The following is a 144,179-nucleotide window of genomic DNA, read 5'->3' as shown; positions in this document are numbered from 1 at the left end:
TTTAAATATTGGAAAAACTTTTTAAAAAGGGTTTTTTGACCTTCACTACCCCAAGCAAAACAAGCACAGAACTATGATATTGAAAACCAACAAACAAAAAGTGCTTCAAGACAAGAAGACAGATAATTTTTAGAGAAGACATAGCTGAATATCAAATCACTAACATGACCTTCCTGGGATTTTCACCAATGCTGGCTCTTGTCACTTCCTCCAACTTCCATAGACCTCTGCTAAAACTGGTGACATCAAACCTTCCACAGACTATCACATGGGGCTGGTATTTTAAGGGGCAAAGTCTTGCATCATTTACCTCTTGGTGCTCTCTCAAGAGGAGTTTCCTCATTTAGCCATACCAGTTTGCTAAACCAATGAAATCAAAGTTCCAATTTAAAAGGAACTAAAGAAAAATACTGAAATGAAAGCTAAGTAATGCCATCCTTAAAAATAAAAAAATCAATGGATCATAAATAAATCGTAATGAAGAAAAAAATTAAAACCTAAATATCATATAGGAAATCATATACAAAAACTCAGGGGACAGAAGTTAAAACTGTTTTAGTGGAAAACTGATAATTCTTAAATTTGATGCTAACAAAATAGAAAGAATCACTAACTGAGATTGGATTTCACACAATAAAGCAAATATATCATCAATCCTAAAAAAATAACATTACAAAACAGGCAGCTTTCAAAATTAGGGGAAAAATGGTAAAAATCTAAAAGTTAAAGAATGTAATTAACATAACTAAAATCTGTTTTAGTATTTGAAAAGACTAATATTTTTATTTACCAATAATTAGCTTAATTAGGAAAAGGGGAGGAAAATTAAATTATCATAAAACTAAAAGAATAATGTGAATGCATAACAAAATGGAATTAAAAGTTTTTGAGAAACTATTATGGAAACAGAGAATTTGAAGGACATCAGTGAATATGAAGAAAAATGAGAAATACACAAATTACCAAGCCAAAAAGAGATAACACAATCTCCAAATAAGATAACAAGTAAGCCATAAGTCACCTGATAAAAGGGCAAAAATTACATTAGATTAAATTGACAAATGAATTGAAAGAAATATTTTAAAAGACAATGTCTGCACAACAAAAATATTATCAATAATAAGGATAAAACATTCTACAATAATCTTATTTTATTTGTAGTTTGATCCTGATGTCAAAAAAGTAAAGATAAAAAGTTAAAAGTAAACAGAATACAATAATTTCACTAATGATTTTTGATGAAAAAAATTTAATAAATTTAGTCTTTTAAGGATAAAATAGAAATAAATCAATTAAAATCATTCAATAAGATAATGTTGGATTCATATCAGGGATTAAGGAAGTTTGGTATTGGAATATCATGATGTTAATACAAACTATTAAAATTATGCAACCTCATCTGGTTATTTTAGTTAAGTGAAAAATTATTTCGTGAAAAATTAAACATTTTAAGACCTCAAAAAGTACAGGTACATAAAGAACAAAATTTAATATGATCAGAAGCATATATTTAAAATTCTAAACCATTATTTTTACAATGCAGAACCACTAGGTTTTCCACTACAAAAATGGTAAAGCAAGATTAACTACTTTCCCCATGATTATTTGAAATAATTATTGTAATGCTGCATATAGTAGTAACAATAAATAACAAACTTAAGGATATGAACATAGCAAAGAACTGACAAAAGTAACTTCCTGCATATTATATGATACTTAAAAACAGTAATAAACCAGTGATGAAACTAAATGAGATAGTTAATAATTTCAGGAAGTTAGCAAGATGAAAAGTCCATCAATATAGAACAATTTCATCATTTCTATGCATCAAGAAAACAAACCAGGATATAATGATGAAATATCTTAAAAACAATAAGAAAACATTTAAAAATCTACGAATTAACCTATCAAGATGAATGAAATTTATGTAAATAAAAAACCACAACTACATAAATAAAAGGGCAATATCTACTACAACTTTTAACAATACTTTTTTGAAAGAAAAAGGTGGAAACAAAGTATGTGTCCATGGATTGGCAGATGGCTGGGAAAGCAAGACACTAAACTGTGAATGAAATAAGAAACAATAGGAAAAACAGCAACTTGCATAAATTTCTGTGAACTAAAGCAGATCAAAGCATAACACAAGATATTTAAAGGCTACCAAAATGTAAATGCAAAGATCAAAAAGAGACAGTGAAAAAGACAGTGATAAATTGGAAGGGGAGAAATTATTGTGATAATAAGAGTATCAACAAACTATTTTGTTGCAAAGTAATGTATTTAAGATTTCTTCAAAAGTAACAAAGAATATTCTCTTTTAATTTAACCACAACATGCATTTTCAAGACAAATAAAGGGATATTAAAAAAATAAGATTTCTTCAATGGTATCATGTCAAAGACAATGCATACAGAAAACACAGTTATGCTTTATTTATTTAAGAGATCAGCATGAGTTCTTCAGCAAACTGATCACTCATTAGCCACAAGTAGTATGCATATTTATACATTATGTTTATATATTTCATATTTTCTAGTGCACAGAGTTCTAAACTTGAAATTTTTTCACTACATGATTTAAAACCATATATAGACCATTACTAGAAAAAAATATTGTTTTCTGGGGGAGGTGACTGTTCTATAAAAGGAACAGAACCTTTTATAAGAAACATAATAGATTGCTTAACTACATTCACATTTTTTACAATGTGCAAGAAAAACCACACAATGAAAGAAAATAACATTGAAAAACAGTTTTGATAGATATGATGCAAATTTTGTCATGTAGGTAAAAAAAAAACACATTAAATATGTTACTTCAAAAAATTAACTCTCAGTCCCCAGCGTATAAATTTTCATATAACACAAACATACAATTTTCAAAGAAGGAACCACAACTTGATAATATTCACTTGAAAATATAACCAACCACACTAATAAAGAAATGTAAAATAAAGCAATTTTTACATACCATTACACAGATATGCACATATTTGGCATTGTGGATATAATAGTGGAACTGTAGTCAGAAAGGTCTGAGTGCAAATCCAACCTCTGACATTTACTAGCTATGTGACCTTTGGTGGTTCTCAAGTTTCTTCATTTATAAAATGTGGACAATAAAATTTGCCTCCCAGAGTTGTTGTGAGAATTAAATGAGATCATAGTTGTAAAACTTTTTGCAAATTTAAAGTGCTTTAAAATGTTACTTATTATTATAAAATGGCAAAAGTAATTAATGACAATGAAACACACTGATAGGTTGGTTATAGAGAAACATGCATGCTCAGTTTTTTGGTTTTGGTTTTTGTTTTTTTGCTGGAATTCAACAATAATAAACATTTTTAGAGAGCAGCATGGCAGTATGGGGTATAAGTCAAAAATAACTATGACCTTGGACTTTTATTTCCAATAAATAAGTCCACTGGGGACTTATACATTGGAAATCTATACTTCCAATATGTATATATTGGGGCTGGGGCTATACATTGGATACACTGAAAACAAATTTATAAGGTAGGTATCTATTTAAAGACTTCCCTAGTATCATTATTTGTAATTGCAAAACAACCTAGAAAGTAACTAAGTCTCTCTATATAGGGAGGGAATAACTAAACAAATTGTGGTACCATCCTTTATGAAATTTTACAATGTAATAAAATCACAGGGATAAAATAGAAAAAATTGTAGAAAGATCTTTATGAAATAATAAAAAGGGAAAAAGCACAAGTACAAAAATGGAGAACACTCCAGTTTTTATCACAGAAGAAAAATCAGTGGGAATAAATGGATCCTAATGAGACTTATTGACTGAAAATTTATGCCACTTTATATGTTGAAATTTGTTGATTTAAATATAAATGCAATGCAAGTTTAAATACTTAATGATATTAATCCTTCATTTCAAATAAGTCATTAAAACAAGTGGAATTTCATAGCGGTGAGCAATATTGAAATAAGGGACAGAAAAAAAAAAGATCCCGCATTAATTTGTCCAATATAATCAAGTCCAGTACCCTTCTTTTGGAGGTCTAACAACATTCACTGTGAAACCTGGCTTCACAGTGGATATAAAATAGCACCTCAAAGTTATTTTAATTCATATTTCTGTAATTATCATCAATGCTTGGTTTACTTTCTCCTCCTCCTCCTCACTTAATAGTAATTTAATTTTTTTCAATTATATGTAAAGATAGTTTTCAACATTTACTTTTATAAAATTTTGAGTTGAACTTTTTTTCTCCTCTCCCTTCTCGCCTCCCCAAGATGCCATGCAATCTGATATAGGTTATACATGTAAAATCATATTAAACATATTTCCACATTAGTCATGTTGTGAAACAATCAAAACAGAAGGGAAAAATCCATGAGAAAGAAAAAAGAGAGAAAACAGCATGCTTTGATCTGCATTCAGACTCCATAGTTCATTTTATGGATGTGGATAGCATTTTCCATCACAAGTTTAAGGGAACTGTCTTAGATCATTGTATTGCTGAGAAGAGCTAAATCTGTCCACAATGTTGCTGTCATTGTGTACAATATTCTCCTGGTTCTGCTGATTTCACTCAGGTTCAGACCATGTAAGTCTTTCCAGGCTTTTCTGAAATCCACCTGCTCATCAGTTCTTATGGAACAATAGTATTCCATTACATTCATATAAAACAGCTGGGTCAGTCCCACGTGATGGGCATCCCCTCAATTCCTTGCTACCACAAAAAGACCTGCTATATTTTTTTTTTTGTACGTGTGTTCTTTTCCCTTTTTTATGATTTCTTTTGGATATAGACCTAGTAGTGGTATTGCTGGGTCCAAGGGTACACAGAGTTTTATAGAGCTGCCCTTTGGGAATAGTTGCAGATTGCTCTCCAGAATGATTCAATTAGTTCATAACTTCACCTAAAATGCATTAGTGTTCCAATTTTCCCACATCTTCTCCAACATTTATCATTTTTCTTTTTTCATATTAAGGGCTGGTTTTATTTTCAGTGAGCATTTTTGAAAAGAAGGTAATCTTACCTTCTTGTTCTTGTTTTGTTTTTCTCCTCCTCCTTCTACCTCTTGTCTTCCCCTCCTCCTCTTCTTTTTTTCTCTTCTCTCTCTCTCTCTCTCTCTCTCTCTCTCTCTCTCTCTCTCTCTCTCTCTCTCTCTCTCTCTCCCTCTCCTTTTTCATTTTATATGGATGAATAGAAAAAGCAAGCTGATCTTTCAAACAAAAATATTCCAAAAATACACAAATAAGTAATGCTTCTAATGAGTTCAATGAGTTAAATGGTTTGAAGTCTATCAGAATGATGTTGAATATATTCTGATTGGATACATTCACCATGTGCTATTTATCATGTTTAGCATGAGTGCTAGTGGTACTTATGACAGTGAAATGCATCTGAAACAAACAAGTAGAATATTTGTTGAGGGTAAAAGAAGGAAATTCTCTATATAAGAAAACAGCCAGAGGCAATGTCCTGAATTGGATAATCAATCCAAAGAATGTTTATTTTAATAGGATAATGACGATATGGCTGTGACTGAGACCAGGAAAATAATGCTCTTTGGGAGAAAATAGAGTTGAATCCCATCATTTCATGTACTCTGTCCTTTTCCTTTTGCTTTGCTCATGATTTCTAAAGTCAAACCTCGTAATAAAGTCAGTTTTTTTTTTCTGAGTTACCTTTGAAATGGCAAATTATTACTTTTCTCAATGGAATCATGATGGCCTCTTTCAACTTCTGCTGTGAAACAGCAGTTTCCAACAAAAAATGGACTTCTGAGAGCACTGTGGGAACCTGCCACTGGTCTTGCAGAATAATAGTATAGATCTGTTTGGCAGGGATTTATGGGGGAATTACAAAGATCCCTGTAGAACATTCAGAATTCCTTGCAATTCTCCCTGTTATTGATGAATATTGACTCTGCTAGCTAGGGTGCCAAGAACCATCCACTAGTCATCTCTTTTTGCTCCATCCTCTAAACTTGAAGCTTATTTTGTAAGGTAGTTTACCAGACTTGACATAACTTTGTCTTCACTACAAAAGAACCCATCCAACCACTTTTGTCAGCATGCTAAAGCACAAGACGGGCATTACTTTGAACAAAATCTGACTCAAGAGATTTGGAGTTTTCCTGTAAAAATTTATATTCCACAGACTACATTTTCCAACGAGATTCTGTGTCATGGCCTTTATTTAGAACGGTAGAAGGGAAAGTAGTTACTTGTTCTCTAACATCATTTTAATTGCTTTCATATATTATTTTAAGAAGAATAAAAGAAGGAATTTTGATTCAGGAAATCTAGAAAGTCATATTTGAGTGTTGCCTGAAAATTGATTGATGGAAAGATCTTTTAGTATTTCAATTCAAAAGTATATTCTAAAAAAGCAAAGGGATTTCATGTCAGAAAACCATGATTATCCTATTTACTCTGAATATGGTTATAAATCAACATCTTTACAAATGATTGGCTGAGAGAACTCAGTATAAAATAGCTATATGGAAGTTCAAGTCCTTTCTAAAGCTTGACAGGAAGAACACTATCCACAAGTTAGGTAAGAAAATTTCACTGATCTTATGTATACGTGTGTGTGTATGACATATACATATATATGTATATATATATATATTTGAATGTATATATTACATGCATATGCATGATATATGTATATATATATGCATAAACACATACATACACATACATATATACATATAGACACACATAGCCTTGGTAAATATTCCTTTGCTATGGCTAAGACTCTTTTTGCTCAGTGATCTAAAAAGGGATACATTTCATTCCCCCATTTAACATAAAGCAATGTAATATTATAAAGGAGGAAACTGAGGCCCCCAAATATAAAATGCCGTCTTCATGGAACAGGGACTCTTCATATCCAAAGCCAAACTTTACAAAGTAAGCAAAGGACAAGAGATTTTTTTTCAAACAAATGTTATACAGTATCAAAACACATTCTATGAAGGCTTAGGGATATGTGATAGTAGTGGTTATAAACAGTAGAATTGTGTCCCTGCTCCTTCTATCTTATTGGGTTATGTGAACAGTTTTCATGTGTGTTTCTGGGGGCCTTGGGGTTCATGGTTAATGCATATGAACATAACAGAGAGTAAGAGATCAAGCTGTAAGGTGAAGTGCAGACCAGACCTATCCAAATGAGTTACATCAACTCAACTCTTGTTCCTAATTCTTTTCCCCATATAAAATTATAGGTATGGATACTAGGCTTATGTTAACAAATCATGTCAGTGTACCTTGGAGACTATGCCTTCCTTATCCTGTTATGTTGGAAGGCTGAGGGAAATGGGTTAGGTCAGAGCCTATGGGATTAATGACAAGCATTACAGATGCAACCCCTGCTACTTTAGTATGGGACTCTTTCCTTAATGGTGGAGATGAAACTCTTAAATAAGGCAGAACAGAGTTGACAAGAGAGCTATCATTCTCAGTCAGTCACGTTTAAAGATTTCCAACTGAGAAGGTTCTCTGAGAGTCCAGTTAGCTTCCAGTTTTGAGAGAAAAAGCCAACACCACTTCAGATTCCTGAAGAAAAAAATAAAGCCATGAGAAGAGTAGTCTTCATCATGTTCCTCTTTCTAGCTTGCTAATCTAGACTTTGGAGCATCCCCTAGAGTACGATTCATCACCATGCCTTCGTTGAGCTGTTACCTTGCTCCCAAAGGGAGAACTCCTTTACACTGGTATCACCTCTCTTCCACTGAGGAGGGCATAGTAGCCTCAAACCCCAACTTCCTGGTTCCCTCTCTGGCAGGAATGAAAGTCTTCTTTGAAGGTGGGGATAGAGGTGTTAACGATGTCTGTTCTTTCTCCCTTCAAGCCATATGGCAGACTTCTCAAAATACATAACTCCTTATGGGGAATCCTTCACTCAATTCCTTCAAGTATTGACTATCAAAACTACTTTGGACACTCTCAGCATATATACATATACATATGTATACATATGCATATATATCTATATCTATATTATATATGTACATATATAATATATAGATATTATATATAGATGTATATCTATACATAGTATAGTATAAATGTCAGATATTGACGATGCTGTTCCTCCTTGAGTGCAGGAACTGGGGTATTTTTTAACCATGGTGGGTGGCAGGGGAGGGAATGAACATTTATATACCATCTACTATGTCACAGGCACAGGACTTGCACCAATATTGTCTCATTTTCTGTCACAACAATGTGGGAAGTAATTGTCATTATGCTCATTTTACAGTGGAGAGAATTAAGACAAACAGAGGTCGACAGCAAGTAAGTATCTGCGCTCGGTTTTGAACACAAGTCTTCCTCACTCTAGACAGGTCTCTATTTACTGTGCTACCTTGCTGCCTCAATACAGAATATGGACAATATGAATATAGTGATGAAGAACATGATGTAATGCCTAAAAGCAAAATGGAGTTTCTTCATTACTGTACTATGTCATTTTTGTTGGTTTGCTTCTGTCAGACATTTAAATGACCTCGAAGTCTCAAAAAAATTACTGCTCTTCTGTCTTCAAGGAAAATAAAATGATTATGTTATAGGATTTATTGAGTTTTGCCACATTCTTTCTCTTGGATTTAGAAACAGAGGATCTGCCTTTGTCATTTATTCCATAAATGCATTTGGGCAGTTCACTGAAATAGGAGGAGGCACAGTTCCCTCATCTGTAATACAAGAAATGGAATATTGTTTCTAGTTCAAATCTTATGAATCCACATCATAAAGTATCTAGCATCATGACAAATATTTAGTAGATAATAAATCTGTATTGAATTGGAAAAAATACATTTGGCAACCATAATATTATACATTGTCCTGTAAGGAGATATCTGGAAAGGTCTTGTTATATTCTGATAGATTAACAAACAAACCTGGAATACACACAATAAAAATTTCATGTTCTGGCCAGGTATACAATTTGTAGCTCCAATTTTTTATTGATACAGAAAAGTACTATTTCTCTACGACAATATTTACAAAATTCTGTATATGCATTATATAACTTGAACCTCATAACAAATACTAAGGTGCTACACATATTGCCCCCCTATTTTGGGTGAGGAAAGCTAATAGATGACAAGAAATTTGTCTAGGATCTGTGAGTTATTATTTCTCAAAGTTAGGATTTAATCCTGGGTCTTCCTTATTTCAAGTTGAGGATTCTATGTGCTGGAACAACCTTAGTCTCCAGTTTTATTTGAAATTGATAAATTCTCAAATTCATTTCTCAATCTTAGTTTGTAGAGTTTTATGTTGTTTTGTTCTGTTTTTTGGTGTTCTGTGTTTTTGCTTCATGCAACAAGAGGATCATAAAAATGCCTCAGGAAATGAGTTGTGTTTTCATGTTCACACAAATACAATTAGATCACTTCAAAGCTACCTATCTTAAAATACTCACACTGAAAACAAAAGTGAATTTATCCCACAGAATAAAGACCCAGGAGGAAGGTTCTAAATTCTTGCAAATCTACAACATGATCGTAACCACTTTGAGAGCCCCAGGATCCAACAAAACGTTTGAGTTGTACAATGTAGACTCAAACCTAGGTAAATGTGTGTATTCTTTAAAGGTTCCCACTATTTTGAGATAAATGGAAAATGCCAATAGTTTATCTTAATTCCAATTGCTCTGGATATTCCCTTGTTACCTTTTGATCCCTTTCTGTTTTAGAGACATGTTCTTTCTGTATCTGAAAAAATGAGAGAAAAAAAGGAAGTCTTCCAAGTCATTCTGCCCTGTTTTCAGAAAGGTGTTATTTCACAGATTGCAAATTTCAGTAGCTGCATGTATTTTCCATTCCCCCCATTATATCAAGGAGAAAAGTGTCCTGCAGCTCCACTCCCCAACATCAGTTGCTTTTTACAAAATCAAGGACTTCCACTGCGAATAGTTACCTTTATTGTGGTAAGTGGGAGATTTGTTATTTTCTTGACGAAAGAAGGACTCTACTAGCCCAAAGTTCCATGCAATTACATATGACATTGTAGAATAATAGAATCCAGCACTAGGATAAATTTTATGCCCACTTAAGTGAAACACTTGCCAGGGAACAGAGTGAGAGCAATGCATTTCAATCACTCTAAACAATGGATAAATGAGACACATTCCTTGTAAATGACACATTTTAGCTGTCTGCAAGCCTATTCACAGTTGTTTCCTAGCATAAGTTTGCCACTCTGTTACTTTACAGTAGGTCCATTTCAAGCTGTGATATGAAGCTGTTTATTCCAATACATCCCGTTAATTTTTTTTAATCACAACTTCAGTTGTTAACACTCTCATAGAGGTTTGTTTCCAATACACGTGGCAGGAATCTTAAGTGATTAAAAAAAATTCCCTCTATTGTTATGGCTGCCAAACAAATCAAGTTTGGCTAAATTGAGTCATTTTGTGTTGTAATGTTCAGTACATATTTTATTTATTCATTTTTAGTAAAGCAGAAAAAATGACAGGGATTAAAAAGTAATTCAAAGAGCAGAGAATGTAAGCATGAAATCTGTTTAGATGGTAACATTTTAAGGGTTACCTCTATATTTTTGTAAAAGCAACTTTCACAAAACGGAAATGAAAGGCAGTTAACAATAAAGAGTAGGAAACAGGATGAGACTAGTAAAGATGGGTTGGGGGATAGGGGAAATATATGATGGTTCAGGATTTAATTCAGTATAGTATACTTAATTGCATCATTAGAAAAATGGGAACCTATAATATTCATTTAAAATATAATAAGATATTGAGAAGTAGTTTGATGTAATAGAGGAAAGACCTTGGAGCAAGACATTGGTTCAAATCAGATCTCTGACACATGTAACACTATTCATCCATGGTAAAATTATTTAAATCTAGGCTCTTTAAGGCTCTAAGTTACAGAAAAGTTAACCAATATACTTCTCCGTAAGAGGTTTATGCACTGAAAATTCCAGCCACTACCTAAAACCATCCTTCCCTTCAAAAAGAAGAATGAAAGAAAGACAAAGAAAGAAAGAAAGAAAGATCATAGCACCAGTTCTTTGATGTATTCCCAGAGGGTAAACAGGATAGTAAAGAGATTATGATCCAATATTTAACCTGGAATAATACTTTTGAGATGAGGACCCTGAAGCTCCACAAGGTTAAATTTTTACCTTGGATCACCCAGCAACTTTTAGAGGTAGGGTTTGAATCCAAATCCTCTCAATCTACAGTCAGTTATCTTTCCATTGCATTATTTTTGGCATCATCTTTTTAAGCCATATCATATTATTGGTAGGATAAGGATAAAAAAAGACTCTTTACATCGTGGCCTTTCATCTTAAATAAAATATGATGAGAGCATATTGACAGAAAGAGAAGACTAGATTTTGAATCAGAGCATGTGATTTGAAATCTTAGGTTTATCATTGACTGATGGTGTTACCTTGGGAAAGTCATTTAATATTTCTACTCCTTCCTTGATGATAGCTGTCCATAATAATGTCCCTAAGAAATGACTTTGTCATCTATTTTTCATCTTCTATTGAGAAAAGAGAAAGAGGGAATAGTGGAAGGAAACTCCTTTTATTCTTTCTCCTATCCTAGATGTTTGATCATCTGAGTATATCATGGATGTATTCTGAAGTTCACTCATTGCTAAAAGAGTGGCATCAGGGCTCCACAGGCATGGAAGGACATATCAGGAAGAGTTTCCCACTCACTCCTTTTAGACAGGAGATAAAAGGGAAAATATGGGTTAAAATATGAGATGAAAGTGGCTGGTATATACATATATCACTTTCAGATATGATATGAGGAAGTAGGAACAAAATTATTTTTCACTGCATTATGCACATTTTGTAGAATTTATGAAACATGAAAATAAATATTCACCAATAAAGTGTATCCCTATGAATATCCAATTCTTATTTAGAAACAAAAAAGTATGTTCCTCTTCTACCTCCACCTCCAACCCTCACCACTGAATATGTTTAAGTGAAGGCTAGATGTTACACAGTTTAATGTTTATGTAAGGTTAATGGTGGGTGCTGGAAAGAGTTAAAAATGTACCCTGCTCTTTCATAGGCCTCAGTACCTTTTGTTAATTTCTATTTAGACAGTGGGTCAGAAGGTCATGCCCTCTGGCTCTGAAAAGTCTATAAATATTCTGAGGTGAAGTTTTACTTTGGGGCTTACTCATTGGAAGTGGTTTCTTTGGCCAGATGAGACTCCCAGCAGCCCTTAAGGAGCCCCCCAGCTTTGAAAATCCAGATGATTGGTGCTTCTCTCTCCGATAACTATGTATGTATGTTATGGTTAGACAGTTGAATTTGTCTGTTGATCTCTGATGTATGTATTGCTTACAGTCAGATAGAAGTCGTGTCTGTTGGTCTTTATTTTCTTGCTTGTATTTTCTTTGTTAGTGAATGTAATTAAAGAAGCTTGTTGACTCCCCCCACCCCCACCCCAAAGTTGCCTTTTAGAAAAGCAGATCTAAGAACCTGTACAGCAGGCCTTCTTATGTATGCCCGGGTCCTTGCTGTTACACATAGATAATTCCTATTCAAGTCCTTGCATGATCAGATGAATTATGTGGTCTTTCCCACTCCAAGATTCTGAAAATGATTAAATAATCTTTAGCAAAGATTTAGCAAAGGGAAAAGGACAAATTTGCACAAAAATATTTGCTGTATGACTGATGGAATACTATTGTGCTATGAGAAATGATGAGCCAGGTGGTTTTGGAAAAACTTGGTAATATTTAAATGAACTGATGTAAAGTGTAGTGACCAGAACATGGTACATGGTTAGAGCAATATTGTAATGATGGTTAACTGTGAAAGTTTTAACTACTCTGATCAAGAAAATGAATCCAGATAATTCAAAAGACCCATGATGAAAAATGCCATCCACTTCCAGAGAGAAAACTGATGAACTCTGAATGCAGATTAAAGCATATTTTTAAATTTCTTTATTTTTCTTGTTTTCCTCTTGTTTGTATTGTTTCGCATCACGGCTCGTATGGAAATATGTTTTGCATGACTTCCCATGTATAATTGATATCTTCTTGCTTGCCTTCTCAAAGGGTAAAAAAGAGGAGGGAGACAGTCAGAGACTTGGAAATCAAATTGTAAAAAAGAAAGACATAAATTGTTTTACATGTGATTGGTAAATATTTAATGAAATAAATAAAATATATGTTCAAATAATCTTTTCCATCAAAAGTTCTTTTAAGTGGACATTTCTCTTTTTCCTTTCCTGGTAGACTGCTTTGTCAATAGCAGTTATTATAACTCTTCCACTTCTGTGACAGCATGGAATTGATGCTAATCTTACACCTTTCACAGGAGAATGGTTATTAAAATAATGTGAAAATTATGTACATTTTGAAATCTGAAGCAAACTCTATCCCTTGCTTAATACTGGAATTCATTACTTTAAAAACATTTCCCCACCGATGTTTCAAAGGCCAAGAAAATCCCAAGAAATAAAATGAAATTCATGCCATCTTCACACAATCCCTCAGCTACATGCAAAGACTACGGCCCTTCTTCAGTCTGTTTCATTTTTAAAGTACGTCTGCGAATTGATCTGACATGTGCCTAGCATATAAAACCTGGAAAATGTTTTTGAAAATTTTACAAATATGCAAATTCCAGTTTCCTTGATGCTCTTACCTGACTCTTCAGAGAACACCTAAGTCTAAGCTTTATCTTCTCTATGGATTATTAATAGCTCTTTTACTTAATTAGGCCTATGCAATAACATAGTTAAAAAAAATCTTCACTGAAGTGTAAGGCATTTTAAGAAAGTCAGAGGATAGTTGGAAGAGAAGAGAGAATGTAAGAAGCAAACTTTCACCTTGTAATATTTAATAACAGAGTAGAGAGCTTTCTGCTATTTTAAGTAAAATTAACAATACAAACATAAGGGGGGGGGTGAAATCCTTATTAATCTTTTAAGAAATTGAGATAAAAGAAAGAATATGTTGTGGGACTCATTATATTAACTGGAGTCCATTTCAGTTTCTACCTATAACAGGTCAGTATTAGATTAGGAGATGTGTTGTAGGAATATTGTCTTTATGAATTAAACTTCATCTAGGAAAACTGTAGTTTTTAATCCTGTCTTATTATGTTATCAATCTATTTGACTCTAGAGAGTTCATAGAAATTGAATGTGAACCTCAATAAGTTGAGTCTACTGATAATAATAATGGAGTATTTTTTTTCTCAACCCAAATGACAGCAAAAAAGCTTTAGTGACAGATTTAGTGTCAGTGATAAACTCAAGATGAAAGAGACATATAATTTTGACAATGCTAACTTTGGAAAATGGTTTTCGTAGACAATGAATTTTTATTACAAAGTTTTCCCCCTTATTTCTCTTATTTGGTGAGTGGGTCAGAAAAAGAAAAAAATATAAATGATTCTTGATAAAAAATAAAAGAAATCATATATGGTATTACCGGCAAATATTATTTCAATAACACATTATATAGCTATGTGGTAGACCCTTTTTCTTGTCTACAGAATTTTTAGAGAATGGACTATTCCACTCTTTTTCTGAGTGGACGGCAAAGTAATGATTACAATAAACCTCTGAGTGGAGAAAGTGAAGTTTTAGAAGTCTGGTTTTCATACCTAGGTGAACTTCTAGATAATGCCTGCATGGTCTGCTTTTGTTTTGCTTTGTTTATTATTTGTTTTGTTCATTCTGTATTATTCTAGGGATATTAGAGATGGTTACAACATTATGAGCTTTGAAAGATTACACTGAGCATTTACAACCTAGAAACTGAATCCTATAATGAAATTTACCAGTTGTAAAGTGTAGGGAGTAGTACAGCTCAGATGGAGAGCCTATGTAATCCAGTCTAGAAGTGAATCAATAATTATATTTGGTTTTGTGAAAGCAAAGTGACAACTACATTCATTAGCTATGCTGCGTTCAAAGTGAACTTGGTGCAGTAAATGCTTTGTAGGAAATGTTTTAGTTTGAGCCTAAACTCCCCAGGCACAAAATGAGTAGCTAGGAGAATGTGCCCTCATTTGGAGGGAATGGTTTGTGAGTTGGGGTCCTGCTACATCTTTTTCAGTAAATACATATCCCTATGTCTGAAAAGAGAAGAGAAGAGGGAAAGAAAATAGAGCAGGAGAGGGGAAAAGTGGAGGGAAAAGAATAGTTCATCCTTGCCTTGTTGATAACTTTGTAAAAATATATGAAAGGGATAGGAAGGTATTGTTTCATCTGATTCTATGCAGCAAACATCTTTGTAGGCACATAGTTGACTGAAATATGTAAAGATTAGAAAATATAATGATTAGTTAGTTGATTTAAAACTAATTAGTCTAAGTACAACAATGTATAGACTTAAAGACTCCCTTCCACAAAGGTATCTCCCAGATAAGTGTTAATATCATGTATGATTCACTGAAAAATGAATAACTAAGATAATTATGTCAATAATTCCCCAGCTATTAATATTAAATGAGGCATAAAATAGGAAGATATTTTTTGCCAAACATCTTTGCCACAGCTATGCAGTATGTTTCATGCAAAGTGTGAATGGAAAAGGGATTCCTGATAGAAATTCTAACTTTTTCCACATGCTTATTTTGTGGATGACCTTGTGGCAATTCCATTGAGCTGAAAAAGTCTTTGTCTTCCATAAAGTGATGTTTCACTACAAAAAATAAAATGACCTAGTAACCTACATGTGAAAAAAAGTAAAGCAAAAATTAAGAAATACAATTGGATGGGCATCCCAATGAGTTCCATCAATGTACATAATTTTTAAAAGGCACTGGAAATAGAAATATATTGAGGCTAGAATTTGATAGGAAGAGGAAAGAAAGCCATCTTCAATTTAGGAAACTTTTCAATGTTTTCAATGATTATTTTACTTCCTAAGATGAAAACTCATTTTTGGATGTCATCTTTCTTTAGAAGGCTGCAAATTAAAAACACATCCACACCTCCCCCACCCCCCACATTAATGCGGCATAGCTAATACACAGAGCCATCCCTTTGCTCTCAGGATACTACATTATCATTACTGGTCCACTTCTAGGTTGGGTCACATAGGTCCTCCTTTTGTAGTACTCACTACACTTGGCTGCTATCAAATGCCAAGGAAAAATGTGTCTATCTATGTCTATCCACACACACACATACACATACATATATACATATGTATGTGTGTGTGTGTATTTTTTGAAGTCTTAGAATTGCAGACTCTTCAAAAAGAAATTGAATGATCCAAGCACATGTGACCAGAGCAAATTACTAGTGGTGCTATATGTTAAAAAAAAGTACAAAACATGACATTGAGGAAATATTGACCTAAAAATGAAATGAACCAATCATATAGCAAGAGGGAAGACTAACAAGTTGACAAAATGAATATTTCAGTCATAACTATAAAACATGAAAATAATCAAAAAAATTTCTTAGTTAAAACTTTCTGACATGGTGAATTAGAGATGCGTACTGGAGATATACAGTTGACATTTGAATACAAACGATTAAGTGAATTTTCCAAAGTGATGAAATCTCAGGAACTTTAGAAAAAAAGATTAAAAATGATATTGACTAAATGTAGAAAACTAAATTTATCCCTCCCCCTTCCTTCTCTTTCTCCCCCTGATTCTTCCTCTTCATTTGCTTCTTCCCTATTCTCTTTTTTTCTTTGTCCTTTTCTTCTTATTCTTCCTCTTTATCATTTGCTCCTTTTCCCTCATACTTTATTTTGCATATTTAACAGTGCGTGATAGTATTGAAAAACACAAACAGCTCTTTTGGGAAAATACAAATTTGGCAATTAAATGAAGTTCAAAGTTTTATCTTTGCATATGTTGATGCTAAAAAAAACCAAAATCTAATGACCTAAACATATTAATATAATTTAAATTTGCTAATTTCCTCCCTTAGGGATATCTCCTAAAATCAATTCATTATTCCATAATCATTCCCTTTTTTTCTTTACTTCTAAATCACAGACATCAGATTGATCTAAAAACATTCTTCTATTGAAATAATTATCCTGACCAGAATGAGGATAAAGAACATGCCTATAGCTATAATGGGTCCATAACTAATCAAAATCAATCAATAGCCTGATTTACTTTCTGGTCACTTACACGTTTATATCACTCTCATCGAGCTCTTTTAATCTTGCCAAAGCCTCTCCTATTTAGCAACAGTCCTTAGAGAATTAGATTATATCAGAGTGTGTGCAACAAAATTTTGCAATAGAAATTAAATAGGTAGGCCACTCAAATAACTAAATCCACAACATTTCCAGAGTTGCTATTAATATGTAGTCTCAACTGCCTATAAATATTATAACTCAAAAGAAAATCCCATAGTTCTTTAGGTGACACATTGAATTAATGCTGAAAGCCTCAGTGGCAAAAGAAAGAACTTTACCATTTCAGAAAAAGGACTTGTCCTAGTCCCTTATTAGTCATTTTAATCATGATATATAAATTGTACCTCTAGAAGCTTCTGTATGTGTAAAAAAAGGTGGGGTTAGCATTTATCTCTATAAGATTTATCTCTACAAATATATATATATATACATACATACAAACACACGCAGAGACACATAGACACACACACACATAAATGTGAAATAGACGGTCATTAACTTAATTGCCAGTCATCCATCATCAGTACCAACACTGAAACCAGCAGTTAGTCATTATTACCATTAAAATGTAATATATATTCTTAGTTTCATTATTACAATATCTCTATGAATTTTGAGAAGATCAAGTAAGGAACAGTCCGATGAGGTTGATAATAAAGTTGTTAATTGCTGGTCTTCCATGATGCAGGTTTGTTTAAAGTAAAAACAATTCCATTAGTGATATAGATCTTATTTGTTTCCAGTTTAAAGTAAGTTCAAAGTATACTCATGACTTCACCAGTATATTAAAATGTAAAGTTTTAATTAACTACTTTATTGCTCTAGGAAAGTGAGAAAATGCACATTTAAATAAACATTTAAAGATAGATTTTTGGGTGCTACTGGATCAGAAAGCCCAGGACAGGATATCATGTAAGCAACAGAGATCCCAGTGTCCCACTTCTTGTGTGACTAAGATGTCAGGACACCAGTTGCCATGTAAGTACTGCTAGTACTCTCTAGATTTCAGTGCCCTGGAGAAAAGTTTCAACTCTCCTTGCCTGGTTGTAAGCTCCAGTAAAAATTAATTTTTTGGCATATAATGTAATATATGACTATGTCTAAAGACAACCAAAGCAGATAGTTCGTTTGATAAGAATATTGTATAAAATAAATATATTTGTAACTGTCAGTTGATCAATTCATTCAGTTTTAGAGAATCATCTGTGTTCAAAGCACTTAGCTACATTTTGTGGTATAAAAATGTACCAAACACTGCTCTTACCCTTCTGGAACTTAACTTTTAGCAGCAGGACAGAATGTGACAAAATATTTTCTACATTCTTCAAAATCCTACAGTTTACCTTTTCAAACAATCTACACTCCAAGTAACCTATATATTTAGAGATGCTCTTTGTGAATATCTATGTTCCAAATAAACAAAAACACAAAATGTCAAAGAAAAAAGTCATGAGGTGGCCAGTCTTTGGATTATAGTATGTCAAATTTAGCATAGGTAGTCCTCATACAATATATAATTCTCACCTAAACCTATACTCAACACACAATGCTTTGTGTTTCATTGGACCCATTTAAGTTTAGTCTCTGATAATAGTTTTCATGAACCCAGTATCACGTTCATGCTTAATAGGGATATCAGAGCAGAAGTTCAGAGAAACTGCATAACAAATGTTGTATGTTGTGGCATGAGTGGTAACAGGAATCTATAGAAGTTTCTGTCTCTCAGAGAAGAAGTAGATGACCTAGTGGAAGCTTTACAGACAAGGAACATTCAATCTATGCATTGAAAGTAAATCAGGATTGGGGTAGGTGAAGTTAGGGGAATGGTAAGCATTCTAGGTCATTTTAAATGTAGGAGAGTAGAAGATGTGTTTGCAGGTTTTGTTGAACTTAGAATGCAGGATTTATCTTCATGTGTTATAGTAAATGAAATTTTTCCTTGAGTTTTTTTTTTTCATTTTCTGAAACTTGCATATTTTGAATGTATTATTTCTAAATTTATGAGGTATAATTTAAGATTTTGATTTCTTATTAATACTATATTTATTGAATATTTACAAAATGTGGAGTTTTTTGACTTGTCACTGAAATACTACAAAAAGGTAAACACAGAGTTTCCATTTGTAATGAGATTTATAGTCCTGGGTATAGGTCACAGTATTATGGTAGAGGCGTAATAGGAAAACAGGATTTGAATAGCTTGTTAGAACTAGTGATGCTCTAAAAATAGCATTGAGGGATTTCTTTGCTGAGGGTATATCTGGTCACTATTATGTAAAAATCAAAACCCTGGGAGAAATGCTTCTAACATTTTACACATGATGAAACAGATTTATAAAGGTCAGGTCACTTTTTCATGATCATATCTATAATAAACATCAAAAAAAGAGGCTTAACCTCAAGTCTTCAGAAGTCAAGTAGAGTTTTCTTTCTACTACAGTTGGGTAGCCAGCTATTTGGTCTAGTGAACAGAGATCTAGACTTGGCTCTAGGAAGACCTGAGTTCATATCCTAGGTGGGCTTCTGGGTACATCACTCAACTTTCCCTAGCCTGGGTTTCGTATTTGCCAGGCAAAAGTACTGGCATCCACTTCTTAGATGTGGTATGAGGATCATCCAAATGAGATCATCCAAAATACTTTGTAAACTTTAAAAAAGATGAATGTTAGCCAAATTCTTTAGGTAACTTCTTGTGGAGAACCCACTTGGCTATCAAGCAAGACAAATTTTCTTTATATAGATTTCCTTATTATATACTTAGTCATACATTATGTTGTCGGACTTGCTCATCTTTGGAGGATGCTGACATTTCATACACTAGAAGTTCATACACATGAACTTTTTTATTACAACAAATATTAGAAGAACCTTGTGGACAATGAAAATTCTTCGTTATTTTCATAGTAGATATCGTTATTAGTATTTTTCCTCTGAATTATGTCAATGAATCAGATATTGAATGCTTACATTTTATTTTTATTATCTATATAAAATGCAATTACATGTCATAGTAGCTATTTCTCTGTAAAATAAAGGGTTGGATTTGCTTTATAGAATATATTCTTGAAAAATATAACATTAATCAAAATTGTATAAATTGAATTGTAGTTAAAATACACTAAGTATCCATTACTCAATGGAAACATACCTTGAATCCTTTTGCCCTACAAACAAGTCCACTCATGTACTTTATTAATGAATCTTCTCATATATAATGTTTTTTCAAAGTGAAGTGAAAAGCATATAGTTTCATTGAAACCACTGAAAAGGAGTATATACACTTGAAACTTTTACTTGGCATGGAAATAATGCAAAATTTATAAAGAAAAGCAAAATATTAAATCTTTAAATGCTTAATTGCAATCAGCTCATGTTTGACTAAGTACAGGAATCAGAAAAAAACAGCATGAAGTCAAATGATTTCAGGGAAAATGTACTTTAAAATAGAATACATTTTTGCTTTAAAATTAATCAACTCTTCAGAAATGTGGATATTTTAAAAGTACTTTAGATCATAAATAGCTTTTCTTTCAATCCATGGAAGTATTTTAAAGCATAATAACCACTATTCATCAGCTATAGGCAGGCTATAAAGTAGACTGTCTAAATATTTTAAGACTTTTTACCTGTTCATTAAATATCATGACCTTTTTCCTTTATATTTTTATGAGGTTGCATTGGTCTTGGTTATACGTTCATCATTCAATTGGATAAATGTCTTAATTTTTCTGGTTTTGGTTTTAAGCAATTCCAAGAGGACAACTTTCCTTGGAGACCTCAGTACCCAAAACATTCATACAAATAAACAATGCTCTGATTCAGTGAGTTAAACTGAGGTACAGACAGTGTAAAACCAAGGCTACATAGTCAATAAAGGAAGAAAAAAAAATTCAATCTCAAAATATTCTTTGCATTTTCTTAAAGAATGGAAGATGTGCATACATAGTCCTTTCATTTTCAAGGAAGCAATAGAATTAAGATCTGCTTATGTCTTCATGCCACTTTATTGACTTGCAAACTCTGACACACAGTGTAACAGTTTGTCACTTAGTTGTGGCTGCCAGAACTCATTAAAATATAATGTCCAGTGAATGTCTGACAATCACTGAAGCATAAAATGTTGATGATTAAGGGATCTCATTAGGGATCTTCAAGTCCAATTCTCTGATTTTATATATGAGGCAATTGAGTTCTAGAGGGATTAATTGACTTGTCCAAGGTCACCCAGGAACTTATAGCCTCAACTCAAACCCAGGTTCTATGATTCTTAATGTAGCATTCTTTTCCTTTCATTAGATCAGGAACAAGGGCATTAAATATCCAATAATATACCAATGAAGTTAGCAAAATGTCAGGTTATACATAGTTTTACTTTTTGCTTAAAAGTTCATAATCACAATTTGCAAAAAAAAAAAATATGTAATTAAACTGATGGTTAACATAAGATACTCACCCATGGAAAGGAGAATAATTTTGCTGGCTTCTACATCTGGATGCTGTCTGCAAAAACAGCTCTTATTTCTATATGATACACTAAAAGGAAGATTTATCCTGGTATTTCTATCTTTCTGAAGGTGCTTATCTTCACCTTACCTTGCTTTTGAACATGGCATTACCTTAAAGCAGCATGACCAGGACCATGGTCAGCACTCTGTTGGCTAATATAATAGACACTTTTTTTTAAGCAATTATATCGTTTGTTCATAACAATTAATTTCAGTAGCATATATGCTAGGTACCATAAATTTGGGAGACTAAATGACTCAGAAAAAGTGGAAAAAGATACTCCTCTTTTGAAAGATTTCCTCACCATCCATGGCTATTGAGCATGCAGTTATAAATGAGATAAATGATCACAAATCTGTATATGTGTGTTAGGTAATTTGAGAGTAAGGGATGTGATATTTACCAGAGTTAAAATGTAAGCAGAATGTGTAATTTTAAACACTTGGAAACTTGAAAGTTGTGAGGGGAGGATGGTGAAAGAGGAAAGAGTTGTTGCAGTGAAGATATATTCCAGGTATATGGGTCTTTAGATGTTGGTGATGAATAATTGGAGAGTTAATAAGACAGTTTCACACTATGATTTGAATTTTATAAAACTCATAATTTACTGTGCACACAAAAGTTCTCTGCCTTTCCTGTAGTCTGTCTGTTTTCTTCATGGCAGAAAAATGAGGCTTTGAGTCTAAAGTGCTAAAGGAGTAAATGCAAGCTGATACCTTTCAGCTATGTTCTTAGAGAAAGTGTTTGTGAGAGCTGGAAATATAAAGGGTGAAGTAGCTATATGCATTCAGATAGTGTGGGTCAAGTACAGTGGTGTACTAGTTAGGCTACCTCTGATATAATGTGTTCACTTCTGGTCACCAGTTATTAAAAGCCATAGACAAAATGGACATTGTTCAGAAGAGGGTTCTCAGGGTTCTGAGAGTATCTATGGGTTTAGATTGTTTTTCTTGGTCTCAGGAGATCAAACTAGGAGAAATAAAGGGAACCTACAGCCAGCCATATTTAATTATGATATAGAGAAAAGGTCCCCGAAACTCTGAGTCTTCTAAAAGTAGAATGGACTATTTCAGTGGAATGGGATTTACCATCACTGATGATCTTTGAACAGGGACTACTTGACTACTTTCTGGGTGGCTCCACAGAAATCTTTGTTCAGAGAAAGTTTGGGCTTCATACCGTCAGAGATTTCTTTCAATTCTTTGATTCAGTGAAGCAGAAAGTCTCAGAGGAGAATCTACAGCTGACTTCAGCTTTTGAAAATGATAGACTAAGCCACAATGAGTGCTGCGCAAATTATTTCTCAGGTATTATTTTCTTCCCTTATGCTCTTTTACTTATTGATAACACATTAGAATGAAGGTTGTTGCAGCAGATGTCCCCATCACTTAGGTTTCCAGGGCAATTAAAATGAGTGGTGAATTTCATGATAACTCTTTTCACAAACTCAGGTTTTACGCTGACTTCCACAAATAGTTTTCTTGTTGTTTTTTTTTTTAATTATAATTAATTTAATTAAATTTTCCAAATGTGTGATGTTTTCTTCTTTTAACTTAAAAATTGTAGCTTTTCTTTAGCTTGTTTATAAGATAACTATTAGCAAACAGAATATTGGTCAAATATAGCCATGCACCCTAATGATTTGTGTACTAATAATTAGGATTAGCCTACAGTGCTATCTCCAGTATCATGATGTTTCCATCACTGAGGTCATCCATTAATGGACTTTGGATGAGAACTTATAAGGTATATATTATCTATTCAAATATTGATTAGGTTTTATGTTCACTGAGGCCTCTCAAACTAAGATTCTGAGGTTATCCAGAATTTCACCATTATATCTCTGGAAAGTAGGGAACTTACATTTAAAAAAATTATATCCAGCAAAAATGTGTTGTAGTGGAAAACGAGTTGAGCTCAAAGCCAGGAAGAAATAGATTCCAGTCTCACCTCTGACATGCTGCCTGTATGATACTGGACAAGCCACTTAAACTTTTTTTTTTGTTTAGGTAACAATTTAAGAAAACATTTAAGTATATTTAAGACAAAAAGTCCCAGAAAGGAACAAATGCATTGATACAAGATGCTCCTCAGCAGGAGCTCTGTATAGGAAAGAAATCGCAGGTCTGGTGCCTTTACCTATGCCTTTTACTGCACAGTAGGTAGAGATTTCCATATTGTAAGCACTCTACAAACATTTGTTACATGACAACATTTCTCACTGATTACTCAACCTACATCCCTCACTGATTACAATTATTACTTACAGGAATGTTTCTCCATGCCCAGATCTGACCATGTTCTGCACCCCAAACACTCACCAGCTATTGTAGCCTTTGGAGGAATGATGGAAAATAGAAACTCAAGGATCATAATAAAGGGAATTCAACAAGAAAGAGCTAAATAAAGATTCAAAGGGGATTGTTACAACAATTTCACCATTTTCTCCCCTTCCCATTCCAACTGCAAAACATTAAATTATGGTCAGATAAATTATCCACTGTTTGCTATTCACATTTATTTGTTAAAGTTTAGAGTCTAGTCAATACTTAAGCTATTTACTGTACAAAATAATGAGATATAGAATAAGGATCTGCGCAAATCTGGAAATTGTATTCATAGTCATTCTTAGGCTTCCTTCCACTGCCTCTGACATCATATTTTTTCTAACAAGTAATCATTGCATAAACAAAGTCACTAAAGTCTCCCTCTGTCTCTCTCTCTCTCTCTCTCTCTCTCTCTCTCTCTGTTTCTCTCCGTTCCCTCCCTCACTTCTTCCCTCTCTCTTTTTTCTCTGACTTTCATTAACTTAGGTTGAATAATATGAATTTGAATGTACTTTTGGCTTGTATCAATATTTTTAATCATAATTATTTTCTCATCCTAAGTGCAATGCTACAAAATAGGTACTGCATTCTCGATGAAAATTATGATAGAGATGGGGAAATTCAAGAAGTAAGAAAAAGTAGGTGTCTGATGCTACAAGCTCAGTGAAAATATCCATATCCACTCTCAGTTTTCTTCCCAATTTTTTCTCCACCTCTCTTATTTTATTTTCAAAATCCATTTTGATGTCTTCCATGGGCTGAGACCATTGAATATTTATTTTGGAGGTTTTAGATGCAGAATCCTTGAGTTTTAGTTCTTTCTCTGATGGCATGCATTTTTCCTCCTCATCCTGAATGGATAGAAGACAATATCTGCTCACCAATAAAGGAACTTCTATTGTCTTTTCTTCTCCCCCTTTTTAGGCATTTTCCCAGTCAGTTACTTGTCTTTTGAGTTCTTTGTCAAGAGGAGGGTATACTCTGGGGACTTGTAAGTTCTCTGTTCCTCCATGGTAGCAGAATAAAGGGAGAGTTTACTCCTCTCCTGATTTGCACTCTGATCTTGGAGCAACTATAACTCTTTTCTGGGAGTAGAATTCCCTTTCCAAAGCTTCAGCCAGCTCCACCAGCCAGCAGTCCTTCTCACCTCAGGGCCACCATTTAGGACTGAGATTCAGATCAGCAATTCAATTCCACCAGGGTCTTTAGGCCTGGGCTCCAACAGTGGAAACTAGATCCCTGTGTTCCCTTGTTACTCAAGTAAGAGAGCTTTCTCACTGAACTTTGAAGCTGTTTTGGCATTTGGAAACTGAGAAATCTGGGACCCGCAGCTGCTGACTGTGGTAACTTGAAGCTTGCTCCAGGACTATTTTTGCCACAGCAAGGTCCAAGCTGTGCTGGGCTCCATTCTGCACCTGGTGAGACATACCTTTCCTGTCAGCCTTCCAGGATGCCTTGTGCTGGAAATCTTTTTCACTCTATCCTTTTGTGGCTTCTGCTTCTCTAGAATTTTTTTCTCTTTCATCCAATCTTAAGAAAACATCCATTGAATATATATTTGATCTGAATATCTTTGACTCTCTCCAATTTCTATGTATCTTAAATAATTGCCACGTGTAGGATGTATTAGGGTTTCAGATTATAATTTATTTTTAAGGCTGGGGAATAATTCTCCCTAGTGAAACCATAAAACCTGATGAGGAAACATGCCTTAATATTTCTGCATTCTCACTCAAGTGCATTCACATAAACAGAGACTTGCAAAGGAACTCCTTTCCTTGAGACACCATACTCCATAGCAAAATTAAAGATAGTAGCTATAGACTCACAATACATAGAAAAAAATAAAGGATCAGTAGGTGACATAGATCCATTTTGATACACTTTGAAACCCACTCTTATTTAATAAAAAATTCTGGAGGCTGAAAATTATTTTATTTACATATTTGTAATTATAGCACATTATGATATCAGTACCCCAAATGTTAATAGTGGCCTTAGGAGAATGGAAGTTTGACTCAATGAATTTTAATCTTAGACCTTAAGCGCATCTAAGTATGCCAATTTCCATGTAGCATTTGGGCCTATTTCCATCATTTGCCCCATTTCTTAGGGAACCACACTTAAAATACATCTTCAAATGTCTTCAATATCCACTGTCCTCATTGGAGATGGCTCTGGAGGAGAAATGAGGCTGGTGACCTTGCACAGCCCTCCCTTCCTCATAACAAAGTCAAGTGCAAACCATGTCATCATTTCTCTGATGGCATGATCTTCTTCCACAACAAAGGATGAATACAAGCCTCTGCTACATGTACCAATTCACAAAAGCTGTCAGTCTCTTAGCTGCTATTGCCAGATACAACTAATCACTCAACATCACATGGATCACTCATTCCCTCCCTTCCTTATACATTCAAATTTTATTTTCAAGACTCCCAAATACTCTAGTTTAACTTCCTTTCACATCCTGCCATTAGAAATTAAATACACTTTTCTATAACCCTGTGGGTGGTGATAGTAGTTTTTAGCCCTCTTCAACTTGTATGGATACTTGCTACCTTTTTAGCATGTAGTGGCAGAACTAATTGATCAAAATGGGAATCTTTCCTGCTGTTTTCTTGCTAAGGAAAATAACTCCTCAATGCTTCTTCAGGTGGAAGGAGATCCATGTTTTGTCTTGTTTTAAAATAATCAGTAGAAAGGCATCTTGCTCTGTCCTTTGTAGGTCATTGTTCTGAGAGAAGAGAAGCAGTTTAAATGTGATCTCTAACTGTCATGTGCTTTGGAGTAAGTTAGTTTATTCCAAAGCTGTGTCAACTACACTATTTTGCATTTTACTTCCCTATATATATTTCTCATTAGTCTCATTTCATTTTTTAATACATTTATATAAATACTTCTGAATTATGGGGCAGAGAAGGACTTCTTATAAAATGACTATGATGCCATGAATAACATGAGAATGCCATAAATTCTCAGATAAAATGGCACCCTGTTATCTTTCAATATACCTGTATATCTGAATAATTAACTCTTCTTATGTCTCATTTCTTTTCTTCACATGCCCTAAGGCTGGGGAGTCAAATTAAGAGGGCAATAGCAAAATTTACAGCTCATGTGAGTTTTAGTCAGAGTGAAGTTTCAGAATATTGCCAAAAGTTTGCAGTGTCTTCATTGAATAATGAGAAAAAAAAGATATTCCAATTTGTTTTATCAATTCAAGAAACGATTATTAAGCATCAACCATGTACTAGGATTTTGGGACTTAAAGAAAATCTGTGTCTTCAAAAATTTATATTCTACAGTCTTTTTCTATCTATTTTAGTGAACAACTAAAACCAGTTAGACATGAAGAGGAATCAAGAGATTTAGGAATCAATCAAATTGTGTACTGTGTGTCAGACATTGTGCTAGGTGCTAATGACATGAATATAATCAATGAAACAATTTTTATTCTCAAAGAGCTTATGCCCTAATGGAGGAATGGAAGAGATAATAGGTGCAAAAGAGATATATAATAGTTAACAGCAACTTATAAAGCACCTACTATGTGTGCTAAATACAGTAAGATTTGTCTAGGAGGTATGTATCTGACAGAAAGAGTACAAATGGACCAAAATCAGGGTCTAGAAATGAATACAGGAAGGGTTGCCTGGAATGCCATAAAAAACTGCATAGTTCTTTTTAACAACTCCAAACTTCACAAAGAAACAAAGGCCCATATGCTAAATACCAATATTCTAACCTTGTGTAGTTTCAAGATATGGATTAAAAAGTCTTGGAAACAATGGAAAATGGAAGTGAGTTTCACACATAGGGTAATGGAAACATACATAATGGTGACAGAATGAAGCACCTAAAAAATAAGGGACTTCAAAGAATAAGGTGGCTAAGGAACTCACCAGGGAAATGTGTGATTAAGGAAAAAAAAGCATGACCTTTTTCACAGGGTGAAGGAAGCTATTCTGGGTCTTTAGCACAAGGGCTTCATTGGCATTATCTAAATATCAGGAGATAAAAAGGAAGGTGCCTAACAAGTTGGATGGAACCCTTAGAATGGAAGTTTCAAGAACTAGGGAGGTCTTGGTAAATTGAGACCTGAAATGTTGACTAGATGTTTCAGGACATAAAGTGACGTTCCCATTAAAGTATTTGAAGGTTTAATGGATAAGGGACTTAGAGATGTTCAACAACTTAGTCACATGAGAAGATCTTTTCATATTGACATGATTAGGGCCCTTGGAATAAAGGATTTCAAACTAAATATTACCTTCAAGATTATCTATTTCAAACTTATTTTTTTCCAGATTAAGAAATCAAATCCTAGAAACATAACTTGACTAGTTTTACACAGCTAAATAGTAACAGAACTCTCATTCAAATTCATGTCTTCTGACTACAAATTCCACACTCTTTCCACTACACCAAACTAGCTCAGTATTGGTTTTCTTTATCAGATACTTCAGTTTTTACCATAAAAAATATAAACGGCATACAAATTGAATAGATGACATAAAAAGAGATGTGATGCAGTTTAATAGATAGAGTTGCTATGCCAAGAATCACTCCTGATCTCCCCAAGACAGGTCAATAGAAGCATTAGTTAGTAACACACAAAACAGGGTGTCAGAGAACTTTCTATCATGCTTGGAGAGATTTCTTTTACATCATTATACAAAGAATTAGTTTATTTTTATATTTGCTTTTCAGTGTGTTTATCTTCATTTTAGCATTTTTTGTTTTTACCATTTTCGAGAGAAGCAGGACTTTCTATTGTTTCCACCTAGTAGCAAGGACAAAGGTGGAGTTTTAAACAGCAAGGAAAAAAGAATTCATGAATAAGGAAGACCAAGCAAGGCCCCTCTTTCTTTGCCTTAATGGAATGCTAGACTTGGAATTAGGACAATCTAAGTTCAAACCCTTATCAGATACTTGTATACCCACTATTCTAAGGTTACAACTTCCTTTTTTTTTTTTTCTCATTCTCAATTCACATTTTTCTCTGTGCAAGGTAAAGTGTGTATGAACCTTTTATATTTCGTAATATGTAGTACTCATGAAGTCACAGGAGCTATTTTCCATAAGATTATTTGCTGTTAAAAAAACTTAATGGGTGCTGTATTTGTATTTTTTTTTATTTATCTGAACAGAAATAAATACAATTGATAACAATAATTTCTGTGACCTGTCATCATTCTTGAAAGTATGTTATATATGCATTACTGACTTTTCCTTAAGTAACACAGGCAGGAGATATACATGACATTTTTTCCCATGGAAAAAAGACTAAATGTTTCTGGCTATAAAAGATTAACACAGACACTTTTTACTCACAATGTTTTCTTAACTTAGTTTTTAAGTTTTGTTTTTGGATATTTTCTTTAGAAAACAAACCTTATTAGTTATCAGTAAGTCAGATTATTCCCTTAAAGCATTATATTTTAATGAGAAGCAACAGAATAAAGTAAAGAACATTGGATTTGGAATCATTCTGCTTGTGGTATAGCATTGACTTTTCCTTACAAAGAGCTGAAAAATCTATCTTTCTGCAATTTCCACCTCTTAATCCTAATTCTGCTCTCTAGGGATATTCAGAAAAATCAAATTACTTTTTCCATAAATAGTCCTCTAAATGCATATATCACACTCCTCCTTAATTATTTTCTTTTCCATGCTAATCATCCCCAGGTCTGTATAACATGATCTTGTAGACCTTCCTGATCCTAGTCATCTTTCTCTTGGTGTTTTTATTATCAGTGTTGTACCAGACATGTGATGTATAAACTGAACATAACATTCTGAATGTGGTTTAAACAGGAAAGAATAGAGTAGGTCCATTGCTGACCAGCATGAATTCATTTGATCTTCGCTGTCCAAGGGACTCTCAGAAGTCTTTGTCAGCACCATAACCCAAAAGAGTTGATTTGGCATTGCTCAGTTTTCCATATAGTCCAACTGTCATAGCTTTGACTGCGCAGATCTTTGTCAGGAAGGTGATGTCTCTGTCTTTTTGTATGCTGTCTAGGTTTGCCATAGCTTTCTTTCCAAGGAGCAAGGATCTTTTAATGTCATGGTTACAGTTACTATTTGAAGCGATCTATGATCCCAATAATATAAAATCTGACACTGCTTCCATTTCTTCTTCCTCTGTTTGTCAGAAAGTGATGGGACTGGCTGTCTAGAATTTTGGCTATTTTTTTCATGTTCAACTTTCAACTTACATGCTCCTTCCTTTCTATATATATTTAGCTTGGTCTCTCCCACTGTATGAGAGAAAACAGACAGAGATAGAGAGACAAAAAGAGACAGACAGAAATACAAAGAGAAACACAAAGGGAGATATGAAGACACAGAGAGAAAAATGGTGCTAGAGGGGAAGAGGAAAAGGGAGGAAGAAGGAGAAAGAGGGAAAGAATAGGAGTCAGAGAAAGGGAGAGAGGAAGAAAGGGAGATAATGATAAAGTAAGGAAAAGAAGAAAGAAAAAAAATAAATAGAATGAAAATAAGCAAAAGACAATATAGGGATAATATTGGCTTTATAAACATAAGGATAAATTTGAAACTAACTTACTTCCATATATTTAATAAGTAGTTCAGAAAGGGAAAAAAAGATTTGTCCTTCTATATATCCCTGATCATTACAAAGAGTCAAGTTAAAGGATTGTGTGTTTGTTTCTTTGTTATATATTATGGTCACTGACACAAATTTAAGATTTTGTGAAATATATATTATTATTGTATGAACATTTATCTCAAAATAGAATTCTACCCTACCTGTACTGACCTATAATGGTGATAATGATAAATGAGGTATATCTAGGTCAAGTTTTCTGATTTGGGCAGAAGTTGTGTTTCTTAGTATCAATATTTTTCCATGAAGACTATTTGGAAAAATCAATTTAGTTCTTTCATGTGACTTTCCTAATGCACTGATTTGCCAATTGACATTATATATTCAAATAGATATTGTTCTACTTCACTGTTTTATTAATAATAGGAAAAGGTATTTGAGTTGCTCACCTATGGCTATTTTTACCTACTTTTAAAAAAGAAGAAAGAGAGAGAGAGTTTTACTAACAACTTTCCAAAACTTTTATACTTTCCTTAAAACTGCACATGCATGATTTCCTTGTATATCTTATCTGAAACTACCCTTAGCAATATAAGATTAGTTTCTCTCTTTCTTTCTCCCATACTCCTCCCTGATGCTGCAGTCATCAGAAAGAAGGGACAAAGGGGAAGGAAAGAAAAACATGGGAAAGAGAGTAACACACAAACACACTCACACAGAACATGGAGATAGAATACATATACAGACAATAAAAAAGAATTCAAAAAACGGAGAAAAGATTGTCAGAAATCCTGTGCACAAATTAGACCTATGACTTGATTTCTTTTACTTGGTTCCAAACATACTTTGTGAAATTCAAATTTCCACATTAAGTAATCTCCTTCAAGAGTGGTTTTATCTAAATTACACCAATCAGTGGGGCATAGGGCTGTCTGAGAAATGCTGTCTAGAAGAGACTGAATGTAAGGATTGCTTAGTCCATAATTGATTGCCCCTTGTTTTAATTCTGTAAAAATTTAAAATCTAGAGGGGTGAATTCTCTTGCAAATCCTCCTGGGTTAATGGGATCTGGGGTTTCTGGAGTATAGAATGGCAGCAGTTCTGTGGGAGCCAAGGGTTCCAGAGGTGCTGAGGCTTCCTCTGACCAGGAATCCACCTCTTCTTCCCCTTCCTCCTTCTCCTCAACCTCCTCTACCTAAGTGTTTCTGCCCTTAAAAAGTATCTGACCCATTGTTAACCTTACTTTTGCTATTTACCTGTCAGCATTGATTTTTTATGAACAGAATCTGCCTTCTGATTCTGTTAACACAGTAAATTCTCCCCATAAGCCTGTAAGTGCTGAGATTTTACTGTGCCTGCGTGAACCTCAGACAAAGTGAAATGACCCTGCTGGGGTTCTTAGAGGCTTCCCCTTACCTTCGTTGTCTTGTCACAACTCAGAATTCCTTTCCAAGGGGGCCACTATCACCAAAAGATGAGTCCCTTTCCTTGATCAGGTCCCTGTTGAGGAGCCATTTGTAGCAGATGATCTGCGTCCCCACACGGCTCAGTGATGTGTGAAGAAGAAAGACACTGGAGGAGGGAAAAGATATTTATAGACAGAAACTGCAAGCCTATGTGACTTTCTGCTCATCTCTTGTCCTAATGATGTGGTCAGTTTTATTGTCTTAAAGACTGTTAGCCTGGAGGCCATCTATTTTACATATCCCTTGTTTTCTGTAGTTCTCTTGTTTGTCTCACTGAGACAGCAACGTCTGGGGGGCACGGAGAGCCATTCTGGATGATAATGAGCACAGTCTCAAAGAACAGTTTCCTGGAAGGTCTATCCTGATCTTCTCAACCGCACTCCACCCTGGCCCTCAACAGATCTCTTTTTCACACACTGTAATGGAAAGCAAAGTAGGATCTTTTGCTGTTTTTGTTTTAGTATAATCAAGTGCCTCTGATTGAATAATGTGATTAAAGATCTTCCCCATCCATTAATGGGCCTGGGAAGATTTGTAGGAAGGCCCATGCCTTTTGTTAAGAAGGCTTTGGTTCTCAAGAATTGTGGTGCCCTCAGGCTCTAAGAAGTGTATGAAGACTCTAAGGCGTAGTTTTACTTTGGGGCTTAATTTTTGGAATAAGCTACATGGTCCAGATGAGACTCTGGGAAGCCTCTAAGCAGCTCCCCTGCTTTGAAAACCCAGATGTTGGTGCTTCCCTCTCTGGTAACTATGTATGTAATGGTCAGACAGTTAGAGCTGTCTATTGATCTATGATGTATGTGTTAATCATGTCAGAGAGTTGGAAGCATGTCTCTTGATTTTGATTTCTCTTTATTTTCTTTGAAGTTCAGGGTACTGACTTTTTCCCCTGAACTAAATGAATGATACATGTGCTTGATAAAGTGTTTGTTGGCCCCTCAAAAGTTGCCTTTCCTTTTATAAAAGCAGATCTAAGAACCTGTGATAGAAGGCCCTCCTGTGTACGTCAGGGTGCTTGCTTTTACACATACCAAAGCAGGTAATGACTTGTAGTGGTTTGTTGAGATCCTACTCTTTTTTTACCTTTACTTAATGAAAATTATATAGGCAGTGCTTTGTGATTTGGTCAACAAGGAATCTCCTTGTGCCTGGACTCTATCTAGCCCCTCTTCGATTATGATAAACCTCTATATAGTTGGTTGGCTGCTATATGTGAAGTCTAAGTCACCTGTCAAGGGTCATATAACTACTAAAAATAAGCTGTGATTCCTTGAACTTTCTGTAGAACAATATAAAAAATAAAACCTAAATAAAAAAAAGAAAGCAGGGTCCCTTGAAATGCTTCCTTGGCAAGTTTGAATCCTTGTATAGTGAGGAATCCCAAAGCATCCCTAATCATTTTCAGGCACTTGTCACTTTTCTAATCCTCCAATTTAGCACTGACATCATGTCAGCAATGTCATTCCTTTTTTCTAACATTTCAATTGCCATTTTCTGATAGATAACTTTGAAAATTCATCAACCTGTCAATTTGAGGACATAGAATCTTTGAACCCTTAGTGTACTTGAGAGGACTAACTTTACTTCACAGGAATAGAAAAAAAAAATTCCAATGTATTTTAAGAACAGCTGCCCTTAGTGGCTGTAGATCCAGGAAAATGTGTAGCCTAGCAGAAAATAAGATACTCAGATGTGTCTGCAGCCTACAACTCCCACACGCATAGAAGAATATGCTGAGATTGCTGCAAAGAAACATCCTGGCAGACATTTCAAATTTTTTGCGTTGAGATATGTGACCTATATCACTAGCACATTCAGATGGTGTATACGTAGTAGGTTATTCTCCTCTTCCAGCAGAGAAAGTAATCCAGGCTGAACTCAAAGGGGAAGGGTCAATACATGTCTGAGAGACATCTGTCCTTTTGCTCTAAATGGTCTCGTTAGTGCTGGAAGTTGATTTTAAAAGTTAAAATCTACACATTTCAATGAATTTCAGCTCCAAGTTCATTCATTCACCCGTTATTTGTACACATATACTTAGAATGCTTCAGAAACAAAAGGTATATAAAATCAAGAGGTTTACATTCTACCATATCTGAGAAAATTTCTTTATTATGAGTTACATGATAAAACATTCTCCGCAATGGATGAAGTTCATAATCCATCTATGATTTACTGTATGCCCTAGGGAATTGCCTGAGGGAAGAAGAGGTTAAATGACTTGCAAAAGATTGAATAGTGAAAAAGAGGCAAGAATACATTTTCAACTAAACTCTCCCTTACTTGAAGTCAAGAATTCTATCCACCATGCCACCTCTATATAGTTGTGGAAGGTACACAGAGTATTCAAGTTAGTATATATCAGTTTCTTGTCCAATTGGTTAACCTACTCTACCAGTCTAATTCTATTAGAAATTGCCAACTGGGCCCACTATAAATATACATATTAAGGCCCTCCTTTTTTTCTCCTGTCCAATTGATTATCCCATTCTTTTTTTTTTTAATTTTATTATTTTTTTTAATGTTTTACAATCAATCACTGCCATAAAATTAAGATTTTATCCCCCTCACACCTACCCCCCACTACCTCCCTCCCTCCCCATGACAGCATACAATTCTGTATAGGTTCTACATATACTTTCGTATTGAGTACGTTTTCACTATAATCATGCTATGTAGTCAAACTAAAATAAATGGAAGAAATCATATAATAAATCAAAACATAACACACAAAAACACACACACACACAAACATGCTACATTCTCAGAATGACTTCCATATTTCTTTCTCTGAGTGTGGCAGGCATTTTGCCTTAGAAAACCACCATAAGGATTTTTTTTTTAAAATAAGTTCTTGCATTATTACGAAATACCAAGTCTACACTGTGGTGGTTGCTGTGCACAAAGTTCTCCTGGTTCTGCTCCTTTCACTCAGCATCAGGTCATATAAGTCCTTCCAGGCCTCTCTGAAGTCTTCTTGTTCATCCTTTCTTATGGCACAATAGTACTCCATTACATTCATATACCATAATTTAGATTATGCCATTCTTTATAATGGTTGTTCCCAACCTTCTCTCTCCTATTCAATATGCTATAGCACATCTCTTCTCACCTTCACAGGTGATGGTCTCAATTCACACCTAGGCTGTGCACTATTAGCACCTCTTTTGCCTTTCATTATATTTTACAACAATGTTAAATGACACTTCTCTCCATTTTCTCCTCTTTTACTACAGTCTTTGTTCAAGACTAAGACTTTCTTAATCAAATAATCAATTATCAATTTGCTAAGTATCAACAATCCCTATTTAAAAGGAGATTACCATGTAATACAGGGGAGAAGAACATACAAATATATATATAGTTAATAGAAAAATAGACAAAGTTGCTACATGCAAGATAGTTTTGGACTGAGGGTCCTAGAAGGTATGGGGATCAGGAAATGCTAGATTCAAACAATGGAAGTTGATTTTAAAAATTAAAGGATGATCAATGGTAGTGAGCTGCATCTTAGAGGAAGCAGTAGAGATAAGCAAGGAGCATGTGAAATTGCCACTGAAAAGGCAGAGAGATAGGAAATAAAGAACAGATATTGTAACAGGGAAATGGAGAAGGCCAGTATGTTTGAGTCACAGAAATTGGAATTTAGAGAGTAATGTTCAGTGAAATTAAAAAGATAGTTTGGGGTCAAATTGCAAAGAATTTTAAAAGTTAAGCAGAGAAGTTTAAATTTTATCCTAAAGATAATAACTGTAGTTAATTGAGCTCAACAGTAGTAACAGTATAGTCAGATACATAGTAAAGGAAAATTGCCTTCTCAATAATATTTCAGATGAACTGGAGAGGAAAGAAGCTTGAGGCAATAAGATAAATTAGGAGGCTGAGGCAATAAACTACAGCTTTATTATAATTAATGAGGACTTGAACTAAGATCATAGAAAAGGAGCTGGATGTGAAAATAAAGCTATATTGAAAAAGGAAGACATGGCAAAAAATGGCTATGTGGTAGGAGGGAAAGTGAAGAGGATGATGCTGGTGATATGGATGATTGAAAGGATGGTGATGTTTTTGACAGAAATGGAGAAAATCAAAAAAATAGAAAGTTTTGGTGGGATAAATAATTACTTGAGGCTTCAAAATTGAGTCTGGGATATCTCTGAGACATCTGATTTGAAATGCTTAATAGTTAACCAGTGATATGGGACTGACTCAAGCTCTGGGGAGAGTTGGAAAATATACATATATGTAGTCAGTAAATCAATAACATTAACAACAACAACAAAACTCAATGAAATAAAAAACAGTCTCCACTCTCAAGAAGCTGACTGGTAATGTATACCATACAAGATATAAATGTGTGTCTATCTACATCTATATCTATATCCATATATATTTTTATATAATATATACATGCACAAATGTATATTATCCCAATCATTCCCCAGTCCAATCACCAATATACCATTGGCTATTTCATTCACTCATTAAACACTTCTGGTTTTTCCAGTGACTTCTCAAACTCAATATTTCCAATCCTGTAGTTGTTACTGTCTTTCCTACTGGATTTTTCAAATGCAGATGCACATTCTCTCTCTCTCTCTCTCTCTCTCTCTCTCTCTCTCTCTCTCTCTCTCTCTCTCTCTCTCTCTCTCTCTCTTCTCTCTCTCTCTGTCTCTCTCTCCTTCTCTCTCTCTCTCTGTCTCTGTTTCTCTTTCTCTCTCTCTCTCTTTCCCTTCCTCTCTCTCTCTCCCTCCATCCTCTTTCTCTCTCCTTCTTTCTCTCTCTCCCCCTACCCCTGCTGTCAGCTTCGACTTTTCTTTATTTATTTCTTTTCTACTGCCTTCAACTGTCTACAAATCTCAATACTAACAATGCTTTCTCTAGACTCTACCATTCCCTCAAGTCATCCTTTTTCTCTTCCTCCCCTTCTTAATTAAACTCTGAGAGTAAAAAGCTTTATTTCCACTCACTTCCTCCACTTATTTACTCATAATTTCTTCTCAGTTCTGAAATACGACCTGTGAAAATGGATTTCCACTGAAACTGCTCTCTCTAAAATTCCTGATGATTTCTTACTTGCCAAATCAGATGGCTCCTTTGTGATCCTTAGTATTTTTAATCTTTCTGCAACATTTTAAATTAGGAACCATTCCCTCTTATCTGAGATTTTATGACTGCTTTCTCCTAGTTTTCCTCTTACCAACCCTTAGTTTCCGGATGTTCAAGTTGAGATGCTTATAAAATATTCAATCTGACTTGTCCAGAAGGTAGACTGTAATGTGTTACTGATGAGAGTTGATGAAGTCATGAGGAGAGAGACATTATAGGAGAGGGTGAAAGCCAGGACTGATGCTTGTTGACAATGATAATATCAAATGCCTGTTCAATAAATTCCAAAAATCATTTATTACATCCCAGGACCAAATGCAAACTATACTGTACTAGCCTTCATAAGCACCATACTCCAACCAAAATGATCTTCTTACTGTCCCTCATAAGTGACACTATTTTTTCTTCTTGCACTTTTAAACAAGGTATTACCTGTTCCTGGAATTAACTCCATTTTTACTCTTCTTATAGAAAGTCAAGATTGCTTTAAGGCTCAGATCAAGGTCACATTGCACATAAAAGTTTTTGTGACCCTTTGTAACAGTACTTTAAATGGAAAGATCTTCATCATTCATTAATAGGCCCATAGGACCTGCTTAAATCACCTGGAAGTCTAAGTCACATGTATTGGGAGGCTTTAAAAGAAATAGTGGAGCAGAAGCAGGAGCAAATGAGTGAGCTCCATGGGGTCAGAGGAGAAAGTATCTTGTGAGCGTTTGCTTGTGAGAAAGCCCTGGCAGAGGGACAGAGGCTTGGGAATGGCTTTGCTCCCTGCGGTGATCATGTTTATTATTGGTTTATTATTGGTCACCATGACAGATTTTGCTTTCTGGTTCTAGAAGCTGGCTTTGAAATGTGTAAACAAATATTTTTCCTCTGCCCTCTATATAGATGGTCTTTTATATTTTGTGATAGAGAACCACACTGGTACATCCATAGTCACCACCAGTGCTGTGAATATTGCCTTGGTGATACACCCTTACACCTACTAGTTACTGTTTCCATACTTAGCTTGTATCTATTGAGCTTGTTCTTATATGTACCTATCATATCTATTCACTAGGATGTAAGTTTCTCAAGGGCAAGGATTTTTTAAATTTTTAAAAAATTAAATATGCATCCTGAGAACCTAATAGAGAATGCTGCACACAGTAAATGTTTAATCACTTTTTATTGATTTATTCAGCAAATATTTTCTCAACATCTTTTATATTTTAGGTATTACACTAGAATATATAGTACAGTAGTGGTACAGAGACCAACTATATGATAAATTCCTTCCTCTCTAGGAGATTAAAATCTAACCAAAGAGATAAGATGTACCCCAAAAGCTATAGGTTAGGACAGTATATAATGGGGAAGGGATTTGTGCATATCCACACACTGATGATGTCTTAATTCTATTTAGATGTTATCATGAAGAGGCAGAAGTTGAAGTCAATATCCAACAACTGATTTTATAATTAACTCCACTGGCTGTCCTGGGACTCTCAATTTTAGGACTCCATTTTAGCTTGTACAGCATTTCAAGACTTGTTATTCAGATAGACATTTTGATATTCATAAGGTAGGTGCATCAGCAAGACTGACTGACACAACATTTTTGATATAAAAAGTGGGAATAGCCATCTTCCACTGTGACTGGAAATCAGGATACAAAGCCTCGAGTTTAAGATTGCAATTTCTACCTTCTGCCAGGATACCACTTGGCAAGTTCTTTTTGAATAGAAAATTGTAGAAGTAGAATCAGCTCCTTATCCCAAGGACAAGGGCACATCCTAGGCAGGAATGCAGAGTATAGGCACAGATATCTAGGCACCAAAAATGTTAGAAAAGTATCTAAGGCTTGCAAAAAAAGGACAATTCTGAGGACTTGGGGAAGCGGGGGGCAAAGCTAACATTGGAAAAAGCAGGTGAAAATGGCAAGGATGCACTTGTGACAAAATACAGATGGTCTTTAACTCGAATCTTATGAGAAGGTCCAAATTTGGAACATGTGGGTATAGAATAAAAGCTTACCCCTGGAAACCAGAATCTGAGTTGTGGTATAAAATAGAACCATATCAGTGACTCTTCATCAGAGTAACCTAGTATGTCTTAGTAGGCCAAAGAAAGCTAAGAGAAAAGTATATGAATAAGATCTTTGTTGGAACTAACTGGAGTTTATGCCCTGAAAATCTAATGTCTATGTGGAACCCTTCTTGGGTTCAATGCCAAGGAGTTGTAACCAACTGAAGCTGCTGGTGAAAGCTGGCTGTTTGACTGAATTAACATTTTAATCTGAAATGAAAACACATGACTCTCTTTAAGTTGTGTCTGTAACTATGTATCCATTGGTCAGCTCACAAAAGTTTCAGTGTAATGTGACTTTATTATCTATTGGAGCAGCTATCTAAAAGATCCATATCCCTGACTAGTTATCATCATATAACATATATTTTGCTGTAAAGTATGTAATGCGACAACTCTTAATACTTCAGGTCCCCTGCTGATTTTTACAATGGTAATTTAAATGGAAAGATCTTCCCCAGTCATTAATAGAGCCATGTGACCTGCCTGAGTCACATAGAAGTTTGAATCACATGGAGCCTGTGGTGGGAGGAGTTGGCTGAATGGGTAGAACAGGAAGTATAGAACAAGAAGAGGCAGAGCTGAAGCAGAACTGAGAGGAAGTTAGTCATGAGAGCAGTCAGAAGTAGGGAGGATGCAGGCAAGCAGGCAGCTGTCTAGCATGAGTGAAAGAGCTTATTTTTCATTTTTTTAAGGGAGCCTGCTTGTGATTTGTTTAAGTGAGTTAGTTTGTGGGAAGCCTAGTATGAGGAAAGTTTGGGGACAGTCTTGTCCTCTGCATGGTTATTGTGCATAGATTTTTGTATTTTTCTGTACCATTTTAAATTAGGAACCATCCCCTCTTTTCTGGGTTTTCATGATTGCTTTCTCCTAATTTTTCTCTTACCACCCCTTAGCTTCCTTTGTTAGTTCATATGAATTTTGGAGGTGTTGAAGTTGAGATGCTTATAAAATATTCAGTTTGAATTGCTCAAAAGGTAGACTGCAGTGTGTTACTGATGAGAATTTATGAGGTCATGAGGAAACAGACATTATAGGAGACGATGAAATCCAGGACTGACTGTTGTTGACAATGACAATCTCACATGACTATTCAATAAATTCCAATAATCATTTATTACACCCCAGGACAAGTATCTTTGATATCATTGTTTTTAGAGATTATCATGGTTTGGATTATATATCAGAACACAAGGGAAGCTATATATTCATGTGGGAGATATCTATAAAAAATGAGAGATGGCCAAGACTACAAAACAAATATCCCTTAGGCTCTACCACTGCCAATAACTAACCCACTAACTAGTCTTTACCACCTGGGAATATGAAACAGTGGCAGGTGTATTGGGCTAAGTATCAACAAACCTGTATTCTACCCTTATCTCTGTAAATAATTGTGAGCACTAAACTCTTGCAAAAGAATTACTTCCTCTAAGTGAGGGTAATCATATGTGTCTGATCTACCTGAGTGCTATGGGATATAAGATTAACTAGAAACAATAGGAGTCTCGAACTGCAATGGAGCTTAGGGACCACCTACTCTCAACTGCTTATTTTAAGGGCAAGAAAAGAGATACCCATATGATCATGTGGCAAACCCAAAGTCAGCCAGCTATTTGGTGACAAAACTTAGGTTTGAACTCATTTCTTCCAATTTCCAATTTAGTGCTCTTTGTACTAAATTGTAATATGTAAAAAATATGTTAAATAAGTAAAAGTATTATGGGGGAAGCAGGGAGAGAATAAGCATTTATCATAGTTGTATTAAATTCCAGGCACTGTGTTAAGGGTTTTTACCAATATTTCATTTGATCCTCACAATATTTATGGGGGAGGTACCGTTATGATACTCATTTTACAGATGAAGAAACTGGTAATTTTCTGTTACCTGGAAAATCATTGGCAAAACATGATTAAATGATTTGCTAAGGGTCATATAGCCATTACAGTATCTGACTCCAGGTCCAGTACTGTATCCACTGTAACCACTTAGCTGCCATAGAAATGGGAGACACTTTTATTTTTGGAAGCATCATTAGTTTACTGCTATTCAGTCATTTCAGTTGCATCTGACTTGTGATTGGATTTTTTTGCAATAATACTGAGTGGTTTACTGTATTCTTATCAAGCACATTTTGAGATAAGAAACTGAGGCAAGCAAGATTAAGTGATTTGTTCAGGGTCACACAGCTAATAAGTGTCTGAGGCTGGATTTGAACTTATAAGGTTAAATCTTCCTGATTCTATCCATGGTGCTCCCTAGCCACTCTAGGGGATGCATCATCATCCTCATCCTCATTACCATCTTCATCATTTCAATAATCAAATGCTGAGGGTACTTTCAAATATTTAATGATTCTAGTTCAGGTTTCTTCTCCTTTAGTTGATGGTTATGGTCATGCTAACCATAAACTTGGCACTGTTCTAACAATTCAGATTTCTGAAGATTTTATATATGATTTGAAGAGTCATTTGGCCACCAATTTGGTGAGTAGATGGTCAATGTATAGTTGTCAATTGAGTGCTTAAGTGGAGTACTCTATGACTAAACTGCTGCTTTGTAGTAGCTGAGAGAGATTACCTTTCTCAGATCACTAAGTGGTCCCATTTCCTTCAATGTTATACTCCAGAAAATGAGCTGTGAGAAGTTCTACTTTGATGGAAAATCTCAAGTATAGACAAGGGAAATAGACTATATTTTTGCAATCTAGCTAAGTTTGGACACATTTCTCACTAGAATGTTGGCTTTCAGAAGATGAGGTTTTATTGGAGGAGGCACAAAAACTCAAAAAAACCATTTACTCAGATCTTGAATGGATTCCTATACTTGACTGAGGGAGATAACATGGTAAAACCTTGGGATCCTGAAAAATTATATTAATGTACTTTAAATTCTAAAGTATCTATGAACAAAAAAATTTGGACACATAAAATAAGCATAAGAACATTCGTTGTTCCCAATTTTCATGGAAATGGTAGTCTGTGGTTTCCTTTTCTAATTTAAAAGGGGGTAAATATCAATACCAACCTTGGAAATAAAATGAATATTTTAAAAGACAATGAAAGAGTATGGAAAAGACAGTGGATGTTGCATTGCTTTTCCTTTTTAGATGTCATATATTCTGGTGGATGACAGATTTTGTTAAATATTCTCTCTGAAGTAACCTCACTATCTAGTTTTCACAAATAATCTCTCACCTTTTTTTAACATTAAACTCAGAATACTTATGTTACTAGTACTTGTTATTGGCTGAAGTAGAACTGTGTGAAAAAGTTTAATTTTAAAACATGTCACTTTTTGGCTGAAGTTTGTTTGAAAAAAGAAAGGTTGAAACTAAGTAAAAAGCCTTCCCCTCTGCTTCTCCAAAGCTAGAAAACAATTTAATGAATATATTTATCACATTTTGAGACATGGATTTACAACAGGACTGACAAGTCATAAGGCAACTCTGAGACTGATAGAATTTTAAAAAGTGCCAAGGAATAAATCACCAAATATAGAGATTTTATTGAAAATGCTAGCTGAACCATCATTACTAAAGAGACAGAAGCATCATTTTAATAACGGTGCTGCCTTTCCTTTAATTGAGATAACAGGTGAACATGTCTGAATGCTAAATTATATAATTCAGAACTGATTTTCCTCCACCTTAGTATTCTTTTCAAACATTTTGATCTTTCTGCCTTCATGTATGACCTTAAATGTGCTTTTTCTTAGTTCCTCTATAGTCACCTTAGATTGTCGCTTTAAAATGACAAGTATAATAAGAAGATGAAGCTAGAAGAGCTATCAAAAGGATAAGTAAATGCCCTGAGTGGGAAGATGTTTACAATAGTACAAAAGAAAGAAAATAGTGAACACGTGAAGGAAAATCAGAATCTGTGATTAAGAAAATACATGAGGAAAGACTGCATTTTTCTGGGTATAATGTTAGCAGAATAGATTATTTTAAAAGAAGGCATTATCCCCGACCCCACCCCCACATTGATGTGGCACAAGGAGTTTTTTGGAAAAGAATAATAGGTGAAATCTTCTACTGTATCTCATTTCTTTAACTCACAGGAGTAGTGCTCATGCTTTTTTCCATTAGATAATAGGGCATGTTACTTAGGGGGAAAATGGAGAAAACCATATTTCAAAATAACTTAAAGAAATTCAGGGTTATTTTCATCAGTCAATATTCTTTGAGATTGCAATATTCTTTGGAACTGTTACCTGCTTTTAAAAGCCTATGTAATGATCATCTTCCCATGGCTTAATTTTGGTCATCCCAAGCTGAAGACCAGAACAGACTCAACTCAGCACTATGTCATGTTCACTTTTGTACTCTAATAGACTCTTTGTGCTGACCAAGATTTTATGAGAAATATATTGGATGCACTTGTAGTTCATCAGTTATACTACATGTTGACTCATTGGTCAAATGGAGCATTTGGCAAAACACAAGCAAACAGAAGAAATGCATAGCATGCATACTGACTGATTAGCATAAAAGCATTGCTCGATATATATGTATGTATATATGATATATATACATATAGTTATATATATAAAACTACATAACTATACGTATGAACTATATGAGACTAAAAACTTGCCAAGGTCAGATTAACATTTAAAGATTTTTCAGAAGCCCAGAAGAAACAATAAAATAAAATTTAAGATGAGTGTTGTTTGTTGTCATTAATGAAGAACAAAATTAGTGTAAATTGCAAGCTAATCAAGTGATCATAGAATTTCATGAAATTTTACCATTAATGTATGACAGAAACATCATGAAGAACCACAAGTCTTTACCTTAGAAAGGAAAAAACAATATATTGTTAGCTATATTTTCCTTATAATGCTTACACACATATATTTGGCGTGTGTCAATATGTGTATATATGTGCTTTGTGCATACATACAATGTACATATATGCATATGTCTCTACACATATAGACATGCACACAATGCTTACACATATATTTGTATATATACACAGAAGCACATAACTTGTGGATATAAACACATAGCTAGTAGGGCATTTTTATAACATTAAAAAGATGCAGATTTTTTAACCCTCAGTCTCAGAAAATATAAGCTCTACAGAAATCTTTAGAAATATTACAACCTTATTCTGGAATGTATAGCTTGATATAGTGCTAGTAATGTTGCCCCTAGGTGGGGATGATAATCAGTAATCAAATACAAGCTTCAGTAAGGTGTTTTCTATCATTAAAGTTCTAGAGAAAGCTAAAGTACAAACTTGAGTTCCTATCATGTTCATTTTGGTGAACACAGATGCTCCATCAGCCACCACCACACCATCCATACATGGAACCATCAGTTATAAAAAATGGAAAAGTTTTTAATGCCATGGGTAAGTTCACATACCTTGGTAGTGTACTTTCCAGGGATGTACACATTGACAATGAGGTTGATGCATGCATTGCCAGAGCCTAACTCAGGGTTTGGGAGGGTTCAAAGGAAAGTTTGGGAGAGAAGAGGTATTAGACTGGCTACCAAATTGAAGGTCTACAAGCTGTTGTGCTGACCTCATTGCTGTACACTTGTGAAACATGGACAGTCTACCAGGGCCATGCCAGGAAACTGAATAGCTACCATTTGAACTGTCTTAGGAAGATTCTGCAAATCATCTGGAAGGGATAAGGTACCAGCCACTTAAGTTCTTGCTTCAGCTGAACTGCCAAATATTCAAACTACGCTTCAGAGAGTGCAACTCTGATGGGCCAGACATGTCGTTTGAATGCCAAATGTACACTTGCAAAAAGACTATTTTATAGAGAACTCACATGGGGCAGGCAGTCACATGGTGGGCAGAAGAAGCAATGCAAGGACACTCTTAAGGGGTCTCTCAAGAACTTTGGATTTGACTGTGCAACATGGGAAACACTGGCACAGGACTGCTCAGCATGGCGTGCCCCCATCAGAAAGGGTGCTGTGCTCTTTAAGGAAAGCAGAATTGAGACAGCACAAAGTAAATGCAGGCTGCTCAGATTTGGGATATCCACCCCAAATATTCACATGGACTATCTGTGCCCAACCTGTGGTAGAATGTTCCAAGCTCATATTGGTCTGATTGGTCAGAGTCAGACACACTGAAATTTCACTTTTTCATGGTGATGTCATTTTGGTTCTCTTTGAAGATGAAGTACAGCAACCAAGCAACCAGAACTCTCTCACACACCTGTCCTCAAGGCTACCTACCCTGGTCTCTGGGAGTGCAAAGCTAGGTCTGCCATCATACATTGTAAAGTCACTTCCTTCTTTTCAACTGCTAGACCTCCCAATTAATAAATAGTGAACAAGATATACAGAATCATATAAGCAATGTGAGTAAGCAGGAGTATGTAAAAGTATAAGTGGCTGACAGCCCCTTTCATTTACTCCTCATACAGATGCTTGCTTTTGAATCCAAATTAATTTCTTTTTTTCTCTTTTCTCCACATTTTCATATAATAACTGAAAAAAAAAAGATTGTTCAATTCAATTGGAACAAATTTCTAACCAAGTTTAATGCTGTCCTAGGCTCTGGGAATGATATAAAGCTTAGAAGAGAAGACATAGTCCCAATCACAATGACATTCACAACTTAGTACAAGGGAAATGACATAGAGACAACTATTTTTGTTATTCAATCATTTCAGTCATATCTGACTCTTTATGTCCCCGTCTTTGGTTTCCTTGGCAAAGATACCAAAGTGCTTAGCCATTTCCTTCTCCAGCTCATTTTTATGGATGAGGAAACTGAGGCAAACAAGATTAAGTGAATTGCCCAATGTCACTCCACTAGTAAGTATCTGAGGTTGGATTTGAATTCAGAACTTCCTGAATCCATTCCCAGTGCTCTCTCCACCGCACCATCTACCTGCCTCCAGAGATAATATACAACATGTGAAAATATGTTAATAAGATGCGAAATCAAGTGTTATATGAGTTATGATGTCTATGTTCATTACCAAAGGGGAAGGAGGTAAAAGAAGTAGGGTCAACTACATATTTCTACTTGTGCTTCATTTACTTGTGTTAAAAATATTTATTTATAGATTTTATAAGCATTTATTATTTCTCCCTCTCAGTGTTCCCATAAATTTAATAATGATACATATGCATATCAGTATGTTATTAAATCTGCACATCGATATGTCTATATGGGTTTATGCATATACATATTTGTATATTTGTGTGCATGTACATGTATATACACATGCATAGATACACAGGTTTATGTACATTTCCACATTGACCATATCCAAAATATGTTCAAGTATGCATTTTAACTTCTCTGGCAGGATGTTGGTGGCAAACTTTATAATTACCATTCTGAATTATTAGTTTATCGTTGCATTTATTAGAGTTCTAAATTATTCCCAAGTTGTTTTCTTCTAAATTGCTCATGCTGTTATGGAAATTGTTCTCTTACTTCTCACTTTACTCTGTTCATTCATTGGGTTCCTCTCAAACTGTCCAATCCATAATTTCTTGACACACGATACTCTTTCATGACATACACATATATTTTATTATTTATTTAACCATTCCCTAATAGATGGGTACCCCCTTTGTCTGGGCTGCGAAGAGCTGCTATAAATATTTGTTTTACAAATAAATCTTTTTTATCCACTATTATTAATCTTTTTGAAATATAGGCCTGGTAGCAATATGTGGGTCAAAGGAAAGTTTAATTAATTTCAAGAATATTCCAAATAACTTACCAGAATGACTGGACCAATTCATACCTGTACCCCTAGCAAAGAAGTATGACTTTTTTCATTATACATCCAACATTTGCATTTTTTAATCTTTTGTCATCTTTGTCAATATAATAGGTTGATCTGAGATTTCAATATTAGATGGAATCTCAAACATAAATTTGCATTTCTCAAGTTATTGGTGATTGAAACATTTATGATGTTTTTTATTTTTTGAAAAATTGTCTATTCATATCCTTTGGTCATTTAACTTTTATGGAATAGCTCTAAGTGTTCTAAATTTGAATATCTTCTTTACATATCTTAGAGACATTCAAGAGACATATGTCTTCATCAGAGTAACTTAAAGCAAAAAGTTCTCAGTTAATGGATTCTCTTCTTATTTTAGCTCTATTAGATTTGTTGGACCCAAACACTTAAGTCATTTTATACTCTATTCCTTGCTTAGCTATGTACTCATGCTGTCCATAGATCTGAAAGTTAATTCTTCTTTACTCCTCAAATTTGCCTATGATTTTACCTTTTAGATCTGAAGCTTGAATATATCTGGGCTTTATCTGTTAGGGATTTCTGAGCCCATTTGGACTCCTCATTCACCTTTGATCCACCTGTCATCCACCTCTCACCTGTAGCTCCATATGCAGTGACCATGCCAAATAAAATCATCTTACCAGACAGGCTAACCCAGGATGAGGGTAACTGACAGACATCAAAACCACAGACAAGTTAGGGGGATGTGTGAAGAATGTAATACCTTTTTGGTGGATGAGAACAATTTGTTCCAACAGCCATGAAGGCAGCTGAAGAAGGAACTGCTTGATCAGTCATTGAAGACATCAATGTCATTTGCTGCATCTTGGGCCATCATCATTTGTCCTGACTTTTGTACTGAACTTCAGTGATTCAGGAAAAGACAGTATAACTCCTGACTTTGTGTAACTCTGCCTCACTTAAATCCAATTCATATCCAAGTAACTTGTGATGTCATTATCCAGCTTTGAAAATGAAGGATGAACAACAACAATCTTACTATATAGTGAGAGATATTTGTCAACTTCTTATAGACAAACTCCGAGTTTTCTTAGGAGATTCTGTCAGACAACTCATCCTTACTCTAGGAACTTGAGTTTTTGGATTTATCAAACATTATGCTACTACATCCATTTATTTTTGCATGTTGTATACTTACTCATTCCCACTCATTCACTTTTCTTTTTATTAAAAAAATAGAACCAATCACCAATATGAAATTATTTTAACCATTATTGCTTTGTAGAATAGTTTGAGATCTGGCATTACTGAAACACATTACTCTCACTTTTTTTCATTATTAACCTTAAGATTATTGACCTTTTGTTCTTCCATACTAATGTCAATATTATTTTCCTATTAGTTTAAAAATCATTATTTTTGGAAGTGGAGCCAAGTTGGTGAGTAGAAGCAGGGAACTGCCTGAGCTCTCCTCCCAAATGCTTCAAAACACCTGTAAAAAGGATTCTAAACAATTTCTAGAGCAGTAGAAGCAACAAAATGACAGAGTGAAACAGATTTCCAGCCCAAGACAATCTAGAACAAAAACAGGAAAGATCTATTACACCATGCTCTTTGAAGAGCACAGCCCAGCATGGGCCATGCCTGCACAGATGGGACTGGAGCAGGCCTCAGGAAGCTGAAACATTGTGCTGTATTCCAGACTTCTCAACTCACAAATGCCAAAGATAGCTTCAAAGATCAGTGGGAAAGCTCTCTCACCTGGATGAGAGAGGAACATGGTCTGGTCCCAGCCCCGGGGTATCCCCAGGGACTGCTGCAGTGGCAGCTGCTTCTGGAGCTTTTGGCCTACAGATGGTGGGGAAATCGAACAGCTGATCTGAGTTTCAGTCCTGAGTGGTGGTCCTGGGAGAGATGGAGTGCTGGTTTGGCTGAGGTGGTGGTGGTTGTGGAGAGGGAATCGTACTCACACTTACAGGAAGGAAAAGAGTGCTTGTGTTTGCTTACAAACCAGAGTGCAGGACAGGAAAGGAGTAAACACCTTTCCTTTGAGCTTACCACTTTGGAGGAACTGAGACTTTACAGATCCCTAGAGATATCTCTTAAAACAGCTGCACAAACCCCTTGAAACTTGGGGCAAGTACACCCTCCACTTAACAAAGAGCTCAAAAGTCATATAACTGGCTACTTTTTGGTTAAAAGGTATTTCCTCAATACAAGGAAGATCAAAGCATACAACCAGAGGAAGATCAAAGCATACAAAAAGAGAAAGAGAGCAAAGTCAAGACTCCTACATCCAAAGCATTAGAAAAATATGAAATGGTCTCAGGCCATGGAAAAGGTCATAAAGGATTTTGAAAATCAAGTAAGAGAAATAGAGGAATAACTGGGAAGAGAGATGAGATCAGTGCAAGAAAATCATAAAAAATAATTCAACAACTTGCTAAAGGGGACTCAAAGAAATGCTGAAGAAAATAATGGCCTTTAAAAACAGACTACCCCAAATGGCAAAAGAGGTCCAAAAAACTATTGAGGAGAAGACTGCCTTAAAATGCAGAATTAGCCACATGGAAAGGAGGTCCAAAAGCTCACTGCAGAAAGTCCTTCAAAATTAGAATGGAGTAAATGGAAGCTAATGATTTTATGAGAAATCAAGAAATTATAAAAGAAATTTACAAGAATGAAAAAATAGAAGACAATATGAAACATCTCACTGGAAAAAAAAAACTGACCAGGAAAATAGATACAGGAGAGATAATTTTAAAATTAATGATCTACCTGAAAACCATGATAATCAAAAGAGTTAATTTCAAGAAATTAACATGAAAAACTGCACTGATATTCTAGAACCAGAGGGAAAAATAGAAATAGAAAGATCCTACTTATCACCACCTGAAAGAGATCCCAAAAGGAAAACTCCTAGGAGTATTGTAGCCAAATTTCAGAGTTCTCAAATCCAGGAGAAAATATTGCAAGAAGTCAGAAAGAAACAATTCAAGTATCGTGGAAACACAATCAGAACAACATGGAGTTTAATAGTTTCTATACTAAGAGATCAGATGCCTTGGAATATGATATTCTAGAGGTCAAAGGAGATAGGATTAAAACCAAGAATCACCTAACCAGCAAAACTGAGTAAATATTTCAAGGGAATAAATTGAATTTCAATGAAATAGAAGACTACCATACATTCTTGTTGAAAACATCAGAACTGAATAGAAAATTTGACTTTTAAATATAAGAATCAATAGAAGCATGAAAAGGTAAACAGGAAAGAGAAATCATAAGTGACTTATGAAAGTTGAACTGTTTATAATCCTATATGGAAAGGTGATATTTGTAACTCATGTTATCTTTCTCAGTATTGGGGTAGTTAGAGGGAGTGTGTGTGTGTGTGTGTGTGTGTGTGTGTGTGTGTGTGTGTGTAGATAGAGGGTCAACTGAATATGAAGAGAACTGCAGTTTTGAGAGGAATGTAATGGGGAAAAAGAGAAAAGGAGAGGTAGAATGTTGTAAATCATCTCACATAAAAAGGTAAGAAAGACCTTTTATAACGGAGCAAGAGGGATGGGGGAGATGAGAAGGACTAAGTGAGCCTTACTCTCATCAGATTTGGATTAAGAAGGGAATAGCACACATTCAATTGGGTGGAAATCTGTCTTACCCTGCAGAAAGGCAGTGGAGAAGGGGATAGGAAAGGAGGATAATAGGGATGACAGACTGGGGGAATGTGTAGTCAGAAGCAAACACTATTGTGGGAGGACAGGTCAAGGAAGAGAATGGAATAAATGGAGGGCAGGACAGTATAGAGAGAAGTGTGGTTAGTATTTCCCAAATGACTATTGTGGAAATGCTTTGCATAGCTACACATGTATGGCACATATTTTATTGTTCACTTTCTAAATGAGTGGGTGGGAAGGGAGGAAGGGAGAGAATGTTGAACACAAAGCTTTAAAAATTAGTGTTAAAAATTGTTTTTGTATACAACTGGGAAATAAGTTGTATAGGCAATGGGATACAGAAGTCTATCTTGTTTTATAGGAAAATAAAGGGGGGATGGGAGAAAGGGGACTGACAGAAGAGAGGCAGATTGGGAAAAAGGAACAGTTGGGGTGCACATTGTCCTGGGGTGGGGGGAGGGGAGAGATGGGGAGAAAATTTGGAATTCAGATTCTTGTAGAGGTAAATGTTGAAAACTGAAGATAAATTATATTAAAAACAAACAAAAATAATTATTTCAAAGTTTGATTGGTATATCTCTGAAAACTCAAATAATTTATTTCTGTCCTTTCAATTATATTGTGCCAAACTATATATATGATCAATTAATTTTTCTCTAGTTATTTAGTTCTATCTTTTGTTTGCTGATGCTTTAAGTGTATTTATTTTATGTCCTGCATCTTTGATGGATTTATTAATTGGTCAATCAATTTTGTCTTGACAGTTTCGAATTTTCTAAGTAACCGCCTCATCATATGCAAAAGTAGTTATGTTTCCTTTTTATCTCTGCTTATTCTCTTGATTTCTCTTCCCCCCATTTAATATGTTAAATAGTAATGGTGATAATATCCGTTCTGTTTTAGCCCTGAAATTAATCCAAATTAATTTGTAGTAGGAAAACTTTAGTTAGTATTTTATGTGAAGAAGACTTCCTAGGGGCTCTTACATTATTTTCACATTCTGCTTTTATGTATGGGCAACCTTATGATAAGTGAGTAGAGGAAGACTGAAGTAGATGCCTTTACCTCTTTCTTCTTCTTAATAAGAGGTCAACTTCTTTTCTACTTTACTTTCTCCTTACAGCTTTTATTTGGAAACTAAGATCTAGGACACCCTATATAAATGTTTCCCCTTACTCAATGATGAAGATTTCCTCTACAGAGAAAAGCAGGTTGTGCCATTATCAGTCATTTATGACCAGTCTCTAACCCAATCAGGTGTCATTTGTAATACCATGGAATAGTTCTATTACCCAAGAGACTTGGGTTTCAGGATTCTACATGTTCTAGTTTAGTCCATCCAGAGATATCTGGATCTCTTATAGAGATCTATGGGTCTTCAGAGGGACTGTATTAAGTTCCTATTTTGTTCCAAAACTATCCTTCATATATTCTATTTTAGCCTGTGAGTTAGCTGGTATCTATGGAAGAGGGGAATGAAATCTAGATTTTCTGTCTGGAGACCGAAATTCAAATCTTATCTTTTCAAATACCACTGTGACTCAAGACAATATATACAATACAGACATTACAGTATCAAAGAATTTCAGAATCAAAAGAGAACTTAGCAACCCTCTAGTCAGAGGTTTGCTTGAACAAGAATTTTCTCTCCAACTACCTGAGACATATTTAGAGGAGACTTTATTCAAAGACCAACAGGGAATCTGCTACCTCCTGAGGTAGTCACACTTTGTTTTGAATAGCCTTGATAAGAAATTTGTCTTATACCAACTATTAATTTTGATATATTTTCTGAATCTTTATATCTTTAATGCAATAATTATGTAAAGCCCTCTGACAGAACAACTGTAATAATTTTCTACATTTTAGTCCTTTAAATATTTGATCATGGCTTTCATCCTCAAACCCAGAAAATGTATCCCCAGCTTCTTTAACTTACATTCGAATAGCTCAATGCCAAGGCACTAAAAATCCTGATCAGCTTTTCTGGACATTGTATAGATTATGAATGTCCTTGCTAAAATGTGACATATGGAAATAAGCTAAGTATTCTAGGTGAGACAGTCTATGATCTAGCAATTACCTTCCTTCTCCTTGATACTACTCACCTCTCAACACAGCCTAAAATTGCATTTGATTTTTAAGTGCCATATGTTGTTATTGACTTATATTGAGTTTGAAGTCTACAAAATATGCAGATTCTTTTTATTAAAATGTCCACAAAGGAGAACTCTCCTTATTTTGTATTCATGCCCATCTTTCTCTTTTTAAACATCCTTTTTCTCAAAAAGAATTCCCTTGCTAGGTTAGATCTATGATCTGTCCTGTATAGGACATATTTCTCAACTAGAAAAATGAGGAACTTCTCTGGGAGACAATGTTGCTCAGCATAGTGTGAATATCAACACTTAAAATTCAGTTCAAATCAGACATCCATGTAGTAATCAAAGTTTGCTGGAAAATATTTATAATTTTACTCACCCTACAGAAGTCCTACTCATATGCAGTATTGCATTGTGTAGGTGACCTTATATTCTCAAAGACTATGCCAATGGTCAAACAAAATATTAAAACACTGGCTATTGCTAATGCATCTTCTACTCTTATTAAAGTAATTTAAAGTTATATGTAACTATGGAGATAACATTGTTAGATTATTCATTGAGCATCATCATCAATTAAAACATAGAAATAAAATAACAAATTTAAAAAGACCATATTTTTGTTTAAGATATTCACCACTGTTAGGGATAACATTATATATGGCATCTAAATAGCAAAATGATTTCATATGACTGACAGTCCTTGCAATATTATTGCTGTCACATGATATTGTATTAATTCATTGAACCCTAACACATAGCATCTCCTGCATGATATATATGGGTATTAGAAAAAAAAATTACTTAAGTCATCTGTACCAAAATAGCAAAATATTTGAAAAATCTATCATATCGATCTTGATTAGCTTCTTGTTGAGTTAGTCCCTCATTGCATGTATATGTGTGCGTGTGTGTGTGTGTGCCCTCAATGGGAACCATTGACAGAAAATGCATTGAACCTAAAATTGAATACCAGGAAGAGATTGCATTAGACCATATTAGTAAAATTAAACGGTGATTCTAACATTTCTGAGCTGTTCAAAACAGTATGTTTTTCCAATCAGTAATTTCCAATGATGTTATATGACTATAAATCATGGAATAATCTGGTCTTACAATAACAAAAGTATGAATTCACTCCATTGGCCTTGTTGGCTGCAAGTGAGCTATAGTATATTCAGTGATGAGCCGGGTGAAAAATATAGCATACATGAAAAAATCAAAGAAAAAGAGGTTATCTGGTCATTTGGTAGACCTGAAGATAATATCTAAAAAGTCAGAATATTGCCACTGGTATCATGGAATACTGTTGGGACTGGAAGCTCAATTCCGTGTGGACAGTCTCAGGCAGGTAAAAGTGGGACTTCTAAATCTTAGAGTCTTACGAGGCCCTCCATGAACAGCGGGGGTTCGAGAAGGTCAGACTGAGCTAGCTCGGCTAGCTCGGATATTTCCGCCTCTCCCCCGGAGATACCTGATGGGTGGAGTCTCCCTGCCCTCGAGGTCGTCCCGGATTGGAGCACACCTAGTTACCTAACAGCATGGTATTGAGATGCAAACTGTGTGGCTGAAGATTAAGTAGGATTAAGGAAGCCAGAAAGCTCTCTCTTAGCACGTGTGGAGGCAAAGAGAAAAGTAGGGCTCCGCTTCTTTTCTTTCCTCTCTCCCCTCCCCCTCTCTCCCCGCTTGTACTTCTACTTCCAATCCCTTAAGCTTAGCCTCCTTAGGAAATCTCCCCCTCTTCCTCCTAAGGAAGACTTCTCCCTGCACTTGTAACCGATTCCCTGGAATAAAGCTCAACCCCTGTTCGACTCTGGAACGTCCTTTCTCTCATATGCGCATCTGGCGTGGCCAGCCGAAGACCTGGGACAGGTAGGAAAGACTCGGGTAGCCCAATACAGGCCTCTAGGCTTGGCAGAATACTAAATAAAATAAATCATGAATGGACATGAATACAAAATATAAATGTCTTTATGGATAATATATGAATTGTTATCTAGTCCCTCTAATGAGAATAAACAATTATTATATTTTACTTTCTTGATGAGCATGGAAGGGTTATGCCCTACTGGAGGAGGGGATACTCATAACAAAATACGATCAATTTAGATTTTTTTACTTTCTATTCTTTTGTTCTTCCTTCTTTCCTTCCTGTCTTCTATCCTCCCTTTGTTTTTGACATTCATTTAAAAATTGAGTTTCAAATTTTCTTGCTCCCTCACACCCTCTCCCAGTCATCGAGATAATAAATATAAAATCATTTATACATGTGAAGTCATTCAAAACATACATTCATATCAAAAAAAAAGGAATTTTAAAAAAGAAGAAATAAAAAGAAAGTGAAAGAAGTACACTTCAATATGCACTCAGGGTTCATCATATCTCTTGTTGGAGACAGATAAAATTTTTCATTATGGGTCCTTTGAATTTGTCTTGAATCACTTTATTGATCAGAGTATCTAAGTCTTTCACACTTGATCATCATTACAATATTGCTATTACTATGTACAATGTTTCCTAGGTGTTGCTCATTTCACTTTACATCAGTTCATGTAAGTTTTCCTAGGTTTTAATGAAACCATACTGCTCATCATTTCTCATAGTACAATAGTATTCCATTATAATCATGTATTATCATGTTTAACCATTTTCCAGTTGATGGGCATGCTGTCAATTTCCAATTCTTTTCTATCACAAAAAGATATGCTATAAATACTTTTTAACATATAGACCTTTTCCTCTTTTCTTTCATCTCAATGGGGTATAGACCTTTTAGTGCTTTCCTGGGTGAAAGGGTATGGACAGTTTCATTGCCATTTGGGCATAGTTCCAAATTGTTCACATGAATGGTTGAATCAATTCATTTCTAGCAACAGTGCATCAGTGCTTATTTTTCCAAATTCCTTTTCTGTCATGCTAGCCAATTTATAGGTATGAATAGACACCTCAGAATTTTAGTCTACATTTCTGTCATCAACAGTGATTTTGAGCATTTTTCCATACTATATTGGATAGCTTTGATATCTTCTGAAAACTGTTCATGTTTTTTGGCCATTTATCAATTGAGAAGTGGCTCACATTTTTTTTTTTTATAATTTTGGCTTAATTTCTTATATTTGAGAACAATATCACAGAAAATTGTTACAATACCCCACCTCAGTTCCCTGATCAATTTGCTTACATTGTTTCATTTCTGCATCTATTTCATGTAACCATAATAATCCATTTTAATTCCCCTGATCCTCTCTATTTTTGTTTCATCATAACTTCTTCCCTTATATGTAGATTTCTCAGGTAAAATTTTCCATGATCTCCTAATTTATGATATCACTCTTTAAATGAAAATAATGTACCTATTTTGACCTTACCTTGGTATACATTATGATATGGTCTATGTCTAGTTTCTGTCAAATTATTTTTTATTTCTCCCTGTATTTTTTGTCAAATGTTGAAATTTTTTTAAAAAAATTTATTTGTGGGTTTATCAAACAATACATTATTATGATACTGGATGATGTGTGTATAACCTATTCCACTGATCCACTACTCTATTTCTTAGTTAGTAGTGGACCGTTTTGATAATAACCACTTTGAATACAGTTGAAACTATAAAGTTACCTTTCTTCACGTTATTTTTTTCATTTATTCCCTTGAGATTCTTGAACTTCTGATCTTTCAAATGAATTTTTTTTGTTATTATTTCTAGCTCTATAAAAGAAGGTTTTGGTATGTTGATTGGCCTGGAAGTGAATATTTAAATTAATTTAGGTAGAATTGTCACTTTTATTTACTGGTTTACTTGTGAATAGCTGCTCTATTTTCCAGTTGCTTATATCTGACTTTATTTGTGTGAGAAATGTTTTATCATTGTGTTAATATTGTCCTTGGGTTTATCTTGGCAGGTAGATTCTTAAGTATTTTACCCTGTCTACTGTAATTTTAAATGAAATTTTTCTTTCTCTCTCTTCCTGTTGGGTTTTGCTGATAATACATAAAAATATTTATGATTTAAGTGGATTTGCTTTATATCCTACAACTCTATTGCAGTTATTAATTATTTTGATTGATTTTAGTTGGCTCTCTAGGATTCTCTACACATATAATATATGCAAAAGTGATAATTCATGGTATTCATTGTCTATTTTTATTCTTTCAATTTCTTTCTCTTGTAGTATTACATAATTTGCATTTCTAATAGTTTGAAATTAGAAATGCATAGCTTGCATTTCTAATTTAATATTGAATAATAGTGGTGATAATATACATGCTTATTTTATCTCTGTTCTTAGTAGGAAGGCTTCTGGATTATCCCTATTACAGATAATGATTGCTCTGTCTTAGATAAATACTAATTATCAGTTTAAGAAAGATTCCAATGAAGAATTGGGGCAGAACAGGTGTCCTCCTGGGACAATAAAAAAAAAAAAATTCCAGGACTGTGATCTGGTCTTTAAGAATTGTAAACACCTCCCCTGAAACAGCAAGTTTCAAGCCCTGGAGCTAGCTGGGTAGGGAGGGAACCACCCCAGCCACAGGAATTTTCTCCTGCTGGACAGTATGGGGAGTTGGGCATCTTATAGGAGCAAGACTGAGGGAACCTCTACTGATAAGGGATACCAGACGTAGCTGTGCAACTGAGACACAGCTGTGGGCAAGAAGGAAATAGCACACACCTAGTGCATGCACAAGCTGCAGGGTGGAGATGTTGCTGACTGTGAGCACTTATAGGAGGATGGAGTTCTTAGTTTCTTTTCCAGGGCACAGGGCAGAACTGAAGGAGAATCTGAGGTCAGAGACACCTTCTCCCCCCTGCCCCAGGACTAGAGGTGTTTACAATAATAAGCCGCTACAAATTAATAAAAAAATGGGCAGGGAAAGGAGAAAGAACCCAACAATAGAAAGTTACTTTGAAAATAGAAAAGACCAAAGTTCATCTTCAGAGGAGGATACTGAAGCAAAATAACAGCCTCTCCTGCACCAAAGAGTACCATCAAAAGGCCCCCTACTCCAAAAGAATTTATAGAACTTTAAAAAATCTTTAAAAACCAATGAGAGAGATGGAGGGAAAATAAATAAGAACAATCCAAGAAAAGCAAGAACTTTATGAAAAGAAAGTTAGCCAACTGGAAGAGAAGATTCAGAATCTTAAGAAAGAAAAAGATTCTTTGAAAATTAGAACTGAGCAAGGGGAAGCGAGCAAAATTGTAAGAGATTGAAAAAATAATGTAGAGAATATAAAGAAAAAAAAATGTGAAACATTTCATAAGAAAAACAACTGATCTGGAGAACAGATCAAGAAGAGAAAACATAAGAATAATCAAACCACCGGAAAGGTACAATAAAAAAACAATCTTGATAAAATAATATGAGTAATAATTAAAGAAAGCTGTCCTGAAACATTAGAACAAGAGGGGAAAGGAAAAACAAAAACAATATCCACTGATCATCACCTGAAAGAGATAATACAAGAAAAACCTAATGGAATATCATAATTAAATTCCTGTAGCCCCCAGAGCAAGGAGAAGATTTGAGCAAGAAGAAAAAAAAATTAAATATGCTAGCACCACAATTAGAATTGCATAAGACCTAGCAGCAGTAACACTAAACCACCACAAGTCTTGGAATACTATATATCAAAGAGCAACAGAACTGAGTCTGTAGCCAAAAGTATCATGCCCAACAAAGAGAAGTGTAATACTGAATGAAAAAAAGACACTGAATGAAATGCCAGATTTTCATGATTTTGTTGAAAAAACAACAGTAAATAAACCCTAAGCTTAATAGAAATTTGACACACAAGATCCAAGAGAAATGTAAGGTACACATCAAAGACTAATTACAAGAGACTCAATAAAGATAGTCCTTTTCATATGAAGAAATGTGAAACACATGTTTAGGATTGCTATTTGTAATTGGATATTTCACAAGAAATATGGTGGTAGATCTGAGTCTGATGTGATTCTAAAAAGTAAAGTCATTTAAGAAATGGTAGAAAGAGTAAATATCTTATACAAATGAAGTACAAGGGGAAGAACTGACAGAGGAATTTGATCGGGGGGAGGTCTGGTAATTTGAGAACACTATTCTCATCAGGAATGAGTTAAAGAGTAAAATATACATACATACATACATATATACAGAGATATGTGTATACATATATATGCAGATATATATAAAATATATGTGTGTGCATGTATATGTGTATATTGTGTGTATGTGTACACATGTGTATATGTACATATATACATGTGTGTATAACTACATAGACACACACACACATATATACATGTATATATATATATATATGTCTTCTAAATTCAGAAAGAAATAAAAAGCTAAGGGTATAGGGAGGGGGAGAAGAGAAGGAGTAGGATTTTATAGGGATCACTACTCATATCAGATCTGGGTTAAATAAATAACAATACATGCTTTTAGAAGGGGATAAAAGTCTTCTCAATTTATAAAGAAATAAAAAGGTGAGGGAATAGGGTAAGAGGGGTATAGAAGGGTGTCTAGATTAGCATGAATGGGACAAAGAGAGAATAAAAATATTTGCAGGGCTGTATCTTCTAAATTCAAATAGAAACAAGAGGGTAAAGGGAAAACGTGAGGGGAGAGGATAAGGGGGATATAAAAGGGTGTTTAGATTAATTAGAATTGATAAAGAAGGACTAGCGTATCTGTTTGGAAGGATATAAAAGTCTTCTAAATTCAGATAGAAAAAAGAAACCAAGGAGAAAAGGTGGGGGAGATATTAAGAAAGGGGATCTTTCGAAGTGATAGATTAAGTAATAGGGGGGCAAGGTAGTAGGTAGAAGTAAAGTCAGGAAGAATAGGAAATAAGAGATACATATAAACATAAAATAAAGATCAGGAGTAGAATTTATTAGGGAAAAAAAGTAGGAGTAGTAATCATGATCTCAGACAAAGTTCAAGCTAAAATAGATTTAATCAAAAGAGAAAAATAGGAAAACTAAACTATCGGTCATAATAGTCAATACTGTTTTAGTCTATTTAAAATAACTAGACAGTATAAAATTGGGGTATTGCTCTGGTATAGGAAATGATGAGTAAATAGACTTAGAAAACTATGGAAAGACCTGGACTTATGAAAGAAAATATTATCACCTTCAGAGAAACAGAGGACAAATGAGTATAGTGTGATCTTATATAGATGCATGTGAATGTATATCTATATCTATCTTTATGTGAGTATAATTATAGATATCTAAGGGTATGTATATTATGTAAGTGTATGTAAATGCATATAGATACATGCACATACAGACACATATCCCCATGCTTAATTGCAGCTTTCTTGGGTGGGGGTTGGGGGAGTGGAAAAAAGAACAAAGCAAAAAGTGTACAACAGGTAGTAAAAGAAAACTTTTTAGGGAAGTAAAGATGGACAGTTCTGAACACAATGTGTAGTATTTATTATGCAGGTTTTCTTGACATGGAAATTCATTTCTGTATATTTTGAATCCTTTCTTAAGTTTTGATGTGCACATGGCAGTGTTTTTTTCCCTTTATTTTGCATTTGTTTTAGTATTTAAGTTTATAGTATGTTTCTTTTCCTTTTTTTATTGTGTATTTAAATTGAAAATAAATTAATACATTAGCTTTACCTACCCAGGAACAATGAATATTACTACAATTATTTTAATTTGAGTTTAACTGTATAAAAAGTGTTTTATGTTTATGTTTATATATTCCCTGTATCTATTTTGGCAGGTGTACATTCAGGCATTTTATACTCTCTAGGTATTTTAAATGGTCTAAAATAATATTGAGTAATTTTTCTGACATGTAGTATAGTTTCTCTATTTTTCACTTTTGATTGACTCTATTTTAACTTTAACTTTTTCTGAGATCATGATTACTATCCCTGCTTTTTTTACTTGATAAATTCTACTCCTGCCCTCTTTTTATCTTTCTGCATTTATCTCAGTTTTATTTTCCTGCAAGCAACATATTGTCATGTTTAAATTCATCCCATTCACATTCTAAGCTACAATTACTTCTTATTTTTTTATCTCCTTCCTATTTTTTCCTCACTATCCTTTTCACCCTATTTACACTATCTCTTCTCATTCCTCTACTTCTATCACTATCTTGCCCTCCTATTCCTTAACCTATCTACTCCTCTAAAAGTCTCTCCCTTACTCTCTCCTCTTCCCCCAGCCCATCTCTTTGCCCTCTTATTTCTTTCTGAATTTAGAAGATATATACGTGTATGTGTATATGTATGTGTGTATATGTGTGCACATACACACATTAGATATTCATACATACATACATACACTTGTGCATGTGTGTATTTTTTTAATATTTAAAGTTCTTTTTAAGCTTTTCTAATAACTCCTTTTGTGCTGGGAACCATCTTGACGTTTCTCATTAAGAAAGGAATGGTGTTTTTTTAGCTCCATTATCTTCTTCTAAATGTGAACCAAGATCTTCTCTATTCACATAACTATCTACAGTTGGGTTCTTCTTTGCTTACTCATTATCTCTCTCTCTCTCTCTCTCTCTCTCTCTCTCTCTCTCTCTCTCTCTCTCTCTCTCTCTCTTTCTCAGCAGCTACTAATTTAGTCAACTTGTAGTCCCAATATCTGGGGATTGATGTCTCAAGTGTCAGCATATTATTTTCTGAGGTTTGTCCCGAGGTCCAACTATGTATTTTCCTCTTCATTCTTAAACCATGCCTAGGGTCCTTAGCCGCACTGTCTCATAAATGAGTTACCTCCCTTAGGTTCCCCAGATGACAGCAAGGTACAGCTGTCTTATCTTCCCTAGAACTGAAACCAGGGACTCTGCCCTCCTGCAAGTGCTCATAGCCAACAGGGTCCCTGCCCCTTGCTATTGAACTCACTAGGTGTGTGATAGCTCCTTCTCCCTTCAGCCACAGCCCAGGATTTGTCTGATGAGCATAGCTGTGCTTGTCATACCTCAACACTGGAAGTTCTTTCAGTCTACTCCTACTCAACCTTTAGAGCTCAACACTGTCTGCAAATGAAAGTTTCTAAGGCTGAGACTATCTCCCAACCCAGCTGCCTCCAGGGATTATTGTTTGCTAATTCTGCAGAGTTGGCCTGGAGGGGTTTGCACTTCACTCCGGCCAAACCTTTCTACCTGGAGGTCAGTCTTTCCTGGGGTCTTCTCAAAATATCTTAGGAGAATAACTGTTTTATCTCATATTCATTTCTGCTGCTTTGAGGTAATGTTCTGTCTTTTTTTTCTTTTTTTTGTGGAGGAAATTTGGAGAATTGAAATTTATCTGGCCTACTCTGCCATCTTTCAAGAGTTGTCTCTTTGTTCTATTTTTCAAAGATGTTTTCTGCATCTATTTTATAATAATGTGATTTTTGTTGCTTTGGATATTGATGTGGTCTAATATGCTTACAGTTTTCCTAAGAGTGAACTAGCCCTGAATTCCTAGCATAAATCCTACCTGGTTATAGTTTATGATTTTTGTGATATGTTCCTGCAATGTCCTCGCTACTATTTTTATTTAAATGTTTCCATTATATTCACAATATTTATTATAAAATTCCTAATATTCATTATGAAAATTGAACTCTAGTTTTCTTTCTGTTTTGCTCTCTGCAGTTCAGATGTCAAAATGATATTTGTGTCATAAAAGTTATTTGTAAAATCCTTCTTCGACTATTTTTTTCATATAGTTTCCACAATATTGGGGTTAATTTTTTCTTAAGTGCTTGGTAAGATTCTCTGGCAAATCTATCTGTTCTTGGGGAATTTTTTCAAGCGAACTCATTGATAGTTTGTTAGTTGTTCTTTTCTGAGGTAAGGTTATTTAGTAATCAATTTCCTTTTATGTTAATCTAGGTAATTTATGTTCTTGTAAATATGCACCTATTTATACCTATGTATATTTATCTTAGATTGTTTCATTTATTGACATAAGATTAGGCAAAATCATACTTAATAACTGTCTTACTTTTTTTTAATTGATGGTAAATTCATGTTTTCATTTACGATATTTAATTTCCTTTTTTTTGCTCATCTTAACCAATGGATTCTCTATTTTCATATAAAACCATTTCTTACTTTTATTTGTTTAATTTTTTAATTTTCAGTTTTATTCATTTCTCCTTTGATTGCCACATGTTTTTCATTTTGGTGTTTAATTAGAGATTTAAATGCACTCTCCTCCACCAGTTTTTAGTTTCATGCTCAATTCATTGACTTGTTCTGTCTCACTTTTGTTGATGTATGTGTTTAGAGATATGTTTTCCTCTAAGTACTGCTTTGACTGCATTTGACTAATTTTGTTATGTTGTTTCATTATTGTCATTGTCTTCCATGAAACTGATTGTTTCTATGATTTGTTCTTTTATCCACTCATGCTTCAAGATTAAATTACTTAGTTTCAAATTATTTTTTAAAATTTTGCTGTGATTAGGACAGTCAACTTTTTATTCTTATTTCTTTTTACTTTACTTTTGCTTAGTTTTTAATTAATTTATTTTTAGTTTTCAACATTCCTTTCCACAAGATTTTGAGTTCCAAATTTTCTCCCCATCTTTCCCCTCCCTCCTACCCTGAGATGGCATACATTCTGATTACCCCTTCCCCTAACCTACCCTGTTTTCTATTACAACACGCCTTCTCTTATCCCTTTCCCCTCTATTTTCCTGTAGGACAAGATAGACTTCTATAGTGCATTGCCTGTACATTGTATTACCCAGTTGTATGTAAAAAATAATTTTTAACATTTCTTTTTAAAATTTGGAGTTCTAAATTCTCTCCTTTCCTCCCTCCCCACCCACCACTATTGAGAAGACAAGAAATTCAATTTAGGATATACATGTCTAATAATGCAAAACACTTCCAAAACAGGCATGTTGTGAAAGGCTAACTCTATTTCCCTCCATTCTATCATGTCCCCCATTTATTCTATTCTCTCTTTTGCCACTGTCCCTCCTCAAAAGTGCTTACTTCTGATTAACCTGTCCTCTCATTTGCCCTATCTTCTATCATATCCTGCTTACACCATCCCCCTACTACTTTTCTGTAGGGTAACATAGATTGTCATATCGAACTGAGTTTGTGTGTTAGTCCCTCCTAAATCCAAATCTCGTGAGAGTAAGGATCACTCATTTCCTCTCACTTCCCCTTCTCCTCCACTGTAAAAGTTTTTTCTTGCCTCTTTTATGTGAGATAATTTGCCCCATTCTATTTCTCCCTTTCTCCTTCTCCCAATATATTTGTTTCTCATTCCATCATCTTATTTTTTAAATATCATCCCTTCATATTCAACTCATTCTGTGTCCTCTGTAAGTCTCTTGATTCTTGTATTTGAAAGTCAAATTTTCTATTCAGCTCTGGTATTTTCATTAAGAATGCTTGAAAGTTGTTGAGTTCATTGAATTTCCATTTTTTTTTACCCTGAAATACTATGCTCAGTTTTGCTGTGTAGGTGATTCTTGGTTTTAATCCTAACTCCTCTAACCTCTGGAATATCATATTCCAAGTCTTTTGATCCCTTAATGTAGAAGCTGCTAGATCTTGTGTTATCCTAATTGTGTTTCCACAATACTTGAACTGTTCCTTTCTGGTTGCTTGCCTGGCCCACACTGTATTTAGATTGTAGCTTTTTTTGACAATGTTGTCTTCTTCTGGGATTATCTTAACCTTCCTTTCATCATCGTTGATCTTATAGTTTTTTTTTTTTTTTATAATTTCTTTGTTGTGTGCTCAATTTTCCAGCCTATGTGAACCTGATCTTAAGTTGGGTTCTGTTTGTAGAGTGCAGGTTGAGTGACATTGTTTCGAGCTTTAAGTTTTTGACAATATTATTTTCAGAGGTAGTTCTGGGGTTTGGGAGTTTTGGGGGCTTCTATGGTGGTATAATCCAAGGAGATATGTGGTCACCACTACCTTTTTGATTAGAAACGATATTGCTCCACAAAGCCCTGGCTCTCTCTCTTGCTTTCTCTCTCTTTCTCTCAGTCTCTCTCTCTCTGTCTCTGTCTCTCTCTCTCGACTTTTTAATTTTTTAATATAATTTATCTGTTTTTCAGTTTTAAACATTCATTTCCACAAGAATTTGAATTCAAAATTTTCTCCTCATCTCTTCCCACTTCTCAACCCAGGACAGCATGTACTCCATGCACATATTCCCCCAGTATAACCTCTCTTCTATTAAATACCCCTTCTTCAATCCCATTCCCCTCTATTTTCCTGTACAGTAAAATAGATTTCTATACCCCATTGCCTATAAATTTTATTTCCTAGTTGCATGAAAACACACTTGTTAACATTCATTATTAAAGCTTTGAGTTCCATATTCTCTTCCTTCCTCCCTCACCACACACCCTCATTGAAAAAGAAAGCAATTCAAAATAGGTCATACATATGTAGCCAAGCAAAACCCTACCATAATAGTTATTTTGTGAAAGATTAACCAGAGTTCCCTCTGTCCTATACTGCCCTGCATTTATTCCATTCTCTCCCTTAACCTGTCCTCCCACCATAGTGGTTGCTTCTGATTATCCCTTTCCTCAATTTGCTGTCTCTTCTATAATCTTTCCTTTCCTATCCCCTTTCCCTTTGCCTTCCTGCAGGTTAAAATAGATTTCCATATCCGATTGAGCATGTGCTATTACCTCCTTAAACCAAATTTCATAAGAGTAAGGCTTACTTATTCCCTTTAATTTTTCCCCCCGCCCCATTCTTGTTCATTGTGAAAACTCTTTCTTGCCTCTTTTATATGAGATGATTTGCAACATTCTACCTCTCCCTTTCCCTTACTCGTAGGACATTCCACTCAACAGTAAATTTTATTTTGGGGAGATTCTCCCTTCATATTCACTTGCCTTGTGCCCTCTGTCTATATACATACACACACACACACACACACACACACGTATATACATATATATAAACACACATATATGTATATACATTCACACACATTTACACATCCACCCATGTACATATACATACATACACATATATAATATACATACACATACATGTGCATGTGCATATATACATATACACATATCTATGAATGTGTATGTGTATGTATGTGTGTATGTATATATATATTTATAATATATATATATATTTATGTATCTGTATTCCCTGTAACTACCCTCCTAATACTGAAAAATGTCTCATGAGTAACAAATATCATGTAAGAATGTAAGCAGTTCAACTTTAATGAGTCCCTTATGGTTTCTCTTTCTGGTTTACCTTTTCATGTTTCTCTTCATTTTGTATTTGAAAGTCAAATTTTCACCTTAGAATTTTCAACACGAATGCTTGGAAATCTTCTATTTCTTTGAAATTCTATTTTTTTCCCTGAAATGTTATACTCAATTTTGCTGTGAAGGTGGCTCTTGGTTTTAATCCTATCTCATTTGACATCTGGAACATCATATTCCAAGTCCTCTGATGCCTTAGTGTCAAAGCTGCTAAATCCTGTGTTGTCCTGATTATATTTCCACAATACTTGAATTGTTTCTTTTTTTGGCTATTTGTAATATTTTCTCCTTGACCTGGGAACTCTGAAATTTGACTACAGTATTCCTAAGAGTTTTCCTTTTGGGGTCTCCTTCATAAAGAGATCAGTGTATTCTTTCCATTTCTGTTTTATCCTCTGGTTCTAGAATATCAGGGCAATTTTCCAAATAATTTCTTTGAAGATGATGTCTAGGCTCTTTTTTTTAATCACACCTTTCAGGTAAACCTATTTTCAGGTAGATCTATTTTCCAGGTGAGTTGTTTTTCAATGAGATATTTCACATTGTCTTCTGTTTTTTTTTTCATTTTTTTGGTTTTGTTTTATATTTTCTTGATTTCTCATACTGTCATTTGCTTCCATCTGCTCCATTCTAATTTAAAAAAAAAAACAACCATTCTCTTCAGTGAGCTTTTGGACCTCCTTTTCCATTTTACCCATTCTGTTTTTTGAGACATTCTTCTCCTCATTGGTTTTTTGGACCTCTTTTGCCATTTGAGTTAGTCTATTTTTAAAGGTGTTACTTTCTTCACCATTTTTTGGGTCTCCTTTAGCAAGCTGTTGACTAATTTTTCCTAATTTTCTTGCATCTTGCATATATATATGTATGTATATATAGGTATATATAGGCATATATATATGTATGTATGTATATATGTATATATGTGTGTATATATATGTATGTAAGTATGTATGTATGTATGTCTATTTCCTCCACCTCTCGACTTTCAAAATCCTTTTTGAACTCTTCCATGGTCTGAGTCCACAGCATATTTTTTTGGAGGTTTTATATATAAGAGCCTTGCCCTTGCTATCTTCCTCTGTTGGAATGCTTTGCTCTTGCTCATCAGAAACAGTGGAAGGAAACACCTTTTCTCCAAGCAAGTAACTTTGTATAGTTTTATTTTTCCCCTTTTTGGTCATTTTCCCAGCCATGTACTTGACTTTTGAGTTCTTTGTTAAGTATACTATCCCAGGCTCCAGAGATTTTGTGTAGCTGTTCTCCATGATATTTCTAGAAACCTTTAAGTTCTCAGTTGCTCCAAAGTGGCATAGTCAAGGGAGAGGAGTTTTCTCCTCTACTGGCCTGTGGTCTGGTCTGTAAACAACCACAAGAACTTTTTTCTGCCCTGGAACTGCGAGTAGGATTCCCTCTCCACAGCCACCACCAGTTCTATCATGCCACTTCTCCTCCTCAACCCAGGACTGCCACTCAGAAACAAGACTCACATTAGAAGCTTGACTGCCCCACTGTCTGTAGACTGTAAACTCCAGAAGTGGATGGTGATGCTTCAGGTACTTCTGCCCTGGGGCTGGGGCCTGACATGGCTTCCCTCTCACCAAGGTGAAAACTTTCTCACTGATCTTTGAAACTGTCCTTAGCATTTGTGGGTTAAGAAATCTGAAAACCCAAAGCAGCTGCCTATGATTCAGTGCCCTGAACACTGCTCCAGTCCCTTCTGTGTCTGTGTTGCCTATTCTGGCCTGCGCTCTGCTCCTAGCCCCGTGTGATTGACCATTCCAGTTTGTCTTGCTGGCTGTCTCGGGCTGGAAATCTGTTCCACTCTGTCATTTCGTGGCTTCTGCTGCTGTAGAATTTGTTTAGAGTTATTTTTATAGGTAATATAAGGGCTTTGTGGGAAGAGTTATAGGAGGTCCGTGCATCTATTCTGCCATCTTGACTCTGCCTCCTGGCCCTTGCTCTTTTGTGATTGGAAGTGCTCTTCTCTGCCCTGGAAATGTGACTGGAAAGGAGTGAACAATGGAGTCACCAAACAGCACCTTGCTCTGTGCCCACTGCTTACCTAGGGATCTTTTGCTCTCTCTTTCTGATTTGTTGCCTGATCCCCTTGATTTCTCTGGTTTGAGAGCTCCTGAAGCTGCTGCTCCTACTGCTTCCACCTACAAGGCACACAGCTTGTGTTGTTGATATGCTGGTTCCAGGCCAGCTTCTACCCCACTGTGACAATCCTCTTCTTCCAACCTCCTAAGTTATTTGGAGCTGGAAAATCTGTTATTCTAACCTTTAGCAGACTCCAGAATACGATTTTAGGTGTTTTAAAAAGGTATTTGAAGGGTAATGTTGGGAGACCATGGCTGTTTCCTCCACTCCATCATCTTGGCTCTGCCACCAGAAGTTTATCAATTGATATCTAATGTAATATTTTTACCCTATGTAACTTCAGTTCCCTTAGAGTAATAAATTACAATAAGCTAATGAAAGCAGCAGACTTTGAGTAAAATGTTATTTGACCAAGAATTATTCCTAATCCAGACACTGAAAGTTATTAGCTGTGTGACCTTGGCAAAGTCACTTAAACTCTCAAAGTCTTCGTTTCCTCATTTATATTGATGATTGTAATGCTCACCCAATAAACCTAATATCACTGAGGATTAATAAAACAGAATATTTAAAAGTACTGGACAAAGGATTGTACAGCTGTAACAGCAATGACCCCAGCATAGATAGGAGGGTCTTCTGAACAGGTTCTTAGATCTTATTTTCTAAAAGGAAAGCAACTTTTGAGGGGCCAACAATTTATTTTAATCAAGCACATGTATCATTCACTTAGTTCAGGAGGAAACATCAGAACCCTGAACCTTAGAGAAAAAACAAAAAAAAAACAGAGAAATAAAGATCAACACACTGCTTGCAACAATCTGACCATAAGCAATACATGCATCACAGAGAGAGAGAATTACCAACATTTGAATTTTCAAAGCATGGGGGGCTACTTAGCAGCTTCCCATATTCTCTTCTGGCACACAAACCTTCTTTCAAAAACTAAGCCCCAAAGTTAAAGTTCACCTCTGTGTATTTATACACTTTTTAGAACCAGAAGACATCAAAACCATTGAGAATCAGTGCCTCATTAGAAAGTAGCAAAAGGTATGAGCCTTCTTACAAAACAAATCTCCCTTAATCAAGTTTTCTTTAATAGGTAAACCCATTAATGAGTGGGGAAGATCTTTAACTCTCTAAGTAACATTACAACAATTTAGGTGGCAAATTTGTATTAATAAATTTTATTTGACCTAATCAGAATTCTTCATAATGGGAGCATAGGCATTGATGATAGTGGCATGACATTTTCCCGCAAATGGCAATCTCATTGTCATGAACCTGTCATTCACTTGTTTTGGCACTGATACCTGCTTGTTGACTAGAGTAGTTTTGATTGCTAAACCTATGACAGCTACATGATGTTCCCTTACACTGCAGCCACTCCAGAAAAAATGTGTATACAGCTCAGACTTCAGTAAGCTGGCTTTCATTTGTCAGCCTTGTTTCACTCTGGGCTGGTATCTGAATGCAATACTTGCTGAGTTCTCTTGCAAGAAGAGCTGTTCATCTTTCAGGTCTATTGGATTTTGTGTTGTTTATAAGGGCACACACATTCCATTTACCTATGGTGAGTGGAATCATCTTTGCAGATGTTTTTGTATATATTTTGTGTGTTGACTGCAGAGTGGTATTCCCTGCCTCCCACAGTAATCAGGCTAGGGTTGAGTAAGCAATTTTTAGGCCACCTTTTCCATCCCCATAGCAGAAGGTGAGCAATTTGATCCTTAAAAGACTGCTCTGACACTCAAGGGGCTGCCTATTTCCACTACTGTTTCCAGTAGAAATGACCCTATGGCCTAGGCTGCCTATATACAGGACTGTGACTACACCTCCCATTCTATCTACACCTGCTGCTTTGTCACTTGCCTGTTGCCATAGAACTTTGAGAGAGGCATAATGGTAAAATGATACAGGTGATGTCTTTTGATTTGTTCTTAAATTGGATTTAAGTGAGGAAGAGTTGCACAAAGTCATTGGCCTCACCCTCTCCTTCAGAGTCACACAGTCCATTGGCAGGCCAGAATCAAGATAACTGGTGATGGTTCAAGATGCAGTGAATGATCTTGGTGTCTTCAATGTCTAACCAAGCTCTAAGCACTCTACAGCACCTGCTTCAACTGCCTCCATGGCCATTGGAACAAAGTGTTCTCATCAGTCCATTCCACCAGTGGAACTCTTCACATGCTTGGGTAGACACGGTCCTAATTTACCAACAGGTTTGAGACCCTTGGATTACCCTCAACTTGGTTTAGCCCTACTACTGAAACAGTTTACTGAGCCACTGTGTATGTTACAACTTCTTGAAGACACAGATAAGGATTGGGTGGAACAGGAGGACACCAAGCATGGAAGGCAGTCTTAAAAAGGGATCAGCTGTCATCACACCAGAGGAACCAGTCCTCCCTAAACACACCCTACACCCCTGACTACCAAACTGAAGGTCTACAGAGTCATTGTGCTAACCTTATTGTTGTATACCTGTGGACAGTATATCAGTGCCATGCCAGAAAACTGAATTGTTTCCATTTGAATTGTCTTAGGAAGATTCTGAAGATCACCTGGTAGGATAATGTACCAGATTGTGAGGTCCTCATTTGAATTAAAGTGCCAAGTATTCAAATTCTCCTTCAGAGAGTGAACTCTGATGGGCTGCCCATGTTGTTTGAATGCAAAACAATCTCTTCCCTAGAAGACTACTTTATGTATAACTCACTCAGGGTAAGAATTCACATGGTCGTTAGAAGTGATACAAGAACACTCTCAAGAACTTTGAAAGTAATTGTGTAACATGGGAGAAACTGGCACAGGAGTGCTCAGCATGGCATGCCCACATCACAGAAGGTGCTGTGTTCTATGAGCAAAGCAGAATCAAAACAGCTCAAAGGAGATGCAGGATGCACATATTTAGAGTATCCACCCCAAATGTTCACATGAACTGTTTGTGCCTTATCTATGATAGAGCATTCCAAGCTCATATTGATCTGATCAGCCACAGTCATAGACTTTGAAACTTGACTTTACCATAGTGATGTCATTTTGGTCCTCTTTGAGAACAAAAGACAGCAACCAACCAACCAACCAATATTTGTATAATGTATATTTATTTTCCCTCTCTCTGTAAAAGGTACAAGGTAACATGGTATTGTGTTAAGTGATTAAACTAAACTGGTGGAGGGAGACCTATGTTCAAGCTCTATATTTGATTCCAACTAGTCATCAATGCTATCAGAAACAGGGCTATGATTTTTCAAATGTCAAAAGGAGAATATATGTGTAAGTTGTCTTATAGGGATGCTGAAAGGAAAACAATTGATAAATGTTAAGGTGCTACATATATGCGTGATAATTATTTCATGAATTTGCCTTAAATATATCTCTCTTAATCTTGGAGAAGGTCTTTTGTTTTCTATATATCAAGATTGGTTCACCCTATAATCATAATTTTATAAATTTCTAACCTACTTTTTCAAACTTCTTTCTATACTATTATCCTAATAATTAATGTTCATCTACCTTGGAACACACCAGCTCCTAATATCAATGATCATTGTAATTAACTTTTAACCTCTGTCCTCTTACTCCTTTTTATGAATTCAAAAAAATACTAACATATGTTTAACTTAAATGGGAAATATGATTTAAAATAAAAATAAGATATTAAAATTATATAAGATAGCATCATTATTCCCAGTAATAACAAGACCATCAGCTCTAGTGAAGACAAGATACCATGAGGATAAAACCAAACAAAACATGTACTATTTGTAAAGCAATTAAAAAACCAAAAAGTACTATATGAAAGTTAATTATTGTTAGTAGCAGTACTGCCATTACTAAGAAAATAATGATACTATTATTATACAAAACTTTGCAACTAAGGCAATGATGTAACTTTTTAAATATATTTTTCTTTCTTACATTCAAACTCATGTTCTAATTCTGAAATAGTACACATCATTCATTGTTGAACATCATGAGAGTAAATACATTTCTTACTTATTATAACAGGATTTTTAATTTTTCTCTAACTATAAAATAAGATATGCAGTAATACACATTGTAGAAGTTACAAGTTCAGGCTTTGATATTATGCCAGTTTGCATAATGTTTTAATAATGCTTTGCTCTAGTAAGTTATGCATAATGATATCTTAATTTCACTGTACATAATTAAAACCATATCCTAAAGGCCCTTTGGTACATTACAAAACTTATGTCCTGCTGTTGTGAGCTTTTTTTTTTTTAATAAACTTTAAGATCTCTGTCATTTTCTTTCTATTTTAGGCCATTAAAAGTCCCCAGTATTTTTTCTCCTAATATTTAGGTTAGCTAGTCTTAAAGTAATTAAATGTGTTTGAACCTTTGCTATTCTCATAATGATCCTCTTATCTTAGTTACAAATTGAAAGAGGAAATGTTTTTTGGAAAGTAGTTCATAAAATTATAGCTTTAAGTCTCAGTATAACCATCCAAATCCTTTTCCCATAAAGGATTTAGGCTATCCATGTAGTTTCCCCAGTCAATATCCCTATATCAAAGACATTCTTCTTACTCTACTCACCTTTTTTTTTACATTCAACCCAGGGCAAATATAAATGAAACATCTACATAATTTAAAATGGACTAGTTTTCAAATAGCCTCCACTTTCTCAATTCTTATCAAAACTACAGGAGTTATTATTTAACTTGATACTTGTATAGAACTGAATTTCTGTCAATGTATTTCCTTTGCTGGTACAAATAACATTACCTTCCCACTCTTTCATCTTCTGTGACTTTTGTTCATATCATTACTTAAATGTTCTATATAGTATCGATCTTTCCCTGGTTCTCTGAGTACTTTAAATTTCTTGTAAATTATTTATTTATTTTAAGTTTTCAACATTCATTTCCACAGGATTTGGAGTTCAAAATTTTCTCTCCATATCTCCCATCCACCTAACCCAAGACAGCATATATTCTAATTACCCTCTACCCCAATCTACCCTACCTTCTATCATACCTCTCCTTTTCCTTATCCCCATCACCTCTATTTTCTTGGAGGGCAAGATATATTGCTATACAATTTTTAACATTTATTTTTAAAACCTTGAGTTCCAAATTCTCCCCCTTCCTCCCTCCCCACCCATCCCTGCTGAGAAGACAGGGAAGTATGTTATATGTGCATAGTTATGCAAAAGACTTCCAAAAATGTCATGTTGTGAAAGACTGACTATATTTCCCTCCATCCTATCCTGTCCCCCATTTATTCTATTCTCTCTTTTGATTCTATCCCTCCTCAAATATGTTTACTTCTAATTACCACCTCATCCCAATTTCCCTAACTTCCATCATCACCCCCACACCTTGTTTACCTGCTTCTCTCCTAACTTCATAGAGTGTGAGACAGATTTTCATAGCAAATTCAGTGTGCTTGTTATTCCATTTTTAAGCCAAATGTGATGAGAGTAAGGTTCACTTTTTCCCTCTCACCTCTCCTATCTTCCCCTACATTGAAAAATCTTTTCTTGCCTCTTCTTTGTGAGAGATAGTTTGCCTCATTCTATTTCTCCCTTTATCCTCCCAAAATATTTCTCTCTTACCCCTTAATTATATATTTTTTAAATATCATCCTTTCCTATTCAACTCACCCCGTGTTGTTTATGTGTATATAATCCCTTCAACTACCCTAACATTGAGAAAAGTCTCAAGAGTTACAAATATTATATTTCCATGTAGGAATATAAACAGTTCAAATTTAGTAAGTTCCTTATGTTTTCTTTCCTGTTTAGCTTTTTATGCTCCTCTTGATTCTTGTGTTTGAAAGTCAAATTTTCTATTCAGCTCTGGTCTTTTCATCAAGAATGCTTTAAAGTCCTCTATTTCATTGAACAACCAATTTTTCCCTTGAAGTATTATGCTCAGTTTTGCTGGGTAGGTGATTCCTGATTTTAATCCTGGCTCCCTTGACCTTAAAAATATCATCTTTCAAGTCTTGCAACTGTTAATGTAGAAGCTGCTAGATCTTGTGTAATCTTGATTGTATTTCCTAAATACTTGAATTGTTTCTTTTTGGCTGCTTGCAATATTTTCTCTTTGACATGGGAGCTATAGAATTTGGCTACAATATCCCTAAGAGTTTTTATTTTGGGATCTCTGTCAGGAGGTGATTGGCATATTCTTTCAATATTTATTTTACCCACTAGTTTTAAAATATCAGTACAGTTTTCCTTGATAATTTCATTTTTGATTAATCAATTTATTTTTAATTTTCAACATTTATTTCCTCTAGATTTTGAGTTATGAATTTTCTCCCCATCAATCCTCTCCACCCACTGCAAGACACCGTACATTCTTATCATCCCTTCCTCCAATCTGCTTTCTCTTCTATTACACCCCTCCTTTCCATTATCTCCATCTTCTCTCTTGTCTTATAGGGCTAGATAAATTTCTATACCCAATTACCTGTATTTCTTATTTCCCAGTTATATGCAAAAACATTTCTCAACATTTGTTCCTAAAACTTTGAGTTCCAACTTCTCTTCCTTCCTCCCTTCCCACCCATCCCCACTGAGAAGGCAAGCAATTCAATATAGGCTATATATGTGTAGTTTTGCAAATGTCTTCCATAATGATGATGTTGTATAACACTAACTATATTTCCCTCCATCCTATCATGCCCCCATTTCTTATGTTATCTCTTTGGACCTTATCCTTCTCCAAGAGTGTTTACTTCTGATTGGTCCCTCCTCCCATTTGCCCTCACTTCCATCATCCCCTCCACTCTGCTTATCCCCTTCTCCCTTACTTTCCTGTACTGTAAGATAGGTTTTCATATCAAATTGAGTGTGCATGTTATTCCTTCCTTGAGCCATATGTGATGAGAGTAAGCTTCACTTTATTCCTCACACATCCCCTCTTTCTCCCTTCACTGAAAAAGCTTTTTCTTGCCTCTTTTATGACAGATAATTTGCCCCATTCCTTTTCTCCCTTTCCCCTTCCAATATATTCCTCTCTCACCCCTTAATTTTATTTTCTTACATATGATCCCTTCATATTCATCTTATCCTGTGCCCTCTGTCCATATGTATATAATCCTTCCAAGTACCCAATATAATACATATAGTAATATACGTAATATATCTATCTATCTATCTATCTATCTATCTATCTATCTATCTATCTATCTATCTATCTATCTATATACACATGTACATATAGATAAAGGTGTTATTTTCTTCAGCATTTTTTGAGTCTCCTTTAGCAAACTGTTGACTTGCTTTTCATGATTTTCTCGCATTGCTCTCATTTCTTTTCCCAGTTTTTCCTCCATCTCTCTTACTTGATTTTCAGAAATCTTTTGTGAGCTCTTCCATGGCCTGAGACCATTGCATATTTATTTTAGAGGCTTCTGATGGTAATTATTGTTCTTCCTTATGTGAAAGGATGGAAGAAAATATCTGTTAATCAAGAAAGTAACCTTCTATAGTCTTATTTATTTTTCTCTTTTTTGGGCATTTTCCTAGTCAGTTACTTGACTTTTGAGTCCTTTGTCAAAAGGAGGGTATACTCTGGGGACCTGTAAATTCTCAGTTCATCCAAGGGAACACAATCAAGGGAGAAGTATTTACTCCTTTTCTGACCTGGGTGTCGGTCTGGGAGCAAATAAAGTTTTTTCTGCCCAGGATCTGCAAGTAGTAGAATACTCACTTCACAGTTGCCTCAGCTCTGCCACACCCCAGGACCCTACTCAGAGCTGAGATTCAGAGCAGCTCCTCAGTTCTCCCAGGGACTTTAGGCTGAGAGCTCCACCAAAAGAAATTGCCTCCTCCACTGCTGTGATGTGAGTAAGTTTCACTTTTTGTTCTCACCTCCCACCTTTCCCCTTCCACTGGAAAAAACTTTTTTTTGCCTCTTTTATGAGAGATAGTTTGTCCCATTCTATTTCTCCCTTTCTCCTCTCAATATATTCCTCTCTATCCCCTTAATTTTATTTTTTAGACATACTCCCTTCCTATTCACCTCACCCTGTGCCCTCTCTTCATATGTATATCATCCCTCCAAGTACCCAAAGATTGAGAAAAGTCTTAAGAGTTACAAATATTATCTTTCCTTGTAAATAAATGTAAAAAGTTCAACTTTAGTGAGTCCCTTTTGATGTCTCATTCCTGTTTACCTTTTCTTGCTTCTCTTGTTTCTTATGTTTAAAAATCATATTTTCTATTCAGTTCTGGTCTTTTCATCAAAAATGCTTGAAAGCCCTCTATTTCATTGACTGACCACTTTTAACCCTGAATTATTATACTCAGTTTTGCTGAGTAGGTGATTCTTGCTTTTAATCCTACTTTGACTTCTGGAATATCATATTCCAAACCCATCGATATGTTAATATAGAAGTTGCTTGATGCCCCTTGGGACTTTAGGCTGAGGTTCCTAAACTGGATGCTGCTGCCTCAGTAACTGCTGTCCTGAGCTCTGAGCTAGACCATGTTCCCTTGTCACTCAGTTGAAAGAGATTTCTCACTGACCTTTGAAACTGTCTGTGGCATTTGTGGTTTGAGGAAGCTGGGAACCACAGCAACTCCCTGGGATTCCATACCCTGAAGCCTGCTCCAGTCCTGTCCCTCCCAAGCTACACAGCCAAGGCTGGTCTGCACTCCTTGGGCTGTGCTTTGTGAGCTCTTCTCAGAACTGAGCCAGTGCAATAGACCTTTCCTGTTGGAGTTCCAAGCTGCTTTAGGCTGAAAATCTCTTTCACTCTTTTGTTTTGTGGCTTCTGCTGCTCTAGAATTTGTTTTGAGTAATTTTTACAGGTATTTTATGGGCTTTGGGGGGAGAGCTAGGGAAGGTCTGTCTTTATACTCCACCATCTTGGCTCCACTGCCTTTGATAATTTATTGAAAGATGATGTCTAGGCTCTTTTTTAAATCATGGCTTCTAGGCAGTCCAATAATTTTCAGATTTTCTCTCCTGGATCTACTTCCAGGTCAGTTGTTTTTCCAATGAGATATTACACAGTCTGCTATTTTTTTTTCATTCCTTTGGTTTTGTTTATAATTTGTTGATTTTTCATAGTCATTAACTTCCTTCTGCTCTACTCTAATCTTAAAGAAATGCTTTTCTTTAATGACCTTTTGGACTTCCTTTTCCATCTGGCCAATTTTGCTTTTTAAGACATTCTTCTCATCATTGGCTTTTTGGATCACTTTTGTCATTTGGGTTAGTCTATTTTTTACAGTGTTATTTTCTTCAGCATTTTTGGGGGTTTCCTTTAGCAAGCAATTGATTTGCTTTTCATGATTTTCTTGCTTCACTCACATTTATCTTCCCAATTTTTGCTCTACTTCTCTTACTTGATTTTCAAAATATCTTTTGAGCTGCTTCATGACCTGAGACCAAATCATATTTTTCTTGGAGACTTTGGATGGGGGAGCTTTGACTTTGTTGTCTGCTGTTTGCATGTTTTATTCTTCCTTGTCACCAAAGTAAGATATTATAGTGTCATTCTTTTTATGGTTTTTGCTAATTTCCCCAGCCATTTACTTGACTTTTGAGCTCTTTGTCAAGGTAGTTGTCTGCTTTCAGTAGGGGTGGGGGGTGTACTGTCAGCTTCTCCATTCCCCAACAATTTGTCACCCTAGAGCTCCAGAAACAGTGGCTGCAGCTGCACCTGGTGCTGCTGTGGCTGCTGTTGGTTCTTCACCCCCTCAACCCTCTACTACCCTGGGGCTGGGTCTGACCACTCTACTCTCTCACACAGGTCCCATAGGTTTTTTTCTACTGACCTTCCAAGTTGTCCTCAGCGTTTTGGAGTCATAAAGTCTGAAAACTGCCAGAGGTGAGAGAGATTCAGTCCCCCAAAGACAAGTTCAGGTCCTGTCTTTGCTGGCATGACCCACACTAGATCTTGCTCTGTTCTCAGTGTGGTGCAATAGACACTTCCCAGTGACCTTCCAGGCTGCAGATTTGCTTCAATTCATCATTCTGTGGGTTTGGCAGCTCCAGAATCTGTTTAGAATCCTTTTTTACAGGTGTTTGACTGGGCTTGGGAGGATCCTTTAGAAAGTCTGTGCTATTATTCCATATTCTTCTGTCTGTCCCCCTCCCCCTGAACACTTTAGACATGTCTAATACAGCAACAGCAGACATTCCATCTATAATCTCTCTTGCTCTTTACTTACCCAACCCACAATCTTTTTCCACAATACATTTTCTTGATGATGCCTTTCATAGACTAACCATTTGGAAGTCATCATTGATAATATGCTGATACTTAATTGCTGAAAACACGTATCCTTCAAATGCCATTTTGGTCACAGGTAATTGTGACAATGTTATTTCATGTTCCAAAGTTATAGAATGCCACTAGTTTTTGTTTTTGGAAGTGGGTGTAACACAACTGACTCTCTCTATAAGAGTGTGAATGGGTATTTCTGGGGGAGCTTTGTGAGGTTGGCCTACACAACAGATAAAAGATCATTCACCCTCTCCCCACTCAGTCAGGCAGTCTAGGGGAGTGACAAATAGTAATCTTATGCCTCTTAATTCTTGTCTGGCAACAAGACTCTTTTGAGACTATGAGCACTGTGATTAATCTATAACATACTAAAACTTCTGTATCTACAAAACTTCTGCCTCCTGTTTTATGTCTATATTTTTCAATCAGGGATAATCTGAGAGCAAAACATCTCTCTCTCCCACCTCCTAAATTCACATCCCAACCTCTTCAACCTTTTCCAACTCTGCTTATAACTTTCATTGTGCTCTGCGCAATTCTCTCTCTGTAGTAAAAAAAAAAAATTAACTTTTTCTTGAACCCACTTTTTCTTACTCTTTCAATCTACTTGTTTTTACCAGTAATGCATCACCCCTTTCTCTTTTCTCACTACTTCAAGCACTGCTTGTGTCTTCACTTATAATCCCAATACACTGACACTGAAAGATGAGTTGGAGTACTATTTGCTCCCTATTTCCATTTCTTGATATTTTTTTGTGTTCAACAATCAGAAACTTCTTCTCTGAAATTATGAGGTTGAAAATATTCTAACATATTCAAATTATGGTGACTGTTGCATTCCAGATACTGAGTCATTTTCCTTCTTTTTACTGGAAGTTTAGGTCCCAATTTATTGTCTTCATCACTTTACAAACTCTTTTACATATACTAGAAAATATCATCCTTGTTTTGATGCTCCATTTTATCTTCCTTTCATTCAGTTTCTGATAATGAAGTATTTCTTCTCCTTGCCAAATTTAACTTCACTCTCTGTGTGTTTATCCTATTCTGTCTTACCTTCTTGAGGGAATCATCCCCTCAATCATCCCCTCTATCTCTCCAATCTTCAACCTTACTTATGCAGCTTCTTTTATTTCCCACTATCTTCAAACAAATGCTTTTTAATCTTTAGATGACCTTTACCTAACAATACCATACCCTCAAGTTGTAGTTCCATACTTCTCCCATTCATAGGAAATTCCTAGAAATAAAGGTTATTTATATATATCTCTACTTTCTGTCTTCTTACTTCCTCAATCCTGTGAAATCTGACTTACAATGTGATCACTCAAATGAAATTGCACTTTCTTAAATTAACAATGATTTCTTCATTGCCAAATATTATTTCCCCATGTCAGACCTTATCCTAATTGATTTCTCTCCTGCTTTTGAAACTGTGGACCACCTTCTGTCCCTGGTTATTCACTTCTTTGGATTTTTGTGACACTACTCTCAGTGATTCTCCTCCTACTTGTTTGACCAACATTTTCTTTTTTTAAATTAAAAAAAATTTCTCCAAATTTATTAATTTCTTTGTTTTCAGTTTTCAACATTAACTTCCATAAGTTTTAAATTTTCGCACCCTCTCTCCTTCCTCCCTCCCCAAGATGGCATGCCATCTTATACAGGTTGTACACATGTATTCCCATTAAACACAATTTCACATTAATCATGCCATATAGATGAATTATAGGAAACGGGAAAAACCATGAGAAAAACAAAAGAAAACATAACAAAATAGAAAATAGTCTGCTTCATTCTGTGTTCTGAGAGACCATCCTTTTCAATTGTCCTTTTCTGGCTCTTTGTGTATAACTTCTTAATTCTCAATGATGCCGTGGTTCTATCTGTGGTTTTCTTCTCTGTCTCTCTCTCTGTACACACACACACACACACACACACACACACACACACACACACACACACACACACACACAAACACACACACACACATCCACAGGGTTAAGGTTAGGGTTAGTATACACACACACACACACACACACACACACACACACACTTTTTCTTGGGGGCTTAATTAAGTTCCAATCATTTTTATATAATCAACTCCATTCTCTCCCTTGAGTTTCAGTCTTGATCATCAAATTCCTGTTGGATATTTCAAATTGCCTGTCCAAGGAAGAGCCTAAACCCAATAAATCAGAAACAGACTTGCTTTTCACTCTGAATTTTCTTTGCCACATTTTCCAATTCATTTAAAAGAAATACAATTTCTCCAGTATTTCTGGCTTAAAACTTTTGTGCCATCCAACATTTCAAATCAGTGACAATATTTTTTTCATTTCTACTTTTATAATATCTCAGCCACATGATCCTTTGCTTTCTGCGCACAGCAACAACTTCCCTTCAGGCCTTCATATCCCCTACTATAATAAAATATATTGTGCTCTAATATATAATAAGATGACATCATATAACATAATATAAAAGTGATATAATGTAATCTATAATCTTATTTAATCTAATATATATTGTAGTTTTATCCAAGATTCTTTTAATTGGTCTACTGGGCTCAAGTGTCTTTTCACTCTATTTCATTCTCTGCAAAACAGCCAAATAATCCATACGTGAAGATATGACAAATTTTGCTACTGCTCAACTATTTCCACTTTAATTTCAATTAATAATTAACTAATTTAAGATTATATGAAATAACCCTACTCACTCCTGGGACTTGGTTTCCTGATCCAAAAATTGAGGAAGTGAGACTAGGTAATCTCAAAAATTCTTTCTCGTTGTTACACCTCTGAGAATATTAGGCTGATATTAAATGCATATTTGGAAAACTATAAATATCATAGCATCTTAGAATTATATATTTAGGGCTAAAATGATCTTAGAATCATATAATATTTCCTTTTAGTTGATTATTCTATAAATTCCAGTATTTTCATTTCCTCTAGTTTGAAATAGAGAGAAAAGAAGGGAGGTGACCAAGGTCAAACAGGTTTTATAAGAGCCAGAATCTGAACCTTGCTCTCTGATTTTAAATACAGTACTGTTTCTACTGTACTGTATTTCCTACCTTCAAAAAAATGGTCAATAAGTAAAGTAAATGTTTGCTTTTCTTTACCATATTGGAGAGAGTGAGGTTAAAGTAACTCAGATAGCAAAACACATAACTATGAGAAAGAGAGCAATGACTTTATTTGAAGTTAATAACATTTCTGACTATTTGGGAAGAAAAGAAATGTTAGCTCACAGGCAGCCTGATCTTCTGAAGGGTGTGGAACAGAGTCAGGTAAATGTAATAGAGGATTATGAGCAATGTGAGAATTTGTTTTTCTTAACTAGGCATATTTGTTTTTCTTTTATTTCTTCTTTTTAGTAATTGGTAAATGGAAAGGAGAAAATATAAAGGATTTTTAACTTTTAAAATAGCATAAAAATCACTGTGAAAAATCAAGCAATATTCCCTAGGTTGCCAAGTACCATCTTGTAAAGTCCTGAAGAAATGAACTGGATATTAGCATATTACAAAATTGTGAACAAGAATGAGTTAATAGCATCTTAGAAAGCAAGAGCAAAGAACAGTTCAGAGTCAAAGTGATGTTGAACAGTCAATTACAGTCCTAGGAAACTGAGAAGATGAAGAAGGTCAAATGACAGAAAACAAGAAAATTTTGTAGTCATCATGAAAAATTTTCCCAGGCCACTTCTTTGGGGAGGTCTTGTCTGTCCTCTCTAAGAGATTTGGAGTATTTTGTTTGGACAGGTACAGCTAAGGGGGGAGATTCTGCTGACAAATAGTTGGAGTCAAAGAGCAGAAAATGTGAAAATAAGTACTCTCTTATAACATGAAAGAAGTTTTAAAATTGCCACAAAAACAGCTTTCTCAGACAGAATTAAATCTATCCCTTGAAAGCAGATATATAGAACATTAAGATAAGCTGGATCAATGATAACACCAACTCAAAACATGGCTGGTTATGCATCCACATGTGGTGGGACAGACTCTGACGTATGAATGGAAACAATGAAACCCAATATACTGAAGACTAGTTTTTATTTGTTAAATTAATCTAAATAATAACATATTCCTACTTACTTTAACTTTATAGAAATCTTATCTAAATTAGTTTTTTAATTTAATAGTAACAATGTAGATATACATCAAGTAACATAAGTGTAGTTGACTGAAATATGTGAAATCTTCATTAATATTTAATATTTCATGCTTTATAAAATCTGATATTCCCCTATTGCCTCCTTTGTTCTAAGGTATTCAAATACATTTTCCCAAATATCAAAAATAATCCAAACTGTTTCATGCCGTAGGTCACTGACAGTTGTTATATACATTAGTAAACAGAGTTCAACTACCTTGGAAAAATGAAATTTATTAGTGTTTCTTTATTCCATGGCCAGTTATCAAAGAATTTTGATATTACTTTGTCATCACTTTAGTTGTTTATGATTATTCAGTAATATTACAGAAATGATATACTCGTGTGCATGGGTGATAGTAGGCTTACAAATCCTATGAAAGTGAGCTAACATTCTCAGATGTCATGCACTGTATAGAGAAGGTGTAAGAATCAATTCACCTAAGAGCAAATCACTTTGCTGAGATTTTTTAGTTACTTGTTTTTAAATAGATGAGCTAGAACTCAGTTCATTTTCTGAGCAATTTTGAGTCAGCAGTAGGTGTTGCCTTTGAAGTGCTGAAACCAGGACCCTATGACTTTGAATTCTACCAAGATGAAGCCCTCCATATTTCAAGACTCAATTAATCATTTGCTGGTAAGCTTAATAAAATTTGGAACAGATAGGAGTTAATTTGGTGGTAGGATGAATTTAGCAAAGTGAAATTGTTAGAGTAGTTGAACAGCAGAATAGTCAGGCAATATACTCTTGGTAATAATGAGGACTAGGTAAAATCTAGAAATAGAGGTGGCCTTCTTTTCCTTCTTTACTTCTTTTCACTTCTCTCACCTCCATGGTCCCATTTGGTCAAGGCCATCTTCAATTTTCCTGATGTATATCTTGCTACTGGATCCAGATGGTTCTGGAGAAGAAAGTGAGAATAGTGACACTGCACAACCCTTCCTCCATTAAATTCAGTTCACCTGCATGTCGTGGGATCAGTTTCCTGAAATCATGCTTCTCTTTGAAATGAAGGACAAACACCAATTCACCCAGCACTCATAGTTAGTAGCAATTTGTTTTTATTCACAGGAATGAATGACCTTTTCTAGATATTTATTTTAAAGGGGTCTCAGACAAATGGGGAAGCAAAAATGTTTGGATTTACAGTGGTAAAATTTTAAGTATAAGATATCTGAGGAAGACATTTTAGTACACAGAATTTACATTCTTCCAGGTAATGTCTTCTTTGATAAAGAAAAAGCTTTATGCCTGAAAGTTCATCATTACATATTCAGTCCTTTAGTTCTGGAATCTTTGGTATCCTCCAAAATACATTATATGGATTTATTGTTGTTCCGTCTCAGGTCTGTGATTACCATGGGGAATTCCTAGGGATGAAACTTACTTACAGTGAAGATTACCAATTGCTATGGAACTTTGAAAGTTTTCTGGAAAGCAGAGAGGCTAAATGTTATTTTTAGTTTCTCAAAGCTAGTATGTTTCCAAGGCAGAGGTTGAATCCAGTTTTTCCTGATCCTTTGTCCATTAAACTATACTGTCCCTAAGCATCATATAGATGACTGCCAAAGTAAAGAAAGCTTATTTGTGATAACTGAATAGGATAAAATAAAGAATAATTGATGATGACAAATAATTAAACTTTTTTTTAGAAATCATTTTTTTCTATATGTTATGACTGGATCATTCTTTCCTTAAAACTTTCATTGTACTATGTACTTTGCTGGGAAGATCTCACCCCCACCTAAAAATTTTGACTCTTCTTACCCCTTCTAATTGTATTAAAATTTCATTTATTTTCAATGACTTCCCATTAACTGACATGGTTTGATGCTAAATGACTTTTAATATATACCCTTTCAAATTTTTAGTATGTAAAAAATTACATAATTATCATTTGGAACATTTCAATCAAGTCTTCCCTAACCTTAAGTTTCTTTTTCCTCCTTGATAAAAAGAATATTGGTCTTTTAATAAGCTTACTATCAGATTTTCTTTATATCTTCTCTAACTTAATTAATAATTTGCAGAATAAAAAAGAAATATTTTATATGCATGTGGTTAAATGTTGCTTAAAAATTGTGGAGACCAGAATTTTATGTCATTACCTAGGAGTGAATGCATGTGCTATGGATGGATGAATGTTAAAAAATATTTAATAACTGCCCACTATGTGCCAGACATTGTGCTTTAAAAATATTTTCTCCTCACTATAATTTTATATAAGGCTAGGCTATAATGAGTTTTATTATGTTTCTCAAATGTTTCTAGATGATACCCTACATTTTGTTGGTCTTTTTCATCACATGTTTTCAAAGAGGAGTCTACCACAACACCAAGATCTCTTTTATATATTACAACTGATAGCATCTCATGGTAGGTACAGTTTGATTATTTTTCCCCTCAGTGTATTACTTTGCATTTTCCCACAGTGAAGCCTGTCTACCTATCTTGTTATCTAACAAGGACTTAGCAGATCAGTCTGCAATTTATAACTTACAATTTATGACCAGATTTCTATCAAATAACTTGGCATTTGAAAAATTCAGGTGTCACTGCTTTTATGTTTTATTTTTATTAACATTTATTACAATGTTAAGTATTACTGCTTAAGTATCACTGGAAATATTATCAGGCAAGTATTGCTGGTCACATATAGCTTTAGAATCTTTGATTTTAACTCTGTAAGAAACTCCTTGTGCAGGTGTATCTGCAGATCTACCAACTTAATAACTATTTTCTTTTTCTTGTCTTTAAGATCACTTCTATCCATATAAAATATATATTTCCAATCCAATGCGAGCAAAATTCCTAAAAATAACTTTTATTATGTAACCTCATCAAATGTCTTTTTCGTATATTTTGAAAGTATTTTTTTCTAAAGTAATTCTCTTGTTTTAATTCACATTCTCTAATTCACATGCTTAAATAACTTTGATTAATTTTATATGATTTTCTTATCACCAGATGTAATTGAGTCTTTCTGGTGGAATGGCCAAATAGATGATTTGTTGTTCCACCAGCATAGATTAGGTAAATTGGTCAATCCTCTCAAATTATACTTTTACTTCTGAGAGCCTTTAAAATCCTAAATTCAATGTTATTCTAAATATATGATTTGCATATATTTATGCAAACATATATTGCATAAGACTTCTGTTCCTGAGTGTTTTGTCTGTGACACTAACTAGACCATTAATGATATTTGGATTAGAGATCTTTTCCTTCTGATTACCTTATACTCTTCTTACTTCCTATGCTATAGTATGATACAAGCAGTAAGCCAACAATTAATATTTTGAACCGAATGAATAACTTACAAGTGTGGCTAACAAGACCTTTTTATTTTTAATCTGGAATATGCCTGTGGATTTATTTGCATTTGTATACATAACCACTATTTTTTGCCTTCATAATTACTTTTTCATTAATTAATGTTCAAATTATTTTAGATTGTCTCCGAATTGTCTCAACATACTTTCTGGAAATAAAAAAAATACAATTTTTAAAAATCAAATAATCATTTAATTTGTTCTATATATTAGATATGACACAAGTTTCATAAAGTTAAATATGATACTTAGCAATGGTTTTCTAAAACAACTTATAATAGCCATTTTATTAATCCAAAACAGCTATCTGAATCAATTTCTCTCCAATATTTTATCATGGTTCTCAGGAAAATGTAATCAAATCAGTTGTCACTCTTGTTTGCATTACATTTTATGCCCTGTTATTTTGATTTATAGGTAGCAATTGATTTCAAAACTGAATTTTAGGTTGAATGGAAATTGACTTGAAACTTAAATATCAATATTTTTCTATGTTACTATTATTACTTAAATCATAAATGATAGGAAATATAGTAGCTACAAACAACAAAGATTTCAATATTTAAGTAAAAATTTCCAGTTTACATGTTAGCTAACATTTTGGTAGACCTATTTTGTGCTGACTCCTCTGACCGTTCAGAAGTACCTTGCAACACAAATGCTACAAGTAGTACTAAACTCTTTCTTTAAACTAATGAAAAAAATAAGGCTTAATAAGGTTCTGAGATTGTCTAATTATAGTACAGCCAATAAACTTTCAGAGGGATGATTTGAATCCAGGTCTTCCTGACTCCTGGTTCAGTGGCCTTTAACTACCTTGTAATGCTAACCTCCCAAGGAAAAATAGCATAAGCCAACAATTCATTGCCATAAAACTGACCATAAAAAATGGAACATGAATGTAGTCAATCTACCTGAGTTTGAAAGATTATAAGTATGTACCTGTTGAAAGACTATATAGGCTTACATATAGACCAGTCTAGATAAGTTAGGAAAGGTTCATGACCAGATACTGGGCTTCTGGGTATATATTTTTGACCACAGCAATTCCTTAACAATCTGCTTAAGTATGAGCAGGGAATATTCATTAAAAACATGGATAATTAATGTATTGTAGTGGGTATAATTATGGTAGATGTAAAAATTTAGAATTCAGTAGGTAAATTCCCTCCCTATCAAAAGTAACTCATTTATTATCTAATGGGGATACTGAATAAATACTTTAGGTAACTATATAGATAGCCAGATGTCATAGGACAAAGGCTTTATTACTTACATTGTTCTCTATTATTGACATATCTGCCAGTGACTTCAACATAAATTTGTCAATGCTAAAGCAAAATGTTGAATTGTTATTCATGGTGTTGATTGCACATAAAAGTTGTGTGTGTAAAATATCCCCCAGGAATGCTATGCTTTAAGACAGATTTCTACAGGGTGTCTGTGCTTAGGCAAGACAAACTCTCATATCTCTTCTTTTTCATTTTCATAATATTTAATCCTAGTAAGAGTGATAAATAGTCAAGATAATGAATAAAATATTGCAAAGCAATTTATCCATTCTAAATCATCAGGACATAAGAAATTTCATTCTAGGTTTATCTGGGTTAGGAAGGGGCATCAGAGGGTATTTTTTGAAGGTTAGTGCAACAGGCCTAAGTCTTTAAAATTGTAATCCCTACACACATATCTCTCTTTTGAGTGCTCTTATGTGCGTTCCTTCTTTGTTGCTGAAGAAGACCATGCCATCACAGAAATAATGCCATGACTTTCACTTGACTTTGTTTTGAGTGAGGGAGGGCTGTGCAGGTCACCAGGCTCACTTCTCCTCCAGAGCCATCTGAATCCAGTGACCAGATATTCATCAGGATGACTGGAGATGATCTTATAGACTTCTCACAGATGAATTTATCCAATTCCTTCATGTATCCATTCCCAAACCCCTCTAATTTTCATTAGGTTAATGAATTAATTATGTATTAAGGAATATTACTCATATAACCTCTTTTTTGATTACATAAGATTTCCACAGTTGGTAGCATTTTAGGATTTGATAAATAATTCCATTTTCATGTTATCTATAGAAGTAAAATTCCATATTTTCAACTAACATTTCTATTTTTCACCAAAAATTCTTTAAAAAAATGCCAACACCCTCTGCCCCCCCATTTTCTAAATTCAAAAAAATAGTCTTGAGAGGTACTTTTTCTCAATCATCCAGAATGAAGATCCAGTGAATAATATGAATTAGATGTAACACATAGGTACTGTATACTGAAGAGTTTGAGTATCTGAAAATAGAGTAATTAGTAATTTTCCTCTGTGAGATTTATACCACAGTTTAGTGCCTATTTTTTAAAATCCCACAGAGATTGAAAGAAGGAATCTCAGAGCTTATCTAGTCTCATCTATATCTGAAGGGGAATTTCTTCCATGATGACTAAATATTCATCTAGCCACTTGACCTGCACAGACAAGAAATACTTTGTTTTACTTGAAGACCTTCATATATTGTGAACTTGTTATAGCCTGAAGCAATTCATTTCAATTCTTACAGCTTTAATTAATAGGAAATTTCCTTTATATTTATTTAAAATTTCTCTTTGACTCAGGCACTGTATGCATTACCCTTAGTTTTCATCTCTTGGGGGTAAGCAAAAGAAGTTGAAATTCTTTTCCATATGATGGCCTTTCAAATATGTGTAGGCTGCTATTTTATCTCCAATAGGTATTATCCTCTCTAGCTACTTAACCCACACTCTTTCAATTGATGCACAGCTTTGAGATGATGCACCATCTTCAGTGTCCTTATTTGGAAATAATCCAAGTTAACCATATTATTTCTCAAATGTGGCACCCAGAGCTAAGCAAAATATTCCATGTGCAGTCTGAGCAGGTCAGAGTACTTATTACCATTTTACTCACATTAGATAGAACTGCTGCTCTACCCTGGCAAGATATTTCTTAAGATACAAACTCTGACATCAACTGTCTTTCCGAGACTTATGTCATCTACAAATCTGGGAAAGAATATGATTCACATAACATTGTCATAAAAACAAAATGAGGCTAGTTTTACTGGAACTATTCTTCCTGGATCTTATTGACCACTGATTTATTTTCTCAGTGTTCACAAACTCTCCATTTTTTTAAAAAAAGTTCTAGACTTATAGCAAGTGTTGATATAATAAGCATTAGCCTAGTTCTACTTCAAAGACTTCTCATTTCCCCAATTAATATCCTATAGAACCTTTCCATTACCCATATGAAAAAATACCAATAGTGACTCCGAAATCACACCAATGACTTTCTTCTGTAACCTGTCATTTAGTTCTTCTGTGAAGAAGAAAGTGGATTAATTAAAACCACTAAGAAAGACATTCTTGACATCTTATTCTTCTGGATTTCAAATCTGTTTACTAGTTTTGTTTGGTTTGAAAATGACTCTCATTGTTAGATAGAATTGAGAATAAAGCATCTATCTTGCCATCTCTTACTGGCAGATACATGCTGCATTCAGTGATCATTGATTATTAAGCTTTCATATTTTTAACTTTAGTGAGTTTCATAACTATGGTCAATTGGTCTATGAGAGCTATTAGAGCAAAATATGACAGTTTATCATTAGAATATGGAAAGTCAGAAGTAAAAATAATATACCTGGAAGCCGGGAATGTCCATTAAATTGCTTGCTCAAGTATAGTAATTCAGGAGTCTAATATAAAATCACAGATTTTTGCTTATGTAACAGTGTGGAATGACACTTATTTTACTTGAAGAATAAAAATTCTATCTATTGTTTTTACTGAATATGTTATAATTTTAGAAGAAGGAAATTAAGGGTATAGTTTGGATACTAATCACTTGATGTGGACATAACACTTTGATTTGAAGATACTTTTGAATCATTTACTAGATAATTTCATTATCCACATAGCAATGATGCATAAGTAGCTTATTTGGTCTATTTAATTGAGAAAATTAGTTATTTGTTGGAGAAGAGGATTAACTGCATTATGTAAGCAGTCAAACTTCATTTAGTTATAAAATTTGCTTCTTATGGGATAAAAAGGTTAGCATTAATAGTGATAATTTGCAAATGAACATACAAATCAGGGTCATATCTGTCACAGAATAAAGAATGCTGGTCATTAAATTGTGACAAGAATAACACAATATTCTTACTTTGAAAGGCCATGTAGCTAATTAGTTACAAGTCAATGCTGTGAGACAGACAAGTAGCCTGAGTTCCACTCTTGACTTCTTTACTTTCTGGCCCCATGATCTTGTTAGAAACTCTTCATGTGTCTGTTTCAGTTTCCAAATTTTAAAAGAGATATTTTCATAGGGAATAGGTCAAGATTAACAAACTAATGGGCATGAAGTACTTTCAAAATATAAAGAGCTCAGTGATTCTGTAAATACTGAGAGTATACTTTCAAGTACTCAAAATATTTCTCTCCTACTCAGGTCAAATTGGATACAGGAAAGTTTCTTAAACAGGTCACACACTGTATACCATTAAGTGAAATGGTAAAATTCATCAATGAGTAAACTGAACAGCCCCTATTCAGAACTCATTGAATGTCAGAATAAGGATGCAAATATTCAAGTAAAAAAAGTGATCAAATTTCTCCTATTTCTTCTGCAGTTGGAGATCTCTGAGTGTAACTGCAATATGGATTGCCTTATATGTGGCTCTTATGATTTTTCCTTCTTGTATAATAAGGAAAACCTTCTGGGAAAAGGCAAAACACAAAAAAATACCCCACTACTTTGTGGAACTTAAAGCCTTAGTGTGTAGAAACAATCTAGAGCAAAAAAAAAAAAATCCTTTAAAGAATGTTCATCAATGAAGTTGTCAGATTTAAAATCATGGGAATCTTGAGTTGGAAAGGGGCTTAGAAGTCATCCAATTCAAACTCATATTCAGTGGAGAAATCCTTTGTAAAAAATATCCCTAACTGCTAATCATGCTGCCTCAGCTTAAACACTTTACGGTGACAGGAAACTCATTTTTACTTTTATTTCACAGTAAAGCCCATACCAATTTTCTATAACTCTAAACTGTCAGATATGTCTTCTTTATATTGAACCAATGTTTACCTATTTATAACTCCTTCCTCTCAGTGTTAATCCTTATGACTTCTGTCCTCTGACACATTATATAATTAGTTAAATTACCCTTTTACTTGGCAATCCTTCAAATACATGGAAACAGTTATTACATCTTTTACTTTTTTCTTTATTCCAAAATTTCCTAAGTTTTAGCCATTTATTCGATGACAGTTTCCAGAACTGTAACTTCTGGTTATATTTCTCTGGACTCATTCCACATTTTTCTTTAAATCTTCTCTTCTGACTTCTTGACAACCCCAAATCTGCCTAACATGTTTTTGCTGTTATCATCCAAGTCACTGATAAAAACTTTGAATGTGACTGGGACAAGAATAAGACTCTGTGGTTGTCTTTCTTTCCTTCATTCCTGAAGAAGATCAATGACATTAGGAGGGTGATGTCTTGATTTGCAAGTGAATCGGATTTAAATGAGGCAGAGTTATGCAAAGTCATTAGCCTCACTCTCTCCTTCAGTCATCAGAGTTCAGTGGCAAGACACAGGTCAAGATGAATGAAGATGGCGTCGAATTTAGTGTGAGACCTTGGCCTTTTTAAACTAAGATATTTCCCAGATCTCAGTTTGTCTGAGGTAACACTCATTCACTAATTTAAGGCTAGGTAAGAATTGAAGCAAAACATGGCCTAGTTTGCCTTCGTAGCAGAATGAATCTGGTAGAAGAAGACCTTCAGAGTTTCTGGTTACAACGGAAACAATTACTATTCACATTTACTCTAAACCATCAAAACTCAAAGAATGAATAAGTGAAACTTGGGTTGGGACCCATTATTGGTCAGTCAATGAAAGTCAATAATTTGGGCTTAAAGGCACAGTCAAATAATTCCATTTGGATAATAAGGGATTGAATAAAGCCTGATTTTTCAGACCTATATTTCAAGAAATAATAAATGAAAACTACATGAGGATAAAGAATTAGTTGTTCTATCTTCTTTTTGGGGGGAAAGTACAATTATGGAATAAATAACTGAGAAAGGAAAAAAATCTAGCTTTCAAACCCCAAGATTGTGAAGTATATGTGATCAAAATTTTTATTCCTTTGAATAGAACATTCACATATAAAGGTCTAACTCTGGACAAAATGAGAAGAAGCAGAAGAGGAGGACAAGGATTACAGCATTCTACTTGCAATATTCTATGTAAGTTGACCCAGTATGCATTTTGATTTGTCTTTCATGATAGTCTGATGGAAAACTTGGAGTAATTAACTGAATTTCTAACCAGATTTTTTAAAATTTAGTGAACTTACTTTCAAGCACACTACTGAAATTCTTCTAGAGAAATATTAGGTCAGTATACTAACCCCTAGTCTAGGAAGTGACATTATTTTATTTGATTCTCATAACAACTGAGTGAGACAGGTACTATCATAATCACCATTTTACAGTTAAGGAAAATGAGGCAGAGAGATACTAAGTAAGCTGCCTTAGTTCACAAAGTGAGTAAAGATTTGGGGAAGAATTTGAACTCAGATCTTCTTGACTTCAGTTCCAAAATCCTATGATGCATTCTAGCTTCATGAATTCTACTGAATTGAATTCAAATTGCTACAAGAAACATAAATTATAAAATAAACAGATCAATTGCCTTCTATTTGTTTCAAGCTAATTATGAAAATATTTAGAAATTCCCTTAAATCATGAAGCAAGTCAGTGCCTGCTCTAGACTGGATGCAAACATTTTGGCAGTCATCTCTGCAAATCCAGAATTTCAAAAACTGACATGAAGAGCACTCCTTGTGTGGCATTCATTGTGGAAGACAAAGAAAAATTAGATACAAAAAAAATGGACTAGAATTTGCAGAAAATTAAAGGGTGCCAACTGTAATTACACAATCATATTCTTTTCTTCAAGCAACTTATTCAAATAATGCCAGAGGAATTACAAGCTCTTGGAAAGAAGCTAATCATTTCACTCTGATCTAGTACTGAGGCATTATCACATTTATGCATCTTGGCTTAAGGATAACACAAAAAGATACATCAAAATTGTGATTCAGAAGAAGAAATTATATCCTCTCCCCAATGGCATAGTTAAACATGCATTCTATCCTAGGATCTGGTCATTTGTTACATTGGTGGGAGACAGTTTTCTGCATAAGGGTATGGGAATTTATTTAGATAAGCAAAGATACCAGATAAGATTAATTATGAAATAATTTATAGTGAAGTCACCCATTAGTGACTCAGATTATCATGCTCCATATTCTGAAATCAATGTCATGGTTTTATTTGTAAAGCAAAGATACACATCTAATGATATGTATTTATGCACCAACAAGTCTAAGCAGCATCAACAATTATTTTATGAATTAGTCCTGAAAAGATAGTCAATATCCTTATCCCTCAATATCTTTTTTTAATTATTTATTTAACTTTCAGCAATCATTTTCACAAAAGTTTGGGTTCCAAATTTCTCCCCATTTGTCCCTTTCCCCCATCCCCAAAACACTAAGCATTCTGATTGCCCCATTACCAATCTGCCCTCTCTTCCATCATCCCTCCCTTCCCTTGTCCCCATCTTCTCTTTTGTCATGTAGGACCAGATAACTTTCTATACCCCTTTACCTGTATTTCTTATTTCCTAGTGGCAAGAACAGTACTAGACAAGTGTTCCTAAAACTTTGAGATCCAACTTCTCTTCATCCCTCCCTCCCCAACCATTCCCTTTGGGAAGGCAAGCAATTCAATATAGGCCATATCTGTGTAGTTTTGCAATTGACTTCCATAATAGTCATGTTGTCTAAGATTAACTATATTTCCCTCCATCCTATCCTGTCCCCCATTGCTTCTATTCTCTCTTTGGATCCTGTCCCTCCCCAAGAGTGTTGGCTTCAAATTGCCCCCTCCTCCCATTGCCCTCCCTTCCCTCATCCCCCCCACCCTGCTTATCCCCTTTTCTCCCACTTTCCTGTATTGTAAGATAGATTTTCATACCAATATGAGTGTGCATTTTATTTCTCCCTTTAGTTGAATGTCATGAGGGTAAACTTCACCTCACTTCCCCTCTTTTTCCCTCCACTAAAAAGTCTTTTGCTTGCCTCTTTTATGAGAGATAATTTGCCCCATTCCATTTCTCCCTTTCTGCTCCCAATATATTTCTCTCTCACTGCTTAATTTCATTTTCTTAAGATATGATCCCATCCTATTCAATTCACTGTGTGCTCTGTGTGTGTGTGCGTGTGTGTGTGTGTGTGTGTCTGTAATCCCACCAACTACCCAGATACTGAAAAGTTTCAAGACTTACAAATATTTTCTTTCCATATAGGAATGTAAACAGTTCAACTTTAGTAAATCCCTTATGACTTCTCTTTGCTATTTACTTTTTCATGCTTCTCTTCATTCTTGTGTTTGAAAGTCAAATTTTCTTTTAAGCTCTGGTCTTTTCATCAATAATGCTTGAAAGTCCTTGATTTCGTTGAAAGACCATTTTTTCCCCTGAAGTATTATACTCAGTTTTTCTGGGTAGGTGATTCTTGGTTTTATTCCCAGTTCCTTTGACTTCTGGAATATCCTATTCCACGCCCTTTGATCCCTTCATGTAGAAGCTGCTAGATCTTGTGTTATCCTGATTGTATTTCCACAATACTTGAATTGTTTCTTTCTAGCTGCTTACAATATTTTCTCCTTGACCAGAGAACTCTGGAATTTGGCCACAATGTTCCTAGGAGTTTCTCTTTTAGGATCTCTTTCAGGCAGTGATTGGTGGATTCCTTGAACAGTATTTTGCCTTCTGGTTCTAGAATCTCAGGGCAGTTTTCTTTGATAATTTCATGAAAGATGATGTCTAGGCTCTTTTTTGATCCTGGCTTTCAGGCAGTCCCATAATTTTTAAATTGTCTCTCCTGGATCTATTCTCCAGGTCAGTTGTTTTTCCAATGAGATATTTCACCTTATCTTCCATTTTTTTATTCTTTTGGTTTTGTGATTTCTTGGTTTCTCATATCATTAGCTTCCATCTGTTACATTCTAATTTTTAATGAACTGTTTTCTTCAGTGAGCTTTTGGACCTCCTTTTCCATTTGGCTAATTCTGCTTTTTAAAGCATTCTTTTCCTCATTGGCTTTTTGAACCTCTTTTGCCAATTGAGTTAGCCTATTTTTCAAGGTGTTATTTTCTATTTTTTTTTTAAATTTATTTATTTAACTTTTAACATTCATTTTCACAAAATTTTGGGTTACAAATTTTCTCCCCTTTTATCCCCTCCCCCCCCCCCACACCAAGCATTCTAATTGCCCCTATGACCAATCTGCTCTGTCTTCTATCATCCCTCTCTGCCCTTGTCTCCATCTTCTCTTTTGTCCTGTAGGGGCAGATAGCTTTCTATACCCCTTTACCTGTTTTTCTTATTTCCTAGTGGCAAGAACATTACTCGACAGTTGATCCTAACACTTTGAGTTCCAACTTCTCTTCCTCCCTCCCTCCCCACCCCTTCCCTTTGGGAGGCAAGCAATTCAATATAGGTCATATCTGTGTAGTTTTGCAAATGACTTCCATAATAGTTGTGTTGTATAGGACTAACTATATTTCCCTCCATCCTATCCTGTCCCCCATTACTTCTATTCTCTTTTGATCCTATCCCTCCCCATGAGTGTCGACCTCGAATTGCACTCTCCTCCTCATGCCCTCCCTTCTGTCATCCCCCCCACCCTGCTTGTCCCCTTATCCCCCACTTTCCTGTATTGTGAGATAGGTTTTCCTACCAAAATGAGTGTGCACTTTATTCTTTTCTTTAGTGGAATGTGATGAGAGTAGACTTCATGTTTTTCTCTCACCTCCCCTCTTTATCCCTCCACTAATGAGTCTTTTGATTGCCTCTTTTATGAGAGATAATTTGCCCCATTCAATTTCTCCCTTTCTCTTCCCAATATATTTCTCTCTCACTGCTTGATTTCATTTTGTTTTAAAGATATGATCCCATCCTATTCAATTCACTCTGTGCACTCTGTCTCTATGTATGTGAGCGTGTGTGCATGTGTAATCCCACCTAGTACCCAGATACTGAAATGTTTCAAGAGTTACAAATATTGTCTTTCCATGTAGGAATGTAAACAGTTCAGCTTTAGTAAGTCCCTTATGACTTCACTTTGCTGTTCACCTTTTCATGGTTCTCTTCATTCTTGTGTTTGAAAGTCAAATTTTCTTTTCAGCTCTGGTCTTTTCATCAAGAATACTTGAAAATCCTCTATTTCATTGAAAGACCATTTTTTCCCCTGAAGTATTATAGTCAGTTTTGCTGGGTAGGTGATTCTTGGTTTTAGTCCTAGTTCCTTTGACTTCTGGAATATACTGTTCCATGCCCTTCGATCCCTTAATGTAGAGGCTGCTAGATCTTGTGTTATCCTGATTGTATTTCCACAGTACTTGAATTGTTTCTTTCTAGCTGCCTGCAGTATTTTCTCCTTGACCTGGGAACTCTGGAATTTGGCCACAATGTTCCTAGGAGTTTCTCTTTTTGGATCTCTTTCAGGCGGTGTTCTGTGGATTCCTTGAATATTTATTTTGCCCTCTGGTTCTAGAATCTCAGGGCAGTTTTCCTTGATAATTTCATGAAAGATGATGTCTAGGCTCTTCTTTTGATCATGGCTTTCAGGTAGTCCCATAATTTTTAAATTGTCTCTCCTGGATCTATTTTCCAGGTCTGTTGTTTTTCCAATGAGATATTTCACATTATCTTCCATTTTTCCATTCTTCTCGCTTTGTTCTGTGATTTCTTGGTTTTGCATAAAGTCATTAGCCTCCATCTGTGCCATTCTAATTTTGAAAGAACTATTTTCTTCAGTGAGCTTTTGAATCTCCTTTTCCATTTGGCTAATTCTGCTTTTGAAAGCATTCTTCTCCTCATTGGCTTTTTGAACCTCTTTTGCCAATTGAGTTAGGCTAGTTTTCAAGGTGTTAATTTCTTCAACATTTTTTTGGGTCTCCCTTAGCAGGGAGCTGATCTGCTGTTCATGCTTTGACTTCATGTCTCTCATTTCTCTTCCCAGCTTTTCCTCCACCTCTCTAACTTGATTTTTAAAATTCTTTTTGAGCTCTTCCATGGCCTGAGCCCATTGGGTGGGCTGGGACACAGAAGCCTTGATTTCTGTGTCTTTGCCTGATGGTAAGCATTGTTCTTCCTCATCAGAAAGGAAGGGAGGAAATGCCTGTTCGCCAAGAAAGTAACCTTCTATAGTCTTATTTCTTTTCCCTTTTCTGGGCATTTTTCCAGCCAGTGACTTGACCTCTGAATATTTTCCTCACACCCACCTCACCTCCTGATCCTCCCAGCCAGCGTTTGGGGTCTGAGATTCAAATGCTGCTTCCAGCCTCAGGGCTTTTGGTGGGGGCAGGGCTGCTATTCAGTATGAGATTATGTTCTGGTCCTGAGGTCGGGGCAGGGCCACCTCTCAGGCTCAGTTCCCTCAGGGGGTTTATGCACAGACCTTCCGCAATGGATTCAGGCTCCCGCCCGCTTGGGGAGCCCCTGTCTGCAGCCGCCTCTCAGCTTCTACCTCCCGGGGGGGCCTGAATTATGGGGGCACCCCACTCCACTCTCGACCCGCCAAAGAGACTCTCTCACCCACCCCTGTCACCTGTGGGTGGAGGGACTTGTGCGGCCGCTGGAGATCCCGTCCCTGAAGCCTGCTCGGATCTGTTTCTCTCGGTGCCGCAGCCGTGGCCGCAGCAGGTCTGGGCTGGGCTTTGTGTCTGCAGCGCGACGGACCTTTTGCGAGAGGTTTGCAGATCCCTCTGTGGGTGGAGGGACCCGCGTGGCCGCTAGAGATCCTGTCTGTGAAGCCTGCTCGGATCTTTTCCTCTCGGTGCCGCGGCCGCGGCAGGGCTGCACTCAGCTCCCAGTCCCGGCGCCCAGTCCGCAGCGCGAAGGACCCCCCCGCGAGAGGTTTGCAGGTCTCTCTGGAACAGAAATCTCCCTCGCTCCAATGTTCTGTGGCCTCTGGGTGCGGAATTCGCCGTGAGTTACTTCCCTGTAGCCGTTCTATCAAGGTGTTATTTTCTTCAGCATTTTTTGGGGTCTTCTTTAGCAAGGTGTTGACCTGCTTTTGATGCTTTTCTTGTATCTCTTTCATTTCTCTTCCCAGTTTTTCCTCCACCTCTCTAACTTGATTTTCAAAATCTTTTTTGAGCTCTTCCATGGCCTAAGCCCATTAAATATTTATTTTGGATGTTTGGGATGCATAATCCTTGACGTTTATGTCTTTCCCTGATGGTAAGCATTGTTCTGCCTCCTTTGAAAGGATGGGAGGAGATATCTGTTCACCAAGAAAGTAGCCTTTTATGGTCTTATTTTTTTTCCCTTTTCTGGGCATTTTCTCAGCTAGTTACTTGACTTCTGAGTTTCCTTTCCACACCCACCTTGCCTCCAGATCTGCCCAGCTAGTTCTTGGGGTCTGAGATTCAAATGCTGCTTCCCAGCCTCGGGGCTTTGGGTGGGGGCAGGGCTGTTATTCAGTGTGAGATTAAGTTCAGGTGATCAAGTTGGTGCAGGGCCACCTCACTGGGCTCATTTACCTCAGGGGTTTTATGCAGAGACCTTCAACAATGGATTTGAGTTCCTGCCTGCTTTGGGAGACCCTATCTGCTGCTGCCTCTGCTGCTGCCTCCCGAGGAGGCCTGAGTTATGGAGACACCCCATTCCCCTCTTGGTGAACTGAAAAGCCCCTCTTACTGACCTTTGGTGCCTGTGGGTGGAGGGACCTGTGCAGCTGCTGGAGATTCTGTCCCTGAAGCCTGCTTGAATCTGCTTCTCTCGGTGCTGTGTGGCCAAGGCAGGGCTGGGCTCTACTCTGGGTGCAGTGAGTGACAGACCTTTTGTGTAGGTTTTTCAGGACTCTCTGGAACAGAAATCTCCTCCACTTTGTTGTTCTGTGGCTTCTGGTGCTCCAGAATTTGTTGGGAGTTCTTCTTTACAGATATTTTCTGGGCTATGGGTTTGGAGCTAGCATATGTGTATCTTTCTACTCTGCCATCTTGGCTCCTCCCCCTGTCCTTCAATATCTTTAAGAAAATGAGAATAATATAAAGTGATTTCAAACTGTGACTGGCAATAGAGAGTACCAAAAAAATTAGCAAATTCTTGGATAAATACTTTTTATATAAATGAAATGATTTGTCTAAAGACTCCATTGGGCCTCATGTTCAGCTATTTTTTTCCCCAGGTTGCTAACAATATTTTCTTGTACTCTTGTTGTAGTTTGATATCTGATCTCCATGAATCTTGACTGATCTCATTAAAATAAAAATTTGTAGATTTCCAGTCCCATTTAAAAAAAAATATTTATTTTGAGTTTTCAACATTTACTTCCACAAAGTTCTGAATTTCAAATTTTCTCCTCATCTCTCCCCTCCCCCACCCCAGTATTCTGATTATGCCTTCCTCCAATCTGCCCTCCCTTCTATCACCTGTGCCCTTATTCTCTTCCCTTCTATTTTCCTGTAGGGCAAGACAGATTTCTGTACCCCATTGTCTATATCTCACTTCCTAGCTGCAAGTAAAAACAATTTTAAACATTCATTTTTAAAACTTTGAATTCCACATTTTCTTTCTTCCCCCCTCCCCACCCATTTTCACTGAGAAGGTATGCAGTCTGATACAGGTTATGCACATGTGCTCATGCAAAACACTTCCTTAATTGTCATGTTGTAAAAGACTAACTATATTTCCATCTGTCCTGTCCTGCCCTCCATTTATTCTATTCTCTCCTTTGACCTGTCCCTCTCCCAAAGTGTTTGCTTCTGATTACCTCTCTCCCCAAATCTGTTGTCTCTTTTCTTACCCCCCCATTGCCTTCCTCCTTGCTGTCCTATAGAGTAAGATAACCTTCAATACTCAATTGAGTATGTATATTATCTCCTGAAGCCAAAATCAGTGAAACTAAGGCTTCATTATTCCTCCTCATCTTAGCCTTATTTCCCATCCATTGGAAAAGCTCTTTTTTGCCTCTTTTATGTGAGATGATTTCCTACATCCTACCTCTCCATTTCTCTTTCTCCTAGTATATTACTTTGAATACTTAATTTCATTTTTTCGATATCATCTCTTCATATTCAGCTCCTCCTGTGCATTCTCTCTCTCTCTCTCTCTCTCTCTCTCTCTCTCTCTCTCTCTCTCTCTCTCTCTCTCTCTCTCTCTCTTTCTTTCTCTGTATAGCTATATATAGATATATATCTATATCTAGATAGATAGATAGATAGATACTCACACACAAATGTATTCACACATACACAAACACATATATTCCCTCCAACTATCCTAATACTGAGAAAGGTCTCATGACTTATAAATATCATCATCCCATATAGGAATGTAAACAGTTCAACTTTAGTAAGTTCCTTATGATATCTCTTTCCTGTTTACCTTTTCATGTTTCTTTTGATTCTTGTGTTTGAAAGTCAAATTTTCTATTCCTCTCTGGTCTTTTCATCAAGAATGCTTGAAAATCCTCTGTCTCATTGAATGATCATTTTTCCCCTGAAGGAAAAAATCTTGCTGGGTAAGTGATTCTTGATTTTAATCCAAGCTCCTTTGACTTCTGGAATGTCATATTACAAGTCCTGTGATCCCTAAATTTAAAAGCTGCTAGATCTTTTGTTTTCCTGATTGTTTTCCACAATACTGAAATCTTTCTGGCCGCTTGCAGTATTTGCTCCCAGAGAACTCTCGAATTTGACTGCAATGTTCCTAAGGGTTTTTCTTTTCTGATCTCTTTTAAGGAGGTAATTGATGGATTCTTTTAATATTTATTTTACTCTCTGGTTCTAGAATATAAGGGCAATTTTCCTTGATAATTTCATGAAGGATAATGTCCAGGCTTTTTTTTTTGGATCACGGCTTTCAGGTAGTCCCATAATTTTTAAATTTTCTCTCCCAGATCTGTTTTTCAATTCAGTTATTTTTCCAGTGAGATATTTCACATTTTCTTCTATTTTTTCATTCATTTGGTTTTCTTTTATAACTTCTTGATTTTCCATAAAGTCATTAAGTCCCATCTGTTTCATTCTAATCTTTAAGGAATTATTTCCATCAGCAAGCTTTGGACCTCCTTTACAATCTGGCTAATTCTGCTTTTTAAGGCATTCTTCTCCTCATTGACTTTTTGGATCTCTTTTGCCATTTGGGTTAGTCTATTTTTAAAGTGTTACTTTCACCAGCATTTTCAGTCTCATTTAGCAAGCAGGTGACTTTTTTTCATGATTTTCTTGCATCACTTATTTCTCTTCCCAATTCTTGCTCCGTTTCCCTTACTTGATTTCCCAAATCCTTTTTGAGCTCTTTCATGGCCTGACACCAATTCATATTTTTCTTGGAGGCTTTGGATGGGAGAGCTTTGTCTTTGTTTTCTTCTGTCTGCATGCTTTGGTCTTCCTTGTCACCAAAATAAGATTCTATAGTTTGATTCTTTTTCTGGTTTTTGCTCATTTCTCCAGCGAATTACTTCATCTATTTGTCAAGGTAATTTTCTGCTCCCAGTGGAGACAGGGAGGGTACTGTCAGTTCCTTGATTACCCCACAATTTGTGGGTCTAGAGCTCCAGAAACAGTGGTTACAGCTGGCCCTGCTGCTGCTCTGGCTGCCACAGATTCCTCGAACCCCCCTTTCCCCCTCTGCCACCCTGGTGCTGGGGTCAGACCACTCCATTCTCCTGCCCTGGTCCCACAGACTTTTCTCACTGACTTTTCAATTCATCTTCAGTATTTTGGGGTCGTGAGGTCTGGAAACTATCACAGGTGCAAGCAATTCAGTTCCCCCCAAGCCCTGCTCAGGTCCTCTCTGTGCTGGTGTGGCTCACACTGTACTGTGCTCTGCTCCCAGTGTGGTGTGATAGACACTTCCTGCTGACATTCCAGGTTCTCTTGGGCTTGAGATTTGCTTCACTCCACAATTCTGTGGGTTCTGCAGCTCCAGAATTTGTTTAGAGCCATTTTTTACAGGTATTTGTCTGGGCATGGTTAAATTGCTCTAGGAAGTCTATGCTGTTTCTCCACCATCTTGGCCAGAAGACCTGAACTTGATCAGATAAAATATAATGGAACTGGTTTCTTCACCATTAGTTTATTCTCCTTCAGTTAAGTGCTAGATTTCCTGCCACACATGTTTCATTGCTCTCCTTTGAGTATTTTTATTGTAGGAAAAGGGGATTCTACTGACATGATATACATGAATTTTAGGAGAACACTTGATGAAAAAATACTTAGTAAAGTGATCAGAACAAGGAGAACATTGTACATAATAACAGCAACACTATGCAATGATCAAGTATGATAGACTTAGTTCTTCCAAGCAATACAATAATCCAAGACAATTCCATAAGATTCAGATGGAATATGCTTTCTACATCCAGAAAAAGAACTATGAGCCTGAATGCATCCTGAAGCATATTATTTTAACTTTTTTTGTTTTTGTATTTCCTTTCTCATGGTTTTCCCCCTTTGTACTGAATCATTTTTTTCACAACATGAGTCATGTGGAAATATGTTCAATATGATTGTATGTGGATAATTTATGTCAGATTGCTTGCTGTCTTGGAAAGGGGAAGGGAGAGGGGGTGAAATTTGTAAACTAGTGTATTACAAAAATGAATATTGAAAACAATCTTTACATGCAATTGGAAAAAAATACTATTAAGAGAAAAGAAGGAGAAAAGATTGGGAAAGATAACAGTGTTTTCAAGGGAAAGTTTTATGCAAAAATGGACACAATGAAAGACAAAAATTACAGCAGTATAACAAAAGAAGAAGAGATTATTAGAGGTGGAAAGAATACATAAAAGAAATATATAAGAAAGAGCTTATCATCAGCAATAACCATGATGTGTGGTTAGTGATCTAGAGTCACACATCCTTCAGGATAAAGTGACATGCAGCTAATGGAAATCCAGCTGAGCTAGTTAAAATCCTAAAAGATGATGCTGTTAGAGTGATGCGTTAAATATACCAGCTAGGGCACAGATTTCCAGGAGCCAAGATGGCAGAGTAAGAAGCAACTCTCTCATTCTCCCTTATTGACCTTTGAAAGCCTAGAAAATATCACTTCACGATAAAACCTGGAACAGCTTAGCCAGCAAAAAGACAGGGTTCAGTAGTCTTATAGCCCAGAAAGCAGGGAGGGGGGATTAACAGGAAAAGCCCCTCTTAATCTGGGAGAGGGAGGGCAGGACAGGACAGGAAGTTTCCCAGCAGGCCAGCATCAAGTCACACCTCAGCAAACCAGAGGGAGATCCTGAGCCCCAGGGTGGCGGAGCGCTCAAGCACTGTCTCCCAGACCCAGGAGTACCTCAGCATAGGCAGAGGAACTGTCAGATACAAGCTTAGAAAAACCACCATGTGCTCTGGGGGGCAGGAATCCCCCACCAGTCAAACTCCTGGTACTCCAGCAGAACTCCAAGAAGAAAAACTCCAGGAAGCACAACTCTAGGTGATCAAGCAGACATCCTTCAGCAGCCAAATCTCCCAGTGCTTCAACACAACTCCAGAAAGCACAAATCAAATATGCATAGCTCCAGGCTGGCAGAAATCCCCTAGAAGGTAAACCTTCCAGAGTTTTAAAGAAGTATGGGTGAGCAGGCATCTGCCAGGGGTCAAACTCTCTAACCCCATGCTGAGAGCTCCAGTATTGTTGACCCCAGCTCAGCAGCAAGTAAGCTGCTGCACTCCTACAGGCTTCTGAGGCCCCAGCACACAGCATCAGTGACTAGTTCCTGGAGTCTCAGCAGAAGAAGTATATATCAATGCCCTCTGTGGTCCAGTAGGAGAGCTCTTATTCAAAAGCCAGGAAATAGGCAAACACCATGAACAAAAAGCAGGAATAGACAATTACCATAGATTCTGATCATGGGCACAAGGAAGATAAAGTCACAATTTCAGAACAGGACAACATTGTCAATTTACCCACATACAAAGCCTCAAAGGGGAATATGAACTGGCCTTAAGCCCAAAAAAGCCTTCTTCAAAGAACTCAAGAAGGATTTTAAGAGGTAAAACAGAGAGATAGAAGAAAATTGGGAAAAGGAATGAGAGGTGCGCAAGAGAGTCAATAGTTTGGGAAAGAAGGGAAAAATGACTGTAGAAAACAAGTCCTTAAAAAAATTCAGTTGGCCAGATGGGAACAAGTACACTGAAGAAAACAACTCCTCAAATAGGAGAATTGGCCAAATGGAAAAGGAAGTACAGAACTGACTGAAGAGAACTCCTTAAACAATAAAATGGGCCAAATGGAAAGGGAAGTACAAAATCTAATAGAATAAAATAATTCATTACAAATCAGAACTGGACAAAAGGAAGTTAATAAATCTGTGAGATACCAAGAACCAGTCAGACAGAAACAAAAGAATGAAAAAGTAGAAGAAAATGTAAAATTCCTCATTGGTAAAAAAAAAAAAAACCTGACATGGAAAACAGGAGAGAAAATTAAAAAAAATATTTTTGTATCTGAAAATCATGATAAAAGTAAGAAACTAGACAGCATTTTTCAGAAAATCATCAAGGAAAACTTCCCCGAGTTCCTAGAACCAGAAAGTAAAATAATCATTGAAAAACCCACCTGTAAATTCCTGAAAGAGATTCCAAATTGAAAACACCAAGGAATATTGTAGCCAAATACCAAAATTATGAAGTAAAAGAGAAAATACAGCAAGCAACCTGCAAGAAAAAACATTAAAATATCTCAGAACCATAGTCAGGATAATGCAGGACCTTGTAGCTTCTACATTAAAAGATTGGAGGCATAGAATATGCTATTCCAGGTCAGCTGCAGAGAGACGTATCCTGAGGATGTTCTCCAAGTGAATACTTTTGTGGATTTTTGACTGCTCTGCTGTCTCTACCTCTAGTGGATTTAACGCTTTCGTTACTGCCCATTTAAATTGAAATTAAAAGTGGGACACCATGAGTGGCTATAGAATATTCATTGGAAGGCTAAATCCAGCAGCCCAAGAAAAAGATGTGGAAAGATTCTTTAAAGGTTATGGACAGATAAGAGACATTGATCTGAAGAGAACCTTTTGGTTTGTGGAATTTGAGGATTCAAGAGATGCTCTTTTTGAACTTGACTGAAAGGAACTCTGCAGTGAGTGGGTTACTACTGAATATGCCAGGGCTCATTGGAGGGGTGGACAAGGAAGAGGGAGATACTCTAATTGATTTAGTAGCCATCGTCCAGAAACGATAGTAGAAATGCCCCACCTGTGAGAAGAAAATCTTCTTATAGTTGACAATTTATCTTCACCAGTCAGCTGGTAGGATCTTAATGATTTCCAGAGGCAAACTAGGGAGATAAACTTTTCAGATGATCATAGACCTAAATTAAATGAAGGGGTGATTGAGTTTGCCTCTTACAATGACTTAAAGATTGCAATCAAAAAACTTTTGGGAAAAGAAATAAATGGAAGGAAAATTAAACTGATTGAAGGCAGTAAAAGGCACAGTCCATTGAGAAGTCAGTCATGTCCCGTTCTAGGAACTCTTCTAGATCTTGGAATTGATCTAATTATCGTAGCCGCAAATCTTACACCAGGTCCAAAAGCCACAGACATAGCAAATCCCAATCTGTTAGTAGGTCCCGTATGCCTGAAAAGAGTCAGAAACAGGGCTCTTCAAGTAGATCTAAATCTCCAGCATCTGTGGATCCTCAGACATTCAGATCTACATCTAGATCTGTTGACAGTGGCAATTGAATTGTACACAATTTGCTCTGGGGACTTTAAAAAAAGACAAAAAATCAAACCATACTTGCTAAAAATCCTGTTAAATGTGGTTTTCCGGGACAGGACAATTGGTGGGGGGGGCTGGAAATCTTTGTAGATGTGGATCACCAAGGGTTGTTGAAAACTAATTGTATTAAACATCTTTTGATAAGCCTTTTCCTGCTCAAAAAACAAAACAAAACAAAAACAAAGATGAATATGATATTCCATAAGGCAAAGGAACTTGGATTATAACCAAGAATCAACTACCCAGAGAAATCAAGCATAAGTTTTCAGGGGAGGACATGGATATTCAATAAAATAGGGGACTTCTTGATGAAAAGACCAGAGCTCAACGGAAAATTTGATCTTCACATACAAGACCCAAGAGAGGCATAAAAGGGTAAATAAGAAAGACAAAAACAATACGGTATTAATAAGGACAAACTGCTTACATCCCTACAAAAGAAGATGACACTTGTAACTCTTGAGAACTGCATTATTATTTTGAAATTTAAAAAGAAAATACATAGATGGAGGACATGGGTATAAGTTAACTTTGATGATAAAAAAATCTAATTAAATGATGAAAATTGAATGTACTGGGAGAAGAGGAAAGGAGGAGGTAGACATCACATGAAATAGTTCACGTAAACAAAATAGAGAAACAATACCCTGGCAAATTTAGAAAACACAAGAGTGGCCAGTGAATTGGAAGGACCAGTTTATGTCCCAATACTAAACATGGGTATTGTCAAAGAATGTTCAAATTATCAGGCGGTTGTGCTTATTTTCCAAGCTAGCAAATTTATGTTTAAGATTCTGCAGGCTAGGCTTCAGCAATATGTGAACCAAGAATTACAAGAAGAGCAGGGTGATTTTAAAGAGGCAGAGGAACTAGAGAACAAATTGTCAACATTTGCTGGATTTTGGAGAAAGCAAGAGAGTTCTAGAAAACAAAATAGAACAAAACAAAAGCAAATCTATTTCTCCTTCATTGACTATACCAAAGACTATGACTGTAAAAATCACAGCAAAATGTGTCTCTAAAATATGGGAGTACCAGATCATCTTACTTGTTTCTTGAGAAACATTTATAATCGAAGAATAATGTGGATGAAGGGAAAGAAGAAAATGAAAGGAAGGAGAGAAGAGGAGAAAAGAAGAAAGGAGAGAAAGAAGAGTAAATATGGCAAACTGTAGTTTTAAAAATGACAACAAGCTATATGTGCAGGCCAAAAGTATTGTCTTACTAACAAGAGAGATGAATCAGTGCAAAATAGAAAAATAAGTGTTCATAATAGTCATACTTTCTTACTGAGCAAAATAAAGTTGATTGAGGAACATAAAGTGTAAATAAAATCTACTTACCTTTTTAAACAAAAAAAAATGCTACACTACAAGTTTTTAAGACATGCAAGGCTCTAATGAAAGAAAATTAGATTAAAATATAAAACAACTTGACAGAATCTTTACTGAACTTCCTGAATTGGCCCAATGAACAGATACCTTCAATACTAAGATTTATATTACCCAACTCTTAGAAATACATTTTCCAGCTAAGATAAATCAAGAGGCAGGAGGACTGAGTAAGAGTTGCTGTCAGTTTTTATTTCAGCCCTGACAGTGATCACCATGGTTGAACTCAATGTTAATCCCTTGAGTTAACTCAAATTTGGTGTATTCTTCCTGTCTGGAAACTTATTCTGATATAACTTCATTATTTTCTCTGGCTTTGAATCTTCAGATAGCTATTTGAGAACAGGTAGAGCTCTCATGATGTACCTGCAATCAACCCAGGGAAAACCAGTAAGACAGAGAGTAAGACACTAAGCAAAGTCTCCTTATAGTTAATCAAAGTACATGGACTGAAATCTTTTTTACTAAGACTTATCTAAAACCACTGAGTAAGCAACTGCTAGTGGTATTGCTGGATCAAGGGTATGAACAGTGTGATTCCTTCTTGACTCTCCAGAGTGGTTGGATAAGATCACAACTCCACCAATAGTGCCTTAGTGTCTCAATTTTCCAACATCCTCTCCAAAATTTATTACTTTACTTTTTTTGTCATATTAGCCAATCTAATTCGTGTAAAGTGGTATGTCAGAGTAGATTTTGGTTGTATTTTTATATTCAATATTGATTTAGAGCACTTCTGCATATACCTATAGACAGTTTTGATTTCTTAATATGAAAATTGTTCACATCCTTTGACTATCAATTGGGGAAAGTGTTATTCCTATAAATTTGACTCAGTTCTCTATGTATTTGAGAAATGAGAACTTTATCAAGGATACTTGCTGTAAAAATTGTTTCCCAGCTTTCTGCTTTCCTTCTAATCTTAGTCCCATTGTTTTTGTTTGTGCAAAACCTTTTTAATTTAATATAATCAAAATTATGTATTTTACATTTCAATATGCTGTTATCTCTTATTTGATCATGAGCTAGTAACTCACTTAAATACTCCTTTATGAATTTGGAAACTAGACCAGTCAGTTCATGTATATTTAGTATTGATATTACTTCATTGTCTATGGTAGCTTTTAGAAAGAAGTATTTTTCTTCCTTGTATCATTTAAATAGGTCTATTTTTGTTTTGCTTTATCTGAGACCAGTATTGTTACCCTTCTCTTTTTTTCTTTTTTTACTTCAGTTGAAGCAATAGATTCTGCTCCATCCCTTTACCTTTACTCTATGTGTGTCTTTCTACTTGAAGTGTATTTCTAATAAAAATATTGTAGGATTCTGGTTTTTAATCTACTATGCTATTTGCTTCCATTTTATGGGAGAACTCATCCCATTCACATTCACGGTTATGACAATTAACTGTATATTTACTTCTATCCTATTTTTCCTCCTGTTTGTCCTCTCTCTCCTTTCCTCAGTTGGCTGTTGTAATTCCTTTTCCACTTGCCCAATTGCACTTTTTAAGGAGTTATTTTCTTTTTTTTCAAGCTGCTTACTCTTTTTTCAAAATTCTCTTATATCACTTTCATTTATTTTCCCATTTTTTTCTTCTATCTCTCTTTTATGATTTTTAAGTTCCTTTTATGAACTCTTCCATGAGTTCTTTCTGGGACTGAGACAACCTCCTGTTATTCTTTGGAGTTTTGCCCATAGGAGTTTTGACACTATTGTCCTCTTCTGATTTTGTGTCTTGGTCTTTCCTGTGACCAGAATAACTTTCTAACTTCAATATTGCTCATCTTTTTTTTTAAATCTTTATTCCCTTTCTTTCAAATTTGAGTGCTGCTCTTATGGTGGAAGAGATACTGTCTCAAACTTTTTGTGCCAGGGGCTGTAGATCTTGGTACTGCACTCATGTTTTCCTGAGGTCGATTAGGGATCCTCATGTCTGGTGCTACATTGCACTGGAGGCAGTAAGGATTTATCAATTTACCTGGTGCTGAACTGGGTTCCTAGTGTTAGTATCTGGTGTGTGCTAAGGTCAGTGAGGTATGGTATTTCTGCATTTTGCAAGTGTTGCACTGAAGTATGTGGCAGTTGGGCTCCTGAAGGTTGCCTGTTTGCCTAGGGCTATCTGAACTAAATGGCCAGGCTAGTGCTGGTAGCTGCATTTTTAGTTAGGCACCTGTAGGGTTGGTTTCTACATGTTTGTTGGGGCTATGTGCAAACTGCTTGAGGATGGTTATTTGCTTAGGGATATGCTGAAGCATGTCTAGTCAGTAGAGGATGCTTGTTTGTCCAGGGCTACTCTGAGGCATATGGTAGTTCTTAGACCTGTAGTCCGCTGCTTCCTCTGGCTATGCCAAGGCATGTGAAGGGTCCAATCGTGTGTTCAGTTTCTCCACCACACTGGGATTCATGATCTCCCACTGGTTTGCTGAGGTGGGGCTTGCTGGGATGTTTCCTGTCCTATTCTGTGCTACCCTTTTACCTGAGACAGACCTTTCTTGCCAATTCTTCAAGTTTCTTGGGCTAAAAGATTATTTTAACTCATCTTTTTGCTGATCCTGCTGTTCCAGGATTTGTTTTAGGAGTGATATTTTTGATTATTTATAGGTGAATTTGTGAGAGTTACATTGATTTCCTACTTACTCTACCACCCTGGCTCTCAGCAGTTCTCTTGATTAGATTTTTAACCAGATGTGCCCATTCTTTAAAAGAGGGGACATTTCAAAATTAGCATTGAATATTTCATAGTAAATATTTAAATATATAAAACTAGGATTTAAAGCATTGCAAATTATTTTCTCTTAGAATTCCAGATTCAAAATTTTCTTTTGGTTAATGCCACAAACTTTGATATTGTCCTATAAATAATAATCAATGAAAACGTTTCATATAAGTTGATTTAAGCTATCATTTGAAATTGCTGGATCCTTACTGCTTCTAAGTTCATAAAAATACATCTCTGAAAAAGTATGCATCAAATGTTGAAAGAAAAATTTTGTCCATGTACTGGATTATACCAGACATTAAAGCTTATAAAGGAACAACTGGTGGATTGTTACTTTAAGCTCAGCAAGGCCAGAGAGCACAATTCCTATCATATGATGTGACATGACTGTTGAGGTTGATAATAAAGATTTCTAACATTATGGAAAATAAAAAAAGGCAATTTCACCTATTGAAACTAGTGGAATGGACATATTTCATTATACTTGTTTGCTATACTACCAGGAAATAAAAATAGAAGTAGTGTACATTCAAGGTGAATCCAGTAAGGAAATGCAGTATGCCTGGAAAGATAGAACTCTTGAATAAGGACAGGCTCAATCCATGAGAGAAATTTTTCCATCCTCTTGTTCTAGGGGATTAATGGGAGTTGAAGGGGTTTGGTCATATCCCACGTTGGGGAAAATTGCTATTTAAAGTAAGAAAAGTATTATTCCACTTTTCAGGGTCTAAAAGAAATCAAAGGCAGAGTAAATTAAAATAGTATAGAAGGCTTTGCAAGGTAATATACTCTGCTTCTTTTATTGAATTGGCCAAAACTGTTTTCATTTCATCAGATAGTATTGGACTTACTTTTTATTTGAAATGTTCTCAGCTTAATAGGAGGAAATAGAATACCTTTGGGACTAGTCTAATCATAGCAGTAAATAATTAGTCTTTTCCCCCTTAAAATGAACATACCTTGATAAATTTATGATGAAAAAGACATTAAGTAGCAGTCACAAAAAAAGACCTAAAGTGAGATACCATAGTTATTCTATATGTAGTAAAACATTCTAACTAGACCAAAGTTTTCACGTGAACTGGGATCACATTATCTAAACTTCATGTTTTATCAGCACATAGTATACTATCAGCTATCAGCACATACTATAGCTTTGCCCAACCTTTGGTATTATAATGGGGAAAAATAAAAAAAAAAATGGTGATTTTTTTTTTTTTTTTTTTTTTTTTTTGCTTTATGATCTCATAGTCTAGGAATTGTTGTGGGAATGTATGCAGTTGAATGACTTCTCTTATTCTAGGGTTAGGGATAAGGGCTGGACCTATGATCATATTTGTATAAGAAACTATCAAGTGAGGACACTCCTGCCATCAGGTGCTGGTTGAAACCTTCACTACTACTTTTTCCTTAACAAAGCACAGACTGCTAGGGAAGCAACATTTTTGGTACATTTTTGAATGAAATTTTATTCAAAAATGTACAAAAAATCTTATCTTAGTATAGGCTCAGTAGTTTGCTAACTCCTGGGCTAGAAAACTGCACAATGAAGCACTTTATCCAAGGTCAATAAGCTTCCACTTGTCAGTGGTAGTAATATTTGCACCCCGATCTTGGTTTCAAATATGTCTCTCTATCCACTGTGCTATGTTGCCTTATTTTTGTTATATGGGAATCATTAGAAGAAAAAATAGTTGTGGATACCACAAGTACTTGTTTGGGAAAACCCAACATCAAATCCAAAAAAGGAAAAATTCAATTGGTCATAAAGAGAAGAGAAGCAAATAAGCAAGAATCAAAGTTGAGCCAATTCCAATTAATAATAATATTTAAAGAAATTCTTCTAGAAGGAAAGATATATATATATATATATATATGTGTGTGTGCGTGTGTGTATACACACACGCACACATACACAGAAACAGCAGTATTCCTTTCCTTCCCTTCCCTTCCCTTCCCTTTCCTTTCCTCCTTTGCTTCTCTTTCCTCCCCTCCTCTCCTCTCCCTTCTCCTCCCCACCCCTCCCTTGCCCTCCCCTCCCCCCCTCCTCTCCTTTTTCCTCAGTATGTACTGAGAGCCAAAAAAGAAGAAAGGACCATAAGTATCCCCACCCTTCAGTAAAGTAAAATAAACACACTTGAAAATATGACACTAAAATAATTGGAAACACTTGAAATATCTTTTTTATGTTTATTTATTTATTTTTAGTCTTCAATATTCATTTCCACAAAATTTTGAGTTGCAAATTTTCTCCCCATGTCTCCCCTCCCACCATTACCCCTTCCCTCAATATGCTCTCCCTTTCATCACACCCCTTCCTTCTCTTTTCTCCTTCTTCTCTCTTTTCTTGTAAGGCAAGATAGGTTTCTATATCCCATTGCCTGTATTTCTTATTGTCCAGCTGTATGCAAAAACAATTCTGAACATTCATTTCTAATACTTTCAATTCCAAATTATGTCCCCTCCTCACTCTTCATCCTTCTCCACTAAGAAGGCAGGCAATTCAATATAGACTGTATAAGTGTAGTTTAGCAAAAGACATCCATAATAATCATGTTGTGTAAGACTATATTTCCCTCCTATTCTGCCCCCTCATTCATTGTATTGTCTCTTTTGACCTTGACCCTTCCCAAAAGTGTTTACTTCTGATTACATCCTTCTCCCAATTGCCCTCCCTTCTATCATCCTCATCACCCCACTTGTCCCCTTCTCCCCTACCATTCTCTACTTCAAGACATACTTTCATACCAAACTGAGGGAGCATGTCATTCCCTCAAGCCAAATGAAAAGAGAGTAAACTTCTCTTTTTCCCTCTCACATCCTCCTTTTTCTCCTCCACTGAAGAAGCTTTTTCTTGCCTCCTTGATGAGTGATAATTTGCCCCATTACATTTCTCCCTTTCTGCTCCCAATACATTCCTCTCTCACCACTCAATTTTATTTTATTATTTTAGGTATCATCCCTTCTTATTCAACTCACCGTGTTCTCTGCCTATATGTGTGTGTGCGTGTGTGTATGTGTGTGTGTGTGTGTGTGTGTGTGTGTGTGTGCATAATCCCTCCAACTACCCAAGTACTGAAAAAAAATCTCAAGACTTACAAATATTATCTTTCCATGTAGGAATCTAAACAGTTCCACTTTAGTAAGTCCTTTATGTTTTCTCTTTCCTGTTTACCTTTTCAAACTTCTCTTCATTCTTGTGTTTGAAAGTCAAATTTTCACTTCAGTCCTGGTCTTTTCATGAAGAACGCTTGAAAGTCCTCTTTATCATTGAATGACCATTTTTTCCCATGACATATTATACTCAGTTTTGCTGGGTAGGTGATTCTTGGTTTTAATCCCAGTTCTGGAATATCATATTCCAAGCCCTTCGATCTCTTAATGTTGAAGCTGCCAGATCCCGTGTTATCCTGATTGCATCTCCATTATACTCAAACTGTTTCTTTCTGGCTGCTTACAATATTTTCACCTTGACCTGGGGACTCTGGAATTTGGCAACAATATTTCTAGAAGTTTCTCTTTTCATATGTCTTTCAGGAGGTGATCAGTGGATTTTTTGAATATTTATTTTGCTTTCTGGTTCTAGAATATCAGGGTAGTTTTCCATAATAATTTCATGAAAGATGATGTCTAGGCTCTGTTTTTGCTCATGACTTTCAGGTAGTCCCATAATTTTTAAATTGTTTCTCCTGGATCTACTTTCCATGTCAGTTGTTTTTCCAATGAGATTGTCTTCTATTTTTCACTCTTTTGATTTTGTTTTGTAATTTCTTAGTTTCTCACAAAGTCATTAGTTTCCATCTGTTCCATTTTAATTTTTTAAGAACTATTTTCTTCAGTGAGTTTTTGTACCTCCTTTTCCATTTGGCTAATTCTGTTTTTTAAATCATTTTCCTCCTCATTGACTTTTGTACCTCTTTTGCCATTTAGGCCAGTCTATTTTTAAGGGTATTATTTTCTTCAGCATTTTTTAGGTCTCCTTTATTGTTGATAAGAACTTTAAAAGTTGTCTAAGATCTCCTCATTTTAGTGATGAAGAAATTGAGGCAAAAAAGTGAAGTAGTAAATTCACTAAGTTTTTACCAGTAATGAGTGGCAGAGTTGTGATTTACACAGAGCTCCTTTGATTCTAAATCCATAGAATTCATTTCAACATTCCACACTGTTATGCTTGATAGTGAGAAGGAAGAATGATCTCTTTAGACCAGGGCTACACAACATACAGTCCAATGGATGTTTGCAGCCTGACAAAGGATTTGGAATGACTTTCATGTGACCTGTGGTAACCAACTGTCATCAGTCTGTTTCTAGTCTAACCTACCTATGGCCTTAGGAAGTTTACAAACTGTGCAGGTCTGCTTTAGACTCTACTTCTTTCTGAGGCCTTTCTTTTTTCCTGAGCAGATTTCAAGCTTCCAGAAAAGAGAAACAGCTACACTACAGAGATACATCACTCAGAAAAAAAAATATATCCCAAAAGATTTGAATGAAGAAAATCCTGAGGACCACTCTGTGCAATTAACAGATTGAAAATAAGCCTGAAAAAGACAGAGATCATGCATCAACCTACCCTAAGTAAGTCATATGTAAAGACAGAAAATTTTTCACTAAAATCATTGAATGAAAAACCGCAAGTGAATTTTGCAACTTCAACAGTGCCCTTCTCAAGACTAGATCGTCAGTGGGGGTGTAACAAAAAGCATTAAGAGAACCAGGGAAGCCTTTGGAATGCTGTCAGATAGACATAACTGCAAAGAGGCCTGCTCAGCATTCTTTATGAGAGAATAGAGATCTGCTATTAATCTTGGATTTAAAGAATATCAGAAAAAAAAGAATGAATGAAAGAAAAAAGAATGAATCTGCATTACATGATCAGAAACAGATTTAGATATGAATAGAATTTTGAGATAAGTCATCAAATTTCCTTACTTATATATGTAGAAACTGAGGCCCAGGAAAGTGGAGAATAAGCAGGTAGATAGTTAATTCATTTTATTTCAATACTATAAACTTGTAATAAATACTTGTTAAACAAAAAACAATGTGAATTAGAGGAGGTACAGAGAAAAATGAGACAATGTTCCAACCATCTTTGGACTTTCTTTTTAAAAAAATAATTACAAGTAAAAACAATTTTAGGGGTGGAGCCAAGATGGCGGAGTAGAAAGATGCACATACACATAGCTCCGAACCCACAACCCATAGAACGGCTACAGGGAAGTAACTCACAGCAAATTCTGCACCCAGAGGCCATGGAACATTGGAGCCAGGGAGATTTTTGTTCTGGAGAGACCTGCAAACCTCTCGCAGGGGGTCCTTCGCGCTGTGGACTGGGCGCCAGGACTGGGAGCTGAGTGCAGCCCTGTCGTGGTTGCGGCACCGAGAGGAAAAGTTCCGAGCGGGCTTCAGGGATGGGATCTCCAGCGGCCACGCGGGTCCCTCCACCCACAGAGGGAACTTCAAACCTCTCGCAAAAGGTCCATCGCGCTGCAGACGGGGAGCCCAGCCCAGACCTGCTGCGGCATCGGCCTCGGCACTGAGAGATACAGATCCGAGCAGGCTTCAGGGACGGGATCTCCAGCGGCCGCACAAGTCCCTCCACCCACAGGTGACAGGGGTGGGTGAGAGAGTCTCTTTGGCGGGTCGAGAGTGGAGTGGGGTGCCCCCATAATTCAGGCCCCCCCGGGAGGTAGAAGCTGAGAGGCGGCTGCAGACAGGGGCTCCCCAAGCGGGCGGGAGCCTGGATCCATTGTGGAAGGTCTGTGCATAAACCCCCTTAGGGAACTGAGCCTGAGAGGTGGCCCTGCCCCGACCTGACCACCTGAACTTAATCTCACACTGAATAGCAGCCCTGCCCCCGCCAAAAGCCCTAAGGCTGGAAGCAGCATTTGAATCTCAGACCCCAAACGCTGGCTGGGAGGATCAGGAGGCGAGGTGGGTGTGAGGAGAATATTCAGAGGTCAAGTCACTGGCTGGGAAAATGCCCAGAAAAGGGAAAAGAAATAAGACTATAGAAGGCTGCTTTCTTGGAGAACAGGCATTTCCTCCCTTCCTTTCTGATGAGAAAGAGCAATGCTTACCATCAGGCAAAGACACAGAAATCAAGGCTTCTGTGTCCCAGCCCACCCAATGGGCTTAGGCCATGGAAGAGCTCAAAAAGAATTTTAAAAATCAAGTTAGAGAGGTAAAGGAAAAGCTGGGAAGAGAAATGAGAGACATGAAGTCAAAGCATGAACAGCAGATCAGCTCCCTGCCAAAGGAGACCCAAAAAAATGTTGAAGAAATTAACACCTTGAAAACTAGCCTAACTCAATTGGCAAAAGAGGTTCTATAAGCCAATGAGGAGAAGAATGCTTTCAAAAGCAGAATTAGCCAAATGGAAAAGGAGATTCAAAAGCTCACTGAAGAAAATAGTTCTTTCAAAATTAGAATGGCACAGATGGAGGCTAATGACTTTATGCATAACCAAGAAATCACAGAGCAAAGACAGAAGAATGGAAAAATGGAAGATAATGTGAAATATCTCATTGGAAAAACAACAGGCCTGGAAAATAGATCCAGGAGAGACAATTTAAAAATTATGGGACTACCAGAAAGCCATGATCAAAAGAAGAGCCTAGACATCATCTTTCATGAAATTATCAAGGAAAACTGCCCTGAGATTCTAGAACCAGAGGGCAAAATAAATATTCAAGGAATCCACAGAACAACGCCTGAAAGAGATCCAAAAAGAGAAACTCCTAGGAACACTGTGGCCAAATTCCAGAGTTCCCAGGTCAAGGAGAAAATATTGCAAGCAGCTAGAAAGAAACAATTCAAGTATTGTGGAAATACAATCAGGATAACACAAGATCTAGCAGCTTCTACATTAAGGGACCGAAGGGCATGGAATAGGATATTCCAGAAGTCAAAGGAACTAGGACTAAAACCAAGAATCACCTACCCAGCAAAACTGAGTATAATACTTCAGGGGAAAAATTGGTCTTTCAATGAAATAGAGGATTTTCAAGTATTCTTGATGAAAAGACCAGAGCTGAAAAGAAAATTTGACTTTCAAACACAAGAATGAAGAGAACCATGAAAAGGTGAACAGCAAAGAGAAGTCATAAGGGACTTACTAAAGCTGAACTGTTTACATTCCTACATGGAAAGACAATATTTGTAACTCTTGAAACATTTCAGTATCTGGGTACTGGGTGGGATTACACACACACACATGCACACACGCACACATACATAGAGACAGAGTGCACAGAGCAAATTGAAGAGGATGGGATCATATCTTAAAAAAAAATGAAATCAAGCAGTGAGAGAGAAATATATTGGGAGGAGAAAGGGAGAAACTGAATGGGGCAAATTATCTCTCATAAAAGAGGCAAGCAAAAGACTCATTAGTGGAGGGATAATGAGGGGAGGTTAGAGAAAAACATGAAGTCTACTCTCATCACATTCCACTAAAGGAAAGAATAAAATGCACACTCATTTTGGTAGGAAAACCTATCTCACAATACAGGAAAGTGGGGGATAAGGGGACAAGCAGGGTGGGGGGGATGATAGAAGGGAGGTCATGGGAAGGAGAGTGCAATTCATGGTCGACACTCATGGGGAGGGATAGGATCAAAAGAGAATAGAAGTAATGGGGGACAGGATAGGATGGAGGGTAATATAGTTAGTCCTATACAACACAACTATTATGGAAGTCATTTGCAAAACTACACAGATTTGGCCTATATTGAATTGCTTGCCTTCCAAAGGGAAGGGGTGGAGAGGGAGGGAGGTAAAGAAGTTGGAACTCAAAGTGTTAGGATCAACTGTCGAGTAATGTTCTTGCCACTAGGAAATAAGAAATACAGGTAAAGTGGTATAGAAAGCTATCTGGTCCTACAGGACAAAAGAGAAGACGGAGACAAGGGCAGAGAGGGATGATAGAAGAGAGAGCAGATTGGTCATAGGGGCAATTAGAATGCTTGGTGTTTGGGGGGGGGGATAAAAGGGGAGAAAATTTGTAACCCAAAATTTTGTGAAAATGAATGTTAAAAGTTAAATAAATAAATTTAATTTAAAAAAAAACAATTTTAAAATTATTTAGAAAAAAATAGTACTAAATTCTCTTTCCCTTCTTCTTCTCTCCCTCTTATGGAAAAGTAAAGAATTTGATAGACGTTATGCATATGCAGGCATGGAAAATGTTTCCAAATAAGTCATATTTTAAAACAAAATGCACAAGAAAAGTGGAAAAAACATAATTTTTAAAAAGTATGCTTTGATCTGCATTAAGACTGCATCATTTCACTTCTTTCCCTGGAGGTAGACACCTTTTTCCATCAGAAGTCCTTTGGAATTGCCTTAGCTCATTGTATTGCTGAGAAGAGTTAAATAATTCACACTTGTTCATCATGCAATATTGCTACTACTGTGAAAAGTTTCTCATGGTTCTACTCACTTCCCTTTGCATTAGTTCATATACACCTTCCTAGGATTTTTTTTAAAGCATCCTGGTTGTTATTTCTTAAAATGCAATAGTATTCTATCATAATCATATAACTTAATGTGTTCAGCCATTCCACAATTAATGGACATGACCTCAATTTCTAACTCTTTGAAAAAGAGCTACAAAAAAGAGCTGCTATAAATATTTTTTTACATATAGGTATCGTTCCAATTTTTTATCTCTTTGAGAAATAAACAGTAATAGTATTGCTGAGTCAAAAGGCTTCCCCCTTTTTTTTGCCATTTGGTCAAAATTGCTGCTAAATTCTAAATTGATTTCAATCAGTTCACAACTAGACTAACAATGCCTTAGTGTTCCAGCTTTTTCATAACCACTGCAGCAGTGGCCATTTTTCTTTTCAATATCATTAGCCAATCTGTTACAAAACGGTAACCACAGAGGTATTTTAATTTGCATTTCTCTGGACAATCATGACATAGAATATTTTTTTAATGTGACGGATGAAATCTTTGATTTCTTCTTCTGAAAACTGCCCGTTATTTATCAATAAGGGAATGACTTATACTCATAAATTTGACTCAGTTCTCACAGTGCTTCTTAAACCCTGGATTGCAACCCCATATGGAATTATATAACTAAATGTGAGGGTTGGAAAAAGTTTGTCAATGGTAAAAGTTTTCTGAATGTGCAATAACCAAAAATTAATTCAAAATTAAACATGTAACGAATAAGAGGTGTTTCTGGCAGCAATTCCCTGCAGCCTTGCTTCTGAACATACAACATGTACACTTTGCAATGCTCATGCTATCACACCATGCAACATCAGCAATCACTGCTAGAAATATATAGGCTCAGATTAGAGAATATTGTATGTTATAAATTTCAGTTTTTTTACCATGTACATAAAGTTTTCTGCTCCTTCATAAACATAATGGTTTAATTATGAGAAACAAAGACTTTAAATATTTTCCTACCATCATTCCTCAGCATATAAGTATGAAATTAGTATATCTTTAGATTGTATTGTGTTAGAATGTTTGGTTTTTAAAAATTGCTGTTATCTCTTTCTTTTGTAGAAATATAAGTGCTTAGTTGAAGCAAGGAAAGACAAAAGCCTGGTAATAATATTTCTCCACCATCACTGCTGTAAGTATATTTAAGTGTGAACATCAATTTTAAAAATTAATCAAAAAGAAATGTAATTTCATAAACTAAGGCTAGCATTTATTTGAGAGAGTATTAGCAATGTTTATTTATATTTTAGGACAAATATATTTTTTTCTGCTTTAGGTAAGTGGTTAAATTTAGAAAGAGGAGGAAAAAATACTAATGACAATGTGTCAGAGTCTGCAACCAAGTTGCAGTAAACATAAATTGAAAAGAAAAAGAAAATATGTCAAACCATATGACTCTCAACAGGATGAAGTTTAAACAGACTACTGAAATTGACATTTTTGACTGAGCAGAAATCCGATTTTCTTTTTACCATAAAGACTTAGGACTTTCAAAACTGTGTTGTTGGATATTTTTTTAAAAAAATTCAATGATTTAAATACATCACTTCAAGAAAAAAGTGTAATATATTTATGGTAAGAGATAAAACTGAAAGTTTTACAAAAAAGTTAACATATGGAAGAATAGGGTTGAAAAGGATTCTTTAGAAATGTTTACACCTACAGATGATTTTATAATTGAAAATTAGCTTCCCAAAGATTTAATTGTAAGTGCTATAAGTGATCATCTCAAGTGCCTGGAGACAGTTACAGAAATACTTCCCTTCAAATTTTTGTTTCTAAAAAAATTAAGTTGGGCTTTTAAATCATATACAAATGAAATAAAAATGTCAGTCATCTGCCAAAAGAAAAGGTCAAGAAGAATTTGCTGAGTTATCACATGATGTAGGTTTAAAACTTGAATTTCCCAAAAAAAGTCATTAAATGAATTTTGGCTTGTGATTAGGTCACAATTTCCAACGATTTCTGAAATGGTCCCTAAATGTATTTCTAGCCTTTTGTACTATGTATTTCTGTGAAGCAACATTCTCAGCACTGGCGATTATAAAATCAAAATTTCAATCAACTCTGAAAAACTTTGAAGATGTTCTACTTCCTACAGCATCAAATACTCTGCCAAGATTTAATTCTTTATTTAAAAATTAAACTAGCACATCCATTTCATTACTATGTAAATTTGCTTTCATCTTCAATAAATGGTGAAATTACATGTATACCAAAGAATTGCTTTAAAATAAATTTCTTTATGATTTATTTTCAGTAAATGTTTGATTTGTATGCCTATTTTATATTCCTATATATCTGAGATTGTGTAAAAATTTCTCGGGCAAAAAGAGGTCACCATTGAAAAATGTCTAAGAAGCCTTGCTCTCTAGACATATATTATTTTTAACTTCTTTTAAAATCTGATTCAATATTTTATTTTCTCAACTACAGGTAAAAAACAATTTTACTATTCTTTTTCTTAAAAATTATGAGTTCCAAATTCTCTCCCTCCTTCCTGTCCCCTCCCATTGTTAAGGCAAGCAATATGACACAGATTATATATGGGTAGCCACATAAAACACATTTCCATATAAGTAATTCTGTGAAAGAAAACATACAAATACACACACACACACACACACAAGAAAAATAAAATAAATAAAAGTATCTTCAATCTGCATCCAGGCTCTAATAGTACTTTTTCTGGGCACAGATAACACCTTTTATCCTAAATCCTACAGAATTGTCTTTGATCACTGTATTGGTAAGAATAGCTAAGTTATTCATAGTAAATCACAATACAATATTGTTGTTACTGTGTACAATGTTGTCTGGTTCTGTTGATTTCCCTTTTCATCAGTTCATGCACATCTTTCCATGTTTTTCTGAGTCTCTTGCTCATCATTTCTTTTTTCATAAGAAAAGACAAGAAAGCATGTTATGTGTGCTGCAGAACATGAGAGAATTCAAAATACATAGCAATAAATTTTCATTTCGAGAAAACCTATCTAATGAGTCCTATGTGTTATGTTGAGAGTTGTCTATCTTTTCTTTGTTTCATTATTAGTTTTCTTCTCTGCTGTGCACTATCTTCTTTTCTCTCCCTCTTCCTTCCCCCTCTCCCCTAGATGGCTACAATTAATAATGGATATGTTTATATATAGATACATATATACACGTACATGCATATGTATATACTTTCCCAAATAAGTTCTACTTCTGATCTTTGATTTTATGTTTGTGAGTATTTCTTACTACCTATCTCTCTTAAATCCTCTACTTTACTCCCATCTGTTACCTTGCCCTCCTCCTACTTAACGTAGACAGTTGCAAGGATATCTCCCTTGTCCTCCCTTTTTCATCAATCTAAACATCCTTCCATAGCCACCCCTTTAATCTAGTCCCTCATTTTCCTCTTTAGATATCTCCCCCTTCTGAATCCCCTTAAAGTTTTACTTCTTTCTGAATTTAGAAGTGTTTTATACACTTCAAGAAATGTATGTATTGTTCTATCTTGAACCCATTCCCAAGGAAAATAGATTTCCAGAACCAGCAGCCCACCTTCTGCATCAAATTCTTCTGTGTTGATTCTTCCTCTTATCTCTTATTTGCATAAAATAATTACTCTTTTTTAGCAGTTACTTTATGGTTGTCTTTGGTACAAACTACTCAATTACTAACAAAAATCTTAGACTTATATTTAATGTTTTATATACATACAGGGTAAATAGTCTGTCATTACTGAGTCCCTTGTAATTAGCCTGTGTTATGTATTTTATATTTCTCTTGCTCTTGCATGTTATATCTTCTATTTATGTTGAGTTTCCTTAAAACTAAGTCCAGAAAGTCTGACAGTTCATTAAATGTCCAATTTTTCCCCCCTTTGCATTGTGCTTAGCTTTGCTCTGTATGATATTTTCAGCCTGAACCCCAATTCTTTTGATTTTCAATATATAGTATTCCAACACCTGCGGTCTTTTAGTATCACTGTTGCTAGATCTTGCATGATTCCATTTGTGGCACTGCCATATTTAAATTGTGATTTTTTTCTGTTGATTGTAATATTTTATCCTTGAGCTGAGGGTTTCAGAATTTGACTATGATATTCCTGTGGGTTTTCCTCATAGAATCTCTTTTAGGTGGTGACTGGTGGATTTTTTCTGTTTCTATTTTCCCCTCTTATTCTAATGCTTCAGGAGTTTTTTTTAGTTATTTCCTGTATTATTGTATCAAGATTCCTTTTCTTTCATAACTTTTGCGTAGTATGATTATTCTTGTTTTCTTTCCTTGATCTGTTCTCCAGATCAGTTGATTTTCTTATAAGATATTTTACATTAAAAATATAATTCTCGATATATTTTTATTACTTCTTGGTTTCTTATAACTTCACTGGCTTCCTCTTGAACAATTCTGATTTTCCAGGAGTCATTTTCTTCCTTAAGATTCTGGTTCTTCTTTCCTAATTGGTTGACTTTTTTTTCATAATTTTTTTTCTTGGATTGGTCTTTTTTAAAAGCTTTTTCTCAATCTATTTCATTTGATTTTTAAAGTTCTTTGATGAATTTTTTTGGAGCAGGTAACCATTTATCATTACTCTTTGGAGTAGAAGAGGGTTTCTTTGCTTCAGTCTCCTCCTCTGAAGACAAACCATGGTCTTCTCTATTCCCATAGTAACTTTCTATGGTTCAATTCTTTCTCCTCTGCTTGTATATTTTTTTAAAAATTTGTAATAATTTAATTTTTAAAATCACCTCTAGACCTGGCATATGAGGGATGGTGCCTCTGGCCTCAGCTCCTCCTTTAGTTCTCCCCTCTGCCCTAAAAATGGAACCAAGACCTTCAGCCTCCTGTAAGTGCCCATATACAGTGATGTCTCCATCCCATAGCTTCTTCATTCATCCAGCATGTGCTGTTTCCTTCTCATCCCCACTATATCTGAAGCATAGCTAGTTCTGGCATTCCTTGTCAACAGAGGTTCCCTCAGTCTTCCTCAGCTCAGTGACTTAACTCTCCTCACTGTCCTAGGGATAAAAGTTCTGGTGCTGGGGCTGAGGAAGCCTCCCAACCCAGCTAACTCAAAAGCTTGCAGCTTGTTATTTAAGTGGACTTAGGACCTAAACTGGAGGTATTTACTCTTCACATGGACTAAACCTTATTCTGGGACTTTCCTAAAATTTTATCCATCTTCTTAAATTCTTTTTTTTTTTTTTTTTGGTTAGATTCATCAGAAAGTTGAGATTTCCCACTAGTATAGTTTTAGTGTCTCTTTATGTAACTCATTTAAGTTTTCTTTTATGAATTTGAATGATATACTATTTGATGCATATATGATTAGTATTAACATTATTTCATTGTTCATGGTATCTTTACCAATTTGTAGTTTCCCTGCTTGTCTCTTTTAATTATGGCTTCTTTTGTTTTTTGCTATGTCTAAGATCATGATTGCTACCCCTGTTTTGTTTTGCTTCAGCTGAAGTGTAATTGATTATGTTCCCAGCCCCTTACTTTTACTTTGGTGTGTTTTTTTGTGCTTCAGATTTGTTTCTTGTAAACAACATCTTGTAGGATTCTGGTTTTTAGCTCATTTTATTGGTGAATTTATCCAATTCCTATTCCCAGTTATGGTTATTATGTATTTCTTTCCATCTTATGCTCCCCATGTTTATCCTTCTCTATCCCTCTTTCTTTTTCTTTACTTTCACCCATTCCTTCTAAAAAGTGTTTTGTTTCTCACCACTACCTCCCTCAAACAGAATGTGTATATTCTACCTTCTTTGAGCCAATTCCAATGAGAGCATGATTCAATAACTTTCTTCACCCCTGCCATGTTTCCATCCACTGGAAAATCTTTTATGCTTCTTTTAAGGGAGTTAATATACCCCATTTTACCTCACCTCTCTGTCTTTCTCCAGTTCCTTCCTTTTTTCATCCCTTGTTCATTCATTTAGGATATTATCCTATCATAATCAACTCAGATCAATGCCCTCTGTCTATACATACTCTAAATGCCCTAATAATGATAAAATTCTTAGCACTTAAAAGTAAAAATTGTCCACATAGGAATTTTAACCTAATTGAATCCCTTATGGTTTCTCTTTCATGTTTATCTTTTTAATCTCCTTTTCAGCCTTGTATTTGAAAGCCAAATTTTCTATTTAGTTCAAAAATGCTACTTCCCCTCCTGTGATTGAACAGTTGCTGAGCTGCTTGAAAGTCCTGTGTGTCCCTGAATGTCTAATTTTTTTTTTCCTGAAAGATTACACTAAGTTTTCTCAGTAGGTGATTCTTAATTATAATCCTAGCTCCTTAGTCTGTGGAATATCACATTACAATTCCTCCAATTCTTTAAGGTAGAAGTTGTTAAATCTTGTGATATCTTGGTAGTATAGCTCCCTGATTTTGAATTGTTTCTTTCAGGCTGTTTGCAATAGTTTCTCATTAATGTGAGAGCTCTGGGATTTAGCTATAATATCCTGGAAATTTTCATTTTGGGGATATTTTTCAGGATGTGACCAGTGAATTCTTTCAATTTATATTTTACCCTTTGGTTCCACAATATCAGGGCAATTTTACTTGACAGTTTCATGACAGATTATGTCTAGGTTCTTTCTTTTTTTTCCTTTTGCTCATGACTTTCCATGTAGTCCAATAATTTTTAAATTATCTCTTAGATCTACTTCTCAGGTCAGTTGTTTTTCCAGTGATGTATTTAACATTTTGTTCTATCTTTTTCTTTGAATTTTGCTATATTTGTCCTGATACCTCATGATACCATTAGTTTCCACTTACCTCATTCTATTTTAAAGACTTCTTTTTTGGTTTTTAGTTTTTTAAATAAGGTTTTGTTTGTCCCCAATATTCTTCTCCCTTTCCTCTCCAGAGAGCCATCCCATAAGATGAATAGCATTATTTTAAGGAGTAAAAAAATCAGCACAGCTAATTAAAATATTTTAAAAAGTCCAAAAATGTGTGCAGTATATGTTATACCTATGACCTCCCAGCTCCAGGAAGTGATATATTAGGATGTCTTCTCATCTCTTCATTTCAATCTCTCTTGATCTTTTGCCTTTTGTTTCATTAATATTTAATCATTTGTCTAGTCACTCTTTTCACTGACATGGTTGTGGTTACTGTGTACACTGTTCTCTTGGTTCTGCTTACTTCATTTTTGCATCTGTTCAAGTAAGTCTCTCCAGGATTCTCTGTGTTCATCACACGTGGTTTCTTAAAACTCAGTAATGTTTTACTACATCGATGTGACACAGTTTGTTGATCCATTCCTTAATCAAGGGACATCAACTTAGTTTTTCATTCTCTGGTGTCACAAAAAGTGATGCTATAAATAATTTGGACTACATGGAAACTTTCTAATTAATGACTTCCATGGGGTATGAGCCCAATAATGGAGTTTCTGGTTCAAAGGGAATGGACATTTTGATGACTTTATTTGCATCATTCCAAATAGCTTCCAAAATTCTTATTTCCAGCTCCACCAACAATGTATTAGTGTGCCTATCATTTCACAAAAATGGCTGCTGAATTTTTGATATTTTTTGCAAATTTTCAGAGGCTGAGTTGAAATCTCAGGGCTGTTTTATTTGCATTCCTCTTATCATTAGTAATTTGGAGCATTTCACATGGTTGTGAACCAATTCAGGAAATTATTTTCTTCAGTGAGATTTTATACTTCCTTTTCTGTTTTTAAAGGAATTATACTTAGCGAATCTTTGTATATATTTTTACATTTAACCAATTCTGATTTTTAAGGAGTTCTTCTTTTTTACCATTTGACCTATTCTGCTTTTAAGGTGTTTTTCTTCCAGTACTTTTTTGTGTTTCTTTTAGAAAGATGTTTCTCCCCATGATTTTCTTGAATTGCTTTCCTTTCTTTTTTCCATTTTTTCTTCTAACTACCTTACCTGATTTTTAAAATCCTTTTTGAGTTCCTCCAAGGATTCTTTTTGGGTCTGAGAACCATGATTTTTATTTGAGGCTTTGGATATAGTAATTTTTTCTTTGTTGTCTTCTACATTCATTTTTTGATCTTCCCTGTCACCCTATAAACTCTCTATGGTCAGGTTCTTTTGTTGTTGTTGTTTGCTCAATTTTCCAACTTATTCCTTGACTTTTAATTTTGGTCTCTGCTCCCATGAGTGAGGGGACACTATTCCAAACTGCAAGTTTTTTGAGCTGACATTTCCAGTGCTAATTTTAAGCGATGTAAGTTTTCAGTTCCTTCAAAATTGTGTGTTCTATGCAGAGGTGTAACCATTGCTTTTAGCCCTGAGGTCTCATCTATGGGCAATCATAAGCACACTTTTATGTGTGCCTGAACTGTGATCAGGGTTCATGCTCCTGCTAGTCCTCTTCTTTGTCCTTGGACTGTGACTGAGAATAGTGTATGATCAATTCAACAGAGTTCTGATCCCACTGCTAGTAAGGATCCCTGGATATCCATTCTTATCAGTTGTCCTACCCATTTACCATCTGTCAGCTGAGTGCTCCAGAAGCCCCTCATCACACCTGATGCTGCTTTTCCTATCTGCACTTATCTGGCCTTCATCAATCTTACACCAGTGAGATGGACGTTTCTTGACAAAATTCTAAGTTGTCTTGGCTTCTTACTCCATCCTTTTATTGGTTCTTAATTTTGAGGGGTATTTTAACATTGTTTGGAGGAGAATTTGGGAGACATCAGGAGAGACCCTATCTTTACTCAGCCATTTTGACTCGATTTCTCCCCCATCTTTCAATTTTCAATATTGTAGCTGAATGCTATAGAAGTACAAGTAATGAAAATACAAAACAGATATGGAAAGAAAAACAAAGTACTAGTCTATGTCCCAGGAGGACATAAATATATTTAATTTGAGAAATAAGAAGGTGAAATTTTCCCATCATTTTCTTTACTGACAATACATATATACATACATAAATACATATATAATATATATACATATATGTGTATATATATGGAGAGAGAGAGAGAGAGAGAGAGAGAGAGAGAGAGAGAGAGAGAGAGAGAGCGCTTTCTTTTCCAAGACTCAGACTTAATTTTTCTTCTTGATCTCATTTCACACATGCTGTTTCTGTCCTATCAATGACCAGTCACTGCTATTTTTATGCTCTGCCCTTTTGAAATATATCTCTTCCATCTTATTCCCACAGAGCCCAAGGATATCTGATAAACTAATCATACATACACTTAAATCACCTTCGGAAGATAATTCTTTCTCATTGTTTATAACTGATTTAGTGATTAATGGTGATAATGTAATCTTCCTGACAGAAGTTTTGTCTTTATACTCCAGACACCATGTGTATAGTAGAAGTTTGATAAATGCTTCCTATTTTTTTGGTGGAGGCAGTTCAGTGGCTCACTGGATAGAATGCTTGGCTTGGAGTCAGGAAGACCAATGTTCAAATTCAGCTTCAGACATATAGCTGTGTGGCCCTAGGTGAGTCACTTAAACTCTGTTTGCCTTAATCTACTATAAAAGGAAATGGCAAATCACTCCACTATCCTTGTTAAGAAAACCCAATACTGGATCATTAAGAGTTAGATATGACTGAATGATTTAATGACAACAAGGAGAAGTTGAACAACTGGGGATTTGGGGCTATGGAAAAATTCTATAAACAAATAAATATCTTAAAAGGGTCCTTTACTAATCTTCCAAATATACAAAGAAATTTTTATGTGCTTAGCACTAAGGCTACATCTGGTTTCTATGTATTACTGATTATATGTCCTATATTAGAGTTAGGTATCATGGAAAGAACAAGAAATCTGGAATCTGATGACCTTGATTTGAATCACCATATAGTAAAATGACCTTGAAAAAGTAACTGTCCTACTCTGCACTTCAAATTTCTTCTTCTGTGAAATGGAGATATCATCTACACTACATTATTTCACAGGGCTATTGTAAAGATAAACTTGATTGATGTGTCTTTGACTTTTCTTTGTAAGATGTAAAGAATTAAAAAAATGAGAGCTTCATGATAATTTATTTTAACATTTTATCTTCTGTAGCTATTCCCATGGGACAAGTTTCTGCTATTACAGACAGCTACAGATGGAAGGGGAGAAAGAATAAAGCTTGTCTCTTAGGATATAGATAAAGTCTCCAGTGAATATCTGACTAGTATTTTTAGATTGCAACCACATTTCAACCATATTTTCCCTACCCTTAACAGCAGATAAATATGTTATATATTATATGCTATGAAAATAAATGAAACACAATATCTATAGGATATTTGATTATTGCCTGATAGACCAGTGATGTTAAAGCCTATGACATTCACATATGGAGGCAAACAAGTTTTTAACTCATGACATCTATAAAGTAACAAAAATTATCTGGGAGCAACAGCTAAATATCAAAAAATTAGGAAAACGTCTATACCACTAATATCCTAAACATGGACTTCTTGAGTGCTGAGCCCAACAAGATGGAGAATCAATTTTACCTTCAGGGAATATTGGGATAAGAATCGTAGAAGAGAAAGGGAGTGCAGAATTCATCTCCTGTAAACACCTGTGAATGCATTCCTTTCAGAACACTGACTGATAAAATTAAGAAATATTTATTTGAAACAATATTTGCAATGGAAGAAAGTACTAGCCTTTCTTAATAAGATAAGGGCTAAATTTATTATCTTACTAATATTGCCAAAATTATTTTATACAATTCTAGAAACATCAGCTATTTTAGTATAATAAGAAAGACATTGATAGAATGAAATAGGCAATGAGTAAATAAAACTATCATTCTTAATAAGCAGGATTTACAGAGTGCCTTAGGTTTTCCAAAGTACTTTAGAAACACAGTCTCATTTTAACCTTAGAACACATTTGGGTTGTAAGTTAAAGACATAAAAAAATTGGCATGAATTATCAGTATTTCTGTATATATGACTATAACATATATATCATGCCTAATACACACACACATTCATTAACATCCTGTTTAATAAACACAAAGACCCTAACTCCTAGGAAAATAACTAATTGATGAAAAGTACAAAGAAATCAAAAATGGAGTCCTTGCCAACTTCACTGAACTGGTTTCTAGTCTGTGGACAGCTGGAGCTGAACAGAGCAAGCTAGAGACAGAGAGAGCCAGGAATCAAACAGAAGTTTAGCTTCAAAGTGAGAGAGATGGCTTGCAAACAATAAGATGGATTAGACAAATGTGCTGCGCCCCTGCTCCTCATGGGAGACCGAGTTTATTGTGACTGAACCTTGATTTGTATATTTGTGCCTAAAAAGAGTCACACACTGTAGTGCAGAAACAGGAGTGAGGTAAAACAACAATAATGGGGTATAACAGCAGAAGCAAGGCAAACTTGTCTAGTGACAAAAAGTCCATTCACAGCAGGGTTTTGTGTCTGAGCCTGCTGGTTCTTGCTGAAGTTCTGGGACCATCAGTTCTAGAAGGTAAGTGCAAAGGTTTCTTGTCATACCAAACTCAGCACAGCTTGCTTGCTGGTACTTCCTATGGGAAACTGGGTACATCCTCATATCCTGACATTCTGAAGAAATTAATCAAAGACTAACTCCTCATATCATATACCAAAAACAAGCAATTAATGATGACATCTTAAATTTAAAAGGGTCACATCATAAACAAATTATTAGCTCAAAGAAGAAAATGTATTTCACAAGTATTGATAGAACAAGAGTTTGTGAACAAAGGACAGAAGAGATAAAGGAATATAAATAATTTAGGTAAAGTAAAATGTAACAACAAGTTTTTGAACAAATACATGTAGGTAATATCAGAAGGAAAATAGTTAACTGGTTAAAAATAATCATTACAGTAAGTTCTCTGATAAAGATTATATTGGAAGATATGTAAAGAACTGAATCAAATATATAAAAATAAGAGCTAATAGCTAAATAGTCAAGTGATATTAATAGGCAGTTTGTTAAGTAAGAAATCTAAGCTGTCAACAACTTTATAAAAAATCTCCAAATTTCTAATAACTACAGAAATGCAACTTAAAGTGAAAATGGAGTTCTTTCTTGTACTTATCACAATGGTAAATATGACAAAAATGGAAAATGACAATTGTTGAAACAGGTATGGTAATGCCCTATTTGATTTTGAAAGTCTATCTAGAACTAATCTGAACCTAAATTCATTAAATTGTTTAAACTCTTTGATCCAGTGATATAGTTAATGAGAGTTGTTCATTAATAATCAATTAGTAATATGGGGCTTATCCAGGTCCACCCACTTTCTATTTTATTATTGAAAGTTAGGTCAAAGCAGACTCTGAAGGACAGGGCTGACAATAAGATTGGGTCAACATTCTCCCTAATCTTGAGGGGATCCAACCAGAATCTAATCTACCCATTATTCATCTACATAAGTGGTCTGGGTGGAGATGAGTCTCTTTGTCCACGAGTGAAATAATCAGTCAAGTTCTCCAGTCCCTAATTGGAATATGCCCACCTCTCTTTATAATATTCTTTCTCTCATTGTTAATTGAGTTAATTTCCATGTTTTGGGAAAACTCACTCTTCCAAGGGTATTTAAACACTGCACCTTCACTAGGCTGGGGTGTATGTCTTTGGTTTCTGAGAAGGCCACTAACTTAAATTTATTGATTTTTGCTAGCTATAATTAAGAAAATTGACTATTATTTATATGGAAACTACATCTGGGACTTTTCATTTGTCACAATACTAAGCCTATATCCTAAAGAATTTGGAGAAAAAAAAAAAACAGGAAACTTGTGTAGAAAAAAAGTATAATAACTTTTTAAAGAGCAGAGATCTACAAACTAATTGGGGGGAAGTGACCAGATATTGGGGAAAGACTCAATACACCATGGTATGTGAATACAACTGAATATTAATATGCTACAAGAAATGAGGAAAATATTTTCAGAGAAATCAGAGAATATATTTTTATGATCTGCTCTAGAGTGAAGTGAGAAGAACATTGAAAACATTTTCATTTTAACATCAGCATTATACAAGGGGGAAAAGAAACTTTGAAAAATGTAAGAACTCTGATCAATACTATGTCCAACTATAATTTTAGAATATTAAGGATCTAAAGAGTATTTTGCCTTCTATCACCTGAGAGAGATGTGATGGGCTCAAGTAGAAGTGTGTGTACATTTTTTGATGTGATCAATATGGGGATTTGTTTTGTTTTGTTTTTTTTTTGGACTATCCATATTTTGCAACAAACATTTTCCAACTTGTCAAGGATGTAGGGCTATATAAGTATGTTAGCTAGGATGAAAAAGAAAGAAAAATAAAGAAAACAGTTACTGATATATTTTGAAAATACAGGTAAGAGAACAAAAAGTCAGATTAATGGATAACAGGACAGCTTTGATCATTCAAGAACAACAGGGGGCAGCTAGGTGATTGCAGTGCATAGAGTACCAGTGCAGGAGTCAGGAAGACCTGAGTTCAATTCTCATCTCAGACACTTGACACTCACTAGCTTTGTGACCTTGGGCAAGTCACTTAACCCTAACTACCTCATCCTGCATCATCTCCAGTCATCCTGATGAATATCTGGTCACTGGATTCAGATGAATCTGGAGGAAAAATGAGTCTGTTGATCTGCACAGCCCTCCCTTAAAAAACAAAGTCAAGTGCAAGTCATGTCATTATTTCTTTGTTGGCATGATCTTCTTTGGCAAGGAAGGACAAGCATACATATATATCAGTCTTTCTTTCTATCCGTTTTATTTGTTGTTTGTTATGTTGAATATTCAAAAAATAATAATAAAATATCACCCAGTAACAATATACTCTCTCTGCAGAGGCAACTAGTGCTAGCATATTTCTGGAGCCACCTAACTAACTAACTGGTAATCTCCATAGTACTGATTAAAACTTATGGTTTGAGCTATAATCCTATATGGGAACTGGAAGGGTAAAACGTTGATGAAAAGTTTTGTTTTTCTTGGACAACAACTACTAAATTTAATGTCATGTACTGAACTACAGGCAAATAATTGACACTGAGATAATCTTTCTCAAATATAAGTAGAAACAACTAGAAAAACATGTAAGATGTTGAGGCTTTTTCATTGTATAGAAAAATGAAATAGTTCATTTTCTTCACCATTTGTATCTTACAAAACTTATCCTGGGGGGAAAAAAGGAAACTCTTTTGTATTTGTAGCAAACTTTTTCCTTTACCCTTTAGAAATAGATTTCAAGTTATCTTATTTTTTTTCTGGCATACTAATAAAAATTTTGAATGCTAGGTACCTGGAAAGGCCTTGAGTACCTGTACAAAGTAAAATCTTCCGCAAACATTGTGTCCTCAATCAGGATCACAGCATGTTGGCTTCATGTTTGACCATCTAGCACAAAATAATAAATCCTGATGATGCTAGAATAAAAAATGATATGTTGTGTGCATCAGTTCATCCAATTTGAAGTTTTCAAGAATAAGAGGAAAATGAATTCAGAGTATCTTTAAAGGGCAGAGCAGGATTCAGTAACTATTTGCAATGCTCTGGTTGTGATGGTTATTATTCACCATAACTGTCTTTTGCCTATTCTGCAGAGAAAGAAAGTTAGCCTTGTGACATGGACTTTGATAGAACTTGTTCTCTCTGGTGGCTCACTGTCCTTATATTGGCCACATGGAGTTTGTGGAAGGCAAACAAAAAGGAGAGAAAGCATATTTGAGTTTCAAGAGACCTCAGTTCTAGTCTCAGTCCCAACACTAAATATCTATGTGCCCTTGGTCATCAGTTACCTTCTCTCAATTTTCTTTTTTGTAAAATGATGATCTCTAAGTTCCCTTTCAGGATAAAGTGTTGTGATGTTAAACTGTCTAATATTATGTCTTCAAATCAGTAACTAAAAGTTGTATGGGGAGGTAAAAGGCAAGGGATTCCTGCATTGATTGCTTGACCATTAACAATTAATACCAAGCTAGAAGCAAAAGGAAAGAAAGATTTAGAGTCAGAAAACTTTGACTGAAATAATTCTGCAACTTATCTTAGACAATCTTTGTGGAACTAAAATCTTCTGATTATTATAGGATCTTTTAGGAAATCCATTTGCAGATTGGCCAGTTTTGCTTTATTTCTTATTGAGATGAAGAAAATATTTTAACCACATTTAGCAAGAACCGAGTTAAGAATGGGATAACTTATCTTGCTCTTATCTTCAATATGTATTACTTTGTATGTTATATTTTGTACCTTATATCTTGATAGTTTTTTTTTTCTTTACAAGGCTATCTTTTTACTTGAAAAGTGAGGAAATTTAGCTAAGAAATCATCAAAGTCCCTTCCAGTTCAAAAGTTCTGCTCCTACGAGTACATATATCTCCCCTATTTGGAAGAAATAAGAATCTGAGCATCACCATGATATTAGGTGTTATCTCAGTTTGTGTTATTCCCCAACGGGGATAGAGAGTTTTAACAACACATGAATCTCATAGATGTTGAAGTGACCAATCTTTATTGCTATGAAACAAAATGAGTAGATTAGCACACTTTTGTTGTTGGACTTAAATAAGAGAGCTTGCAAAAGAGTGTGGGTATTGGAGATTCTTACAAAAGAGCATAAGATGTCATTTAGTAAGTAGAATCTGGTAAAAACTATTCACTCAAATATGCACATTTCTGATAAATATATCTATTTAAGATATCCACTGTTAGAAAATGCATTATTCCTTGTGATATTCCATTCTATTTGGAGAGAGATTAGGAAACTTGTCTTTATACTAAGCCAAAATTTCCTTCCAAAATTTCATCAATCTGTGTTGATTCTGCTTCTGCAGAAAGCAAGATTAAACCCAACAGCTTTTTTTGTTACACATGTACAAACGTATTAAAACATATTTCCACATTAGTCATGTTTTTAAAGAAGAATCAGAACAAAGGGGGAAAACACAGGGAAGGAAAAGAAAACAGAAAAGTGAAAATAGTGTGTTTCTATCTGCATTCAGACTCCTTAGTTCTGTCTCTGAATGTGGATATTGTTTTCAATCACAAAACCTTTGGAGTTGTCATGGATCAATGTATTGCTGAACCTTAATGTCCAGCATATCATATAGCCTTAACTTTAGGTAACAACTTTGATGATATGAAAGTTAGTCATTACATAATGTTGCTATTACTGTGCACAATGTCCTCCTGGTTCTGCTCACTTTACTTTGCAGCACATTAATGTCTCGTATTTTCCTCATCCCCTCCAATATTTGTCATTTTTCTTTTTGGACATGTCCTAAGTATTGAAACTGTGCTTCAGAGAGCACAACTCTTTTAGACTGGCCCAGTTGTTCGATTGCAAAATATACGCTTACCAATAAGACTATTTTATGAGGAATTCACATGCGGCAGACAATGGTGGTCAGAAGAAGCAATACTAGGACTCTCAAGGTGTTTCTTAAGAACTTTGAATTTGGTTGAGGGACATGGGAGACACTGGCACAGGACTGCTCTGCATGGTGTGCCCATATTTGGAAAGGTGCTGTGCTGTATGAGCAAAGTAGAATTGAAACAGCACAAAGGAAATGTAGGATGCACAAATTTGCAGTAACCACCCCAAATGTTCATGTGGTCTATCTGTGCCCAATCTGTGGTAAAGCATTCCAAGTTTGTATTGGATCAGTCACAGTCGTACACATGGAAACTTCACTTTATCATGGTGATGTCATTTTGGTACTTTGCAAAAACAAAGGATGATAAACCACCAACCTTTATGAACGTATTCTATTAGCTAATCTAATAGGTATGAGGTATTATCTCAAATTTTTTTAAAATTTTCTTTTCTCTAATCAATAGTGAATTAGAATATTTTTCATATGACTTTTAATTACTTCATCTGAAAACTGATTATATCTTTTGATCATTTATCAATTGGTAATTGGTTCTTATTTTTATAAATTTGAAAGAATTCTCTATGTAATGGAGAAATGAGGCCTTCATCAGAGAAGCTGCTTTCAATTTTTTTTCATATTTATTATTGCTAACTGTATTTCCCTCATCCTTTCCCCAGATCCTAATTTATTTGATTTTCTCTCTTCTTTTACCCTGTCCCTCCTCAAAAATATTTTTGCTTCTGACTACCCTTTCACTTAGTCTGTCCTCCCTCCTACCACAACCCCTTTCTTTTATCCCCTTCCCCTTGTATTCTCCTGTAGAGTAGGATAGATTTCTATACACCATTGTCTGTGTACCTTATTTCCCAGACACATGTTAAAACAAATTTTAGCATGCATTTTAAAACTTTGAGTTCCAAATTCTCTCCCTTCCTCCCTCCCTACCCCCATTGAGAAGGTAAGCAATTCAGCATAGGTTATACATATGTAGTCATGCAGAAAAAGCTTCCATAACAGTCATGTTGTGAAAGAATAACTATATTTCCCTCTATCCTATTCCTCTGTTTATTCTATTCTCTCATTTCACCATGTCCCTCCTCAAAAGTGTTTGCTTATGATTACCCCCTCCCTTGTATCTGTCCTCCCTTGTATCAGTCTCCTTCTCTTTTACTCTCACCCCACCCCCTCCACTTTCTTGTAGGGTGAGATAGATTTCTACACCCAAATGAGCATATATGTTATTCCCTCTTTAAGGCAGTCCTGATGAGAGTATGGTTCACTCATTCCTTTTAACCTCCCCCTCTTTCCCTCCACTCTAAAAGCTTTTTCTTGCCTCTTTTATGTGAGATAATAACTTTCCTTTTGCCTTTTTCCCTAAGATATTGAGGCTTTTCTATTGCATACAGAAATGAAATAACACATTTCCAGTATATCCCTCTCTCACATCTTAATTTTATTTTTTAGACAATATCTCTTCATATTCAATTCACACTCTGTGTGTGTGCATATATATTCCTTCTAACTACCCTAATAATGAGAAAAGATCTTATAAGTTACAAATATATTTTCATGTAGGAATGTAAACAGTTCAATTTTAATACATTCCTTATGGTTTATCTTTCCTGTTTACCTTTACATGCTTCTCTTCAGATTTGTATTTGAAAGCAAAATTTTCTATCTGGTCTTTTTTCAAGAGTGCATGAAATTCCTCTAGCTCATGGAATGCCATTTTTTCCTCTTATGCTGAGTAGGTAATTCTTTTGATCCTACCTTATTTGACCTTTGGAATACCATATCCCAAGACCTCTGGTCCTTTAAGATAGAAGCTGCTAAATCTTGTGTTATCCTGACTGTGGTTCCACAAAGCTTGAATTGCTTCTTTCTGGCTGCTTGTCATATTTCCTCCTTGATCTGGGAGTTGAGCTATAATATTTCTGGGAGTTTTCTTTCGGGGATCTCTTTCAGGAGGCAATTTGTATTCTTTGAAGATCCATTTTACCCTCTGGTTATAGAATATCAGGGCAGTTTTCCTTGATAATTTCTTGAAAGATGATATCTAGGCTCTTTTTTTGGATTATGCCTTTGACATAATCCTATAATTTTAAAATTCTCTCTTCTGAATCTATTTTACAGGTGAAAGGATGAGATATATAACATTGTCTTCTATTTTTTATTCTTTTGGTTTTGTTTTATAATTTTTTGATTTCTCATAGATTCATTAGTTTCCATCTGCTGCAATCTAATTTAGAAGAAATTATTTTCTTCAGTGAGTTTTTTTTTTTTACCTCCTCTTCCATATGGCCAATTTTGCTTTCTAAGACATTTTTCTCCTCAGTGGTTTTTTGGACCTCTTTTGCCATTTGATATAGTTTATTTGTTTAGGTGTAATTTTCTTCAGTATTTTTTTGGGTCTCCTTTAGCAAGCTGATGACTCATTTTTCATGATTTTCTTGCATCACTCTCATTTCTCTTCCCAATGTTTCCTCAACTTTTCTTACTTGATTTTCAGAATCCTTTTTAGCTCTTCCATGGCCTGAGGCCAATTCATATTTTTCTTGGAGTGTTTAGATGTAAGAGCTTTGGTTTTGTTTTCTTCTTATGAGTACATTTTGATATTCCTTGTCACCAAAATAAGTTTCTATAATCTGATTTTTCTGGTTTTTGCTCATTTTCCTAGACTATTACTTGACTTTTTTACTCCTTGTTAAAGTAGGGCCTTGCTTCCAGTATGGGGGGCACAGTGTCCAAGCTTCAGAGGTTTTATGTAGCTGTTCAGAGATAGTTCTGGGGATCTGTACATTTTCAGTACTTTCAAGGAGGTATGATCTAATCAGAAGGTTTACTCTTCTCTTAACCTGTGCTGTGGTCTTTAGTGACCATGAGCCCTCTTTTCTGCATTGGAACTATGAGGAAAGTCCCTTATCTACCTCTTGCCACAAACTCTGCTGTGCTAGTGCTCCTTCTTACCCTAGAGCTGTCACCCAGGATTGCAACCCAGATTCAAAATATGGGCAAATAAACAAAGTCCTGCCTCAGTGGTAGCAAAGGAACCCCTGTAATCTCCTTCTGACCATTTTTTTCAGTCCCCTTACCATCTGCGGGCTGAGAGCTCTGGAAGCAGCACTGCTGTCACCACTGCCAAGACCACCACCACTGCTAATTCAGTCACTTCCAAGGCCAACTCCTGGTTTGCTGGGGCCAGGGCTTTTCTATGGCCAGGGCTGGACTGTTCTCCTCTCTCACCAAGGTTCAATAGATCTTTCTTTCCTACTGACATTCTACATTGTCTTTGGCATTTGAGGGCTGAGAAACCTGCAAACTGCCACAGTTGCCAATGATTCAATCCCCTGATCCCTGTTCTGGGTTTGTTGGTGCCTGGTCTTTGTTGTCATGGTGTGCACTGGACTGTGCTCCTCTATCAGCCTGGTGCAGCAGACCTGTCCTGTCAACCTTCTGGGTTGTCTTGGGCTGGACATTTGTTTCACTCTGTCTTTTTGTGGGTTCTACTGGTCTACAATTTGTTCAGAGTTATTTTGAAAGGGTTTGGGGGAGGGCTCAGGTGAGTCCCTGTCTTTATTCCAAGATCTAGGCTCTGAATATCTTTTCTAAATAAAAGTCCTCCCAGTATGTCAAGACAGCTTGTACTACTTCTAACTTTATTCTATATGTGAAACAATGTCAATTCCTCCAACCAATCCTTATATTAGAGTTCCCATTACCCTTTCAGTTCTTGGTTATCTTCTCTGGGAACATTCTATATTGTCAAGTCCTTTCTGAAATGTGATGTGCAGAAATGAAGAAGACACCTGGTATGATCAGATTAACTGTGAAGAGTCTTAGTTAATTTTGGTTACTATACTTTTATAAATATTGCTTATGTTTGCAATATACATATGTTTTTGACAACCACACTATGCTGTAAAATTAAGATAATACCAAACTATAGTCTTGGATACCAAATCCAGGTGTTCAAATTAATAGCAAATAGGGTGCTACTAACCTCCATCTCCTCCATCTACTCTACTCCTTCTTTACTTTTTTAAAAGAATGATGACAAGATGATATCTATAAAGCAGGCTAAAATGGAAGAGGTAAAAGGGGATAGATATCCCCACAAATAGAATAGGAGACTTTTTAGAAGTTTATTAGCAAAACCTGAAGAAGATGACAAGGACAACATTGACAACAGAAGGGGGGAAATGGATATGAAATATTGTGTAGGTAGAATCAAATTGACCTTTACCTCACTAAAGTAATAAGTCATTGGCTCATTTGATTAGAGTGAAAAAGATAGGGTTGATTCTGAAGTTGCCAAGAGTTTGCAATCATCTCAATGGGATATATGATAAGATGTTTGCAAGAAATTAATAAAATTCTGTCAGGGAACAAGAATAATCTGTAATCTTCTATATTCAGATTTACACAAATATTCTGGACATAAGATTCACCTTCCACTTGGACTTAAGGAATTCAAAAGTCATTTACAAGTTAATTAATGCCAAGAATATACCATCTGTGTGAATATTCAATTCAATATTTATAAGATTTTGTCAGTGGTAGGTATTTCTTCCACTGACACTAATCATAACATCACCCCTCCCCCTTTCTTTAATAGAAGGTCCTGATGAGGTAAACCTTACCCATCTAAGGGATTATTATGTACAAATTCAAGATTGGAGGTTATCATTGATAAAGGCAAAAAATAATTTTAAAATGAGGTTATTAGAAACTCAGAAGAAAAAGTAGCCAACTATGACAAAATGGTTTATTTACCTACACCTTCTGTTCATACATAAGGAATACAAATTATGATTTACGAGAGACAGAAGGTTGCTTTACATATCTACAGAAGGCTTCTCTGGAATCAATCTGGCCTTTTGGTAAAATAGATGTGGCAACCCCCCTGAAATACTGCTACATAAGTTTGGGACAGACCCATTTCATAGCATATAGAACACTTCTCTCCATTAATAAATCAAAGTCATGCTGAGCTCTAGCATCTTTATTTGTTACCATACACTTAGTTGTAATGTGATAGGCTTAATGCTTTATTTTTCTTCTTAATCCGTGTTCTTGTTTTCTGTGTCAAATCCTGGGACAACCTACATCTTTAAAATGCATCATTTATAATGAAATTTAAAATTAATTAAATTAATTTAATTAATTAAAATAACGTATATTTCATTTTATTTGAATTTGTTACTTATGTATTTCATTTAATTAGCATATATCTACTTAATTAAAAAATCCATCTGCTAAAAGTAATTTTTAAGTATTATAACTCCAAATCATAGTGAAAAAATACAATTGCTTTTAGTAATCATTTCTGAAAGTGGGACTGGAGAAAAAATTAGTATGGAAGATCAATATTAAGTCAATACCTATTGGCATTACTTATCTAAAGAATAAGATTTGTGAGTTAATTATTTCACTGTATAATCAACACTCAAGTTTTGTTTTCTAAGAAAAACAGCAGTAGTCTCAATTTTATAAAAGTAGATTATATGGATGTGCCAATATTGCCATTTGTTACTCACTAATCATGAGAACTACATATCTCAAATAAGGCAGAGCCATGAACAGATTGTAGAGTACTTTTCACACTGACAGTATTGAGTGTTCCTTCCATACCACCATAGCTAAAATGACCATGATACAGCCAAGAAAGTTTATACTTTTTGCTAATGCACAGAGGACAGGCCCAACTTCCCTCAGGTCTCTCAGCTGGAGAGTCATGCCAGCCTTATGTATGGCATCAAACATCTAGATGAGCTAGATGTCCAAAGCCAGACCTACTGAAGAGTCTTACTGGGTGAAAGATCTGAAGAGACTGACTATTGAAGTTGAAGGTGCCACAGCTTCCACCAACAGAGCAGCTGAACCCACCACCAAAAGGCTTTTGGTCCCTTTTCAAGTGTGCAAAGTGCAGCTTTGCCATATACTTGGGGCCAGAGCTTCAGAGCCACATACTCCAACACCAGGCAGATAGCTCCATGGTCTTCTCTGTCTTGTGCTATACCTCAGCAAGCTATGTCAACTGACACTTCTTCATTGTCTATAGGGAGAAGACCCAAAGAAGGCAGAAGAGGTGGAGTGAGAAGGGCGTAGGGAAGAAACTCCCCTAGAAATGAATGAGAATAGATGTGAGGGCTATCACAGGGAACCTGCCTTGGCTGGACTAGAGGAAAGATAATGGAAGAAAGTTTCAGCCTTCAAGGAGGATTGTGAGTAGGACATAGCAAGCTATCTACAGATCAATCAGCACCAAAATTGTCACACTGCTCTTTGGGTGAAACAAGTCTTTTTTGAAATATTGGAAGGCAAAGGAAGGATATGTTGTCCTAGTGCCTGCCTTGTAGAAAAGAAGTTTAAAAAAAAAAAACAAAACTGTGCCACCCTCCAAAGAATCATTTTATTTGGGAAATATATGATAGAAAGCAAAAATATTGTCAGTCATATGGTAAAAGTGAGGACTAAAAGGATAGCTGGACTTATCCATTCTTCTGTGGTTGCTATTAAGGGTGAGATGGGTTGTGGTTTTGTTTGGTTTTACTCAAAACTTAGACAAACCATAGAATTTTCATATTGATAGTAGAGAAAATGGATTTTATATAGAACTCTGGATATTTTTTATGTACCACTTATATTTCACTTAAATAATATGAGATATTTAGCATGTAACTTTCAATGTTCCTATTTATCTGTGATTTTGATCATCCTTCTGTGATTTTCAATATAGTTGTTGTACTTCATTATCAAAGTGGATGAAATTGACATCACTATGACAAAGTCAAGTTTCAGTGTGTCCAATTGTGGTTGATCAGACAAATACAAGCTCAGAATGCTCTACCACAGATTGGACACAGATAGCCCATGTGAAATATTTGGGGTTTATATATGTATATATATTTTATATATGTAATATATATACTTTATATATGTGTATATATATACATATATATACTTTATACTTTATATATATTTTAATGAATCTCTTCTTCTTTTCTTTTCTTGTATTGTTACCCTCTTCCATCTTCAGGGTGAAAAGTGTGGGGGGAGAAAAATAAATTTTAACTGAAATACTTAGCACAGCAAATCAAAGTATATTATCTGTGTCCAAAAAATATGTGTAATCATCTCTCTCAGAAATTAGGCAGTGGGCTCCATCATTAGCCCTCTAGAATTTTGATTGGGGATTTCATTGATCAGAAGTTTTGTGCGTTTCAAATTATTTTTGTTCTTTTAAATATTGTTGCAATTGTATTAATTGCTATGCCACTGCTCCATTTGTTCTGTGTCACTTCACAGAAGACTTTCCAAGTTTCTCTGTAACCATCAATTTCTTTATTTTTTATGACACAGTACCCAAAGTCATGAGAATGACATGAATTTCCAGTTCTTTGTTTTAACAAAAAGGTAGTATAAACACTTTTGCATGTGTTAAGTGCTCTTCTTTTGCATTTTACTAGAGTGTCCCAGGGGTATTCTCAGATGTCAGGAAAAAAGGAAGAAGGCTTTGGCACATTAAGTGGACACCATGGCACAAACTGAGAAGGTGGACAATGGTCATATAGGCTGTGTGCACCTGGATAAATGGTGATGTGCATCATGGGAAGAAATATACACATTGCTGATATTACAGATTCATTTAACTCTTTATGTATAAATTATTTGAAGGATTATCTTGGGAATTGATGCACCATAACCATTTGACAGGCATGTTGTAAAAAGATTATCATACTCCAATGGAAGTTGAGCAAAATCACTTCTAATATCCTTTCTACCTCTACAATTCTATTCTTTGAATTTCTTTGGATATATTTCTTCTTTAACATTATTTATAAACCTGTAAAATACTTCATCATATGAAAAGAAAATCAGTATATGGATTTGATTGTCTTTTTGTTTCTTTGGTATTTTCCTATTTCTTTTTTTTCAAAATAAGCAAAAACTACTGAGATGTAAAGCTTTCAAAATCCTCTTAACGAGAAGAGAAACAATCAACAATCTTCATTTATCGTGTGAAAAGCAAGAACAGCAGGGCAGGGAAATACAGATGAATCGGATAAGTCCACATTCATCCAGGATCATGAGACACAGTTTCCCATTAAACATTTTTTGATTTTATATAGATTTTACTTACAACCATAGTGCTCTTAGGGTATTCCTCATTTTCTTACCTATTTCTAGCTTAGGTTTTCAGAATCAATTTCTGAATAGGATCCTATAGGACACACTAGTCATTATCCCTGAACTGCATTTATTTAAGCAATCTTTCCAAGAACCAGTGGTGCTAACTGGTGTGTAAGAGACATGGAAAAAAATCTGGAAGGTATTTCAAACCAATAAGATAAAGATGGAATTGGTGACCTAATACAGTCAATATGCCTTCCAAAGTTTAGCACTACTAGTAAAGATAGTGCAAATGTTAGCAGCAGCAGCAGCAGCAACAGAAAGATCAAAAATAACTTATGTTGATGATCATGTTTTGCATTGTTCATTGATACTTGACATCCTGCCTTTGTTCTAAGGAGGTCTAGGTATAAATACTGTCTGGGACAACTGGGACAACCATATGCACATCACTAAACCTCTCAGTGCTCTTGGCAAATCTCTAATAAGTTGTGACACTGATAAATTTACAAGCTTCAGAAAAAAATTCCAACCTTATAAAATGATACTTTAAAAACTTTAAGTGATATCATATCTAATGCATAATTTCATCCTTACACCCTAAGACATATACTTGTATATATGTGTGTGTGTGTATATATATATATGTATATATACGTATATGTATGTACATATAAGTATATATATAACCATCTGTGTGTATATATGATGAGGCCTCCTGAAGATGTGTATTTGATGTGAACAGGTTGGATTACATTACAAATAAACAACCTTGAAGAAGACAGCATTAGTGTAATGCATGATTAAAAATATCAGAAAAAAAAATACGATCTGGGATAATCAGTAGATAGCACAGGATTTTCTTATGTACTATTCTTGCATTTAAAGACAAGGTTTACCTTAAGAAAATACACAAAAGAGAATGTAGAAATTTCAATTGTGGAAATCCTGTAAGGTGGGAATAAAAGTCACCTATGCTCTCCAGTTGGTCAAGTCTACCTGATACAAGAAATTAGAATGACAATGAAGTTGTCTTCTAGCTCTATGAATCTATGTCCTTGCTAAAACATTCTATACATGTATCATGGAATAATCAATTAGCCAGGCTTACAGATCCACACATTGTGAGTTATTATTACTGGATGTTCTACATCAATTAAGTCATTTGAAAACATTACTTTGACTTTGTAAAACTGTGTAAGAGTTTACGTTGGTTTTTAATATCCTGAGCCTTCTCATTTGCTGTCTTGTTTTCCTTTAGAAGGCCCTATCTATACATTTTTTTTTATGAAGTCTTAGGGAGATGACATATTAGGGCAGGCAAATTATTGGAGAATAAGGAGTTGTGTGTAAATATATGCATATACACACACATAAGTGTGTGTGTATGTGTGTGCGTGTAAATCAGGTAAATAAAATAGTCCTTCATGAACATTTTCTTTTTAATTTTTAACTGTTTTGGATGTAAAACTTAAAATTCGATTTCATAGGATCATCTGATCAAACACTAAAAAGCAGCTTAGAGATAATCCATCCCAAACACTTCATTTTACGGGTAAGAAGTATAAGACCCAAGTAGTAAAGTCAATTGCT

The 144,179-nt window shown here is 35.4% G+C and overlaps 1 pseudogene; it reads left to right on the top strand.

Annotated features, from left to right (window-relative positions):
- The first annotated feature begins 104,736 nt into the window (after window positions 1-104,736).
- Window positions 104,737-105,524, top strand: LOC140510445 (serine/arginine-rich splicing factor 5 pseudogene; annotated as a pseudogene).
- Window positions 105,525-144,179: the final 38,655 nt, after the last annotated feature.

Source organism: Notamacropus eugenii, chromosome 6 (assembly GCF_028372415.1).
Source record: "Notamacropus eugenii isolate mMacEug1 chromosome 6, mMacEug1.pri_v2, whole genome shotgun sequence".
Lineage (NCBI taxonomy): Eukaryota > Metazoa > Chordata > Mammalia > Diprotodontia > Macropodidae > Notamacropus > Notamacropus eugenii.
The sequence above is the reverse complement of the archived record's forward strand: the minus strand, read 5'-3'. Positions and strand labels throughout refer to the sequence as shown.